The sequence below is a fragment of the Coffea eugenioides genome, chromosome 10, assembly GCF_003713205.1.
Source record: "Coffea eugenioides isolate CCC68of chromosome 10, Ceug_1.0, whole genome shotgun sequence".
Taxonomy (NCBI): domain Eukaryota; kingdom Viridiplantae; phylum Streptophyta; class Magnoliopsida; order Gentianales; family Rubiaceae; genus Coffea; species Coffea eugenioides.
The window spans coordinates 33193654-33333383 of record NC_040044.1 but is presented as its reverse complement, the minus strand read 5'-3'; the positions used below and the strand labels follow the sequence as shown (position 1 = coordinate 33333383).

At 36.8% G+C, this 139730-nt stretch overlaps 16 protein-coding genes, 1 long non-coding RNA gene and 1 other non-coding gene across 27 annotated transcripts; 8 read left to right on the top strand and 10 right to left on the bottom strand.

Annotated features, from left to right (window-relative positions):
* Positions 1-1829: 1829 nt before the first annotated feature.
* On the bottom strand, positions 1830-10757 carry LOC113748758 (ubiquitin carboxyl-terminal hydrolase 16). Its single transcript, XM_027292305.1, has 11 exons — positions 9735-10757; positions 6682-8047; positions 6506-6594; positions 6216-6301; positions 5932-6094; positions 5711-5828; positions 5453-5610; positions 4597-4681; positions 3828-4040; positions 2936-2997; positions 1830-2853 (listed from the first exon to the last, which is right to left on the bottom strand). Exons 1-11 carry the CDS (start codon positions 10169-10171, stop codon positions 2097-2099), a joined length of 3534 nt encoding a protein of 1177 aa, XP_027148106.1. The 5' UTR covers positions 10172-10757; the 3' UTR covers positions 1830-2096.
* Positions 10758-16715: 5958 nt separating this feature from the next.
* On the top strand, positions 16716-20156 carry LOC113749830 (universal stress protein PHOS34). Its single transcript, XM_027293697.1, has 4 exons — positions 16716-17050; positions 17169-17272; positions 17606-17724; positions 19660-20156. The coding sequence occupies exons 1-4, from the start codon at positions 16861-16863 to the stop codon at positions 19736-19738; spliced, it is 492 nt and encodes a 163-aa protein (XP_027149498.1). The 5' UTR covers positions 16716-16860; the 3' UTR covers positions 19739-20156.
* Positions 20157-26381: 6225 nt separating this feature from the next.
* Positions 26382-28010, top strand: LOC113749991 (aspartyl protease AED3). Its single transcript, XM_027293888.1, has one exon. It carries the CDS (start codon positions 26472-26474, stop codon positions 27819-27821), a length of 1350 nt encoding a protein of 449 aa, XP_027149689.1. The 5' UTR covers positions 26382-26471; the 3' UTR covers positions 27822-28010.
* A 620-nt stretch (positions 28011-28630) lies between these two features.
* LOC113749242 (ATPase family AAA domain-containing protein At1g05910) lies at positions 28631-39953 on the bottom strand. 4 transcript variants are annotated; one of them, XM_027292929.1, is made up of 11 exons: positions 39706-39953; positions 37367-37679; positions 35752-35853; positions 33586-35412; positions 33312-33500; positions 33069-33211; positions 32358-32603; positions 31972-32158; positions 30767-30832; positions 30431-30680; positions 28631-29041 (listed from the first exon to the last, which is right to left on the bottom strand). In XM_027292929.1, the coding sequence occupies exons 2-11, from the start codon at positions 37586-37588 to the stop codon at positions 28674-28676; spliced, it is 3600 nt and encodes a 1199-aa protein (XP_027148730.1). In that variant the 5' UTR covers positions 37589-37679; positions 39706-39953; the 3' UTR covers positions 28631-28673. The 4 variants fall into 4 exon arrangements, with proteins under 4 accessions (XP_027148730.1, XP_027148729.1, XP_027148731.1 ...); XM_027292928.1 differs by having other exon boundaries at positions 37367-37629; XM_027292930.1 differs by having other exon boundaries at positions 37367-37624.
* A 3012-nt stretch (positions 39954-42965) lies between these two features.
* Positions 42966-44270, bottom strand: LOC113750713. Its single transcript, XM_027294660.1, has one exon. The coding sequence runs from the start codon at positions 44268-44270 to the stop codon at positions 42966-42968; it is 1305 nt and encodes a 434-aa protein (XP_027150461.1).
* Positions 44271-46056: 1786 nt separating this feature from the next.
* Positions 46057-46138, top strand: TRNAS-GCU. The gene has a single exon. It is a non-coding gene; the product is annotated as a tRNA-Ser (tRNA).
* Positions 46139-48809: 2671 nt separating this feature from the next.
* LOC113749819 (mitochondrial uncoupling protein 4) lies at positions 48810-50087 on the top strand. The gene has a single exon (XM_027293683.1). It carries the CDS (start codon positions 49021-49023, stop codon positions 49993-49995), a length of 975 nt encoding a protein of 324 aa, XP_027149484.1. The 5' UTR covers positions 48810-49020; the 3' UTR covers positions 49996-50087.
* A 291-nt stretch (positions 50088-50378) lies between these two features.
* LOC113748669 (rho GTPase-activating protein REN1) lies at positions 50379-65894 on the bottom strand. Of its 4 annotated transcripts, XM_027292188.1 has the most exons (25): positions 65819-65894; positions 65628-65711; positions 65385-65483; positions 64587-64623; positions 63238-63314; positions 62274-62344; positions 62066-62153; positions 60515-60659; positions 59600-59719; positions 59345-59422; positions 58734-58789; positions 58562-58631; positions 57913-57997; positions 56428-56671; positions 54692-54892; positions 53941-54237; positions 53671-53720; positions 53291-53351; positions 53115-53198; positions 52882-52995; positions 52641-52807; positions 52154-52223; positions 51286-51495; positions 51028-51172; positions 50379-50895 (listed from the first exon to the last, which is right to left on the bottom strand). In XM_027292188.1, exons 2-25 carry the CDS (start codon positions 65655-65657, stop codon positions 50783-50785), a joined length of 2712 nt encoding a protein of 903 aa, XP_027147989.1. In that variant the 5' UTR covers positions 65658-65711; positions 65819-65894; the 3' UTR covers positions 50379-50782. The 4 variants fall into 4 exon arrangements, with proteins under 4 accessions (XP_027147989.1, XP_027147987.1, XP_027147988.1 ...); XM_027292186.1 differs by having other exon boundaries at positions 50379-51172; XM_027292187.1 differs by having other exon boundaries at positions 50379-51172; positions 52641-52789.
* A 4358-nt stretch (positions 65895-70252) lies between these two features.
* LOC113748807 (pentatricopeptide repeat-containing protein At3g14730-like) lies at positions 70253-74271 on the bottom strand. Of its 2 annotated transcripts, none has more exons than XM_027292367.1 (3): positions 71988-74271; positions 70710-71296; positions 70253-70591 (listed from the first exon to the last, which is right to left on the bottom strand). In XM_027292367.1, exon 1 carries the CDS (start codon positions 74191-74193, stop codon positions 72253-72255), a length of 1941 nt encoding a protein of 646 aa, XP_027148168.1. In that variant the 5' UTR covers positions 74194-74271; the 3' UTR covers positions 70253-70591; positions 70710-71296; positions 71988-72252. The 2 variants fall into 2 exon arrangements, with proteins under 2 accessions (XP_027148168.1, XP_027148169.1); XM_027292368.1 differs by having other exon boundaries at positions 70710-71293.
* Positions 74272-75607: 1336 nt separating this feature from the next.
* Positions 75608-79037, top strand: LOC113749103. Of its 2 annotated transcripts, XM_027292762.1 has the most exons (7): positions 75608-75724; positions 75858-76153; positions 77013-77103; positions 77511-77671; positions 78361-78388; positions 78564-78672; positions 78769-79037. In XM_027292762.1, exons 2-7 carry the CDS (start codon positions 75863-75865, stop codon positions 78848-78850), a joined length of 762 nt encoding a protein of 253 aa, XP_027148563.1. In that variant the 5' UTR covers positions 75608-75724; positions 75858-75862; the 3' UTR covers positions 78851-79037. The 2 variants fall into 2 exon arrangements, with proteins under 2 accessions (XP_027148563.1, XP_027148562.1); XM_027292761.1 differs by lacking the exon at positions 75608-75724 and having other exon boundaries at positions 75736-76153.
* A 99-nt stretch (positions 79038-79136) lies between these two features.
* Positions 79137-79541, bottom strand: LOC113749105. The gene is made up of 3 exons (XR_003464497.1): positions 79473-79541; positions 79325-79396; positions 79137-79225 (listed from the first exon to the last, which is right to left on the bottom strand). It is a non-coding gene; the product is annotated as an uncharacterized LOC113749105 (long non-coding RNA).
* A 297-nt stretch (positions 79542-79838) lies between these two features.
* LOC113749492 lies at positions 79839-90940 on the bottom strand. Of its 2 annotated transcripts, none has more exons than XM_027293248.1 (23): positions 90910-90940; positions 90516-90588; positions 89045-89671; positions 87620-87849; positions 87411-87482; positions 87191-87325; positions 86441-86559; positions 86062-86361; positions 85501-85588; positions 85327-85432; positions 85115-85228; positions 84612-84775; positions 84322-84442; positions 83949-84173; positions 83672-83862; positions 82784-82951; positions 82594-82699; positions 82037-82174; positions 81748-81909; positions 81467-81667; positions 80801-80995; positions 80632-80703; positions 79839-80416 (listed from the first exon to the last, which is right to left on the bottom strand). In XM_027293248.1, the coding sequence occupies exons 2-23, from the start codon at positions 90561-90563 to the stop codon at positions 80261-80263; spliced, it is 3738 nt and encodes a 1245-aa protein (XP_027149049.1). In that variant the 5' UTR covers positions 90564-90588; positions 90910-90940; the 3' UTR covers positions 79839-80260. The 2 variants fall into 2 exon arrangements, with proteins under 2 accessions (XP_027149049.1, XP_027149048.1); XM_027293247.1 differs by having other exon boundaries at positions 90695-90916.
* Positions 90941-97786: 6846 nt separating this feature from the next.
* On the bottom strand, positions 97787-105362 carry LOC113749371 (glucose-6-phosphate isomerase 1, chloroplastic). The gene is made up of 14 exons (XM_027293076.1): positions 104475-105362; positions 103584-103703; positions 103013-103111; positions 102829-102912; positions 102397-102540; positions 102232-102297; positions 102000-102068; positions 101783-101890; positions 99671-99723; positions 99437-99575; positions 99123-99279; positions 98863-98941; positions 98331-98397; positions 97787-98217 (listed from the first exon to the last, which is right to left on the bottom strand). Exons 1-14 carry the CDS (start codon positions 105030-105032, stop codon positions 98083-98085), a joined length of 1878 nt encoding a protein of 625 aa, XP_027148877.1. The 5' UTR covers positions 105033-105362; the 3' UTR covers positions 97787-98082.
* Positions 105363-107770: 2408 nt separating this feature from the next.
* Positions 107771-112462, top strand: LOC113750874 (chaperone protein DnaJ). The gene is made up of 5 exons (XM_027294812.1): positions 107771-108267; positions 108352-108429; positions 108632-108707; positions 111862-111935; positions 112028-112462. Exons 1-5 carry the CDS (start codon positions 108082-108084, stop codon positions 112097-112099), a joined length of 486 nt encoding a protein of 161 aa, XP_027150613.1. The 5' UTR covers positions 107771-108081; the 3' UTR covers positions 112100-112462.
* A 1120-nt stretch (positions 112463-113582) lies between these two features.
* LOC113748663 (pentatricopeptide repeat-containing protein At5g18475) lies at positions 113583-116736 on the bottom strand. Its single transcript, XM_027292174.1, has 2 exons — positions 116647-116736; positions 113583-116028 (listed from the first exon to the last, which is right to left on the bottom strand). The coding sequence occupies exon 2, from the start codon at positions 115953-115955 to the stop codon at positions 114414-114416; it is 1542 nt and encodes a 513-aa protein (XP_027147975.1). The 5' UTR covers positions 115956-116028; positions 116647-116736; the 3' UTR covers positions 113583-114413.
* A 736-nt stretch (positions 116737-117472) lies between these two features.
* LOC113748763 (14-3-3 protein 10) lies at positions 117473-121001 on the top strand. The gene is made up of 4 exons (XM_027292310.1): positions 117473-118059; positions 119331-119453; positions 120204-120320; positions 120437-121001. The coding sequence occupies exons 1-4, from the start codon at positions 117550-117552 to the stop codon at positions 120455-120457; spliced, it is 771 nt and encodes a 256-aa protein (XP_027148111.1). The 5' UTR covers positions 117473-117549; the 3' UTR covers positions 120458-121001.
* A 428-nt stretch (positions 121002-121429) lies between these two features.
* LOC113749063 (protein CutA, chloroplastic) lies at positions 121430-124316 on the bottom strand. Its single transcript, XM_027292709.1, has 6 exons — positions 124047-124316; positions 123834-123943; positions 123093-123155; positions 122249-122280; positions 122030-122124; positions 121430-121770 (listed from the first exon to the last, which is right to left on the bottom strand). The coding sequence occupies exons 1-6, from the start codon at positions 124214-124216 to the stop codon at positions 121689-121691; spliced, it is 552 nt and encodes a 183-aa protein (XP_027148510.1). The 5' UTR covers positions 124217-124316; the 3' UTR covers positions 121430-121688.
* A 10113-nt stretch (positions 124317-134429) lies between these two features.
* Positions 134430-136676, top strand: LOC113750712 (cyclin-D4-1-like). The gene is made up of 6 exons (XM_027294659.1): positions 134430-134771; positions 135457-135543; positions 135670-135765; positions 135870-136071; positions 136172-136299; positions 136464-136676. The coding sequence occupies exons 1-6, from the start codon at positions 134430-134432 to the stop codon at positions 136674-136676; spliced, it is 1068 nt and encodes a 355-aa protein (XP_027150460.1).
* The last annotated feature ends 3054 nt before the right edge of the window (positions 136677-139730 follow it).

Genomic DNA, 139730 nt, shown 5'->3' with positions numbered 1-139730 from the left:
ATGTGATGGGGTTGATTAAGACAACAAAATGAGCAATGACCCCCCAAATAATTCCAACCTTGTGTATGGATTCCACGTATCTTTCTGCACCTTTCTCCTCTTAATTATCACTTTATACAGTATCACCAATTAATTAATGGTACTAATCACTTTGAATTTAACTTAACTACGCGCGGCTGGACTCCCAAGTTTACCGCGCCAATGTCTTTAAATTGTTATTAGCATCCAATTTGAACACACAAAAAAAATGTCTTAAAAAAATAATTCTATAGTAACTCACAACTATTCTCATCTAGTCCACCAGCTAGTGGTGCAAATGAATCGAGCAGCTCGCGAGTCGAGTTCGAGCTGGTTGAATCAAAGTCGAGCTCGAACTCGAGTTCAAAATATTAAACTCGTTAGCTCGCGAGCTCGAATATATATTTTTTTATTTTTTATTTTAATAGTAGAGTTACATAAATATCCTTAATATTTGATTATTTATTAAGAAAAAAGTATTATTTTATTTATTTTTTTAAAAAAATAAAATAATTATTTTTATTTTTTCAAGTTCGAACTCGAGCTAGAGCTTGAGCTTGAGCTTCAAAATGGTCAGTTCGTCGAGCTCGAGTTCGATAAAATTAAGTCAAGTTCGGCTAGATTAGGCCAAAACTCATACTCGACTCGACTCGTTTGCAACCCTACCACCAGCTTAGCCCTCCCTGACGTGGATATGCATTATTTACAAAAAAAAATGTAAATTATTAACTTGAATCGCAAATACATTTTTTAACACACAATTTTATCTTTTCAATCGTCTCAGTCTTTTTTTTTTTCTCGTATGCATCAAGTTACCAAGAGTACTATAGTAACTATTCGCACTGACATTTCAAATAATCTCGTATCCTTAAATTTTATTATTATTATTATTATTTGTACTCTGCAACCAACCGCATTAGCCTCTCAGTGAATTAGAAAACTCTTGTTCTTTTTACTCGTACACGCGTCCAAATTGTGTTTGTGCCATCCTCACAAATTTTATCTCTCTTTTGGAGTTTTTTTTGTGTGTGTGTGGGGGGGGGGGGGGGTGGTGGTGGTGGTGACTAGACGAGGGTCGGAGGAGGGGAGAAAGAAGAAAAAAAGCTATATAGGGCCAAAGTAAGCGAGTAAATTAAAAGGACGCGTGGCATGCAGGGCATCCCTTGAGCTTCGATGTCAATCTGTTTTTTCTGGAAGAAAGAAAAATGGCGATTATTGAAGTTACATAAATGATGCATATACGTTGAGATGAAATGAAGGAAGGAGGAGGAGGAGGAGGAGGATGATAACGAAAGAGAAGGATGGGGAAGGGGCATGTGAAGGGATGGATTAGTTGTCTCTGTCGGCCCATTCCATCGGTGGCAGCTTAGTTGTTGTTAGGGAGAGTTGATGGGTCTTCTTGCGTTGTTGTTGTTGTTGGATGGGAATTGGATTTGTCTTCATCTGGACCATATCCTCACGTGATTTGTCCTTTTCCCCATCTATCTCTCCTCAATTACCTTTGCCTTTGACCAACCCAATTAAACAATTAAATACAATACTCTGCCCCCTGCTTTCCACCTTTGAGGCTTTTGACTTCATTTGATCGTTTTGCTTGTTGCTTGTTTATATTTATTTTACCTGCGCGACGCCAGGGTTGCCTGAGCTCCCACCACCAGCCAAATTGTAAAGTCAAGGAGGAGGTCAAAATCACTAGTTGCCCAAAGACCCTTCTTAGCTGCACTGCACGGTGACTTATCATTATTCATTTCACTGCAATAGCATGACGACTTTCCCAGTTAGCAACAAGCAGAAAGCAACGATGAAACATCTAATGGACAATACTTTTCCCTTTTATTGCAGAAACCATTCTGCCAAAACTAGGGATCCCCGGACAGGAGAATGCTCTTTGCCATTACACTCTACACACTAATGACGGACTTTTGACCGCAAAAATACATATATTATATAAAGGGGAAGAGAGCGACAAAATGATGGCTCTTTCTTGAACGCAGCCAACCAGAGAGTATGATACTACTACATACAGCCACTCCCTAACCCCAGCCTCCGACCCTCTTTATTTCCGCTCGACCAGATATTCAATCTGATCTTTCCCTCGTAGGTCGTCTAAAAGTCACACTAGATTTCCAGTTCTCAAAGTTAATCCATCCTAATTTACTGGAGCCGGTTTCCCTACAACTACTGCTACCTAACTTTCTACACCGTTTAGTCGAGTCAGGACACAAAAAGGGAGTGCTTCCCTTGCCTGAGTCGGGACACAGCGTGCTTCCCCTGCTTCCTGTGACCTCAACTTCAGTGCGGCCAGGAAGCCTTGGCCTATCGTCAACAGTTGGTACTGCAGTATCAATGCATTCATCAGTCTCCTCGGGATATTTAGAAGCATAAGCTTCCAAGTCGCGCAGTGGATGCCTTGAGTACAAGGAGGATGGAGATGACGAGGAAGATGAAGACTCAGAATCAGAGGCATTCCTCCAAGAACTGCCACCATAATACACCCCCATATCTCCTATTCCTATCATCTGGTCAAAAAGGTCGTCTGAACACATTGAATCCCTGGTACTGCTGTCCGTACTGCAAGAATTTACTTCTGAGAAGAAAGAGGATGATTTATCACTTGAAGAGTCCTCTTCCCAAATTGTACGGAATGGCTGGAAACTCGAATAATTTGGACAAGCGCGTTCATCATTGGTCTCATTACTTGACGAATCATCCGCATGAATGTCCCATGGACCCCTGGCACGATGATATCTTGGCTTAGAATCTGGATGCCTTGATTTCCTTGGATCACGAGGAACCAATGTGCTCCTTATTAATCTTGGAGCTCGTGGTGAGCACCTAAAAGAGGTTTATACAGTAAGAAAATATCTCGAAACAATTCTGGAATCGTAGTTGAAAATGGAGATCCAGAATGTTCTACCTAGCATAAAGAAGCATGTATGCCCCCTTTGTCAAGACCCTCTCGAGTTCCACAGCGTTTACCTACCAACATGACAATCTTGACATCAACTTTGAAAACTAGGAGCTTACACATGCTAAAAATATCAGATGCCAAAACATACTTCAATTGCAGTAACATGAGATCATAGAAATATGTGGGTTTAATTCTTTATCACTCATTTTAATTTTTGAAAAAAAAAAGAGAGTAGACGCTTCAAACAAATTTTGCAGAGATGCACATAATGTGACTCAGCATGCAGATAGCAAGAGATTTGCTCAAACTTTGGTAAAGCACACACTCCTACATACACCTATCTGACCGAACATAAGCTTCTAAGATTTAAATCTAATTGCCTGACTACTTCCTACATCCTACTATCAATGATGTTTTACATCGGCACAAACTCTTGAGAAAACACATCGAAGATTGCCATCACAGATGAATAGAACAAGCTTCATATTATTCAACTAGGTTACCTAACATGTAACTAACCAAGCAAAGCCACAAGAAAAAACAAAATTAAACAAAGAATCAAAGCAGTTCCTACAGTTTGACTTCAAAACCCAAATATGAAACCACGCATATGAGATTCATTAGTTAGACAATAACAAGACACGAGGCCATAGAGACCCACGATGATGATTGTTGGAACCCCAAGTCTGAATAAACAATAAAACAGGTTCTCTACAAGGATAAAATGTTATACTGTAACACTCAATAAATTACCACCCACTATATATATATATATATATTTTTTTTTTTTATTTATTTATTTATTTTTTTTTTGGGGGGGTGCGGGGTGGTTTGAAGAGATTCAAGAGAACGACCACAATGAATACAAACTTAACAGATTTCAAGGTTGAAAACATACCATGCTGTCGTCGATTTTGAACCACTTGTTCTGAGTGTTTTTTACATAACAAACATAGTGACCGGAAAATGCAGCATTCATGATATCCAAGTGAACAATGACCCCATAAAGGCGATATATGGGGGACTTGTCACTCGTCCCACTCATGTAAGGAGCCAGATCGAGAATCTCAGGGAACCTTATTGTCTTATTGAGCTTCCCAAATTTACCTGACTGCATAACATGTCATCACATACCATTATGAAAAGGAAAACACCAGAGATAATCCTGGCCCTTTTTTTTATGGGTAAAAAACAAAAAAGCCCCCTGTGGTAAACCTAATACACAGAAAAGCCCCCCATGGTTTCAAAATATACAACACGACCCCTCATGCTTTGAACCAAATTGTAAAGGTGACGGAATCCGTTAAAGTTAACGGAAATGGACAAAATGACCAAAATACCCTGATATAATTAAGCAAAAGACAGCTCAAAAAAATCATTTGTTTTATTCTCTAAATAGAGAGAATTGAGGGTTAAGGGGTAGAATAGGTATATTTGATAAAAATTAAGTATAAAAAATTTTTTTTAGGTTCCAATAAGTCATTTCCGTTAAATTTAACGGATTCCGTCACCTTTACAATTTAGTTCAAAGTATGAGGTATCGTGTTGTATATTTTGAAACCATAGGGGGCTTTTCTGTGTATTAGACTTACCACAGGGGGCTTTTTTGTTTTTTACCCTTTTTTTATTTTTATTGTAAATAATAATCAAAGTTCCTAACAAAATACCTGAAATCTTTTCAATGCAATAGTCAAAATGTTAGGAGCCTCAAGCACTCTGAGCTTCTTTTTGGCTTTCTCATAGGATTTGCATCTGATTAAAATAAGAGACCTTCAGTCCGGCGTGTAATTTAGTATCCAACATTTAATATTACAAGAACTAAAACTTAGCAATTCGCATATCAATATGATTGAACATAGGAATAGACAATAGACATGTTTATGACATGTTCAACATTCCCGAATGACAAGTTTAAGACATGTTCAACTTCTCTAAATTGAGGCAACAGCACTTAGTGTTAATAGAAGTTTTTGAAATTCGTGAGTACAATTTGCATGCAACTTTGATACAGAAGGATCATGATTTCAGGCTGGAAACAGGATGCAGTTAAAGCAGTATTCCCAAATGACAAGTTTAAGACGTTCAACTTTTCTAAATTGAAGCAACAGCTCTTAGTGTTATAAATTATAATAGGCGGAATGAACAGGATTATAGAAGTTTTTGAAATTCACGATGACAATTTGCATGCAATCTTTGACACAGAAGGATCATGACTACAGACAGGAAACAGGATGCAGTTAAAACTATGGAATATAGATAAGGAGGGGTTAGATGATCCACCAAGGATCTTGGACTACAGCAGCTCAGTAGTATGTAAATCCAACAAGATGTAAAGAATTTCGAAAAAGCCAGGTGGATTAGAATATCACTGTGCATAAAAGGACATAAATCTTATTCTCAGATTTTTCAAGACAATCTCACTCAAATAATTATTAATCTAGTTGACAAAAGATGATGTAAAAGAAACATCTGTTATCATTCTCTGCTAAAAAGTTGAGTTAAAACCGAAATCTGCCGACTAACCTGCTGCAGTGGTACTTGTTTTCTCCATCTAATGTCTCTGTATGAGTGAACTGTCGCAAAGCTTCTTCCAAGGTTCCTATGTCTCCTCCTATCTCAACAGTAAGATCCATCATTTTTTCCTGCCGTTCAGATTTGCCTCCACATCTCATGCACTCGATCTGGAATTATAGAATCAATTTCCCAGCTCAAAATTGGTTTTTGATCTTTAACAAAGAAGAAATTTCTCAATCCTATCATTCCCAAAAGACCACGGATTACCTTGGATCTGAGGTAGCCCCCAAAAGTAAGCCCCAAGAGGGTTGTTTCTTCCAAAGTACCTGAAGCACTTATTCCAGCTTCGTTCAAACAACCAGATTGCATCGTATCGATGGCACACCTATGACGTACAATAATTAGCCCACAGCAGAGTGTTTTCTATTCAAAGTCAGAAAGGTGAAGCTGACTCCAAACACATTCCAGGAATCGAAAAGCCAGCTTACCTGAGAAATTCGTGTGCATCTTCTTCTCTTCCATTCCCAAGATTGCTCCCTATGTTTTGCAATTGGGATATGATACGGCTAGGAGAGATGGGAGAATTTCCATCCTTTGCCTTAAGAACAAGACTCTCAAACTCACAAGTGAAGCACCAGCCTCTTTTTTTGCCTGGAGACATGACCAAGAATTCAGTTATGTACATAAACAAAATCAAGAAAAAGAATGAATTCTAACATTCCAAACTGTAAGGTAATTGTAAATTAATAAAAACTTAAACAAGAGGGCATACATGCTCTGGAATGTAGTCCTTGCAGAAAATAAGCTGTTAGAGGAGGGGTGAAAGCCAGGCATTGCAGGACAACATTAGCATAGCAGCTGCAGGAAAAGTCCAAAAGAAATTAGATAGTTATCAGAATTGTTGAGTTTAACAATATCTATTTCTTTGTGAAAAGAAACTGCTTCCAAATAAAAAGCATGCATTTTAAGCATTTTACTAATGCGAAAGACGTGAATTAAAATAATACGTCTACCATACACACTCTGGCAGATCTAGTATACGGTGAGTCCATTGCATCCTACCTGTTCCCACAATTCAAGAGTCCACAAGGAAGTAGTTCAACCTTGTTCCAGTTGTAAAGCTTCACAAACAGATCGTATGGAAAAAGACCCTGTATATAAACTTGTAGTCAGTTCTATCTTTTAGAGCCATAGTCTAGACAATGTATGACAGGAATATCTGCTGCAAGAGATGATACCTTGTTATAATATTTTCCAACATTCTCGCCCATGCCACCTAAAGGAGCGAGCCGCGTTAGTTTAGAAGCTCGGATTTGGTCAACAACTTTCCACACTGAAGGTTTCGAGCTATTCCGAGCATTCTCTGAATGATCAAAACAACTTGAAGCACATGCAGGCAGCTCATGAGCACTATCAGCTTTTACAGATTTCACATTTTGAACTGTATATGTTCCGTAGTTTGGAGACAAGTGCTCAGTAGAAGCTTTAGATGAAAAAGATTTTACTTCCACAGATTTTGATTCCTGGGGGATACTGCTTTGGCCAGCAACCTTACAATTTACCTTCTCAGAATTCAAGGAAGGTAAACTACCAGCCTTGACATCTTTACTCATGGCATGGTCTCCTGGTTCTCTCGACTTCAATACTTTTCTTGTACTAAAATCACGAAAATCAACATGCTCAGGTCTCTCCAAACATAGTGCTGATGACGCCAAATCATCTTTATTCAGTTTTACTGGTGATGAAGATCCATTTGTTGGCTTCTTCTCTTCACTCAGAGAAGTATGAGGATCATCTGATAATGCTTTCTCATCACAAAACCCAGTCATATCTTTCTGAGGAAGAACACTTCTCGGCGATTCAAAGGAACAAGGTGAAGAAAATTGCGAACTTGAGAGGTCAACATGTGCTGCAGCATCACAAGAATGAGATGTATCATCAACAGCATCAATTCTAGACCTAGTAAGGTTGATTGGTCCATCCCAGAAGCCAGATGATGATGTAGATGGCTCAGAGAAAGAAGATTCACTGCAGCCATCAACACTTGAAGCTGATGATGTTGACGATCCACAAAGAGTATCCACATCAACAGAAATGGGCTCAGAATTAACCCCAGAAGCGACTAAATTGGAGTGCTCTGGGGAAGGCTTAGTTCGACCCACATTAGCATGATCACCGTCAGTCTTAACAGGGAAATGAACAGGCTGATGACCATGAGATGTACGTTGATTATGCAAAGCACTAGCAGATGCATCAATTGAGGATCCACTTGAAGTCAATCTAGAGACTTCACTTATCATTGGAGCAATCAACTTCGATTTTGAAATTCTTTCTTTCTCATCAGTAGAAATGTCCACTTCGTTCTCTGCCCAATCTGATGAATTTGAAAGACTGGAATCAGAAGCTTCTCCAGAAGATGTTTCATCTGCCTTAGCAGGATATCTCACTCCTGTCTCAAAACTATTCTTGTGAATTTCGTTCCGTTTTGCCTTCAGCTTCACAGGAGAAGTGCTACCCATTTTATGGCTTTGGTCATCAAATGTAAATGGCTGACATTCATCCTTGTGACCTTGTCTCCAGTGAATAATTTGACATTTACCAGAGCTGCAATATGCAAAAATAGATCTGAATCAATGCTAAATATGCAAAACTGTCATATAATAAAGAACCATCGACACACTAGGCATCTCCAGAATGTTTTTTAAATCCCCAAGCATATATTTAATTTCTAGTATGCTTGTTAATTTATTTTAGCGGCTTCAGTTAACAATCAAGGATCCTGATGCCATGCCACCAATCAACCTGCATGTGTTGTGAGGTGAATCGACGTCCAGAAGAAAGTTGCCAAGTCAATGATTTAGTCCTACCCACTAAACCAAGGTCCGTCTCAATTTCAGACAGATTTTCCTTCAAGATGATGAAAGCATTCAAATTCAAAAGTGGACGTAGGTACCAGATGAGGCCATCCTTGAGAATCTTCCATTTTTGAGTGGCAATTATATGACTCTACATGGCAACAGTGTGATTCAATTCTTTTCATGAAGCAATAAGTCCAAAGCCCAAATACGCAATATGCAACCTCACTGGTTTCAGGAAGAAAAATTACTATCAAAGCAGCAAATATAGCAGCCACAAATTGTCAGTTGATCCAAGAAGAATGCGATGTGTCACACAATGGTTTACTAATGTATAATATTGCTTCCAGAAAAGTAAATGTTCCGAAACAAAGCATGCTTCAATGGTAATGTGTAAAAAATTGGAAGCAGCTGCTTCATGTATGGAAGGAATTTTTGCCCAAAAATGCACCTTCTGATTGTCATGAATAACTGACCTACTGAACCGGTTAAAATGTCCCACAACCTGCATTTCATACTTCAATCATGGATAACTTCCCTAATGTAAAATAATTTAATGGAGTCTGCAATTAGACCCACAAGGGTGTGGAAAAGGTAGCTCTCATTATCAGATGCAGAATAGTTTGATGCAGATGCTAGTGAATCTCCATGAGATATGGAACAATATTTTGCTTGATGCAGTCTTTGTGAGCATCAAAGGCAAAAAAAAAAAGATGATGAGGACTGCCATGATGTGTTACATGCAGCTAAGATATCAGGCCAGCAGGGCCCTATTTGGTGCGGTAGTGCAATTTTTCAGTTCAAAAAGATCTGCATGTGACACCAACATCTAACAACTAAACTCAAAATAATATTCGTTCTACCCAAGCAAATATGTCAATTCCTTTAAAACCCAAGAATTATTACTCAACAAACAGAATTGTGAAACTGTCAATCATGAATACATCACTCAATTGCTACAAAGCGCAAAGAACACCATCCCCAACAACCATTGAAATTAATGCTTCTAAACGACAAACTAAGTTGATCAGAAACACAATCTACAGCGCACAAATTGCAATTCAGACAATATGCAGACTTTCTAAGGGTGCTAAACCAATTTCTACAGTCATACCACTTACTGAACAAATAATGACATCTAATCCTCCATTTCCCAAAAACTACATTCTGCTTTGTCGACTAAAACATGAAAAAAGATATCATTTCCTGCCAATCATTCCCCCTAACTCACAATTAACACCTCCACAGGAAAGATCAAATAATGCTAGATCGATTTGGCAAAATTCTCCCACAAATTTAGACCAATTACTAAAACAAAAAGGAAAACACAAAATGCTTCAGTCCATTTAGTCAAAATCAGCTCACAATTGAAGGGGGAAAATAAAAAAGAACAAAACTTTCGCGTAGAGCATTTGGGGTTTTTGTAATCATCATACCAGTAACGAACTGCTTTACACCGCGCGCACCGTGTGGTGGTCGGAGAACTGCACACCTCACACTGGTACGGCAATCGCCGCGGCGCCTGAACAGCTGCCGCAGGAGGTTGTGCCCCAACATTAACCTCCACCGGTCCCTCCACTTCTGCCACAGATTCCGGCACGGGCTCTTCTGCAGCTACTTCCGCCAACGAGCTGCTGTAGCCATAACCATTATGCCCATCATCATAGCCATAGCCAAAGTCCCCGTCAGCCTCAAGCTCAGCCCTTGAAGTCTCCTCTGAAACCAGAACCAAAAGGCGCTTGATCTCCTCCCTCCTGGCCACCGACCTCCGCCATTTCAGGCGGACAACAAAACCCACAACCGGAACAAAAATCACCACCAAAGACGCCACTACTACTCTAGCTAAAAACCCTAGATCCCCTCCCAGGAGCATTTAAACCCAAAAAAAAAACTTAAAATTGAAAAAAGCAGCAACAAAACCAAAAACTTTACATCCAGAAGACCCTAAATCTTTCACACTCATCCAGTCCCAGTTGCAATTGAGCAGAAATTATTATTAAATCAGGATTATTTCACTTGTACAACAACAAATCAAAATCGCGTCATCACCCGGTGAGCTGAATATGGACAGCGATATCTTCGAGAACCGCCGCGTAAAAAAAAAATTTACCAAAATTGGGTACGGATACCAAAGAAGGTGCAAGCATAGATTGGGTGAGGAGAGTAGAAGAGAAAGAGAAATGCAAAGGGAAAAGGGCGAGACCGAGAAAGAGTGACGAAGATTCTGACCCACCCGGAAATTTTTGAGATCGAGATTTATGGGTTTTGAGATTTTATTTTCTTTAAGACAGAAGAAGAAGAAGGAAATTACAGTAAATAGAATTTCTATAATTGGAGGAAGAGAAGAGGTTAGATAGAAGAATTTCTAAAACGGAATAATAGAAATAGTGGAGAGGTTGAAAATTAAAACTGTTAGTAAGAGGAGGGTTGGAGTTGGAGTTGGAGCGGAGGAAAGGAATTTTTGTTTTTGTTTTTGTTTTTGTTTTTTCCCCTTCTTTTTTGCAGAGTATCGACTCGAGAGGCGTGAAAACTTGGTTCAACGAAATATTCTCACCGGAGCTGCTGGACCGACCGTGTCCGTGTGAACCAGTTTCCTGGTTACGCTTACGGCCATATTTTTTTTCTTTTTCTTTTTTTTTTTTGCAATTTTGTTGCTACATTTTTTCGGTTAAGCAACTCATTCAAAAAATAGTAGTAGTGTGTACTTCAAAATCAATTAGTTTTTGCTTTTTAATTTGATTTTATGAGTTAACTTTTTATACAATAATAGTATAGTGCTTTTTTTTACGCTATTAATTTTGGATATATGTCACGTGGAGTATAATATAATTGAACCTATTTGTGTAAAAAAATAAAATTGGATGTATGTCACTCACGTACAGCATAATTAAACCTATTAGTGTAAAAAAAAAAATTATACACCGACAGCATATGAAAAAACTTATTCCTAATTTTACAAGTAGAAAGTATATTTGTTATTACTTTTGACATGTTCTTATTTGATTGTTTCGCCTAATCATATATTTCGATTTTGTATAATTTGTTTGTTTGATGTTGTTATTTTTTCTCTTGCATTTAAATTTTAACTTTTTGATAATAATATAACTAACTCCAAAATCTATCAAATAGTAACTTGAGATGATTTTGATCATTCTCACCTGTTATAATTGCAAAAATATAAGAGAACGAGAATTTTATTGACACCATCCATATATGAAAAGCCAATAAACGACTAAAGATAATTCAAGTGGATTTTTCCTTTGCTCTTACGTCCAAAACTCTAATAAAGCCATAACTAATGTTCAAAGTTAAAGTTACATCCCCGAGAATTGAAATGGTATGGCTATTTCGATAGAACCTTCTTTGGGCATATGAGGATTTATTTCATTTTGAGCTAGGGAACCAATTTTTTTACTGTCTTTGGCAATGTTTTAATAGAATGCTCTATTGTTCCGTTTAAAAATGAATTTTTTAAATACAGTATAATAATACACAATAATTCAAAAAACATCTCATCCATATAATATATCAAATATTTTAAAAAATTTTTATAGTAAAAATTTTCATATACATTGTTATAATAAAATTTTTTTTAAATATTTTCAAAAACAGCTAATTCAAATGGAGAGTATATTTTCACCTCACATCATCTCAAAGGAAAAAAAAAAAGTTACAATCAAGTTCGGATGCCACCACCAAGCCCTTAAGGCTTTGGTGGGGTGGGAGGCAAGAACCCTTGCCTCCTACCAAAATGCCACTCTTGTGGCTCTGCTTCAAATCCAGACGGGTGCACTATGTACCCGTCTGGCTCGGTGATGGTTCTGTCCTCATTGGTCCCCATAGACTCAGTTGAGCATCCCCTGTAAATAGAGTAGGAATAGGAGTAGGGACGACAATTGACAAAAAAAAAAAAAAAAGGTTACAATCAAGTCGGGATAGATTGGTTCCGATCATCGTTACTACAATCACGACACATTCAGATCATAGATCGCGCTTACAGGAATTTTTACAGATTTTTCACATGTACACGTGGCAATCAATAGAATATAGTACCTAGTACGTATAGCGCTTAAGATGAGCACGTATTTCAAGAAAAGGGACAACTTTGAATTCTTGAAGGAACTTTCTAGGTTGCATTGCCATGTAGGCATTAATGGAATGTAAAAATGGAATTCGGATTGAGACCCCGCGAGAAAGCATGAATGGTCCCCATTCAAGTCCTATGGTACGATTTGAAGCGTATGAAAAGTATTATGGACTAATTGCGTAGATGACAAATGAAGGTGATAAGATTCTTGGTATATGGTTTCCATAATTATGCCAAGGAAACGGAGGGAATCAGAAGTTTGCTTGGGAATGCATGTGAAGGAGACTGATGGATGGCAGGTGCAAATTTGGCAGGATCCCAAGCATCGGACGGTGGAAATTGGCTGCGTTTGTACGAATGATAAATCTAATCAAAAGGGCCACCGGATTTGAAAATAATGTATCACTAACCCCATATCTTCTTCCTCTTTTATTTATGGGATAATTTCAGAAACTTCTCGATTTTTGATAATTTCGTTGGTCTCCCTTCAAATTTTAAAGATTACACTAACCTTTCTTAAAAATTATTATCTTATAACATTTAAGTATAATTAACAATTAAAAAGTGATATTATGAGAGAGAAGATAATATGATTCCATCATTGCTCCTTATCTACTAAATTGTTTAATTAATCTAATACATATCCAAACATTAAAGAAAATACTAGAATTTGCTGTTTATCATCAGAGAATAAATCACATATGGCATCAAAAACAGTAGTATGTTGTTCTATACGTTTCACTCAATGTAAGGTTCAAATTGCTTTTTTCAATTACAAACTCATTTGTCAAACATGATCAATAACAAATAATTTTAAAAACCTATAACCAAAATATTACAAAAATCAAACTTTAATACCACCAAAATCTCAGCAATTAACCATAATATGTCGATAAGAATTTTTTTTTTATGTTAAAGATTGTTCTCCGTAATATTTTGGTTGCAAATTTTTTGATTATTTTTTTGGCGGTCATGTTTGATAATGGGTATGTAACTGAAAAACGTAATTTGGATCTTGTATTTAGTGAAAAATATAAAATAATATACTTTTTTTTGATGTTATATGTGATTTGATTCCTATGCTTTTAATAATTTTGTTTAATATGTTGGTTGGTATTAAATTAATTAAATAATATAGTAGATAAAGGGTAATAATAAAATCATATTATTTTCTCTCTTCTAATATCACTTTTTAATTATTGATTGAACCTAAATATTACAAGATAAACAACCTCAAAGGAGATTAGTGTACTTTTTAAAACCTGAAGGGAGGTAAGTGAAATAGTCGAAATTCTGAAATTATCCCTTTATTTATAGTGGTACCGTTGCATATTAACATGGAAGATTCTGTAGTTGGAGACTTGGAGTATTAACCAATCAACGAGGCAAATGGTATTCTTCTTTTCCTGCGTGAGATCATGAAAGCCCTGACTTTTGTTTTCTTTTTTTCTGTTCATAAATTTTGACGTCGAGGTGGGTGGGGGGCAGCTAATTCAAATTTTCTCTGCTTTGGTCGTTCATTCATAAATAAATGTGTGACTGGTAAAAGGACGGAAACGGAACATGCACGCCCGTGGAAATTGACGAATTTTTTGCTCTAAATTCCAAATTTGTCTATATGGGTCAAGCACTAAGGCCCATGTGATTCGTCAACAAAGCGGTACGTCCCCATTTCCTAGTTTGTAGTACGACTTCTTCATGAGTCATGGCTGACTCTGGAAGCATGATCTTCCAAGTCTTGATCAACTTCTGATGACAGCAACACCCTTTCTTTTTTATCTTTTTTTTAAAAAAATTAATGAGGGAGGGGGGAGGTGGGGGAATTTTCCTTTTTTTTTATAAAATAATTTGAATGAATTCGATTTCGATCGTCATCATAGGTTAGAGTACGGGGATATTATACCACAAATGATCCTGCAGTGATTTCAGGTGATTAATGAAAAGATCAAGTAATAGGTTGGCTAATTTGGTCAATCCGACCGTTACCTGATCATGAAGAATAATCAAGATTTCAATAAAAATGCTGTAAGTAGCATTAAACTATCAGTAACAATCCAAATCAAGTATAGCGTTTGGGAAACCTAATAAAGCATGTGTTCTTTTCACCGACACCAAGAACTCCGCAAGAGTTCAATACAAAAGATTTTCTGGCTTGATTAGGCACAGAGCCATCATCTGATTAAGCCTAATCAAGCCAGAAAATATTTTTCACGTTCTGATTAATTAAAACTTGATTATTAATACGTGGTCGTTCAACTCATAAGCCACGTAAAATATACATTGAATCAGTAGTATTAGTCGGCCAAATATATTTGCTTACATCATCATTACAATTTCTAATATATCTTTTTATTTTTCCAATTATCTTTTTATCTCACGTACATCACATCACAAAAAGTGCTACAGTAAAAATATTTCAAATAATTTACAATCCAAACAAACCAATTGAATCAGTGATTGTAAGTTATTTGGGATTATTTGGGATATTTTTACTGTAGCACTTTTTGTGATGTGATGTATGTGAGATAAAAAGGTAATTGAGAGGATAAAAAGGTGTATTGAAAATTATAATGATGATGTAAACAAATAAAACTGGGTAAATAATGCTCAATCCAAACAAACTTATTAGTCGGCCAAAGCATGCAAATCCAAGAATTGGAGGCAAAAAATAAGTTAAAAAAAAAATAGAGTGAGGTGGAGCAGTACTTTTCATATCTCAGCCAAAAGAAGTAAAGGATGATAAATTAATGACAGAGCATGCATGCGATCGCGATCACAGAATCATAAAAAAATAATTAAAGGCTGATGCAGGATTCCACCATTAAATTATAGGGAAGTAAATCTTTCTTTTTTAAAGTCAAAGACAGAAGGCCATATACAAGCAGCTGATTGCCGTGATGCCTTGCCTAAGTGAAACAAGAAAGCAGTTGAGCAAACGTGTCCGCTGAAGCCAAATTGCACGGGGAGTTTTCCAAAGGAAAGCCATTCTAGATGCAGAATTGAAGGGAAAAGAAAGGAAAACTGTGCTCCTCTCTCTCTATATATATATATAATTAATGATGGATTAAGAAGTAAAGATTTAGTAAAAAAAATTGGTTGGAAAATGCGTTGAGAACTATTTTTAGAGAACCTCAAAAAAATTGTTCTCCAAAAATACAATCCAAACAAGGTGTATGGCATCCCAACTGATGATACCTTCTGGTATAAATATCCACAGAATTATAAAAAAAAAAAGGGATAAAGAGAGCAAGTTTATATATTGCATTGCCAACATGCATCTTTGATGGTGAATTAAAAACATATCTTATCAAAAGCAACTCAAATATTTGAAATGACAAGTTAACTAGAAACAGTGAGGAAGATCGCAATATGTATGTATGATGGTCCGGTATTTCCAGTCAAAACCAAGGCTAGAATGGTCACAAATAGGCAGGAAGAATTTCCTGTAGTTTCTGCACGGACCGACAGGCCTGATATGTAACATGAGGTAGAAGCACGCCTCATATTTGTAATCACCTATGACCTAACAAAGGCGTGAAAGTTAGTGCAGGCCCTGCATTCACTTTAAATTTAGCGCTTTCACTTTAAATCGAGGTATTATTTTTTATGGGAGGGACCAAAAAAAGGTTTCCCCAAAATGTGAATGACCATTTTGGTAATTTTCCCTTTCAAGTAATATCATCAAATGTGTTGCAAATTTCTTTAGCGAAGAATTGAGAGTGATTGGCGGTAGTGGAGATGGGGGGAGGAAGAGAAGGAGGGGAGGAGTGAAGCAAGTTGGTGGTAGGTTAGGAGAGAAAGAAGAGTTGGTGGCGGAGGACCTTTTTAAAGCGAAATGTTATTCTCATTCTCATTCTGAACAGCATGAACACTTGATTTGGGCGTGCGTTTTTTGCTCGAAAATTCAATCATAAATAGACTATAGGTTAAATTAGTACACTTGCTACATGTGAGGGACTATTTGCACCATTTCCTACATGAAAGATTATCATTATTATTATTTTTGGGTCACTGTGAGTGACTACATTGGTCATTTACCCTACTCAACAGTCAACACTAATGAAAGAATTTGCGCTTTGGGCCGGGCCTACATGCATGGACATTTATTATGCAATGCAAGTCTGTCTGATGTACATGGCGCGAGTTTCAGGCCCAACCTCATCCAGAGCGTTACTGGCTCGCTCGTCTACCGTTTTCACCAATTGGCGCGTAATCTTCAGCGGTAAAAATTAAGTGGGGTAAAAAAAAAAAAAAAGGAGGGAGAGCCGTCAAAACCATCCTTTTTTAATTTTAAACTTTTTACAGCAAGGGAAGCAATCATCAATCAAGATTCAAGACAAATGAAAATTCGAGAGAAGGCAGCAGCCAGCAAAGAGAGGTAGGTAAGGTAGCTCCCAAAAAAGGCACAACCCCTGAATAATCAAAGCCAATATCCAGTTTCCAATCAATCGAAAAGTCCAAAAACAATCAAAGAGATGAGCGGGAAGTTGGGTTGCGTAATCGTGGCCGTTGATGGCAGCGAAGAGAGCATGAGCGGTTTAAAATGGGCGCTGGATAACGTCAAGCTTAAATCCGAAGATGGATCCTTCGTCGTCCTGCACGTTCAATCGCCGCCGTCCATCGCCACTGGTCTTAATCCCGGTCCCATCCCCTTCGGCGGTCCTAGTTAAGCCTACTCAAAGCTTCTTTCATTTAGCGATCCTGGTTTTTTTTGTTTTAGTAGTAACTGTTTGGATTTTATTTGTTTGATGATTTTGTTTATTGATTAATTTATTATTAGCAGGTGATTTCCAGGTGCCGGCTTTTACCGCCGCCATTGAAGCTCACCAAAAGCGGATTACTCACGCCATTTTTCAGCATGCTCTTCAGATTTGCTCTGAAAAAAATGTTAGTGTTTCCTTAATTTTTCTCACTCATCAGTGTGCTTGTGTGTTGATCATCTGATAATTTCATTGTATTATGAAGTTAAATTTTGGATCTTTTATTCTTTCTTAACCTGGTTTACTTCACTGTTGCTACTTTTGGTCAGTGAGGTGATTTTAGTCATGCCTTGATTTTGGATTGTGAGAAAGTTCTTGACTTTATTGGAATTTCATGGTAGAGTTAACAGAAATTTTCGTGTTACTTTGGATGTGAACCTGGAGAGTTCAAAGAATAGAATAAAACGAACGTGGCGGCAATGGCACTTGTTGATTGTTTCCTTTTTTGAAATGAAAATAGGTGAAAGTTGAAACCAAGGTAGTTATTGGGGATCCAAAGGAGAAAATTTGTGAAGTTGTTGAGGAGTTGCATGCTGATTTACTCGTGATGGGGTCACGCGCTTTTGGTCCCATTAAGAGGTAAATTCTCCCAATCTTATAATTCAACATTGAGAAATCAATTTGTGAAGTTGTTGAGGAACGGAAGCCACTCGAATGAAAAGAGAGGAGAGGCATCCAGCTTCACAGAATGCTTCCATAGACCCGACTGCCCTTCATTTCGGCAATAGTATAGTTATCTGGAATTGCTGCAGTAGTCATGAGTCCACCCCTGGATTCCTAATTGTTACTTGATAACCTTGCAAAGGTCTGGGGTCCTTTGATTTATTACTGGATTTGTCTCTTGGAGATGCTAATTTGCTAAAACAAAGTAACTTCTTGGTATTTATGTGAGCTTTTGTGGACGAAGCTCTTGTTGGCACGACTAACAACAGAGATTACCTAAAAGTTCAAACTTGGTTGGTTCATTAAAAAATGAGCCCGTTTCAATCTTGAACATGCTTGAGCATGCTTTGTTCATGAACTTGCTTAGACTGCTAGGCTTGACACAACAAGGTGAAGGATTCATTCCCCTTAAATGAAAGCAATTCAGTATTGCAAGCTGTTTTTGTATCTGACGAAAGATGCATAGTTATATCTGAACAATATGTCTGCTAATTTTGCTTCTGCTAATGATTTACTTTGGATAATGATACTCAAAAGCCTATGGCCAACAAGTCAAACAACCTAATGTGAAGAAACTTCTTCTTTTATATTTTAATTTTTTTGCTTTGTTCCTTTTTTTTGGGGTTCTACTGAACGAGATTAAAATTTTATTGATTTTGGTTATAGAAAGTCACAAACAACAATATTCCTGGTAGTCGCATAGAATAAGTTACTAGACCACTTTTCTTGTTGCATCACTGATTATATTATCCTTTGGTTTGATCATATGCATTACTAGACCTTGACTCGTGGTGTTTATAGTATCCCTATCTCATGAACCAGAAAATTCTATTTTCTGTGCTGCATGGGTAATCTATAAGATGCTTTAGTTGCTTGAGGAAGGATAGCTCTTTATTCTCGGTTTGAAGAATCTGTTCCTTCACCTTTTTTATGATGCCTGCAGAAGTTAGAGTCATTTGGGGACAATTTGAGGCAGCTAGCTCTTTGGCTAGCCTCTTTTAGCTATTAACCAAGACATAAGTTGTATTTTTGGTGGATTTTCTTAGGATATAAAGTTTCGTTATTTAGGGCCTTCACTTTTTGTTTGTTGGTCTGGCCTTACGACAACGAGACTTGATGTTTCTAGCTTCATCCATTTATAAATTGCTTCTCTGTACAGTTCTTAAGCTGCCAATGACACTAGAAAAGGAGCATATAGAGGTTAATGGTGCATTGAGCCAATTGGAAGGCCACTCATCAGACAAAAAGTAGTTGTATAAGTGCTTCCAGCTGGAAGTTATCACTAGAGCAATTGTCTGCCATGATTAGTGGATGTGGTAAATGGGAGCTCAAGTCATTACTGCGCATTCTCTTCTGTTATATCTTTTTGTTCTCCTCTGTCACTGTGGCAGCACGGTCCATTTCTGTGCATGTGAAAGTGTGTGCAAAGTCAAGCTATTAGATGAAACATTAAAATTGGGAGTTTTATTAATCATTTGTAGGCTTTCCTTTCTTGTTTCTATTTAACTGTTGTCAGCTTGTTTACATATTTCTCTTAAAGTTCATCAACTTTATGAAAATGACCATTTATTAACAGCCCAAATTGTGTCGGGATGGCTTGAACTGTAATTCCTTTGAGTGAATGTTGGTTAGGCCATCCCTGGACAAAGCTTTTAAGATGGAAGAGCAATTATAGCCCTGTTTTTAGCATCTTCCGGGCAACTCATAACAGCAACTACGTATTCCAAATTTGCAGTTTTATACCTGGAATTCTTTCAGTTTTGAGCTATGATCCTCATTATATATTATTTGGCCATTGCTTATATAAATCTATCTTAATGAATAATTTGACCGTTCTGTCTATTTAAGCAGGATGTTTTTGGGAAGTGTCAGCAATTACTGCAGTAACCGTGCTCAATGCCCAGTCATGATTGTTAAGGGCTCTTCTTAATGGCAATTCACATACTCGGCAATCTTTGCTGAAAAGTCTCCACAGCATGTGTATATGGAAGTTTATCCATCTTGAGATTTATTTATCATAAAAGGATTTGTTCACGTTTCAACTGCATGATGGATATCAAACTTTAGGATGGAATGCTCTCGTTGTACATCTGCATCAACGCTATTTCTGCCTCTGTTTTGTTGTTGTTGTTCCCATATGTATGGCAATTATACTGAAGCAAACTCTGGGTTTGGACAATTGGGCTTGTAATATTGCACTTTGTACGTTGAACGGTTGATCCATTGATATAGTTAGATGAGGATGATGCTCATTTCATTCATGCCTCTCTGACTATGGATTTCCGTAATTTGTAAATATGGATGTTATTTCGCTCAATTTGAATATGCAGAACAGTTTGTTGAGCTCATTTGTCATTCGAAAAAGACACCCTCTTTTTGATGTCCTAGGCTTTCTTCTACACTGAAACTTATCAATGGAGGCCACTTGCTCTGCTTTTATTATGTGTGCCCCTTTTGATAAATGGAAATCCAAGCTGTAGAATCCATCATCCTTTTCCCAAGCTCATTAAAGAATGTCATACCCCAGTTGTTTCTTTAGCACTTCTACATACATTTGAAAGTATGTAAAGAATGTTTCAGCGAAGCAGGAAACTGCCATAATCCATGTAACATGCATACTGTTTCAGCCTGCTCTATTAATTGTTCCAGTAAATTAACTTCAATAGGCTTGTTATACTTTCATAATCTTCTCTTCTCTTGTTTCAACTTTTAGACCCCCCCAAAAAAAAAAAAAAAAATTCTAGCTTCAGAATTCGGCATCAGATTTGTATACATCCTGGTGCATTACATACATGAAATTTTAAGTTACCACAAGGGATGCCAGAGTGAAGGATATAGATAAATTTACCAAATAGAAAAGCATTATCATAAATATTCACTTAAACAACAAAACAAAAAGAATATTACTGCAAATCTTGTAAATTAGATTTGTCTGCGGGGTTGGTGGCGTGGAGGCATCACTATGACAAAAATGATTGTAATATTTTACAGTATAAAATAAATTGAATTGAAAGTTAAACATTTTCAAACTATCCATTGGGGTTTATTTCTCTTGCTTCTCATGTATCCGAATGACTATTTTCACAATTGCAACAGATAAAATGGTCCACAATCCTTCCCTGAAGAAAATTTTTTCCTTCGTAGAACACCTTATAGAACCAAGTGTAGTAAAAAAGAATAAGAATCCTTGTTCTGCAATACACGTTGTGCTTGAAGTGTTACGTCAATTAATTAGGCGTTGTTTCTTCCAGTAGGAATTCTGACACAATTTTGACGTCTGAATAAGGAGACATGCCACAAAACAATCTTTTGGAGACTATTAGCTGCATGCTGGAATTTCATCTCGTGAATGCTATGGGACCCCTCCATATATCACTGATAAGTTGAGGGCGAAAGGTTTTGTCTTTCTTTCTCAATTGTTTTACATTTTTCTGGGTGCTAGTCCCACTTATTGCTTGTATTATTGGTTACTAATTTGGTCGTGCTTGAATACCTTTTTCCTGTGAGTAATGTGTGCTAGCAAAGAGTAAGAACTTCAAGAAATAGCTGCAACGTGTTGGGGACGTTGCTGCTGTGACATGCTTCAAAAGGGTTTGGTATACAAGTCCGGTGCAGTCACTTGTAATCGACTTCCCAGTATTTGTCTCAACTATTTAGCTTTAGGTATATAGTCAGATTCTGAAACAAGTGCCAACCAGGTTTAATTGAGGATGATGATTGGCAAGCCTCAATCTTGCAGAATTTTTTTTGTTTAAAGTAGTTTGTATGAAAGAGTTTTGAGTTACTCTAATTCTTCTAGCTGAACTCTAAAACTTGATAAAAGTTTGTTATCAGCTTCCACCCCACACTCCACTCCCACAAAAAATAAGAGATAAAAGAAATGATTGAGCTAGCTGGAAGAGCAATTAATGTCAAAAAATTCTTAACAGCTAACATTTTTACTAAGGAAGTTCATCATTTGCAGTTGAAAATTTCCTTTCGCACCTATTTCTAATACTGAATTTCGTTTCTAAGGGTACTAGTATAGGATTTGCGTGATTACCAAACTAGATGTAAGTCATTCAAGACCTGTGATTACTGTTTGAGGTAGAAGGTAGCCAAAGACAAAAAAATTAGCAGAACAGAGATGGTTGCAACTGCAATTATTGAATGTTAAACAATTGCTTGTTCACCTTAATCCAGGCGAGAGCACTCCACCAATTATGGATAAGTTAAATGCTATTCGTTCTAGCTAAGGCAGCAAAACAATCCCTTTTTCTTTGGACTGATGCACAAGGTGATAATGTTCAAGAAAAGCTTATATCCAAGTCAAGTTTGTTCTTGGTGTTTTTTTATTTTCTTCAATTGTCGGGTTTTGGGGAGTATTTCCTATACCTTAGGGGTGTTGTATTAGAGAATGTAGATCAGTATCATCCCAAGCGAACTTCGAAGCCCCTCACAGCTGGTATATTTTGGCTGTAATAGGCCATACATCCATCCTCGTTCATCAGGGAACTATACAAATGGAGACAAGAAAGTCAATAGGCACTAGCAGTTAGATTATGGGGATAATTTCAGAAACCTCCCCTGAGGTTTCTGACATTTACACTAACCTCCCCTGTGGTTTGAACAATTACACTGACATCCCCTGAGGTTACTAATCCTTTACAAATTTAGTCCAAATGATTAAAATATTGTTTTAGAAAGTGAAATTAGAATTTTGTACCTGATTTGTCCTTTGTGCTACATGTCCAATGAATGACAAAGTATTATAAATTAATTAATAATTAATAAACTTTAAGGAGCGTAGTTTATAGGCAAATACGCATTACTTATTTAAAGTACCAACTCTTTACGAGTATTTTACTTTCAAACATTTACTTTATTACAAATATTTATTCTCAAATACAGATTTGTATTTACTCTCAAATATTTAATTTTCGTTAAATAAAAAACCTACCAGTTTTTCTTCCATAGAAATATTAATATAACACTTTTTCAATTTTAGTTATAAATATTTATGTATTTAACATAAATTAAATGATTCAGGATAAAATACTCATAAAGAGCTAATACTTTACTCATGTAATAGATGAAAATCATAAAAAATTAATACTTTATCGGCCATTTCTTTTTTTATAAAATATTTCATTTATATTAAATAGATAACCTACTGATTTTCTTTTTGCGAGAATATTACTGTAACACTTTTTAATTTATAATTACAAACGTTAATATATTTATCATAAATTAAATATTTAAAAATAAAATATCTTTAAAGAGTCGGTACTTTAAATAGATTATGTGTATTTGCCTATAAACTATACTCTTTAAAGTAAGGAGTATAGTTTATTGATTTAAGTTAAGGAGTGTAGTTTATTGATTTAAGTAAGGAGTGTAGTTTATTGATTTAAGTAAGGAGTGTAGTTTATAAGCAAATACACATAACCTACTTAAAGTACCTGCTCTTTACAGATATTTTATTTTCAAATATTTAATTTATGATAAATATATTAACGTTTGTAATTAAAAATTAAAAAGTGTTACAGTAATATTCTCGCAAAAAGAAAATCAGTAGGTTATCTATTTGATATATATTAAATATTCTTTAAAAAAAGAAATGACCCATAAAGTATTAATTTTTTATGGTTTTCACCCATTACATGAGTAAAGTATTAGCTCTTTATGAGTATTTTATCCTGAATCATTTAATTTATGCTAAATACATAAATATTTATAACTAAAATTGAAAAAGTGTTATATTAATATTTCTACGGAAGAAAAACTGGTAGATTTTTTATTTAACGAAAATTAAATATTTGAGCGTAAATTCAAATCTATATTTGAGAATAAATATTTGTAATAAAGTAAATGTTTGAAAGTAAAATATCTGTAAAGAGCTGGTACTTTAAATAAGTAATACGTATTTGCCTATAAACTACGCTCCTTAAAGTTTATTAATTATTAATTAATTTGTAATACTTTGTCATTCATTGGACATGTAACACAAATGGCAAATCAGGTACAAAATTCTAATTTCACTCTCTAAAACAATATTTTAATCATTTGGACTGAATTTGTAAAGGATTAATAACCTCAGGGGAGGTCAGTGTAATTGTTCAAACCACAGGGGAGGTGAGTGTAAATGTCAGAAACCTCAGGGGAGGTTTCTGAAATTATCCCTAGATTATGAGTATTGAAGTGGTACAGTAATAATTGCACGTGACCCACAAAGTGATAGGGATTTTCTTTGTTCTTGAGATGATTTTTTTTTTTTTGGAATTCTTGACTTTCTTTGCATGAACGCCCGTGACCGACCGTGGCTCGTGCCTAAGTTGATATGGACATAGGCTTTCTCAATTATCTCTCCGAAAGATCGTATACTTCATTCTACTCCATACAATAGAAAGGGTTCACGGGCTATTACTGGTTTCTTCTGTTATCTCCAGACCCTAGTGCTATTTACACATTCTGATCATCTTTTCCTAGGAAAGTTTTGATATTTCCAAAGTTAAATTTTTAGCTTTTGATGTGTGGCTATGCATTGCCTTGCATGCATGCCATTTGGTCTGAAGTAACTGCAGTTTGTTACTCCTACTTTTGTTATGGCAACAGACGCTTGATAGAACAATCTTGCTGCCTGTTCCAGCAAGCTGTTCACACTATTCTGTCTGAGCCATGGTTCGCAATATCGGCCAATATCGATACGCATTGGCTGAGCCGTAATCGGAACGGAGGAGATTGGTACAATACCAATTTTCAAATCGCGGATATGGTACGACTCGCTTTGAATCGGCTGATATTGATCGATTCGAATCCGTGATGCATGATATCGGTCGATATATCCGAGTCAACTCTGAGTTGACTCGGATATTTTTTTAAATTGTGTCTTTTTTGATATTTTCTAATTTTAGTAATTTTTTTGAAACTTTCATGTGTTATAATGTGTGTATCACCCGATATTCAACCAATATACCGCGACGGATGTAGAAAAATCGTGACCGCGATGCGACCGCGACCCATGATGGAGAACCATGGTCTGAGTGGGACAGAAGTGTGGCGGTGACACCAATTAATGAACCATGATCATTGATATTTCCTTGTGATTAGTTTTAAAACAAAAACTTATAACCTGAAAATACTCGTAGATCGTGGTTTTTTGCTTGCGGACATTCAAATTTGTTATGTCGGCATACAGAAGAAGCATAATGTTTTAAATCAAATTGCTACACCAAATGACATATTGTAGCAGTACGTACAAGTGGTTTTCAGCATATTCCTTAAGAAGAGGACCCCTTCCAAAAAAAAAGAAAAAACAAAGGGACTGGCCCAATTATTCTTCCCAACATTAATATGCTTGTCATTGTCCAAAGAAGAAAAGCTAAATGAGAATGTCCCTCCATTTTGAGCCATAGGAACTTGAAAGTTGGAAGTGAAATAAATTCAAAGTTCTCTCTCTCTCTTTTTTTTTTAACCTTCCCCTCTCCCCTAATCCCTCCCTTCCCCCCAACCTGGCAGCTAGCTTAGCTTCGAGCCCTGGTTTACCAGGCATGGTACAAAGCCCCTGGCCAACAACAGCCACAACGGTTGTTGGTTTCAGAGGTTACCGGATAAGGAACCATGTACATGATGCTCAGTTTATTGCCATTCATGTAGTTATGCGCAGTAAGAGTGGAAGCTTCTCATGATCACCTCTGTTCAGTTAGACTATCCCGCAGCTTTGTCATTATTAGGCCTACTATTGCATGGTATAACTATAACTTTTTCTTTTCTTTTCCCCCCGTTTCAAAAACGGCAACTTTGCAGTTTGCATTCAAGACATGAAGCCTAAGTAAAATGAGTCAATGGCTTTACTGTTTACCGTGCATGCATCATGTTTCCACTGTACACATCCTTCCAAGGTTCTCTCAACTACTACTTGCTTACAGTACAATTCAATGACTATGTTGTCCCATCCTTCTTCTGCAGCTTTGATGAAAAAGATTTTGATTGCTTCTGCAGCGTTTCTATTTTCTATACCCGTATTTCCATTCCTGCGGTCCGAGAATATAGAATCACTGAAACGATGTTCTTGAGTAGCAAGTACTTGATGAATTTTGGGCCATCAGTAAGTCGCCATTAGTTTCTTTGTACAAAACAAAAGAAGACGCGAGAAACTGAAAAACAAAAATGTGAATCTACATTTCCATACACTCCTGTTCTCAAAATGATAAACTACACATCCATAACACTCAATCATAAAGGGCAAATTAATGACACATTGTAGCTATGCCAGTGCCAAGACTTCAAAAAGAAAAGAAAAGAATTGTTTCATAACTAACTTGAGAAATCTATTGAGATAAGCAAGAAAATAACGTAATTAATCAAGTTTGTGCATTTTATGGTTGAGTGCAGCAGCCCGAATCGCGTCACCTACCTACTCGGTTTAGTGCTTGATATCAATGAGAAAAATTGCCCCCATTCCCAGGGAAAAAAAAGAAAAAGAAAAATAAAAAAATGGGTATTTCAGTAATTCAACGAATTCCACCGTTTCTGTATTATTCTGCTCAACCATTTATGCTTGCCCGCCCCTGCCTATAAATTGATTCCCCTTTTCGTCCGTCTTGCACGCTCTCTCTCGTGCACTGTCATCAACATTCCCCTTATCCTTCATTCAGCTGTGGCTGAGGCTAAGTGCCGAAAACATGAAGTACTTAGCTACCGCTGCATTGTTCCTCACTTTTCTCTTTTTCTCAACTACTGCTGGAGCATCTCATGATCCTTGTGCTTCCTCAAAATCAGACCTCTCAGTCATTCACATCTATGGCAAATGCTCCCCCTTCACCCCTCAAACTAACCCGGCGCCTGCACCTGCCGCCGCATCATCATGGCTCAACACAATTCTGAACATGGCCTCCAAAGACCCCCAAAGGGTTGCTTATTTGTCAAGTTTAGTGACAGCTAAGAAGGCTACTAAAGCCACCTCCATCCCCATTGCCTCCGGCCAAAATGTCTTGAACGTCGGCAACTTTATCGTCCGGGCCAAGATTGGGACTCCTGCCCAGCTCCTGTTCATGGTGCTGGACACCAGCAATGACGTTGCATGGGTCCCATGCAGCGGCTGCACAGGCTGCTCCTCTACCGTATTTTCTCCAAACACTTCCACTAGTTATGCGGCTTCCGACTGTTCCTTGCCGGAATGTACTCAAGTCCGCGGACTCTCTTGCCCGACCACCGGTGCCGGTGCTTGCTTATTCAACCAGTCCTACGGCGGAGATTCGTCGTTTTCCGCTACGCTGTCGCATGATTCTCTGACGTTTGGGCCTGATGTGGTTCCGAATTATGCTTTCGGATGCATAAATGCAGTCTCCGGTGGGTCAATACCGCCCCAAGGTCTGTTGGGTTTGGGCCGAGGCTCCTTGTCCTTGCTCTCTCAATCCGGCTCACTATACTCCGGGGTGTTCTCGTACTGCTTGCCCAGCTTCCGGTCATACTACTTTTCTGGATCACTCAAACTTGGGCCGGTGGGCCAGCCCAAGAGCATCAGAACCACCCCACTACTCAAGAACCCACGGCGGTCCTCCTTGTACTATGTCAACCTGACGGGTATTACTGTGGGTAAGGTCCGGATACCCATTGCTCCGGAGCTCCTGGCATTCGACCCAACCACAGGAGCGGGTACCATAATTGACTCGGGCACGGTTATAACCCGATTCATCCTACCCATTTATACCGCATTGAGGGATGAGTTTAGGAACCAGGTGAAAGGCCCATTTAGTTCCTTGGGTGCATTTGATACGTGTTTTGCGGCTACAAATGAAGACGTAGCGCCCCCCGTTACGTTCCATTTTCAGGGATTGGATTTGGTTTTGCCGCTGGAGAATACTTTGATACACAGCAGTTCAGGTTCCTTGGCTTGTTTGGCAATGGCAGCCGCTCCAAATAATGTGAATTCCGTGTTGAATGTCATTGCCAATTTGCAGCAGCAGAATCTTCGGATTTTGTTTGACACAGCCAACTCTCGCCTGGGAATTGCTCGTGAACTCTGTAATTAATTAAGTAGACCCTAGTCTTCTCAGCATTGGCAGCCCGGTGGTGATTTTAGACTCTTGCATTTTTTTATTTGGACCTTTTGTGCTTTGTAACTTGATTATGTTCTGTATGCTTGGTTTGATTAAATAGCAATTGTATTGGTACATGCATTACCATTCACAGTGGTAGTACATTTTGATTTGAGGCTCTAATAGTTGACTCGTGATTCTTTTTTTTTTTTTTTTTATCACAACGATAACATTTGTATAATCTACTCTAATTTAATCTAAAAAGAGGAAAAGTCGACAGGATTTTTCCATCGGAGAAAGCCACAATTAAGTGACAAGGTGAGAGGTCAATCATTCTTCTAAGAATTGAACCCTTGACCTCCTATCCGCACCAGGACAAGACATAAATGTCTTGACGGTACCAACAGCCTCTTTGAGCCACAATTAAGTGGCAAGGTGAGAGGTTAAAGATTTTCCCAAGAATTGAACCCTTGACCTCCTAACCCCATCAAGACGACATAAATGTCTTGGCGGTACCAACAACCTCTTTCAGCCCAAGAGGCTGTTGGCAGTTGACTTGTGATTCACGTCAGTGATGGAGCCGCAAAGGGCTGCAAGAAAGGCCGCCTCCTATTCACCTATTTGACGAACGCCTAAGTTTCGAACTCACACAAAGCTTCGTAGGAACAATGTCCACCAGACACCCTATGCCTGAGCTTTTGCAGCCGTTTGCTGTCTGTTAGAGAGGCAGCAAGAATTGTATCACTAGGGAAAATTTCCTAAACATTATACATTTACTAGGCCTAATTTTCAAGCCAAGCTCATGAAAGGAAAAAAGAATTGATTCCTACTGAAAAATGAGTTACATTAAAAATTTGACTCATCCTCTGCAAACTTCATCAAAAACCTCAAAATTGAAGACTGAAGATCTTCACCGTCTACACCATTTTTTGTTTCAAAAACACCCTTCATGACCCGAGTATATAATCTTTCGAGCTGTGGAATGCCACAGGCTTTTGTACGATCTATAAAAAGCTGCTTAATGGTCTCAACTTTATCGGATAATTCTCCATCTAACATTGGAACATCTTGCTGGGAAGTGCACCCACTGGTAAGATCCGAACTTTCATGCTGAGTGCCATCCGTCACCAGGTTGTCTGGCCTTTGCTGATCCAAGCTATCAGCTTCATATTCTTCAGATGACTTTGGTACTACTGGATCTAGAGGACCCTCCTCTGCCACCAAAGCCAACATCATAGAAGGTCCAAAGTTAAGAAAAGGTAGAAGGATTTGCAACATTCACCAAATACTAGTACAGTAAAAATGAAATATATGACACGCAGAGAGGCTCAGTAAAAAGATTTTGAAAACTAATTGGTGACAAGATAGTACTAATCTGCCCCTACCACACCACCAATCACATCAGGCAGCAGCACATCCAAAGTGACTTCTTTTGTGATGTTTGTCACAATTGTGACGTTTTTAGGATGTCAAGGTAACTTGTATGCTCAAATTACGGATTTGGTACAAGTTTTCAAGTAGCCCTTGTTTCTAATTGGACCACATCAGTAGTCGACACTTGACAGTTGTAGAATACTCTGCTAGACAAACATATCTTTGGAAAATAGATTCCCACATATCCAACATCCATGTTGTCTATTAACCACAGATTCCTCAAGCCCAAAAGGAGAATAAGTTAAATTGTAATATTAACAGCATACAACCTACCCAGAAAAAATACTAACAGCATACAAATAAAGAAAGGAACCAAAAATATCTTATACATAGCAAAACTCGAATTTTCTCCTTCAACTTGCTAGACATGGCTTGGTAACTGATTAACAGTAACTTCTTCGCAGATACATAATAACAGGCAAAGAATGCCCGTATCCTTGCACTGTTGACCAAACAAATAGCCAAATAAATATGAATACGAGAGGGGGAGGGAGGAGGGGAAGAGGAGGATGAGAGGATAGACAGGCAGACAGAAAAAAAACTGATGCGAACATTTCAATATCAAAACATAACATGGTTCTTCTATACTCAAATGATGTTTGACAACATTGTGTAATTAATATATCAAGCCCCCTCCCCCTGAAAGATTAATAAATTCCACATGAATGACAAAATCCAGGAATTACAAATACTTTGGATTATAAAGTATCAAACCCTCCCGTCAAAGAAGTTAAAGGTATATATATTCATTTTCCAATGGCATTCAAGGGAAAGGCTGAAAGCCCTTTTGCCAGGTTGATTGCAATTTGCAATTTATCTTTTCTTCTAACTACAATCTATCAGAGTTCCAGAAGGTATCATGCTAAAATATTCACACAATATACTTACACACAAGCACATGCTGAACATAAGTACAAGCACATTATCTTGTTCCTTGATGAAGAAATCAAGATTTGGCAGATCCCTAGCAACTAACCATGCAGTAAACTGAGCGCCTTATTTTGAATCCAAGCCCATAATCACTGCTATATAATACTATGCAAACATATAACTTGAACACAAGAAAAAACAAGCAAAAAGAACCCTAAAACAATGAGAAATACTAGCTCATTTAACCTCAAAGTGATGATCCTAGTGATTTTGATCATTTGAAGAGATGTGATCCATACCTATTTGTACAGATTCAACATGTTTCTTTGGTTTTTTCAGTGCTTCATAGCTCTGATCTAGATTAACGTCAGGCTGCACATTTCTAAGGCGAGCACTTGCTCTAGTCATAGTACTCATCTGTACAACAGGAGTTTGAGGCAAAGCAGAGTCCACAAAATCATCAGGTATGGGCAATGGACCCCCCTCGTCAGCAATTTTCTCACAGAATGAAACCAGTGCAGGATCCATTTGAGATAGCATCCCATGCACCTAAAAACCAAATACATTTTAGAACAAATTTGAGGAACTAAAGCTCCCAAAGAGGTAAAAAAAAAAAAAAAAGACATCCAACATACTGCATCTCGAAGTTCATAAGCTCGGCTGACGATCCTGGCCCCATTGTAATCATCTCCATTGTACTTCTGCATCAAGTAAGGAAACACATCTTATTGCTGCCTCACCCAAAAAACTCTTACTATTGCACTTAATGCGATAGACTCTGCTTTCTGAAATCCAAAATCTAGGGTTTCTTAATTCCAGGTAAACCCAATAATTAAGCAGGCAGCTACTCCCTCGCTGGTTAGTTAACTAGAACAAGGTCTGGACAGAATGAAATAATAAACTAGAAATCAACATGCAGTAGGTCATCCACCATGCAAAAAGTTGTTTTGGAAAGTTTCTCCTGCGATTGCTTCCCCATAGTGAGCTCTTTTCTCAGCATAAAGCCAAAAGTATAAAAGCCAACAATGGGCCTTATGACAAGCTTGATCGGCCATTTTCCCAGACGGTAACTTTAGCAGAACTTATAGGTCAAAACAATAGTTTCTGTACCTTACAATAGCATTCTAAGATACTGCAAAACTAGAAAGAGCAAAAAGAGTCAATTCAGCAAAAAGAACATACAGATTTAAAGGGTTCTGCCATTTGCACCCAAGTAGTGCCTCACAATTATGTAAGTCTTGATCTTTATCTCTGAACTTTATGAAGAGAATCTCATTTTGTCCTCCAAATTTACTATTAGGCATCTAAGTACTACAAGTTGGTTCAATTATCCATGTCGGTCCACCTCTATAACATCAACAGGATTTGATCAAAAAGGTTAACTTGCCAACAGCTATGAAGCCAAATCATGGCATATCCCTAAAACCAGTTTTTTTAAATATACAACTAAGAATCAATAACTCCAGAAGGATTATCTAAGTATTTCAAGCATTTGAACAAGTTAAAAGGCTACTATGGTCAATATATTGATAAGAGTTTAGTTCTTATAGATAAATCCAATGTATAGCAATATCAGGGGGAGATAAAATTGATAGCAATTTGTATGAGAAATCGAAAAGTTCCAAAATGTTTAGATGAAATGTAATATTTACCCTCCTTAACAAAGGTAAGTTTTTCAAAACGCCACAATAAAGAATGGACATGTTTGGTTTTTATGCAGAAACCAGTTATGCATCTAAATACCTGCTTAAAGAAATTGAATTTAGTAATCCACATAAAAAATCCAAACCAACAGTATGTACACAAACGACAAAGAAAAATTTGTTTAACAAGTTTCTACCTTGGCATTGGTCAAAATGAGGTCGAAATCCTCCAAAAATGCTTTACAAGTTATGTACTTTCCACTGTCCACACGCTGCAGCAACGTTGCCATGTCCATAGGGTTCTGGATGATTGAACGATAGTTTGGTGCATCCTCATCCATAACCGGATAATGGAAGGCACTAAAACGCTTATCATACAGAATTCTGCACCAAAATTAGTGCAGGTGACTTCATTGTGATACATGCAGTGCCAAAAGTAGATTGTCATTCTAATCACATCAGAAGCAACTTCAACCAAAAATGACAGCAACTAAAGGTCACATAAAAGTAGAAAAACATGATTCAAAAACACTAAGAAAAAAGTAACTCATGCATTCAACAGAAAAGAACCATTCCCACACACCTGTTACAGATATCACGTAGACACATCCGTAGTCGGCGAAGAGCATGTCCCTGCGTTTCTGCTTTGGCCTTTAACTCAGAGGCCTTTGGTCCAGTAGCCACTTTTGGTGCCTTTGGAAGTTCAGGAAGGGACTCAGATCTACGGGATTTATTCGCCACATCCTCCAATTGGATTGACAAGGCAGCTTTAATCAGGCGGTCGAAAAACAGAGATCTATCTTCAGTGGATGGTCCACTTAAATGCAGGCTGTGTCCAAGAAAACAGAATGAATTCACAATTTATTTGGTAAGGAAATCAGGTCCTGAGGTAAGAATAGCAAAATCAACAGGAACATTGTATAAGATTTTGGCAACAGAGAAATTGCTATACAAATACAATGATTCCATATCGAAGCTGTAAACAGTATTAAATGCATAATGCACAGCTTTTCAAATAAAAACTTTTTATTACATAGAAGCATCTAATTAAAAATTCATAATGCATAAAGAAGATCGTGACATGGCCACTATTACAAAATTGAAAGCTGGAAGCAGATTAGCGAAAAAAGCAAACCTCATGTAAGAAAAGAACAGAGGTGAAACTTACAGGCTGGTAACAGTATATTGGATATTCAAGTTTATATCAAGCAAATCCCAACAATGAGGAAAGCCAAATATGTAATTGTCGAGAGAGAGAGAGAGAGAGCTAAAAAAAAGAGTTTCAAAAGCTTACACATTGTGATGAGGAAAAACTTTAATAGAATCTCCACCAAGCTCATCGAGTGACATCAAGGTAGTTCCAAACAACAAAATGGGTAAGTCTGAGGGCAGTTCTTCCAACAGTGTTATCAGAACAGCTCTAAGTTGTTCATGTGCCTGAATAGAATATTTCAGGTTACATAAATATTTGCACCTATGAAAGATTGGCTAGCCAGAATCATATACCAGTAGAAGTTTTGAATAAAAAAGCACTGACATTTTCCCACCACAGATGGAACTGCGGTAGATAGAGAATTGATGGTGTTGTTCTCCTTGCTTCACCAAAGATGTGAACAAGTGCCTCCTCTGGTGTTTTTGCACCAGGATCAGAAAGAAGTGAGGGAAGTCCAAGCGAATGAACAGGAAACTTTTCCAGTTCATGTAATACTGCTGGTCCTAGGTGGTCCTGCAAAACTAAACCAGTAAGTACACTTAGTTTGCAGTTTCTCTAAATAAACAAGAGGCACTAATGTGAAACTCAGAGTAATTACCATCCCAACACCTTCATGACCATGTAATAGAAGTCGGGGCCTGTAGACAAGAGGAATTACAGAACCGTACGAAAGCATGGAAACCTTGGTCACTTCTGATGAAACTGCAAGAGCAGGGAAGATATCTGAGATAATAGTCATGACTTTTTGGAGCCCTCCTAAAAGACACGGTGCAACAACTGAAGATAATGGCCGAGAATGCACAATGGAGCCTCTGTGAGCTGCTGGAGTGATAGTTGACATGGCTTCTACAAAATGATATTTCTCAACCTTTACTGAGTCAACATCTATTAAGAACTTGTCATCACTAGTGTAAACTTGAGGATATTTTTCACGGAAAGCACGAATAGCGGCTTCAGTGCACAAGGCCTTTAAGTCAGCCCCACAATATCCAACACAACTAGCTGCAAGCTCCAACTTTAGCTCCTTTGAAGGAGGATGTTTCCACTTTCGGGTGTGGATGTCCAAAATTTCAGCACGTGCCTCACAACCAGGCAATGGAAAATTAAATTCACGGTCAAATCTTCCAGGCCGACGCAAAGCTCCATCAATAGCATCGACCCTGTTTGTTGCTCCAATCAAAACTACCTGACCCCTGGAATCAAGGCCATCCATCAAAGCAAGCAATGTTGACACTATGGAATTATGAATTTGCTCCTGTTTGCTAGACCTAACAGGAGCAAGACCGTCTATCTCATCAAAGAAAATGATAGAAGGTTGATTCTTTTGAGCTTCTTCAAATAAAAGTTTCAATTGTCTTTCAGCTTCCCCAACCCATTTGCTGAGCACATCAGCACCTTTTCGCATGTAAAAGCTGACTTTCTGCCCAGCCTTTGACGCAGCACAAGCTAATGCTCTGGCAATCAGTGTTTTCCCGGTTCCAGGAGGACCACATAACAAGACTCCTCTTGGAGGAGTGATGTTGTAACTTGCAAAGAAATCAGGATAGAGCAGAGGGAAAAACACCATTTCTTTTAAAGCATCAATATATTCAGAAAGTCCACCTATGTCCTCAAAACTTACACTCTCATCAACTTGTAAAGGTTGAATATCCGCACCACCCTTTGAACTTGGCCCAGCAGTTTGAACACCAGAAGTTAAACTAGCAAGAGATTCATTTTGATGTCCCCACCCAGAAGCAGCAACATTCAAACCCCATGCTGCTGCCCCATGCATGTCTAGGCCCCCAAAAAGCCAAGGTGGTCCAGATCTGTTCCCACCTCTTCCCCAAGGAATAGGAGGACCTTGATCCAACTCATCTACAAGAAGGGAATCATCAGAGTCTTCAGCTCTGGTTATGCGATGCCGCTTATGAACTCGAGACCCGCCCCTTCTTACATCCCTGCTAACCTTGGTCCCCATTCCTTGCTGAAGCACCCTCCGGGGGGATCTTGGCCTTTGTTTTCCCTCCTCAATGGAGAGCCTACGAACTTCTGCACGATTACGAAGATCGTATCGTCTTCTACCTTCCTGTTCTTCACCCTCTTCATCATCGCCATCATCCTCCCCTTCATCTTCACCCTCATCTTCCCCATCACCTTCACCACCACCATCATCCTCACCCTCACCATCATCAGCTTCATTACCCTCTATATCATTTCCATTCTCTTGTTCATCGGCTGCAACGTTTTCATCAGACATATCTTCATCATCGTCAGACTCCAAATCTAATCGTGCCCTCGCAACTCTTCTTGCATGACGAGGTCGTAGTCCTTCCCGACGAGGTCTCAATCCTTCACGGCGAGGCACTAATTCATCTTGACTTCCATTCTCACGATCAATATGGTTTCTAGAACTCCGGAACTTGGGACTTCGATACTTGGGACTCTGGAAAAGTATACACACAAAATCATCTAGTCTCGTATTGTCGGAAAATTAGAGGCTTTAAAACCATCAAGCCAGAGCTGGCTTTGTCTGAATAAAGGGAAGGTTATGTGCAAAAGTGAGGTGCAACATTGCTGATCAAAGATGAATTTACTTCTACTCTCTGTGTACCTAATTCTTTTCCAGCAAAATGCTACATATTTTGTAGGAAAAAATGCACGAAAGTGAAGGAAGATTCCTAAGATTTTCCAGCAAACCAGAAAAACTAAATGCAAAAAGAAGCTAACTATCCCACAAATACCATCTAAAAGAACCGCATAACAGGATAGGACAGAAACTAACCATCAGGTCATTATCCTCCGTGCCAGAGCTGTTGGTGTAATCTTCTAGATTTACGGAAACCCTCCTCTTTCTAGTAGAGCGCCGAAGGTTGCTCACAACTGACTGTAATAGCATGATGAAGAGCATTCTATCAACTTCAGACAAATGAAATAACTGAAAACAGATTTGAATGTCTTCATCAACTATAATTATTTAGCCGTACTCCCATTAATAATCATTCAGGTGTATAGATAGGTCAAGTAATTGAAAGGAAGAGGTTGGTTTCCTAATCTAACTTGTAAAACTATTACAAAATAACATATCTGCTGTCAAAAAGAATCTGAAAACTCGAGTCATTATGTTAAACACCTGTTTTGCTTTCTTTTTTATTTTCTTAAATATATAGCTCTGTTTAGTGTTTTTGCCAAGAACTTTGTGTTCCAAATACAAGTCTACAGTAACATCTTCAAACACACCCCCACAAACATCTCAAAAAAATAAAAAAAATCAACAACCCTTCCTCTTCCTCCACTGCATTCTTCTTCCTCCACCTGTTGCCACCTCCCTCCCTCCCCTCCTCTTCCCCTCCCTCCTCCTCCCTCTCCTCCTCCTCTCCACCCTCTTCCAGTCCTCCTCTCCCCCTCCCCCTCCCTTTTGTCCCACCCCCTCCCCTGCTCCCTGGCAACCAGATCTGGTCACCATGGAGCAGGGAAGGAAGTGGAGTGAAAGGGGGAAAGGAGGCGGGAGGGCAGGAAGAGGCGGAGAGGAGGAGAGGAGGAGGGAGGAGGGAGGAAGGGGGAGAGGAGGAAGGAGTGGGGAGGTGATGCTGGGGGAGGAAGGAGAGAAGGTGGAAGAGAAGGAAAAGGGTGGCAGGTGGTGGTGGAGGGAAGGAGGGGAAAATTTTTAAATATTTCAAAAATACCCTAAAAAAATTTTAAAAACGCCCCAATATACAATGCTACAGTAAATTTTTTGACATATGATGCTGTAGTAGAGTTTTTGAAAAAACACCCCGAAAAAATGCCTAATTCATATGGACCCTGTAATATTAACTTGTAGCCAACATCAGGCAAGATTTCATTCAGAATTCCGATATTTTTCCTTTTACATAACTAAATATAATTGATAAGCTTGCATCAAAAAATGTAGGCACAATACTATTTGGAAAATTCTATCGCAATAAAAACCTACAGAAGTTGGCCCAGGAACTTAAGAAAATCATAACAAACTAAATAAGATAGAGAACTTTATCAACCAACATGAGAGAACTGACACAGACACAACCAAAGAAAAGAAAAGATGCATGAAAATAAAAAAAAAATGAAAGAAAAAAGAAATATTAAATGGAGAAATGCACTTTCTATTCTTTGCCAGAGGTCGACATCTTCCCCTTTCTTTCAAAATAGTTCAAGAATTAAGAAAGACATGTAAATAATACAAATTAAGCTCTCTGAGCCAAAGATAGCACATTACGAGCTAAGGCATTCAATAGCAAATGAGGATACAAGTTCAATTTGCTTTTTCCTTCTAAGTTGACATTGGCTGATAGACTGCTGATCCATAGAAAGGGAAAATTTTAACACATATAACTGATGTGGATCATGATACTACACCAGAAACACAGAAAAACACATACATCTGCATTTGATGTGTGTACTGGGCGATTTCCAGGGCGTAGCATCTTTGCAATCTGAGAAGCTGTCTTTGTTTTTGTCTTCCTTCTCTTAGGACGAATAATGGTTGGAGTATAGTACAAATATGGCCGACCGTACAATTTTGGCCTTCTGCGAAGCCTATCACTTGTGCGAACTGGCTTAGAATCAGGACCATCATCTTGAGAAGAACGCTTTGAATACATACTAACCACTAGGTTTCCCCCATAAAGATCAAGCAGCTGACCTAAATGCCAATAAGTAGAAGACTAAGCAGCAAGCCAGCAAGAATATAAACTGCAACAAGTTACAAACATAACCCTCAGCATTCCTAAAAGATTGTATCAAGAACAGAAAATGTTGAAAATTTGGTCCGCCAGCGAGACCTTTTACATGTCCACCAACTATTCACTAAAAATCTGGTAGGCAAACAAATGTAAGATAACTGCATAAATTTCACTAGGGGGAGAAGAAATATTTATCAAGAGGGTCTGAAATCTTTAAGAATTTACCAATTGTTACATAAAACCCACATGAAGTACCTCAAGAAAATTATCATTGAGATGTTTGGGAAAAAAAATAGATTCCAAAGACAAAGAAGAGAAATTAATCTACTTCAAAGTAGTCAAAGGTGGCTAAACAATATATAAAAGAACAACAATTTCTGATCCTTCCAAACAATCAAAAAATACTAATTAGCCCATTGAATTGATTTTCCATGCTAGCTATTGCAAAGCAAACAAATTGTAAATCGTGCAAAGTCTGTTATAGAAATGGGGGATCCCACCTCTCACTTATAATCTAAAAGAAATGCCTAGCTGCACGCAGCAGGACAGACGGTTTTGTAAAACCGTTTACCTGCTACAAGTTATTAGACAGTAATTCTATTAAAATTCATTGGCCAAATAAAACCTTTGATTAAATACTCCCCAATTATTAGTCAAAGGAAATGAAGGATTATTTGCACGTCATACATGAGTAAACAAAGGTATGGAAGCTAAGAAAGCACTGAAGTCCAGATTTCCATGGCCATTTCATTTCAAAATTCAGACAAAAAAAAAAGTATCACCATGCAATAAAAAGTTATGCACATAAACTAAAGAAACTACAGAAAGAGTCACAGTTAACCACGAACCCTAACAAACGCATGTGCTGCACTTCTTCTTACAGCCAAGAACTAAAGAAAGCGCATGCTTGCAGAATAAAGGACCAATTAGCAAAAGCAAATGAGATGTGTCTAATGTTCTTTCTTACTTTTTAGTTTCTATGATCTGTTAGTGCCAAAATTTCTGCCTCCTCCTTGTTCATCATTGTTTTAGGTTGGGTATCCTTTTTATTTTTTCCTTAAGAGAAACAAACAAAGATTTCCTGCACCCACTGCATTATCTTATTTTATCTTTTCTATTCCACCATCATCTTATACTTCGTTCTCCTTATCATGCTATTACTGCTAACATAAAAACATTCGTCATCTCCTTTTCAGTATATTCGTTTTAAGAATTACTCCTCAAACCCCACTCCAAACAGAGTAGCCTGACAGAACAAAAAAAAAATGCATCTTTTTCATTACATCATTACTTTTTTTTAACCTTCTCTCTCTCTCTCTACCTTTCTTCTTCCTGCTGAATTAGCTATTTATTCATCTAGCTCTTTTATGCACCTTTTCCTTACATATCATACAGAAAGCAAATTCAATTTGACCTTCTAAATGCTATTCAAAGTCAAATCTCCACCTCAAGCCCTAGAAGACTCCAAGTAAGTAATGCACGTTTGGACCACCAACCATCCAACCAACCATAAGAAATCAAAAAACAAATTTTACATCCAGACAACCTTACAATGTTTCAGTACAGCAGCTATCCTTTTAGTTTCCAGAACTTAACCAACAAAAATTTCAGCTCAGGAAGTCTCTTAAAACTCTTACGGAAGCTGCCAATAATCATCTTAAGCATGCACCTAGAATGGTGATCAGTTTTGATTTTAGGAGCAAAGAGTATAATATTAAACTATATTGCCAAAAAAAATAAAAATAAAATAAAAGGCAAAAGAGATTAGGGGAAAGTATTTTCAATTAATCATCCATGATTATACCAACAAATCAAAAAATTCAAGACGAATCATTGTCTTCAAGAAAATCTAGTCAACTACAACCAACAATTTCCATTTAATTCCCAAATTTCCTTCTAAAATTGCCAGAAAAGGAAAAACACTAAAACCTAGGGAAAAAAGATGTATAAATGCATTCACATAGCTAATCTATCACAAAAAGATATCTTAAGAAATTGTAGAAGTGCTATTAACCACTGCCACAAGCAAAACTTACTAGGCAAGAGGAATAATTAGTCAGTTTTAGAGGAAGGTAGATTCCAATTGCGCGGAAGAGACCTCAAGCTGCCGTGGATTCCTCTCGAGGAGCGGCAGAGTGATGATGCCGGAGGAAGAGGCGAAGACAGAGTGTGTGGAAAAAGGGGGCGGAGTCCGAACGGAGGAGGAGGTGGTGGAGACACTGTTGGTGGTGGTGGCGTGGCGTGGCGTGGCGTGGCGTGGCGTTAGAGTCAAGGAGTTAGGGCTTTTGGGCCTCAGCTGGGCAGCATGCGAGTTCGTGCTCATAAATATAGGCCCGCCTTAGCTCTAAATTTAATGCAACCACCCGAGAGTCTTGTGCGGTTTCAAGTTTCAACCCGGTTAATATTTTGTTCTTTTGAAGTTTTATTAGAAAGGTTAAATATGTAAATACAACGTGCCTTTTTTTTTTGTTAGAAAATAAGGTAGCTACTTACTTAATTTAAGAAAATAACATCATAATAACTGAGCATTTACTGATATATATAGATTTGTTTCCTTTTTTAAGCTATTTACTTAATTTAAGAATATAACAATCATTATTATGGAGTATTTACTAAGATCTATAGGGGAAGCTTTTTTTAAAAAAAATTTGAAAGTTTTCTTTTTATATATTTTTTTAATAGAGGAGAAATGGAATTTAAGAGATGGAGAAGGGAAAGATGAAATATTTACTAAGATATATAGAAGACGTTAGAATGTATCATAACATAATTACAAGTAAATTAACTATCTTATTTTATTCATAAACATCTGAATATTTTGTGAATCTGTTGTTGAATAATATGAGTGATTAGTTTACTCAATGAGATTTAGGAATAAAAAGCATTACTCAATGAGATTGAGATAATTCTGTCCCCATCGACCCCCAATAGGTCCAGTTGGGTCTCCCCTTTGATAGAGTAGGACTAGAAGTAGGGTTGAAGATTGATCCAAAAAAAAAATGAGATTGAGATAATTACTGTAGCATTTTTTGTGATGTGATGTATGTGAGATAAAAAAATAATTGGGATTTGTGAAATAAATTATTTTGTTTCAAATTATCTCAATCCAAACACACTAATGTGATATGGTTTTCTAAAAAAAGTAGAGAATAATCAAATTATCTTTCTCATTTTATTTGCATCTGGAGAATAATGTATATCACTTGTAGGATACTTATTCAGTTCATATTCTCAGTCTTAAACATTTCATAACAGCATATTGCTCAATGTTTTTATGAGGAAGAATTGAAATCTTAAAAAAAAAAGAAAAAGAATTGAACTTTAGTTACGCTCATTTACTGTAGATTGAAATCAATAAATTGCTTATTTCTGGTTATCAAGCAACTAACTATGTGTATTCATACATCTCAATTTTAAAAAAAAATTTCTAAATAATTCAGTTTGGGCTAGCTACCTAAAGAGTTTGTATTATGAATTATTCATGTATTTTTCTTATATGCAGTAGAATCCTGCAAGTCAAAATATCGAATCCCAAGTAACTTCTATCGTTTTGACATTTGTATCCTTTGTTTTAATTTTTTTTCCACAAACGGTAGATAATTATATCCTTTGTTTTAATTTTTTTTTTAAAATTGTATCCTTTGTTTTAATAAGATGTGTTGATTTCTAATTCGCATATGAATTTTGTTTAAGAGGAATATTGGTATGTTGGGTTATCAAAAGAGCTAGTTCAAACCAATGTCATTATAATCCTATAGCTTTTTTTTTAAAAAAAAAAGAAGTATTTTCTTTGGGAAGAGGGTGTATTTGGATTGCTAGGAAAAGAAAAGAGAAATTCTCCATAGGAACAACAAAGATTGGTTGTTAAATTAATTGTTCGGATGAACAAAGAACATTTAAAAAGTGACCAGAAAAAGAATTGTTGGCTACATGTACTTGTATTTGTATGAGCCAAATTCTCTCTTTTTTTTTTTTGTTGGCTATATTATTCATGTTGAGTTATTATTATTTTTAGGTAGAAATCTTGTAAAAAAGCATGTTTGGTGTGAAATCTGTGTCCTCTTCTTAAAACCAATGAATATACCTATCAACTTTTACAGTTTTACCAAAACAAAGCAAATCAAAGAGTCTAGTTGCATATTCTGATAGTATAAAGGATTTAATCTCATGCTTTAAGGAGCTGACTATATATTTTGTATATTGCCAACGTAATCAAGTTGCTGACTTTATGGCTAGTGATCTTAATAGGGTCGATAAAGTTATTTTTGAGTCAAATTTCCCTCCCGATCTTCTTAGAATTGTAGAAGAAGATAAGAGAAAAAAAGTTGATGATTTGAACGTAAATTCTTATTTTATTATATAAAACTCGCCAATTCTCAAAAAAAAAAAAAAAGCAAATCAAAGAGTCATCTCAAAGAATTTGCTGAACAACTCCAAAGTTCATGGATTTAACCTCAAGTTTTTTAAATTAGTTTGAAAATTTTAATCTTACAAAATAAAAATCTTCAGCAAGTACTAGAAAAAAAAAAACTTGAATGCTATCAGCTTGCTGGTGTTGAAATTCTTGTGTTTTCATGAAATTAACTCATTTTCAATCAAAAAATAATGAGGTAAATTCATATGGGGTCTTTCTTTTCCATGTGAATGTATGTATACCCAAACTTAAGTAGATCAAGAAGTTTAATTAAGTTCATCATGTCGCAAATGCATTTCGAATATTACTATACATATACCATATGAGGCTTTCTAATTAGTTGTCGATCTGTTAAACTCAAAAAGTATACTGATTCACTACCACCATTAATTTTATCATCAACTTTTTAAATTTGTCAAGAACCAAATATATTATAACAAAAGCTGTACTTGAAAGTCTCCATAATTACATAAGAAGAAAGAAAGGTATTATAGATTCATTAAAGAGAGACACAAGGAAACATATATATGATTAAACCATATATATATATATATATATATTGTGTCTAGCTCCACAATAACCAAAGAATATATAGCGTACGTACTCTCCCCACCCCATCTGTCTAGCTTGTCTTCTCCTTCCACCCCACCCCATAATACCACAATATGCCAAAACTGCTATAAATATTGAATTCAATCCAAAACTAGTAGTACAATGAACGCAGACAGATACTAATTCAAGAAATCAATGAGAATACCGAATCATTTTGCCATGCTCATCCATGATATGATCTTCTCTGCCTGAAATTGCATGCATGATAGCTCCTCTCTCTCTCTCTCTTTCTATTTTCTTTTCTTATAATTGCCTGTTGTAATTAATTAATCAACCCCACCACTGGTGCACTGCAATACCCTCATCTCTCAACGATCCATACAAAGCCAAGCATTCCCAATAGGCTCTCCTACTTCTTTTGACACTTTTCTTTATACCTCTATGCTTACACTCCAAGAACAATTCATCCACTAACTTTATAGCTTTGCTCCTTACCAATTCCTCCACCACTTCAGCCTCCGCCTTCATCACAACATATTCATTCCCTTTCAGATTCTTCCTTAGCCAATCAGACATCCCGATTTGAGCTACCTCTTCTCTTGATGGTCCTTCATTCACGGTCTCAATCTTGTACACCTCAAACTCCGTGTTCTTAGTAGGATAGTTCTTTTTAAACCAGCTAACATCACCTGATGAGGCGTCGTTTTTGTCAGGCAAACCGACGTCGATGAAGACTCTGCGCGAGTAGCTCTCGAGGGAGTCACCAATCAAGTCTGGTAAGAATCTAGTTCGCTTTCGATAGCTGTTTGATTTCCCTGACGCGGCTCTTGGCGGTTCGAGTAACACGTCTTCGAGATTGTCAAGGGCTTTCTTCTTTACTTCCGTGTTAAGCCCGAGCAATCGTCTCCTTGCTGCCGCTGAATGTTTGCCCGCAGGCACCACCTGAATCTTGATCAATTTTCGCATCGCAATGATGGTGGAATTAAATCTCCTCAGGTAAACAATCTTGTAATTTGATGGCTTTGAGAACGAAACCGCAGGATTGTCACTGAGCTGGACAGTTACCGTCCCATCTTTCTTGATAATCCGTTCAATCAATTCTGAAGCTGCATGGAAATCACGGACGAACACTAAATCATACGTCTGATTGGGGATCAAACTCTGTCGCTCCACGTCCGAGCAGGAAACCACGTCCATGTTGTAGTCGCTGATGGCTTGAGTGTTGAATATAGCTGCTTCATGATCGTCACCATTGCTGATAATGAGGGCTCGGTCGCCCATTTTGAGAAGGCCTTCGTTCGCCAAATCATGAAACAACACGGATAGCGTCCCTACGGCGTCATTGGGATCATCTACAGCTATGTGATCAGCAACAGATGAAACCTTGGCTCCATTGTTCAACTTCGACGTAAGATCTCCAATTGCGGTGTTAAGCCAAGGGAGTGAAACGATGACAAAAGCCAAAAACAAAGCCCTGGTGATGACTTTCAAAACCCAAGAACTCGGTAGCCTGACAACTACAAAGTGTAAATCGCCATGGAATTTAAGGGCATCCGTGTAGAGGTTTTTCACTTTGTGATTGTGCCGTTTGGGTTGAGTGCCATGAAGCACATTATCCATGGTCATGTGCCTCATGGTATTAGCTAGCTAGGGATCGAATGGTCTCGGCCGAAGGGATTCTTTCTTTCTATGCAAGGAGCAAAGAAAAACTCGCAATACAATCAAAAAATTTTGAGAGGTCTTGTGAAGAAAAAAGTCAAGGTATAAGAAACAATATACTAATCGAACAAAAAGAGAATGCTTGTAGTTAATCTAAAAACAGGAAAAGAGATGAGGGTTAACGGGCAGAACCAGTGCAACTTAGCGGGTGCAAAATCTGGCAGCGGTGTGGTTTCCACCCACAAGGGAAACACGATTACTTTGCAATCTTGTGCACAGCAATAACAATTCTTGTATTCTCTGCACCTCCATTTCCTACTTCTACAGATCTATTTCCTTGTAAGGTTTCCAGATCGATTTTTTTTTTCTTTAGAAATGAGTTTGCACGTTGATTTCAGCTAGCTAGCTAGCGATACATTTCCATCAACGGCGTAATCATCGATCGAAAAGAAGTAAGGAAAGCTGGAGGTGACAGAGAAAGAGAGAGTTTTCAACTTTTTCTATACTACAAAAAAAATTTTGATCTACTTATCTAGTAGTATATGCTTCCCCCCCTTTTTTTTTTTTTTCCCTTTTCGAACTCTTGGGGTTGCAGGCACTAATAATATTATAAGAGGGGAGGAGGAATTTGTGAATGAAAGAGAATTTCGTGGAGGAAAAGTAGTGAAATGTAACAAATAAAGGAGGGAAACCCCTGGTTTTAAGAAAATGGTTGGTCATGCAGAAATGTCTCTGGTGTAGAAGCAATAGCAAACAAACGTTATTATTAAGAGATGGCAATTTCTCAAAGAAGGAATAGGTAAATTGCGTGTCAATTAGATATAATTTTCAAGTTCTTTAATTTGACAGGTATCTAAACTAAAACTCCGTCATGGAATTTATGGATTTTTTTTTCCCTAACAAGTGTCCAGGGTAATTATTAGTACGACTTAAAGCATTTAATTTACTACTGTATAAATACATAAATTCACATTTATTACGCCGTGCATTTCTATACTTTCCCAAATTAATTACTCATGTTTTATTACTTATTGGGTTTGAAGTCATATTAGATTTTTCTTGCAAGCCAAGCCAGAAAAGTTGAAAAGAAATATTGATATCCACTAGTACAATAATCCATCTTAATAATAAATTCATTTCCTATACACCGAATAAAGCCGAATATACTTGCTGCATTAATTTCTATATGGCAAACAAATAAATTCTGGTATTTCGATAACAAAATATTTCTCGGTACAAGTAAGCATTTTTTTTTTTGGGTTACCATTTAGATATTTAATTCATTTCTGTAAATATGCTTTTATGCATTTATGATATGCTATATAATGGAACTTTAGTCTGAAGTGTGCATTAGGAGGTAACTGAGTGCTATTAGAAGGGAATGGAAATTACCGTTATATTTTGGCAACAAATTGACATTAATTAACAAATAGGGTTGTACAATATTTATTGGAAATAATGGCAATTGGCATTTAACTATGATGCAAGTAATTGCCAGGTCTTTCTTTACATCCATTTGGAAGGTTTGGACACTCCTTTAATTAAACTGTAAACTGTATTTGACATTAACAAAAATAATGTTGTATAATATTTATCTCTTTTAATTAATCTCTTTTAGACTGTAAACATACCTATGTGACTCATAATATTTTTGAAATTTATAGATAAACTGAATTTTCAAGGCTGGTATTGGCCCTAGGAACAATTATGATTCTATATTATATTAGAAAAAAGCGTAGAGCAATTACGGTCAAGCAACATAGTCGCTTTGGCCGAGTGGTTAAGGCGTGTGCCTGCTAAGTACATGGGGTTTCCCCGCGAGAGTTCGAATCTCTCAGGCGACGTTACAAATGTATTTTTTGGGCTGCTGATTGGTCAAGCTTTGGTCTCTACTTTTTGGGTCCTACTCCACTCGATTGGCAAATGGCGCCTGGCACTTTATGGGTGAAACCTGCAAAATAAAATTCTTTCTATATATAGCAGCTTCAACTTACAATTTACAAATGATTCGTATATGTTTTATAAGTTACCGCAGGAGTTAAAATTTTATAGCCGTTGTTGGATTTTAGATATCATTTACCACAGTTTACAAATGATATGATGTTTTAAAAGTTACTGCAGAAGTTAAAATTTTAAAGGGAGGTAGACCAGCTGGTGGAGACTGATTAAGACTTAAAAAGAGTCCCTAAAGATGAAAAACAACCTCTCCAATCCTTACTTGCTCTTTCTTCCTTGCATGTAGATGTATGTCAACAAATCAACCCCAATCTTTCTTTCGCATCAACCCGTTTGTGCCAAGTCCGATTCTACTACGTTAAAACGTGGATTCTAGGCCCATTACAGTTACTACAATTTTGGAAATTACAAATAAATATAAAACTTTTTAAATTTTACTTTTTATTGTTTACAACTTCTAAAATTTAGGGATAATTTCACAACTCTTTCCTGAGGCTTCTGAATATTTTAAATAGCTCCTCTCATGCTTTGAAAACTACACATATTTCGCTTAGAACATATAATAGTTTTGGGTTTCACTTTGATGATGTAAGACCAGAAAAGTATAAGAATGCCCAAAATTGCCCTCTTCTGATTTTCAAAATATGAATAATAATTAAAAATTTAAAAGAAAAATTTTAAAAGTCTAAAATACACTTGTATACTACCAAAATTTTGAGTCTAATCATTTTGGCTAATATTATGATGTTCTCCATCCCTATGGTTAATTTCCTACACTTATCAAAGCTCTCAAATTCTTATCACTTCTTCTTTCGAAAAAAACACCTTGCCCTAAATTAGACCTCTCTAGGTTTCTTCTATGGGTTGCCTACCAAATTGTCAGCCATAAGACTCACAACCCTTACCTCCCCCACTCAAACGCCCAAACCCTCGATTACCAAAATTCTTCTAACTTTTGCTCTCATTGTTTGGGTTGGTCATGCTAAGTCACCCTGCATTTTTTTCCTTTAAACTGACAAAATTCAGTTGAGAACATTTTCGATGCCTATTAAGAGGAACTAGACAAAACATTAACAAAGGGCAAGCTTATGGTAGTAGTTTAGTATCGTTTATCGAGTTATACTTTTTCCGTAATCTGGTAGTTTTTTTGTGCATAATGATATGAATAATGGGGTTATTTTGCTGGTGATGATTGTTGCATCGTCATCAACAACAATAGCACAACAATAAGATTAGTGAGGTAAAGACTTTGATAGATTTTCTGTACGAAAATTTTAGGTTTCTATTCTATTTCAATTTATGGATAGTGATATCAAAATGGTAATTAGTAGGACAGCAAAATAATAATAAAAAAAGAGTTGCAGGTTTCGGAGTAGTTTTTAAGAGGTCAAGAATTGGGGAGTCACTTTATGAAATGTGGTAAGAATAGAGATGGCAGGTTGACCATGAGGAAGGAGGAAGGAGACATCTTCCTTGATAGGTGTATGTAGTTTTACGATGTAGTAGCCATAGTTGAAACGATTTGGCCACAATATGTGGCCTGGTGATCTGGTCAAGAAGAATTTTCCTTTTTTTTTTTGTTGGTTTTCCTTTTTTTTTGTTTATCTTTTCTTTTTTGGCCTTTTCAATGGTTTGTCATTTGGAAAATTATGAAGACTGTTATAGTAATTGTCTATCATTGAGAGAGGTACGTGTTATATTAAAATCCTCAAGGGAGTTCAATGAAATTATCAAAAACTTAGGGGTACGTTTCTGAAATTATCCTTAAATTTTATGAAAGTGTCTACGAATTAAGAATGAAAATACTTAAAATACAAAAAAAAAAAATTAGAGATAAAGTAATGATAAATTAAAAAATACACGGGTTTGTTTGGATAGTGAAATTATCCCAAATAATATTTCGTTTGCATCATAAACACATTTTCTAATTCACTTTTTTATATTTCCAACCATTTTTTTATCTCATATACATTACATCATAAAAAGTATTATAGTAATTATTTCAAATAATATTTTAAATGATACTCTGTCCAAACAAACACGGATTGGAAGGCAGTCATTTTAGAAATTTAACTCACTTTATTTTATTTCTAACCATTTTTTTATATTATATACATTATATCATAAAAAGTATTATAGTAATTATTTCAAATAATATTTTAAATAATACTCTTCCAAACAAACACGGATTGGAAGGCAGTCATTTTAGAAATTTAACTCACTTTATTTTATTTCTAACCATTTTTTTATATTATATACATTATATCATAAAAAGTATTATAGTAATTATTTCAAATAATATTTTAAATAACACTCTTCCAAACAAACACGGATTGGAAGGCAGTCATTCTAGAAATTCAGCGGACTAAACAAACTGCAGTCTGTCCGCATCAGCTCCAGTTTTAGCCTAGGCAGGCAGCCAGCTGCCTTCACTCTTCGCTTTTCGGGGGCCTCCGTTTCCTCCCCTCCTACACGGACGCGGCCCCTGAATCCCCGCGCCTTGACTCCATCCTTTTTATCTTTCTTTCTTCCTTCCACTTTCCTGTTTCCTCCTCCCATTTCTCCCACCCCACCCCGTATAAATTCCCAACCCCTCCTCTCTCCTTCAAACCAACTCCAAACCATTTCTTCTCTCAAAGTACATACATGTCCATAGGATCCTGTATCGACATCTTTCACTAATCACTGCTACTTTTTTAGCTGGAAAACCCATCTGAAAATTTTCAAAAATCCTACCTTTCGGTTACAATAGCACTATATACTGTAAATCATGGGTTTGAAAAGTTTCGTCGAGGGTGGCATTGCTAGCATCGTTGCCGGCTGTTCTACGCACCCATTGGACCTTATCAAGGTCCGAATGCAACTTCAGGGCGAACAGCCTGCCCAACAGGTTTTGACTCTTCGTCCAGCTTTGGCCTTCCATCCTTCTCATGCAATCTCTGTTCATAACAATCTCGACGTTCATCCTACGGCGCTCCCGCAAGTCGCTAAATCAGGGCCCATTTCTGTGGGGATCAAGATTATGCAGGCCGAAGGCGTAGCCGCCTTGTTTTCCGGCGTCTCCGCCACTGTCCTCCGCCAGACCTTGTATTCCACCACCAGGATGGGCTTGTACGAGGTTTTCAAGCAAAAATGGTCCGACCCCAGCTCCGGGAAATTCCCGCTCAGCCGGAAAATCGCAGCCGGATTGCTCGCCGGGGGCATTGGAGCCGCCGTGGGAAACCCGGCTGACGTGGCAATGGTCCGTATGCAAGCCGACGGAAGGCTCCCTGTGTCTCAGCGGCGTAATTACAAGGGGGTCGTGGATGCAATTACTAAAATGTCCCGGGAGGAGGGGATCGCCAGCCTGTGGCGCGGCTCATCTCTCACAGTGAACCGAGCCATGATTGTCACTGCATCACAGCTTGCATCCTATGATCAAATCAAGGAAGCCATACTGGATCATGGAGTAATGAATGATGGGCTTGGGACCCATGTCACGGCGAGCTTTGCCGCCGGGTTCGTGGCTTCGGTGGCGTCGAACCCGGTGGATGTGATCAAGACCAGGGTGATGAATATGAAAGTTCAGCCAGGGATGGCACCGCCATATTCGGGTGCAGTAGATTGTGCCCTCAAGACAATTAGGTCCGAGGGGCCAATGGCTCTTTACAAGGGCTTTATTCCCACAATTTCCAGGCAGGGCCCTTTTACTGTGGTTTTGTTTGTCACGCTAGAGCAAGTTAGGAAAATTCTCAAGGATTTCTAAATCTTTGAGGCCAATTTGTATGATTGACCATTAAGTAACGGTAACAAAATGAGACATTCTTTTGATTGTTTAATGAGAACTGCATTCTTAAATGAACAGAAAAATTTTCTACATTTATTAGATAATCGAAAACAAAAAAGAAGGTTGAAAACAAAAATGGGGTTAATGCTAGTCTTTCTGTTTGAGCTCGAAATTGCTACAGGCCTTCTTGTCGGAAAACAAAAAAGGGTTGAAAACAAAAAGAAGGTAGGTTGACATAGGTGCATTTGCGAAAGGAACCGGTTTTTGCGGGTTATTCCAATATATACTGTGTTAATTAACACGTCCGCATGTCTTTACAACAGAAATATGACCAAAGAGAAAAGAGTTAATGACAGGAGACAGAATCAAAACTTTTCCTTTCTGTTTTGTTATTGCCAGCCAAAGTTCAAGCTCCAATTGACAGCTTGAAAATAGGACAGTATCAGGAGGTTCATTACGCTTCAGCTAGCGAGGAAAATCACGGATTGCATTTGCAGAAATGGAAATTCATTGGGCACCTAAACAAGCAAAAACCAGCTATTATTCAACTTCTCAAACAGTTGGATTCCCATCTTATAGATGGCCAACCTGTACATTAAGGGGTATGGGGAGTGTCTGCTTCCATCAGCAGTTTTCAGAGCATGGGGGCTGAGTATAAGTGTCTCTGATCACAACTTGGTAGTTCAAAGCCCCCAACGTATCCACAATGTAGTCCCTGTAGCGGAATACATGAACCTGAGTGGCAAATTCAAGAAAGAACTTCGTATCATCTAGAATTTATCCTTGGAGTGACCTTTGATCGGCCTTTGTCAACTGGTGGGAAGCTTTCAGATTTTCCTCTGTCCAGGTTTGGATGGGCATCTGGTCTTTTTCCCTGATCTGATTGACCATCAAAATTAGGAAGTGCTTGGTTGTAGCTATCCAATATTTCATTTTTTTCTGATGATTGACCTTCAGAAACTTGCAATTTCTCTGTATTCTGAAGTGACTGACGTGCTTCAGATCCTTTACCTCTCTCAGGATTTTGGACAGGCAGACCAGAACTCCGGCTTTTGTCCATATTCTGGATCTCATTTGCAATTTGAGTGCGTCGTTCCTTTAAGAAGTTGAGTCGGGTTGTTAGTTTTGATAGTGCAGAAGAGGTAGAGTTAGTTCCCTGTCACGAGAAAATGGAGGAGAGTGAGAGATTGTAAACAGTCTCATTAACCAATTCATGTATACAGAGAATGTATGCAAGGAAAAGTCTTTATGAAAAGATAATGTGCTTACCTCACTTCTAGAACTGGACTTTCTAGTATTGGTTGAAGCAGGCCTGGCCACCCCTTGTTCAGAAGGGGGTGTATTTGCCAAAATTCCACCAGCGCCCTGATAAAGGACTTGATCTGTTTGCTGGTTCTGAAGTGAACTTTCATTGGTGTAAAAAGGAGATTCTTCGTTCTTATCTTTGTCACTATCTGCCTTATCGGGGCGATTATCGTGCTATACAAGGAGAAATTAAGACCTGTGTTAGCCTCTTGATGTAATCCTTTTCTCAATTATGTTGACAAAATAGGAAACTCAATCCAGGAAAGTTCCAACAATATGTGGTTTGGAAGAGACTACATAAAGAATAGGTAAAAAATTTACTGTCCTAGAGACATAGGGTGATACATTTCAAAACCGGGATGGAACATCAGTCACTAAATCACAGCCAATCCAGAAATCTGAAACGCCTGAGGGAAGTTTATCATAAGCATCGCATAATTTGCTTCATCTCTCTGACTTAAAGTTGTTTTGAACATATGTCAACAAAATTTGTTTTAATTAGCTAGGTGTGAAGGATATTAATCCAGTAATCTGTACAAGAAGTCAGAATGGTAATAAGGAGATAAATACTAACACTTTTGAAAGTAAAAATTTACCTTTGAAAGATTCAAATCAGAAAATAAAGTCTATGCTTGAAAGCACAAATATGGGAATATATGGACGTAAGAGTGATTGCTAATTATTTGGAAGACATCCTGAGCACCTCAGAGTGCTATGGTAGATTAGTTATAAAAAAAAAAAGTTCTCGATTTGATAGTTTTCCACATACTATGCCATCAGACAAAATAATAATAATTGTCATCAAAATCCAAGCCATCATTACAGTGCACACCTTACTTCTTGTTAACTTTTCATTATTACGTGGAGTAGATGCAGTTTCCACCTTTTTCTGCCTATCCTTCCTGTATGCAAGACAGAGGAGCATGTAAGAGACATAATACAAACAATTACCAGAGCACGCCATTTAATCTTTCTAACAACAAAAGATAGCAGTAGATATTTTCCAATGAGTGGACAGATGTACAAGTACAGGCAGGAATGTTTTGAAATGCTGAGTGGACTGGAATTACACTTCAGCAGAAGGGAGGCAATAGCTTACAGTCATTCCTTTCTCTACAACTCTTTTACACACACACACACTCTCTCTCTCTCTCTCTCTCTCTGTGCAGATTTTAAGGGTTGAAGGTAGGAATTTGTTCCAAGTGGAAAACAAAGAAATCAGAATGCTAATATAAAACTTGACCAACAAGAAGCCTCGTCCTAAACTCATGTAGAACAGAGTTGAAACAAAAAGAGAGGAAAGCAACAAAAATACTTACCATTTTGCTTTATTATTTGAACTTGGTTGTTGATTGCCTATATCGAGCTGCAACCTTGAATTTTGTTCACGTTGCTGATTTAATTGCAGTCCAAGATCATCAGCCTTCTGTTTCAAACTGATAACATCTGCCTCTGCTTGAGCAATTTCCTGGATCTCAGCCGTCATCTAAGTTACGCCAATAAGTTAATTATTTACTGCATAAGTAAGATCTAATCAATCTCTTTTTGAAGTATAATGACCTTTTCATCAATGGTGGATGAGACAGCTAACTGTCTTTGAGATATTCTAAGTCCAGCTTCGAGTGCTGTCCGCAACTCCCTCTCCTTCAGCAACTGCTCCTGTAATCTTGCCACCTGGGAAAAGTGAACTTCATCAAAATCTCCTTTTTCATTTTGGATGTAGCACGTACTAAAAATGTAAATGAAGTGTGGAAGGGGATGTAGAAAAATTAGATTCTTCATTTAGCACATACATCTCTCTCAAGAGCAAGACGACGATCATGCAAAGCATTCTTCCGTTTTTCTAAACTTGCTTGCAAATGTGCATTCTCTTTAGCCTATTGTGACAAAAAAAATGATCAGTTATAAACAATTGGCAATATATTTCAAATGATACTTGATAGAGCATATGAATAAAGAAAAATAGAACCTCTTCTGCAATTCTACTTTGCAATTCAGCTTTGGCAGCCTCTAGTCTCTGGATTTCAGGCCTAATCAGAATCCAAGTTTTAGTGATTCGAAGAGGTTTTGATTGTCAAACACATTCTAGAGAGAATGCAAACAATCAATAAACCTAATAGATGATATCAATGTATTGCAGTGACTTCCATTGAACAAGCATATAGAGCATCAAAGAAGAAAGTATCATGCTATCGAAACAATCTAGAGATTTCAATGTTCACATTAAAAGATATCTGCCAATTCTGTTCCAAAATAACATGAACGTGTAGATGTATTTGTGACCTAATTTTGAGATAACACAAATCTGTTTGTGACCTAATATTGAGATAACACAAATATGTCACTTACTCATCTTCAAGCGTAAGATCAATAGATTCCATAGAAAGGTTCTTCCTTCCCTGGACCCAAAGACATGAGACAGGATCCAGTTATAGTGACGTGAAGAAAAATAATAAACTGGCATAAGAGAAAAAATGTTGACAAGAGACGTTGAGAATGAAAAGGTTGTTGTAATAAGAATGCAAACAGCATAACTTCACACAACTTTAACCAATTGGGAAAAAAGAAGAAGGCACCATGTCAAATCTGTTTCATGAATTAACTTTATACTATACTCACAGGAGTACGGCCCCAATTAGCAGGCCGACGGACACTCTGAGCTTGCCCTATTGAAGATCTCAAGGACGACTTGTTAACATTGGATGTTTCATCAGGATCAGCTACCAATAGACCACCATCAGGGTCATCATCTTTAACTTTAGAATCATCATTACTCCCCCCCGGAATTTCCTGGCTAACATTGATGCTTTCCTGTTGAAACCCTGAAGCTTTAGGCAATCTTGGTGATGTTTTATTCAACTCATGAACATCTTCCACTTCAGGAATATTGAAACCTGAGTTTGAACACTCTGACTCCTGCAGGATCATTTCAATTAGCATTAGTACGACTTAGATATTTTTCCTTTAAAAATGGAGAGGATAGAGTAACAGAGAATCGTGTATCCAAAGATGTACATGTCAGCATTCTTGAGTAGCTCCATAAAAAATAAACTAAAGCAGAGCATAAATGAATGGTCAAATAACAAAGTGTGTCCTAGCATCCGAGAAAATTAAACAAAATTGATAAGCATTAACCCTGATTTTCACTTTTGTGGTGGGTCATGAATAGAGTAACAGTGGATTGACAATTAACTCACACTTCAATTATGTGTCAATGTGATATTATATTCACGAGCAACCTCAAAAATTTACAAATAAATTGATGAGAAATATAGAATAAATTAATATACAGGACTCCAGGACCAAGACAAAGACATCATTATATAGTTCAGTCAAATGGATGCTCAGTTTCAATAACAGCAGAACTCACTTTATTATTTTCTTCTGTTCCATCGATCTCAGTACTTGTTGTATCGGATGCATGATCACTACCATCATCTGCATCTGCATCAGAGCCCTCTGTCGTATAATCATCTTCATCTTCATAGGTTTCATCATCATCAGTGAGTTCATCAGTCTCAGTTCCACTCTCTTCTGAATCTGTGTATGGTTCAGGTGATACAGGACCTTCCTGTAAAATTTCTCATAGTTAGTTAGATTGAGCAGAACCAAAAGGACAGTTAACTTTAAACAATCAATGAATTAGACAAAAAGAACAATGATCTTCAGTTTCCAATGACCAACATCACATCCAATATCTAACTTACTGTTCCAGTGAACTTATTAATCTAAATTTTTGTAGACTAAGCTAAGGATGGTTTATGAGCTTGGCAAGAAATAAAGTTCAACTTATCTTGCAGTATGAATAAAAAAGCTCATAAAGACTTCTTAAACCACTGCAATCTTTTCATAAGCTCATAAAGACACCTTAAAATACTGCAGCAATACGTCATACTATTATCAAATCCAAACTTATATGTGAACTCTCACAATTGCGGTATCAATGTCCCACATGTCAGTCTCAAACACAAGGAGAAAGAGTAAAAACATCAAGTAGATAGAAGAGAGTATATATGACAACAAATACGGGTTATAGATATTTAATGAGCTGATGAATGTGGAAATCTCGAACAAGCTCGCTGCTGAGAAATCATCTGGCAGCAAACCAACTATAAAATCTGTTTCCAAGATCCCCAGAATTGAGAAAATCTATAAACAGTATTCCCAATTCTTGCCTGGCGAGGGGGAGGGGACACCGAACGCCTCTGCCCTTCCATCCCTTGGATAGAGAGGGCGGGCGAAGCTTCTGGTTTTTTCATGTTGTCGAAGGGTTGAACAATGTTTTATCGTGTTATCAAAGATTTGAACAACACAAATAGATGGCGATTGCCTGATCAAATTTGAAGAACAAGAGATTCAATGATGCTAGAAGGGACATAGTGAGCAGCAGACATGGACCAGAAGATAGGGTAAATCACCTAATAGAGAAGAAAGGACATACTCCGCCAAAGACAGTAAATTGAAATGTGGCTGCAGTTGATAACCTACCTATTGCAATATTCTTCTTTTGTTTATAGCAATGGATGTCAAAAATGCATCGATGCATCAGATACTATATAAATAAATAGAAGTAAATACCTGTGACATGAAGTTACTACTTCAGTTTCTACAACTTCATCTAGAAACCTTAAGAATATATATCCTGCTACTCTCAGTGGCTTCAAGATGGAAAAATCCTTACTTTTCCAGGTGATTTGTGTCCAAATCATGAAAAATTTCAAAAGGCAGGGCCCAGTATCATGGCCTTTGCAACTCAACAAAAAATATCAGGCAAGCTAGGGCAAAAAAATAAAATGATGTGAAATTCACACAAAAAAAATCACATTCTCCAGTACAGAATTGACAAAAGGGATTTAAATGAGCGGTCTAATTTTCTGAAGAATCAATTAAGTGACCATTGAAAAAAAAAAAGAAAAAAGAGGTAGACTATACCAAAGATCATTAAGAAGAAAATGACAGTCCAAAACAATTTAAACTTTGTGATGTTGTTCCACAAGAATTCTAATAAGCTCGAATGACTATGAGATACTTCACACCACTTTATTCATGGTCGGCAGTAATGACATTAGAAAATAGAAATAAATGATAACAACCAAAGAAGCGTACCCCAAATAAGTTATTGTACTCCTCAAGCAAAATAATAACGATGGCTTGAGCATGGTTTGCTGCAGCGGCAGCCTGCAGAAGTAGAACAGAACCATCACCACCCATGTCAAAGTTATGTTCAAGTTCACAATCACCAGCCAAAAGGGGACGCAGCAGCAAAGGTGCCATGCATGCTGCCACAGCTGAAATGCTCATTCGGTTCTCAGCCTTGTGAGAAGCCACAGTCTGCATCATCATAAGAATTCTGAGACAGAAAAGAAAAAGATTAGATGCACAATATTTTGTTAGAATCTCAGTAGACATTTAGAAATGCATATCCATGATAAATGGTGAATTGAGGTTTAATAAGAAATGGATAAATAGTTCCCATTCCCAATGGCTATAATAACTTAAAATCCTTATCCTATATTTATGAGTCCAGATCACATGACCTGACAGACATCGGAGGTAGACAGCTCCTTGCGATTTTTACTCAGTTTTGGATCAACCAGCTCTTCTTTACACACTTCATTTATCTTTCTTTCCCCCATAAAATCATTTCTCTCTTTCATGTATAAAAAATAAGCTAATTTTGCGTAACATGATCCCCAAAAATGAGAGAGAGAGAGAGAGAGAGATTGCCACAAATAATGCCTGCAGAATATTTCCCATAATTTTTAACAGTGTGGGGCTTGGGGGGACAGAGGGAAAAATAACTATAAAGCAGACTATGGAACAGGGCTTAAATAAAAAGTTAAGAAGCAACCTAAACAATAACTAGGTTCAAATGACTTACTCAGACAACCACATGGAAATAAGTCAACCAGTCATGGATTTTGGAAGTCTTTTGATAGTCACCATGACTGATGGCATTAACATACTGTCAGGCTGATGAATATAACATACTGTCAATTATAAACAGATATGAATTTATAGTGTTCAAATTTTGCTTTCCAATTCACAACGCGCCAACTGTGGGAATACTAGCACAAGATATATCATGGCAAACATGTAGCAGATCCACCTTCTTGTTTTTGTCATTGCAGACTTAAAAGAGAAAATACTAATGTTAAAGTACAAAACTACATGCCTGAAATATACTAAGATTCCCCTTTCTATTATGAGAACTGCACCCAAAATATCCTAAACCATAAACTTGGATTTCCTTTTCTAATATTAAACGCAGCAGAAAGAGCATAAGATTTTACCAGAGAAATAAAGCAATTGTTAAGGCAAATAAAGTCCAAACAAAGTATTTCCAGGCCAAACCACTTCCGGTGAACCTTATTTATGAAGTTATAATCCCAGTTAACCAATTGCCAACTTTAAGGAAGTTGATGCATTGCTAATCCAAGTGCTACAGAAAAAATGAAGTTTCTCAAGGCTGAAATATAAATCACAAATTATCAAGTACTTGACTGACTAAAAAAGTGAGGCAAACAGTCACATATATCCTGGAATAGCTTCTGTTCCAGCACGTTATAACATCATCAAAATAGCAGCTACCTTTGCAATAAGCGCCGATTTGGCTCCGGGAATGTCTCACATATGGCTGTGCGCATTGCAGTGACTCTCATGCTGCGCTCAGTTCCTGAAGGAATAAACAATGTTGACATTCATAAGTGATCCAGCAACTAATTGACAGACTAGAAACCCTTGAAAGCCATTAAACTAAAAGCATTACGAAGGATGAATTAGATATAATATATCCATTGTAATTTTATAGGTTAATGTAATAACATAATCCAGAAATTTACAGTGTTTGTCTGTCCATCTTTCATTTTCTTAATGTTTGATGTGCAAAAGTGTCCAACTGTTCAAATTTTCTATTTGCTAGAAATTTGGTCAAGAAAAAGGTATTATCCATCATTCATATACTTGAGATAACGAAATAAAGGGAAGACATAATTCAATCAATAGATTAAAGACCATTCACTGTAAGTTGATGTAATATGTAAGGAAAAGCATGGGTCATTTGAGATGAGAACTAAACCAGCTAGAATGGATCATGAGCACATGATGCAATTATCAGAGTTTGCAAAATTTAATAATACACTATCCTAATTATGAATATGTTGCCCTTTCCCCTTCACAGTAGATGTTCATAAGTATATGTTAGCAAGAAGAGAAACAGATAAAAGGCGAAACTACTTACGATACGCTTCTAACAGGGCATTACAGCAAGATGCAGGAACTGGAGAAGATGGTAGCTCCCGGAGAATGTACTGGAGAAGTCCATAAAGAAACAGTCAGTAGCTGAGTATGCCTACGAACATGTAATCCACAATTTTTTCTTTTTTTGTTTATTTTGTAACTGAAGGAGATACCTTGACACAGTCTGCTATAACATGTGCATCTTCCTCTGAAGAAAACTCACTTTTCCCTGGAATAAAAAGTACAAACTAGGTGTATTCACTTAGTTATCTTGAATATATTGCATCAACTACAATGCTTATCTAATGTAAGAAAAGTAATCGAATCAATGGCTTAATGATAATCTCATTATGGCTACGTAACTCATCTGTATAGCTTCTTTGTAAATCATTTGAAAGCAGAAAATGAAAGGGATACAGGTCTTGGCGTGGAATTATGACAAGAAAAGCCATTCACTAATTACCGCCTCGATTTGCCCTAATATCTTGGCGCTGCCTAACTCCATGGTAAGTTATGAGTACGTACGGCAGGTCCAAAGTTCAGATACAAGTTAAAAAGTAGAAAGTATCAGTTATTTACGTTTATATGGAAAACAGTCTTCTAATTTGAACCAAGGCATCAGATAATCTTATGAATACCCCAATCCACATATTGTTTCACTAGCTTTCTTACAAAAAGACTAAAGACAATATAGTTCTACATATGCAAATATCGAGTTAATCTAAAAAAAGCTGTGACTAATGCAGATACAAATCATCAAAAGCACTGCACAAAGCTTACAAACCATGTTCATATTCGCGAATTCGGCGTTCAACATCATCAACATCTGCAGCTTGTCGTAAAATGCCTTCAACTCTAACTCCTGGAAGAGAATTGTCAAATAAACAGTGCTCGATGATCCATCAAACATGCACTTCTTCCAAAAACGAAGCATATGAGACAAGTAGGCTATCAAGACAAAGTCCTCAACTAGTAGGGGGTTCCAAATAGTTTGTGGACATGAAATGGAATATTACCATGTTCCATAAAGAGACCTTACCATGATCCTCCAGAAACCTCAAGGCTTTCTCCAAGAAAGATGGAGTTCCATCTATATCTTCCAAAGCAAGTAAAATTGGTCGCCCAATGACCAAAGATTTGACTGGTTGTCTATCCTTCGCTGTAGATGGGACAGGAAATACAGTCCTCATGTATATCCATGACAGAGATATCTAAACTAGGAAAACTACTATCATCCAAGAATCCAACAGAAATATTGTAACAACATCCTAAAATATCATAAAAAATTAATCTTCTATACACTAATAGTATATACACCTTTGCCAATGGATGCGTGACAATTCAACTGAATTTAAATTTGAAATCCAAATTTTGCATGTGTGTCATTTATCCAACCGTGATAGTGTATCCACTGTCAGTACATAAGAATTATCATAAATACTTTCACTGTGTACCACAATAATTTTAGTGGAGCGCTAGCCACCGGGTAGATTAATCTCTTCAATACATTAAAAGTTTTTACATAAAATTGTTGAAAGAAAATTACAACAAAATTATGCAAAATGCATGCAAGAAATGCCAAATCAGAAAGACTAATTTGTTTCCAGGGATTAATTAAAGAATGACAAATACTTACTTCTAATTATATGTTCTTGAGAAATGTAAAAGAAAACAGATATAAATGTTGTTAGTTAATGATTCTCATGCTACAATGCGCGTTTATTTCATTCACTTTTAACAACCACAAAAAAGTCAGTGGCCAATGGTGAAAATCTGCATTCTTCGTGACCTTACGGAAATGGAAACAATTTTTTTTGAAAAAGAAGCTTCAACTACTAAAGAAAAATTGCAAAGAATAGCCATGGGAATTCACATAGTTTTGAAGAAATGTGCAGAAACATAAAGACAAGACAGTTAAGTCGGGGACAACTTATCTAAATGACAGGAAACTTACCTTGTTCTGAAGAAGCATCAGCAATATTGCCCTGATCATTCCTGAATATACCATTTTGTCCCATAACAAGAGCAGCATTTGGAGCATTTGCCAAAGCTTCTTCAAGCGCAGCCTTCCACTCAAAGAGATCCTCTAATGTCTCTGCCTGTGGTACAAAGAGATCTCAGAAGGTGACCACTAAAATAGACCCAGATGACTACTTTATTGCACACCTAAAATGCCAATTCTTGTGTCACATTTAAGGAAACAAAAAAGAACTTGGGCCATAAAAGGTAGGTTCACATTTGTCTAAATCATGATACTCATACAGCGGATATATTTTCTCCGCCACAGTCAGGTCCTTTCCAACACCCTACTGTATTCTTCATTAAAATCTGTTGATGTTCTCCCAAGTTTCTATTCCATACATACATAATACGTGAACATGCACACACATGCATTATCATGTGTTTGTGGGTCAGTGAGATTGGGAGTTTTTTCCTTATAAAAGGTTTTGGTCAGCTCAGCAATAAATTCAGTTGAAATGAGCACCATGTAAAAGCTGCTTCAGTTCAAGGGAGTACCATGAAAATTCAAGGGACCACAGTTCTGATACCACAAGTAATACAAGAAGAATGAACCTCCAAGCACTCTCAAGTTGGTGGGAATTGAAGCCTTAATCTTAGAAAACCATACAGGATTAAAGATATCAACTCCACCATCCATTTTAGACATTGTAACGTGATCTTGGAGAATTTGACGGATAAACCTTTCTATACATGAATGTCACAGGACAGAGGACAAAAACACTTTACAGCTCAACTACAACAGTTTCTATTTGCTCACTGGATGACCCCTGATCCCATCATGAACTGTTGCATGTTTGATGACAATATAAAGATCTTCTCCACATTAAATGCTGTAGACCATTAAAGTTAAATGTGGAACTGATGATTATAGAATTTAGAATTTAGTATCAGATCTCTACCAGGAATTGTACCTACAGTTTGTTGACTGCAGGATCAAAGTGCCTGCGATTTGTGGCAAAATTGTTGCAAAAGGAACAAGAAATGAAGAATTTACAACTTAAAGAAAAATGGGAAGCTTGAGGCACTAAACATAGAATTGGGTCATGTTACATCCTTGAAACACATATCGCATATAGAGTAAACTACATTCTTAAATGTGTTCAAATATAAAAGGTACATAAAAAAGTTAAAAGAGATAAAGACCAGTTTTCAGAACATTTTCTGTAGATGATTTTATTCCTAGATATAAGCCTACTACTTCCCACTTCAGTGAAATGATTATCCAACATTGAAGGCATAAAATTTTTTAACTAGCACAAGGATCTTTGCAGGCAATAAATACTACTTCATACTACTTTATTGCATCAGAAGCAGTTTTAATTCAGATTTTAGACCAAATGAGATAAAATGGGTAAAGAAGAATTTGAAGAGGACGATTTAATGCAAAGAAGTACTACAAATTTTACATACCAACAAGACAAAAGATGAACCTTGGAATGGGACGCATTTGTCTCTGTGTCAGAGAGAGAAGAGAGGATGGTACCTTTAGAGTAAAAGCTCGTCCATCTCGTCCATCTCGACCATCAGGAAATAGAACCGTCAAGAGTTTTTTATCCTCTTTGACAACCACACTAGACATTACATCAACATAATGAGCAGCATCAGTAAACAATCTTAAGCTATAATAGCAACCGTGGGAAGAACTGCAAGAAATACATAGAAATGAAGAACAATGCTTAAAACAAGCCAACCTGCCTGAACTGTTGAGATCTATACCACCAAGGGTCAGATTCACTTCAGCCCCCTTTTGAGGAACTGCATTCTGAAATATAAAAACAATCTTAAATTTAGCGTGTCTCTATTTTGATGAAAATTAAAGCAACTTTAGCAAGCCTTTGATATCTCTACAAGATTATTAATTTTATTCAATAAAGACAAGCTTAATCTAAAGTTTATCCTACATTCAAGCACTTAAGAAGATGATTGTCTCGTATATGCAATTCTAACATGAACAATTCCACCTGGGTGTAGGTTTGACCGTTTGAGTTAGCAAAATTACACTTACATCAAATGAATACATTCAGCATGTTGGAAGCACCATTCAGACAATGGTAGTGTGCAAGACTTGGAAGGAGCCTAGTCCCAACATGTAGAATAGATGTTTCCCTTTGCATCAAATATTTTACAGATTTTATTAAAAAAAAAAAAGAAAACTGTTTATTGTTACGTCAAGGAGAATGAATCAAGTTCCAGATTTCATGCTATATGTGGGAAAATGTGTTAATTACTTTACACATTACACATTTGTACTCAGAAGACAAAGACATGAGTATCGTAAGTAAAATGACAAGAAAAGAGGAGCCCCTATAGATTGTCATTCTGTAAACGAGGTGATTTCAAATCATAATACCAGAATTTCATCATAATATTCTACAATGAACAGCATGCACTAGGTCATCTAGCAACATTTCCGTGTAATATATGTACAATGTAAGGCAGACATCAGCCCTTACTGAGTATTCCAAATAGAGCTAAGAAAATGACCTTCTGATGAGAACTAAAGCAGAAATACTTAGTCATTCAAAAACATAAAAAGAGTTATAATTTGTATTACATTCAAGAAGAAGGAATGCTGAAGTGATAGTAATATACTAATGTAGAATTATAGCAGAAGCTCTCAGATCTCTGGATGCAGGGCAAGATATCCAAACTCACAGGATCACTTCTGTAGAAGACCAACGATGTACGCGTTAAGATAAACCATCTCTTCTTCCATGATGTCCATCCAATTCCTGCATGTAATCCAACAACTTCAAAATGAAAATTCATGCAAATTCATGTCATTAAGGCATGAAAAAGTGCTTCTGAAAACAAGCTACAATATGGCATCTCCAAGACTCTTTGAAGATGAAAGATTACAATTGCAATACACAATCGTGATGAATCTATGCTTCAGAGATGAATGTAGAATTAACCATCTTTATGTAAGCCTAGGCCACCAATCAGAGTAATTCATTCATTGATGTCCCTGAAATACCCTTCAAGTACAAGTGTGATTCGTAAAGGAGGTGAAAACAATAAATGGGAGCATGGACAGCTAGACACACCCAAATTCACCTAGAGATACTTCAATCCAGCAAAACTTGATGTGGTTGGCATGGACATGCTATACTTGGTCAAACAAACCAAAGAAAGAGTTACTTAATTGGGTCTCACGGAAGGACAAAATAAAAAATTTAAGCACCAACAAGGTCATTGCACCATGACTCATGAGATTGACATGCTGATACGCTAACTAAAACCAAATATCTAGAACTTTGCTGGAGGATCCTACCACTAGTTGAAATTTTGTTCATTCACACTGCTATACCCTTGTCTGTTATCATCTCTTACAATCATCAGGTTTCATGTACGATTCACTATAGACTCAATTTCACCCCTTCAATGATGCTTCTCATCCAACCAAAATCTTTGTGTCTGTGTTGCTGGTCATAGCAAATTCCTCATTCCTCCGCTGCTTCTTTGAAAAAAATGAAAAAGGACATTCTTGTTCTTCATACACAATTATCATGGGTATGCAGTGCTGGAGAAACAATCTTAGATACAGGCTTAAACAGATAAACTAAACAATACTAGCTTCTTAGGCTTGGCAAAGATAAACTGCACAGATAGTTTCTGGATCTACTGTCTCAGAAAATTTACATGATTGATGACCTCATATGGAACAGAGGTTTCCACCATGCTGAGATCCATAACAACTGCTTAAATTGTGGATTGATGTTCTTTCAATTAGAACTTGATAAATAAAAAATTTTAAAAAGGTGATATTTTAAGATCCGACTGCTCAGTTTTCGCTAGCTCCAATTTTGAACAGTATAAATTCTTAAGAAATAAAATAAAAAAGTCCCATAAGTAGTCTTTTCCTCTAACAAGATAGAAAGAGGCTGAGCAGTAAATTTATTAAAGAGGACGACACATTGATGAAATTGCAACGGAAAAAAGGAGAGAACTTTGTTAAGATCGTACTTTCAAACCCACTAATAAATGAAGGAGAACCATAGTACCTTTTGATGATAGAAAAAGAGGACCACTTTTGTAAACCTGCAATCAACATTGAGTAGTTTATATCAAATATCCTCTCAAATCAGCTCTATAAATACCAAAGCAAGCCACCAATACAGGCATATAAGGAAATCCCATTCAGCTGACAAACCTTAATTTTCATTACATTCTCAAATAGCCTAAGAGTAAAATAATCACAAAACATAGGTGTGTGTGTGTATAATAATGAAAAAGTATCGGTGTGTATATAGCAGTAATATTATCAAATTTCTGAGCTCCAAGACGTAGAAAAACACTTAGCAAGTCCAAATGCTTTGTACGATCCAAATAGCCAGAACTTCTCTGGGCCATCAATTTGTATGCATAGTTTTGCTCATAGCCAGAAATCTATTCTACCTAAACCATGCTTGTAAACAAGCATGCAACCCCAAAACTAATCACGATCAAAAATCACAATACTAGTGATATACTCATTACATTTTCTTTCTATACTTTATTCAAACTTTTCTAAGCTAATTGTTGGCGATGTCATCCCTAATAATAAGTGCAACTGAACATTGATTAACCTCGCAAGCCCAAAAGAACATTTATTAGTATTTGTTGGGTAGAGAAAAAAAGAAAGAAAAAGATAAACTTTGACAGAATATAAAGGAAATCATCCAAACGATTTGCAGCAGTAACATCAAAAGAAAGAAAGAGATCTGAATACACCTTAAAAGCATGGGAGCATGACCTCGGATCATAAAAAAAACAAAATGTGCGAATTTACAAATGTAAGGAAACACATAAAAATGATTTACCTTGCTATTACCGCGAGAAATCAGACTATCATTGGACCCCTGCGGTGAAGGTGAAGGCGGAGGTGGTGCAGCAGCTACAGCATTATTACCACCTTCCCCCTGAAACAACACCATCCAACCAATATTTCATTCACAAAATATTTCCTCAATAACAAAAATAAATTTTTAAAAAAGAATCCATAATGCGGTACAAAATCACAACGATCAAGCTGACATTTGATGATCCCCATGACGGATTCCTACCTGAGGAGCTTCCGTATTCCGATTAGTCATTGTCTGATCTTCAAATTCTTCTTACATTATCTCAAATATGCAAACAACCTGCATCTGAAGCATTCGCAGATGACATTCATCATCAGCAGATTGAGAAATTAGGGTAAGATTTGAAGATATGGATCAGAGTAAATGTAGCTTGCCACACACAAATGACATACCTTTTGTTTGTATTTTTTTTTTCCCCTTCTCTTTATCTATCTTTTTTCACAAAGTTTATAATAACACTGACATAATTATCAGTACAAAATCAATCCCAAAATTAGTTCTACAATTAACAATGAGAGGAAAAAAAACTGAAAATGTGGGGGAAAAAAAGACTTCTTTTTCTTTTCTTTTGGGTTTTATTATGGAAAGAAAAGAAATGGAGGAAATATTGGGATAACGGAAACCCGAAGGAGAAGCAAAGGCAAACGTATAAGCGTTGTTTCTTTTGTATGCTGAGATTTTCCAAATTGAGCGGAAAAATAGAGAGAGGGAGGGAGAAGGAAAGGAATTTGGGCTATGGGGCCATTTGCCCATTGGTCCCCTGTCTCTTTGTTTCTTTACTTTCTTCAACCGTAGCGTACATGTTGGAGGGAAAATATATACATATATATATATGTGTATATATATATATCTGTTTCTCCGTAATTTCATCGATCGTGACACTGATTGAGAAACCGTTGTGATTTGGGGTTTTTGTCTCAACCATGCTGCTATTTGCCACTCTTTTTAGTCTTTATCAAGCCAAAAACTAGTTGTATCCAACTGACCATCAACGTCAACAATTACATCTGCTAATTGAGGTTGAAAAGACGAACTAAATTATTCGATACTCATTGCTCATTAAATTTGATTCATTTGAGTGTTGGTTTCAAACTTGATTCTTCAACTGATTAAGCCAATCTTGAATACTAATCGGTTTATACTCAGATTAACTTCTAGAGCTGATTGGAATTTGAATCGATTGGCATACAATTTAAATTTACATGTAAAAAGTTCAAAATATTGAAATTTAACTCGATAAAAAATCAGTTTGAATATACTTAAACACTCTCATTTATGTTCCGATTTGTTGTTGCTCAATACTTAATTGAGTGAATTCAGCTTAAATAGAGTTTGTTATTGGATTGGTTTTAATGTATTGATATTGAAGTTTAACTTTTAGCGTTAGATAGATCCTTGCAAAATCTATCAACCACCAACAAAAAAAAGAAAAGAGAAATGAATACAAAGCCACAATATAATTTGGAGTAGTCAATAATCTCATTGAAATGTTTATGAACAAGTAAAAATGCAAAAAAAAAAAAAAAAAAAAAAAAAAGCAAACTTGGTTGTCACATTAATACTAACTCTATGCAAATAGAACAAAATATCAGTAGTATAATGTGTCGAAAATTCAAAGACTCCAGATGCTTTTCATTATTCAATATCAACCGGAAAAAGTTTCTACGATGTCATTCCAACATTTCAATGGTTTGGTATTCTAGTCCTGTTGAAGCATGGAAATGTTTCTCCTGCGCTGTTCCAACACCTCCATCAAGTCGTCCCTGTCCTGCATTGACTGATTCCATTGCTCTTGATTTCTCTTTTATCAACTCAACTCAAATCGTCAACTCAATCCATCGATGATACAGGAAAATGCAATTTAACCACAACACACACATGTTCTTGGAATGTTACTATGTATTAAGCCCAGAAAAAGTCTGAAACTTAAAATATTTGACTTGCAATAATAGTGCACATTGCAACAGGCAATTCTTCCATTGGCTAATCTACCATTGATTCAACCACCAAAAAGTTTTCAACTTGTGCAACAATAAAAAAATAGGTCAACCCTTTTTGGAAGAAATGCATCTCAATTCCATGGATGGGATGCTAGTCTCGGCGCCATTCACTGATAGCATTATTGTCCATGTCAAGAAAGACTTATCCGGGTTTCTCTGTCATAATGTCCAGAGAAGCATGCTCCCCACCCCCCCCCCCCCCCCTCTCTCTCTCTCAAAATTCAAATGTTCATAATAGTATTCATAAAGCATTTAAAACTTTCAAAGGGTTCATCATTCATGTTTTGGTCCGATTACTGGATTACTCATGAAACATCCATCACAAACACCCTCGTTGACCTGACGCTCCCAGCAGCCCAGCATGCATGGTTGTTAAAATTTCGACTTTGAATGGAGCATTATTCATATGTAAAAAGTTACATTACAGTGCTGTGGACAGTGGAGAATAATACTACCATATGATCAGCATCCGGCTAAAAAAGAGATGCAGGTGCTGCACAGCATCAATAATGTACTGGTCTTCCCACCTTTTTGGCCTACAAAGAATTTTTCCTAGGGATAAAAAATAATTAGGGTTTGTTTGGATTGTAAGTTATTTGGAATTATTTGGAATATTTTTACTGTAGTACTTTTTGTGATGTGATGTATGTGAGATTTTTAATAATTGATGATGCTGTGATATGTTTATGGTTTAAAATTGGATAAATCACCTTTTACTCCCTGTGATTTATCACATAACCTCATACAGTTTAAAAACATATATGTAACCTCCTTGTGATTTAAGTCAAAGTATCACAGTTAATTTTTTCATTAAATTTAACGGTCAACGTTAAACTAATAAATTGACAAATTTACCCTTTAATTGCTTCTTTTTTTCCTCCAAACATAAAAAGAAGAAATTGAAATTAAAGATTTGGTTTAAAAACCTATAATGATATTTGTAGTAAAAAAAAAGATTTGGTATTTTTGTTTCTTATTTATTTGTTTTATATTTCCCTACTATTTTTTGTTTTTTATTTATTTATTTTATATTTCTCTTCCATCTCTTTCGTATTTGGAAAAAAAGTTAAGATTTTGTAAATTAGAGTATAGGTTTTCAAAATCATCTCTTTTCTTCCCAAAGAAAGAGATTGAGAAAGAGAGAGAAGAAGAAAAAAAAGGCAGTGAAAGGGTGAATTTGTCAATTTATTAGTTTAATTTTGACTTTTTATTATTGATCGTTAATTTTAACGAGAAAACTAATAGTAACATCTTAATCCAAATCACGAAAAGGTTATATATAGATTTTTAAATAATAGGAAGCTATGTGATAAAACACCAAATTACAGGAGGATAAAAAAGGTAATTTACACTTTAAAATTCTAACCTTTTAAATGCAGCTACCATGATGAACTTCCGAGTGTTCAAGTATGTCTCTATTGGCCCCGCGTGAATGGTCCAGCGGTAGCCTTTTTCCACAGGGACCGAGAGGTCCCGAGTTCGAGTATCAACTCTGTTGGATTCCTCCGCGCACTTAACGTGCTAGGGTCGGGTTGGGGCGCCGGGCCCGGGCCGCAGGGAATTAGTCGGGCCCCGTAAGAATTGACCCGGACACCCCTATGTCGACAAAAAAAAAAAAAAGTATGTCTCTGTTAAAAATAGTGTAGTTGAAGTTTGTATTCCTTTGTATGGTAATTTTCACTCTCTCTTCCCCCCCCCCCCCCCCCCAAAAAAAAAAAAAAAAAAAAAACCTACTACTACAAGTTTTTTTGTGTTTTTAGTGAAGGGAAAAAAAAATAAAGTGTTGAATGATTTCAGTTACCACCAACAGCAAGGGTTAAAACATGCCATTCACTAACAAGGTAGTAACGAGAATCAAACGCTCCCCACTTTATGAAAAAGTGGTCTGTCTTTACTAACCTAAAACTGTGTTGGCAAGGTGGTTTCGAGTAAGTTGCTGGTAGCACAAGACTCAGAAAAGTTATAGTACGAGTTTCAGAAAGACAATGGTCCGTGCAAGGTGACCTACTTATGGTGAGGACAAGCTGGCTTTATCTAAAGAAAACGATGGTGGAACAGCAGCAGCTTGGCCAGTTGCCATGTGAGCTATCACTTATCACTTCTCCGTGACTTTTTGTTGCAGAAAAGATTTCAGACTGCCTCAAAGTTTGGACTCAGCGGTCAAGGACTATGGCAGCACGTGCAAGTGCTGAAAAAGTGTGGAAAGTGAAGAAGAATTGTGTCAAAAGAATGAAAAATACCTGACATACAAATTTTGTATCATGAAAAAGGGTTTATTTTGGGTTTGTAAGATCTAATGCTGCTGCAAGAATGTCTCTGAAAATCTAAAGGGAGAGGGGACTGATTCTAAAAATGGTGTTTGGATATTTCAAGAAATTCTTGAAATTTTTTAAAAATGGTGTTTCAATCAAAAAATTTTTACCTTTTTTTTAAGAATATTTTTTAATCACCCTTTTTATTTGACAAAAATTCTAAAAAATAGCAATCCAAGCTCGCTCGGTGCAATTTCTGTCAAATGAAATTCTTGAAAATCAACCGACAGTGAATCACGTTACGTACAGATTAATATCCAATAGCAGACAAAACATTTAGCTGTACACGGATATTGGCTTTAGAACTTTGATCACGGTTCCCAAATAGATTGTCAAACAACTAACAAAAAATTCAAGATCTTGATTTGGCTTATGTTCGAGTTCTCACAATAATTGTGTTTGGATAGGAGGTTATTATTTAAAATAATTACTGCAACACTTTTTGTGATTTGACGTATATGAGATAAAAAGGTGATTGAAAAAATAAAAAAGTGTATTGAACATTGTGTTTGTAATGCAAACAAACAATTTTTGACCAAATAATAGCTATCCAACCTGCGGAGTCCGAAATTTATGCACGAAACTACACAATTTAAATCACCAAACATATCAAGTTCTATCATTGTTTGATGTTTCATTGGTCATGTCCTTTTATGAAGTAGACATCGAGGGCCACTTCAATGTTCTTTTCCATCTTGCACTGTTCCTCTTTTTGTTGTGTCATGTTTGTTTCTTTCTGGTACGGGTTTTGATTCTCCTATTGTTCCTTAAACAAGCATAGCAGCACTCATTTGAATTCTGAGTTGAGTATGGTTGCTGTAGTGTTAAGACCTACTAAGAAGGTCAGGCTTTCCTGAATGAAAATGAAACAAATTGGTGACTTGATGAACATGACAGCAAAATTACATGCATTTTGAAGAAAACTGGGTATACCAGCAAAGGCGTGTGTTCTGAGAAACGACACGACTTACCTATCCTGTCAAGGTTTCTATCTTCAAATTGAAGAAACACTGAACTCACACCCTTCAGGCACACGGGTACCAGTAGGTTGCACCTTCCCATAAATGTCCCCCTAGCTGTAGAAATTCGGAGCTTGCAGCAGAATGGGAAATAACACCCTCTGTATAAGCACCACACAGCATCAGCACCTCTCATAAATAATCTGCCCCATCTCCTTGCCCTCTCCCTGTGCTTCCCTTGATGAAGTAACATCAGAGAATACACAGCATCATTGGCATGTCATGCCTTGACACAGAATTGTGGCACTTTGAAGCAATGGTGCAGCTGGGAACTCGGCCATCCTGTGATGATGAGTTCCTCCTCTGAGTCCGAATTCATGTCATTATCCAAAAAAACCTACGATCATCTTTTTCTCCAGGGATGCCTCGAGGCACAGGAATAAATTCCTCATAAATGACCACTCTGGAACTTGTACATTGAAGGCAATTCTATGTCTTATATACTAAAGAGATGATCAATTGTAGGCCTTCAGTTGGTGACTGAGAAAGGGACCTCTGTCTTATAATTGGAAGAAGCCTCATATTCCAACAAGTACCTACTTCAAAACCAATATGATTCAAAAATTAGTCAGGGAAATTATTCAACCAGGAATAATACATAACATTAGTTGGGATGGGGATCACTTATTGTCAGAAGAAATTTTATCTATTCACATGCTCCCCACCTTAACCTTATGTTTATTTACGGGGAAAGAAGGTTGCCTCCTGAAAAATTGTCCTACATCAGCAATGCCATCCAGCAAAAATCATACTATTAAGATAGACCTCTTCACTTAAAGGCCATAAGCAGCAAAGAGTAAGCTTTCAGTTGAATCATCCACAGATTCTAATGACTGTTTTATTGTTCCTTTTTCAGCCAAATCACTTATCTCTTTTTGACAGGCTGATATTCTGATCATACTGTTTAAATATAAACTTAGGTCAGGGGCAATCCCCAGGTGGACGGACTAGATTAATAGATATGTATGCATGATTTACAGTTTCTGAGCAGCCCAAGGATCCAGATATAAAAAACATCAAGAAGAAGATACAATTCATCAATCAAAATAATCATATGTTGAGCCACTTTGCCAACAAAGAGAAAAGGTGACGTGCATTTTACCAACAACAAACAACAATCCACAAAAAAGAAAATAAACTCTCCAAAACAAAATTTCTTAGCAATTGAGATAGCAAAATCTACGAAACACACCAATTAATCAGATTGAGAATGTGTGCTTGAGCTCTCACCATGGAAATGTAAATCTGCATGTGGTGTGCAGTCAACACAAATCCATATGCAATCCTGTTGCAGCAAACCCATACACTTTCTTTTCCAAACCAACTATCAAAACTGTTAAAACCAGCACCTTTTTGGTTGCAGAGGACCAAATTCATCATCCTTCGTATGATTTCCAATCTTATGCAAAACAACTCATTCAGGATGTTTGGGACTCAAAGTCCATCAACTAACAATATTGTTGGGCCAGCCCGGAGGAAAAAAAAACTCAAACTTTTACATAGTGGCTTCTAAGAGACTAGGTTGATAGCCATTCTCACATAAGCAAGCAGTCAGTGAACCTAATCCAGCATAGATTTCAATTCCTTCTGGATGATTCTGATCACGTGTAACAAATACATGGACCCCATTACTGAGTTCAATCCAACTGCAACCTGGGATTTTCTTCACATCTTGTTGCCTCATAGTATGCCTCAAACCAAAAACCTCATCATATCTACCTGATGCTCCATAAATGTTCGACAACATAACATAACTTCCACAATGCTCTGGTTCAAGTTCAAATATTTGATGTGCAGCAACCTCGGCCAGATCAGAATTACCATGCAGCTGAGATGCAGCCAAAAATGCCCTCCATACAACAGGGTTGGCCTCATAAGGCATTGTCGATAGCAGTTCATAAGCTTCCTCAAGCTGCCCAGCTCGACCAAGCATATCAATCACACAAGCGTAATGTTCAATTGTCGGAAAGACGCCATACTTTGGCTGCATGCTTGCAAGATATTCACGCCCCCAAGTCACAAAACCTGCATGGCTACAAGCTGACAAAACCCCGACAAAGGTGACTTCATCGGGCTTTAATTCTGTCTTAGACATAATGTGAAACATATCTAAGGCCTCATTGCCAAATCCATGCATGCCATAACCCATAATCATAATGTTCCATGAGGCAACATCTGTATGGCTCATCTTATCAAAAACCAAGCGAGCCTCCCTTAGACTACCACATTTTGCATACATGTCCATAACAGCATTGTTGATGTAGATATTATTATGCCCTCCATAAACACCGCTCTTCCCTAGTCCATACACAATCACGTACCTATGAATCTCTCTACCACGCATTAATGCTGTAAGATGAGCGCAAGCAGGAAGGACACTAGCAACAGTCACCAAATCAGGCTGAACACCAGCGTGCAACATGTTCTCAAGCTGCCTCAAAGTTTCTTCATGCTCACCACATTGTCCATGAACACATATGATCGAGTTCCAGGAAAATATATCCTTCTCCAGTGTGGAATCAAAAACCTTGGAAGCATCCATGACAAACTTGCACTTACCGTACATATCAATCAATGCATTTGCCACAGCAACCCCTGAATCATACCCCATTTTTATCACGAATCCATGTATCACTCGTCCGTTATAAATCTCCCCAGCCACAGCAAGAACTGATAAAATCCCCGTAACACTAAATCTATTCGGAACAACCCTGTTCTCAACCATCCTCCTAAAAATTCCCAATGGCTTGTCAATCTCCCCACGCTGAGCAAACCCATTAATCATGGCATTCCAAATTACAACGTCATCTCTCTCAGGCAATTCATCAAACACCTTTAATGCCTCACTCGACAACAACCCAACTCTCAAATAGCCATGCACCAATGCGCTACCTACATACAAATCAAACTCCAACCCAAGTTTAAAAACCAAAGCATGAATCTTTTCAACATCCATGGCATGACAACAAGCCTTAATTAGACAAGGGAAAGTAAACTTATCAGGAATTAAACCAACCATCCGCATGCTAAAGTAAAATTCAAGAACTTTATTAGGCAAGTCATGGGAAATGAATCCAGCAATAATAGCATTATAAGCATACACATTTTGGCAATGGGGCGAGGCCAGAAAAATAGACAATGCATCTGATATGGAAATAGAGCACTTCGAATACATGTTGATTAGGCTGGTGGCGGAGAGTGGGGAGGAGTGAAAAAAACCAGTTATGAGCATATGGGCATGGAGTTGTTTGCCTCCTCCGAGGTCGCTTTGATCTGCACAGGATTGAAGAAGTGTAATGCATGCTGTGAGAGTGAGGTTTTGAGGGTGGACTGCTTGAATTTGAATTGGTGTGGATGAGAATAATTTGCGGGAAGATTTGATGAAATGAGACCTTTCTAGAATCTTGGATGTGAAAAAGATGAGGGCTTTGTTCATTTAAGTGGAAACGACTTCCGGGAAGTGGAGCTATGTGTGAAGGAAAGTTTGGATTTTGGGTTATCAGATGAGCCGGAAATTCTGCTGAACGACGCTGAAAGAATCAGCATTTTGCTTCCGGCCGAAGGAGAAAGCTGGTAATTTACACAGAATCTGAAACAGGAGGCGTAAAAGAATATGCAGCTAAAATTCCACGCTCTTCAAAGACGTGAACTGACCTTTTAACTCGTTGAAAGAGCCCGTCTTCGTGAGTCTAAGTATGATGTAACTAATAGAACAGGAGTGAGTTGAGGTTTTTTTTTTTTTTTTTTTTCTCTTCCAGAACAGGAGTGAGTTGAGTTGGATATGATGAAATTGCAAGTAAAATATTTTGAATTCAAATTCTTTTATTTTTTTTAAAAATTAATAGAATGATGTGCTTTAATGCGATACTAAGCTTAAGTGTTAAAGGTAGCATGACTTACAAATATGTACATATACAAACAATAACATAACGATGGAAACTATAACAAAATAAAAAATCTTGTGGAAGTTTAACAGAAACAAGAAGAAAAAGAAAAAGATAACTATACCATAACTTCGCTCATGGAAATCCACAATCACATGTACAATAATCTTATTGAACAATTGAAAATTATGAGAATATTCATGAAATTGAAATTATATGGTGAGAAACCGAGAAGTAGTAGCGAGAAAACATTGTAAGAAAAGTTAAATTTATGCATCGGATCCCTTCAGAGTGAGTACTAGTATTTCAATTGAGTTGAAAAGCATGAGCTGATAATAGATTTAATACTTAATAACTCAATATATATTCAGCTTTCAATTTTCAATTTTCACGATCAGTTTTATCAAACGCACTCACGGTAAAGCTCTCAATGTGGTATTTAGCTACAATTAATTATTTTAGGGAGTGTCACAAATTGATGGTGATTTAATGTGTGTGTGTGTGTGTGTTTTTTTTGCAATTAAATCTTTTTTTTAGGTATATTAGGTCGACAATAAGATTATAGTTTTCTTTCTTTTTTTTGCAATTTAATGTCAGTAATTAATTTTAATAGATTCAGATACTAACATATTCAAATACGTTTGATAACAAATATACATCATCTGAATTAATTAATTAATTAATATTAAATTTTTTAGATAAAATTTATTTTAAAAAATAAGTGATAAGTAATTCATTCATCATTGCAAATAGCAAAACATGCAATTAAATCTTTTTTTAAGGTATATCAGGTCGTCAATAAGATCCCTTTTGTTTTTCTTTTTTTTTTTTGTTTCTTAAAAAATTATTTCCAGCTGACAGGACGGGACCAATTAATCCACATTTATCACACAAAAGCAAAAGAAAGCTTCCCAATACCTTTACGAAACCCAAACGAAACGCAGCCGTCTCACGCCACCCATCCAAAAACTAATCATTCATGAGGCCTTCCCCCTCCAATCTCTCTTATGTCATCATGATGGACCAATATCAACAACCAATTTCCTGAGACAAAATTACAAAACACAACTCAACTTGACGGAGGTTTTTTTTCCTTTCTTCCACTTAATTTTCACTTAAAAAACACCCGCAAAAAAAAAAAGCACTTCTACGATTTACTATTACAATTACTCCATCTCCTTTCCTTTCTATTTTTGGGTATTCTTTTCTAAATTAGGGGCAATGGAAGTGGAGCAAGTGGTGACGGCGGCGGGTAAAAAGGCGATCTTCCAATTAGAGAGGATGAATTCAGATCGGGATCGGGTTCGGGTCAAGAGGAAAACCCTAGAAGCTGTGCTCGGAGAGTGCCATAGAGCTCTCCAATTGCTCAGCACTGCCGGTTGTATCGACGAAGAAGACGGCGATGATGTCGACCACGATGAACCAGCTAGTCACCATTATGAAGTCGATGACGACGGGCCCTCCGGCGGAAGCTCTTCGCCCTCTCCTAGCCGGGATAAAGAGACCTCCGAGGTAGGTTTGAGGACAAAGTTGTAATTTTGTTGTTTTTTTGTCAGCTGGGTTTTTTTAGGAATATCTCGTCGAATTGAAGTCGTATGATAGATTGCGTAGCTGAAATCTCTCCAGTTGTCTGATCGTTGAGCTGGAAAGAGCCGTAGTTTTGAAGCAAAAAAAAAAGTTGTGAATTTTGTTGATTTTCAGGTGAAATCTCCTGTCAAATGGAATTAGGTTAATGAGTTAAGTCACAAGGTTTTGAAGTTTAAATTTTGTTGAGCTGGGAAGAGATGTAAATTTTGCTGGAGAATTTTGAACTTCAGAAATTCTTCATGTATGTATGTATGTATGTGTAGTCCGAGCTAAGTGAGTGCAATTATGCTAGGATGGAGTATGCGGAGAGGAATAACACAGTCAGAAAACCGATGTTTAATTGTACTGAATTTTAGAAGTTTGATGGAGATCTCGAAGAGTACGGGAAGTAGCTGAAGTTGGGAGACATGGTGATTGACGATGTTTAGAATGAGATAACTTACTTAGCTCAAGGAAATAATAGAGTGCAAGTAGGGAACTCAAAAGACATTCTTTTGGAGAAGAGGGTCAATTGAAATGTGGGTAACCAGAAAAGGACACAAGTGGTTGGAGTATGTTGAACTCCTGGTGATTCTAATAGGTCTATGTAGGGGTAGCTGGAATGGTTATACTAATTATTGCTTGTTTTGGTTATCTGAGAAGGCCAAATATGACTATGCTTGTGAACATCTTACAGTTTTGAGATCCTATAATGCAAACATGTTGAAGGCATATCTGATTGTGCTTATTGTAATGATTTTTATATGGCGATGTTTTGATGCCGTCATTTCTTGCTCACTTGCAGTGGTGCGATCTTATCAAATCAAGAGTTGAATGTACTGATTTCCTTGAAAAGCTTGAGAATGCCCAGGCATCAGTTCCACAAAACATAGCTGGTATGTTTTCAAAGACTTTTTGTGTGTGATTTTTTTGGGTCGCATAACATTGTAAATAGATGCATACTATTTGGTGAGCAGTGGCAAGATATAGGTATCTTGTCCTTTGTTTTTTTTTTTGGGGTGGGGAAGGGGGGGGGGGGACCTTAATTCTGCTATGCTACATTTAAAAGCTTCTAGTAGCCAATATTCTCGTTTCTCTGAGACTCTTGAGAAGTTGTCAAGGATGGCAATTTTTTTGTTTAAGGACTTCTGTGCATATTTGAAAATTCAAGTCAATTACATAGACCTTAAGCAGCACTATCACTCTGTAGATATTTTTGTTGTACTCTCTCTCTCCCCCCTCCCTCCCCCCAGTTTTAGCCAATGAAATGGGAATGATGTGAAGTCTAATTTGTTTGATGCAGAAGAAGGCACTTCATGGGACATGGTCGATGAGAATGATCTGTGGGAAGGTGGAAATTCCGAGTTAGATCAAGAAGACTATGTTTTGGTTAGGCAAGAGGATATTGTGGATGGTATAGCATGTTTCATGGCTGCATATTTGCTGTCTCTTAAACAGACAAAGGTAGATAAAGTCTCAATGTTGCCTTCAAATCTTGATCCGTTTTGTTTTCCTTGTATATTTTTTTGTCTGTTCATTTGCTTCTTTTTTCTTATAGATTTATTTCTTTTTTCATATTTCGTGATTATTGATGGCATTCACTAAATTCAACCATTGATTAGTATATATTTGTTGCTCCTATTTTAGGGTCTTCTGTTTGGCGTTGCTAATCTACAAGGATTGACGTTATAGGAGCATTGTCTTAAGTTTATGTTATGCACTTTTTAGTGGTTATAATTTTAGTATAAAGCAACAGTCCATTCAAGAGGCTAAGCTGTATCATTACTTTTTGTAACCACAGAAACAGAATGTAGCATTTTATTTTCCATTAAGGAAATTTTGTTTCTGCATTTAGCCCTTTTCCTGCTGTGTGAACTGTGAATGGACAATGGTGTAGACATTTGAAGCAAAGAAAGTTGCTTGAATAGTGCATTGTGTGCTATCTTAATTCATTTATCCATTTCTCTGCCCCAACATACAACCCCCCTCCCCCCCTGTGGGGTTCTCTTCCCAAAGCAAAAGAAAAAGTACAAGGTGGTGAAGGAGTAGAAGAAAGAAAGAAACCCAAGCTGCATGCGGTTCCCCAAAAAGGAAAAAGAATATTTTTTTCCACATCTCATCCCCATAGTAATATCTTGTGTTTGTACTTGCAGGAGTTGACTCCAAACCAACTTCAGGATGGTAAGTTAAATTGCTCTGCTCCGTGTGTCATCTTTTTCCTTTAATCTTGGATGAAAGCAAGACTACTCTCTTGAGAACTGCAGAATATGAGGGTTCACTTATGTCTTTGAGTTCCAGTAGTTGCTTAGATACTGTGCTAGTATAGGTAATAAAATCTTCGAGCATTTTGTTTCAGCCCTTTGCAAGACATTTTCTGTAAAAAAGAAAAAAGGAAAACTTCGGAAGGCTTGGGATGGGAGCAAAGTTATCTACAATGTGGCATCCTGGGGAGCTACAGCCATTGGGTAAGCAATTGGTATTTTTTTGCTTAATACTGTTTGGTTTGTCTCAGTCATTGCCTCAATTCTGATGTTATTGTCGTTGTGTTTGTTATTCACCAGCATATACCAAAACCCTGCGATTCTGCAGGCTGCCTCAGCAGCATTCTGGACTTCCTGCCGTGTAATATCAAAGCTCTTCTGAGCAGTATGGCACACTTTGGGGGAATCAATCGTGTGCTTCTGCTGCCAAAAGTGCTTCCCTATTCTTTAGGAATGTGTAACATAAATGCCATTCATTGTGTGTTTGTTGCAATTGATAGCTCCAATGTTGTTTAACCCTGTAAATATTCTTTCAATGAATACTTGTCTTCTTCCACGGGTCGAACCAATCATCTAGTCTAGTGATTGCTTGGCTGCCGACTGCTATGTGAAAAACAAGCAACCTGTTTAATGCTACAGTGGTAAAATGAACCGAAAGCATTTTCAAGTACCCTCTTTCAAAGTTGCAAACACAAGTAGCATTTGAGATGCAAGCACCTTTTTGCTTTCCTGTCCAGTTTAACTAGCTTGGGGACACCTGAAAAAAAAAGAAAAAGATCAACTAACTAATTCTATGGTAAAGAAAATGAAATGAAAAGCATTTTCCTCTTGCTGGCAGTAGGACGTGGAATTTTACCTGAACTTGTGCTTTTATTATGAAAATTTGTGTTCTGACATGGTTCTTCAGATCTGAAAAGCCATCCATCTCCTGCAAACAAAGAAAAAACTAATAAATCGAGGACGGCTTCCGTGTGGCTAGGGCAAACGGGGCCTGAAGATCGTACCAGGCAAAGTGTATCTTGCCCGCAAGAATTGCTACCAACATGGAAAGCCAAGGCTCTTATGCTCTAGCAAAATTACGTGCCAGGCGGTTTTTCTGTTGCCAAATTACATAGCTAAAGAGTATGAGAGAGATGAGTTGTGTAGGTTGCAAAAAGGGAAAAGCGAAAATATGCCAATCAAGAGCAACTCTATCTTATCTTCTGAGCCATGAGGAACAAGTTTGGTAATGTCTAGTTGACGTTTATTAACTGGGTTGGCCATTGTTAGAACGAATGAATTGGAGCTCTCAAGCGTGCACAATCAATTTGTTGAGAAGGTAAAACATCAGCTGCTACAAGTATTCGAGTTTGGACAGTAAGTACCTGCAATTAGCAGCAATCAAGAGGCCAATTTGAATATACTTGTAAGTACACTATTTGTCAATGTATCTGCCTGTGTCCTGAATTGCATTAAATATGACATGTTATATACGTATGTAGTAAGAAGGTTCGATATGTATACAAAAACAAAATGGCCAGTAAGCACATCTCAAAAGCTTTAAGATTGGGAGATCCTTTTAAACAACTCTACATTTGCAACTGAACCGCAAATACCTAAACTGTAATCCTTCAGGAATATCGCTGAATCTGGATGAGCAGGATTGCCTGCTTGAGTAGGCAACTTGCTTAGCTTGTCCAATGAAAGGCTCAAAGCGATAAAAAGTTCATCCCCGAGAACATTCTGCCAGGGCTCTCTTCTGTGCCATTTGAAGCATTTTCCAGCCCTAGCAACTCATCTTTCCTTGCTACCTCTAGAAGTAGAATGAGTTGCCCCCCTTATTACTTGCAGCATCTCTACAAAGCATTGAGCGCACTTCAACTATAGATCGAGGAGGCTCCAAGTCCTTGTCTTGTAGGGAATTCCCAAGAAGCTGCTGCATTTGTGATGCAAAAATATCATCCAAAACCTGCATATACCCACCCCATGTGATAAACTTCCATCAGAAAAAAATGGAATGAGATTGCAATTAGTTGCCCTCTACATACTGTAAGACGAAGATGAACCCTATCCACCGAAAGACAAATTTCTAATCATGGTTAGGGTTCAGGAAATGGGGCTCGTTTAACCTCTAAAGCAACTTGTATAACCAACAAATATTGTACAAAGGATGTGTGTACTTACCGACACAGCAATCCGAGATCCCCTGTACCATGCCCTATTCTCTTTCCTGCTCTCCAAGAAGCTTAAAATATCCTATAGCAAAGAAAAAAAAATTCCTGAGAAACAAGAAAACAAGAAATTTGCCACTACCAGTGCAAACTTCACACAGCAGTAAAATATTCTAGCTTACCTGTCCCATTTTATCCCAGTAGCCTCGACAACATGCGATGAAAACATGAGACTCAAAGATGGAATGCATATGATTAATTGAGCTGGCCAGAAGGTCCTTAAGAGGTTGCATCCTGCTCCTGACATCTGATTCTATCACAGTGTCCTTGGAATCCAGCAAAATCTTTTTGAGCTTTGTACTCCCCTGTAACTTTGTCTGAGGAAAAGCCAAAAAAAAGATAAATAAAAATAAAAAATTTAATGTTAAGTTACATGTATTTTGAGGAATCCAAGGCATGTATTCTGCTAGTGCTCAAACTCTAGCCTGTATACATGTTAATATGATAACGTTCAAGGCTCTCAAAAATGGTTTATTTTAGTTTTTATTTTTATTTTTTTAAGGTATCTACAACAGAATATTATAACGTTCAAGACTCTCAAAAATGGTTTATTTTAGTTTTTATTTTTATTTTTTTAAGGTATCTACAACAGAAGAACAATTTCTTCCCCTCTATCAAAATAAGTCTACAATACAATAGCAATTGTCAGTCAACATCACCAACAATATGACATAATTTAGTGATGGTATTCACAGATTTTTCAGAAGCTATTCTTAAAAGATTGGGTTATTGGAGGTGCAATATGTCCTACCGAGAATTTTTCAACTGAAGAGCTCAAGGTTACTCACATTTTCCACTAGTTTCTCAACAACTGCTTGCACATAGTTTCTGAACTTCGACCTAAGCATTACAGTCACCTCACTTAAACGCTCTCCAGGGGCTGTGTTTCCACCATCAGGGATGCATGAGCCCCAAGACTTCAGTTGCTGCTCTATCTTGGGACGCAGAACATCAAGCATTCTCTTCATTGAGTTTAAAAGAATGCCAAGCTGGAAGAAGAGAAAACAAAATTTCAGATCAAAACAGTGACAGGGATTAAACAACTTGATATTACGATAAGTCGACTCACCTCATCAGGTACCACGTATGCAGAAACATTTCTTCTGGCAAGCTTCTGCACATACTTGAGACCAAATCTTTTAGGTGCCAGGTTTTCCTTTAATGGAGCCAAAACATCGGCATATTGCTTCTCAAGAGCGTCAACAATTGCCTTCTCAACATCGGCAACAGCCTTTTCCCAAAAAAATAAAAAGGTTTCAGCTCTTTCTTCAGAAAATAATTCTGTGCAATATATTTTAGCTATAGTACAAGCAACCAAAACCGAAAGGCAAAAGGTCAATGAATTCATGAACACATACATTCTCCAACACAAATGTGTACTCTGGCCAGCGACAAATGATGATCTCATAATCATTTAATGTCTCTTTGAGGCGATCATACATGTCATCAATAAATGGGGTTGTTGAATGCTGGGTCCTAACCCCAGACCATTTCACCTGTACATCATTTAAGTTATTTCAACCACTAAGGTAGAGCAGGCAAAATATGGAAAACGATGAAAACTGTAAGAGACTCCTATATGATGCCATTTACTTATTTTAACTGGTTTAACCAGTTCATTTACAAGAAAACATCAGCACATTTGCATTAAATTGCTTTCATCAGCACTCAATGAGTAATTAATAAAAGAAACCTATGACTTGGTAAAGTCATAAATGCCGAGTATAAAAGCAACAAGCTCTACCAGCAATGGCAACATACACTTAATGCAAAACCCAAATTCCACACCCACAAAGAATGAAGGATGATATCATTGCAGTTGACATTGTGGACATTGTTTTAACTGCACATAACATTGGCCTATGAGAAACTTTGCCACAGATTATATGCAACAAAGTTGCATAAAAATATTTACCTTGTCTAATTTGCATGATTCAAGTAGAGAGAGGCGTTTATCTTGTATCCACAGAACAATGTACAAATGAAACAACTCCTTTGCATCAACTCCTCCTTTAACAGGTCTAAGAAAGAGACAATGCCATTAGTGATCCAGTCTGAACACTATAATTTGAAAGAAGAGATATATGTAGGAAAAACAACAGTACTTGATATTCCAGCTCGAAAGATCCCTCTGAAAATCTGCAGTTGCTATCACAAGTTCTGTTACAGGAGGTGAAGGACCTGTTGGAGGGCATGCAATAAGGAAAGCACGCAACCTACTGCACAGTTCTGCACTATATATAGCTGAAGAAAGGTTCGGCAGGTCTATAAAACTGCAAAAGAGGGAAGAATGTTAGCTAAGTGGCTATGTGGTCAATCATTTGCAGCATGACATGACTGACTCAAATAATTGATAGCAGTTGGAGAAAAAATCCTTAGGTCCAGGCTGAAGAGAAACATTTCCATTGAAGCATAACACATAATCAAGCTATATCAAAATTCTCCAGAATCTTAAATGGGCTTGATCGGTCCTTGGAGATCCTTTTGTCATGGTGTTGCAATGGACTTTAAGAACAGATGTTTCGTAGAAAGAATCGGAATTTCACAAGCAGGACCAAAATTTTAAGGCACAAAGGGAACACATCTAGTCCACTCACTTCATTTTGCACGCTACACATTCTAAAGAAAATTTATTGTTCTAACCATGCCACAACAATTGCAAATTCTTCAGTTCCACGGATTTTACTAGCATCCAAAGTCTAAGATCAACAGTTGGGCTATGTCATATGAATTTTTACCTAGTTTCAATACCACGTCAACATCACAAACAGGGGATGGGAGAGAAGAATTTCCAGTATTTAGTCCCATTTTTCCCAACTAGAAGACATCACACAGAAATCCAGCATATGAAGGCAATTCAACATACTGTCTATAACAATCATAGCAGCTTGAATAAGGAACTGTGAGCAGAGAGACAAGTACATGATTGTCTCATTGTCTTTCAAATGCTTTACTTCAAATCAAGCACCTAGAAAAGTCTAAACCAATTATACCTGGGAAGTATATCTTGATTGTGGATCTCTATATCGGTAAAAATTTCATTCTTGACATTCAAGCATAGAGTTTTCATCTTTTGATATGCAGTAGAAATAGTTAGAGAATCCATCAATATGCCTTCATTGTTGCCACTAACATATTCATCAGTCTCAGTCAAGTGCCTCCTTGATCGCTTTTTTGAAGCGGCCTGTACAGGTGGTTTTAATCCACGAAATATGAGAAAATAATCATGTAACAAGAAAAGGGGACATCAAGGATTTTTTCCTCACCAACCTGGAAGTAACTGTAGAGCTTATTCTGTGCCTCTGGAGATAGTATATCGTGACAAAGTTTGTAGAGTTCAACAGCTGGCTTCAACACAGGTGCTGCATGCCCAGTAGCAGGTCGAAAAGTGTCCATAATTCCCGAAGGTAACGATTCATCCAAGGATTTGTAATTTTGGAAAACAAGGGCAAAAATCTGTTCAAGCTGATCCTCAATTTCCCCTAAAATACGATTCTGGAGCAAGCAGCCAAAAATGAGAAACAACATTAAGAAGAGAGATCAGCAATGGTAGATGATTTTTGTTTTCTCACACAATGTAAGCGACAAAGAAATAGGCTGATGAAATAAATTAGCATGCCATCATCAGAAGACGATATTATACCTCCTGGCGACTCAATGAGGTTTTGCTATGGCCCTTCATCAGGACAGGGTAAAGCAGATCATGCACCAGTTTAAGACAGTCAGCAGTAGGTGTGGCCACATCCATCACATAAGAAAGATATCTGCAATTTCAGCAGGACACAGAGATAAGTGATCCAAACAAAGTTTACGTTCTAAAAAAGACATGGTCATACTAAGCATATGAACCACAAAAAAGTACAAACAGCAGCAGAAAATTCACGCTTAATCAGCTTGAACATCAAAGTGACTAATGGAACAGTAATTCTGTACCTAAGTTTTGTGTATGCATCAGAAACCCCAAAATATGAAGCAAATTCGGTCAGTAACCACTTCCATGGACCATGCAGCACCAAATTTCTTTGCTGAAAATGCTCAATCTTCATAGCAACTTCCAACACCAGGTCATAAGCCACAGTTTCTGCCACAGAGCCACACTATGCAAATAAAATACCATGTATCAAACAGCAGTCCAGTTCCAAGGTACTTTTGACTATCTTATGACATTCTATAAGAATGACAGACCAAAGAAGGGATTTCAAAATGCATACAGCCTTTGACTCATTTTTTTTCTTTTTATTTTCCCTCTTTTATTGTATCTGGATACCTGTCTATATTTACTGGTGCATATGATAATGTTCATCATAAAGGTGGCTGGGGACAGTATTGTGAATGATTCTTGAAGACTGATTACACCACTAATCTTTTGGTTCTACTGTTGATGGTAGGGTTAGAAAGAGATAGTTTAAATAGATGTTAATAATTTAACAACCAACCTTAAGGTGACTATTTTCATCAATACCCGTTGAATAATTAATATAGAGTTGCACTCTCCCAACCAGCTCATGCTCTGGCTCATGATAAATAGACCACCATCTTAGCTTTTCACCCTGCAAGTAGCCTCCATATTGAGATCCAATCTGAAACCAAACCTAACAAGGGGGGAAAAAAAGGTAAAGACAGCCTTTAAAGATATTTTTTAACTTACAGGATCCTCTGCAATAGTAGCTACTTGAGCAAGGACTCGACCACATTGCTTCCCCTTGGAATCCTGGACTTCAACAATTAGATCGTCTCCTAGGCCATCAGGAAAACTGTAAAGCTGTCAACGCCATACTAAAGCAACACGTCAAACAAATGCATAGAGTTAAGAAAAACATACAACATATGGGTTTCACTAGATCCCGGCTGCATTCTAATAGCATCTTCTTCACTGGAACTCTTGAGTCGCAGTAAACAGGAGTATGCTTCTATTAACATGTACAAAACACCAGTAAGTATCTTTACAGTTATCCACTGACTCAACAAAGTATCAGTACATTTAAAGCATAATACTATGCTTTTTCTTTAATTTTCTTAAATTTCACCAACGGAGCATAAGCTGGTCTACGTCACCATTAATAGTAACAGAAGCTCCAGATCATGACAATTTAGATTACAGCCAGAAAAAAGGAGTTGCTTGAATGAACAGCACAGTAGCAATGCCAGACATGATAGAAGTGTTACCACTGCTTATAATGGTAGACATTTCTTTTAATGATAATTAAGTTTACTACATTATACCATCTCATGTGTGGATTAACCATTTCTTATGCACACTTGTCAAAAGCAACATGAACTTTACTGTTAGTTGGAAAACTATTAGCCACTCAAACGCCAATGCTTCTGACTTGTCAGATACAAAAACCTCCCACAGAATTGAAAATTAGTAGTGTATGCACACCTTGTACTTCATAGGGTGATGAACTACTGCGCAATGTTGCCACACCAACTTTCAGTAGTCCAGAAACTTGTTTTATGTATTGAGTGCCAGCCTGAACATATGCCAAGCTCTGGCGTGAAAAAGAACCATTTGATACACGAGGTGCAAAACGGACTTTCCGCACTGCTCGCCAACCAGAGGAAACAGCCGACTGCAGTTTGGAACTGTGAAAGCGGACAGATTCAATCCTTAATTTTGGTACTTTCACCAATGCAAAACTGCAGCCCCTAGGTGGGTCGAGACCTAATTTCACCTTCCTTACTGCAAAAATGAGCAGAATGTCAAAAGTAGTTTCTCACACAATCTCAGTGAGTATAAAAGATCTGATACAAAGAACTACCTTGCACTTTCATCTTCCCAACCATTTTTTTAGGTTTAGCAGCAGAACCTTCTGTAGGAAGCTCAGAAGACCGCCTTGACATTAATTCCTCCTCTGATTGTAATAGCACTTGCTGCAAACTGTAGCATACAAACAGTAACAGATTTGGAGTGAAAACTATGTCTAAGATCACAAATACTACTGTATTGCCACTGAAGCAAAGATAAGGCCCATTAAAGGGCAAACAGTTTTCAAAATAAGAAAACGGCTGTCAAAATTGAATGAGAACATATGCAAGTTTTAAGCTTAGACATGCATGTGCATTAGGATAATGGAATCACTTCTAATTTTATGGATGTGCCACCAGATTCAAACTTCAAGCAACATAATAGTTGTTAGACTGCACAAAAGAATAAATTATTGTCTTCTCTAACAGTTTAACCTCCTACAAGTTAATTATGCACCACGATATAACGAAAACTCAAAAGGTCCTGGGTTCAATTCTGACTACGATCCATTAATGTAAGCACATGCTGGCCTGTTCAAAAGAAAAGTCTAGCTAGTATGTGAGAGTGGCATAAAGTGTATTACCATATAAATGACTCTCTATTACATGATGCAGCAAGGTTGGCACTAAGAACTCAGGTGATTAGTCGGTAGAAATAGTTTCATTCATGATCATCTAAATCATCATGCAAAAAATGTCCATCCAGTGGAAATGAAATTTATACGTCTCACTGGAGTTCACAAAATCCCTTTTCAAGAACTTACTTGAAGGCATTTCGTAGCAAAGCACATTCATTCTCCAAAAACATGGGAGCTTCCATGCACCCCCTAGCCCAGGCATGCAGGCAAAGTCGAACACATGCGTCATAAGCAATCACAGCGTGCCATGGTCCTAGTGCACTGAAATTGTTTAATGGTATAAGTCGAGATAATAACAGTAAGCAGATTGTTTAATTGCAATGGGTAATGTTGTAGTTAAACATACATAGCATGAAAATTGGGAACGCGAGTTGGATAAGTGCTTGAGGGGATGGCACTTTCCACAGCAGCAGCAGTCCTACATAAAAAGATAACATTTTCTCCCTTTATGCAAGAAAAAATGGATCATACAATGTTTCTATGGAACCAAGTATCTGATGACTAAAGATACAAAACTTAAAGTCTGTGCCAACAGTACCACAAACAAATACAAACCTCACAGTCGAGTCACGAGTGTATTTCGGAACATTATCCTGTTGACTAATTCCTGGAGACCTTCCCAAGTTATCTTTCTCAGCTTTCATGGAGGACAGGAACTCCATTTTTGACACAGGACTTGTTTCCCTGTCTATCTTAATTTCCCCACCAGATCCACAAAACGGAGGTGCACTTGGAACATCTTCATTGGAGAACCTTTGCTTCTCCAAATTCCTAGAAGTTACATTCTGCAGAAAAATAATTCACCATAGTCAGAAGAATGTTCAACTCTGCAGCAAGGTATAAAAGATAAATGTTGTACCAATAATAGGTAACAACACATTCTATTTAATATCAACCAACACTAGATCCCATGCAGAAATTATATGTTGGATATAATTATCAAAATTGATACGTTTGACTATACTTGAGAATGATTCATGCCCTACAAACAAATAACATACATAAAGCTCCCCATTCAAACAAGTTTACAAGAATTAAGGCACTTGATTGCCAAGTACTTCCTGATCCTTGCATATATAACTGTGAAAAAACAAACTTCTTTACAAATTAAACTAAGTCAACTCATCAAACTGGGTAAAATTTCACGTGAGAAAATGAAATTTGTTTAACTAATAGCATCAAAGGGTACAAAGTAATGTGGCAAACATAAAGCTAAATCCTATCAGAAAAAAATCAATGATGTTGTTCCCAGAAAAGTTGTGTTTATCAAATAAAATTTGGTGTCTGATAAAGAAATGATCCTCAAGTCAACAAGGGTTCATAGTCTAGCAGCAGCAGCAGCAGGAAAATGTCAGCCAACTTTCAGAGTTAAAAAGAATTTCACCCATCAGTGCAACAAAATAGAAAAGAAGCAGCAATCAACGGAAGATATCCAGGGAAACTAAAAATTAGAATCCTACTGCATCTCATTCTACGAAGAAACTCAAGTTTGTGCCACGGTCATTGACAGCAGACTGATTCTCAGGTTCCAAAACTACGCATTTTAGCTTGAAGCTCAATAATCCACATCTTGCTGATTGAAAAACTATAATCAAGAATACCATGGACGATATGAGATCTTTTATAGTTTCTTAGGACATGATAGGTCAGTAGAGACAACAGAAAGAATTTAGATCTATTTTGTTGCCATGACATGTTTTCTTATATCCAAAGATTGATTAAGAAATTTTCCTCTTAATGCTTTCGGAAATTTTTTCCAAAATAAAATGTAAAAGACATGGAGATCACAGCTCTAGAATGTTTCCTCCCCATCAACTGAGGAAGATAACCAGTACAAACAAGGAAAGGTAAAGATGAAGCAAAATGATCTGCATACACTTTTCACCTCTTATTCTTTATTGGCCAAGCTAATAACCTAAAGTTCCAAAATGTGGCAGGAATATGAAAATATTGCAAAGAGATAAAATTCATGTTAAGTACCTTCTGTCTCGTACCATCCATCTTCACTTTTGAAGAAGCACTGGACCCGTAGCCTTGTGACACATAAGTCCTAGTGGGTGGGACAGTCCCATTATTGCTCCCTAATTGAGTGGTGGAGAATTCGGAGCTTGCAGCAGAATCAGAAGATTCATCCTCTGTATAAAGACCATTTCCAACAGAATATCTATTAGCACCCCTCATCAATCTATCAGCCACATATCCCTGCCCTCTCCCTAGGGAATCTCTTGATGAAGTAAGATCATCCGAATAGAGGGCATCACTGGCATACTGAGGGGCACGCCTTGACACAGGATTGTAATACTTTGGAGCCGTGGTACTTCTGGGAACTCTATCATCCTGTGGTGATGAGTCAAGGGAATATCTTCCACCATAGATCTCCTCTTCCGAATCCGTACTCATGTCATTATCAGAAGCTGACCCACTGTCATCTATATCCCCAGGGATAACTCTGGAAGTTGGAATGACTCCAGATAGTTGAGCACTCCGGAAAGCCGGTGGGGGCAACCCAACACCCCTGCCTCCATTTCTTATACTCGAGAGAGGATCTATTTTGGGCCTTTGGTTTGTGACTGATAAAGGGACTTCAGCCCTATGATTACCAGAACCCTGAAATTTAAAGAAACAGATACTTCAAAACCATCATTACTTATTCAACAATTAGCTCAACAATCATTTCCATCCACATTTACTTTCTTTGTGCAGAACAGCTAATGAAAATCAACATTCTTGCAAGTTTTTATCCAATACGCTATTCTCTCACATCGTTTCTTCCTTAAATTTCCAGTTAGACTCTGTTGCTTTTGTTTTCTCGACAATTAGAATGCATAAATTGTCATAATCAGGCACTTTTTTCATGTGACTGTGAATTAGAACTACATAGGAGAAAGAATTACAAAGAGACTAACTTTGGATTTGAATTTCAGAAAATTCAAAAATACAACAAAACTTTGAGAATCACTTCGCGTTCCCTAAAAATTACTCCCAAAAAAAAAGGAAAAAGAAAGAAAGAAATAGAAGAATTTTACTAATGATCAAAAAAATGCAGGTACTTGCTTCTTCTCCAATTTTCAGTTTTACAAATAATTCATTGCTTTTGTTTTACAAATAAATCATCAAGCAGTGTAATGAGGAACTCGGTTTCCAGCTAAAAAACCAATAACAAGTACACTTTAGTCAAAAAGATATTCCGACAGACCCTGATATTTTGAATTTGAATTCGAATTCTGAAAAATCCAGAAGCGTAAAAGTTCCAACAAATAATAATTGTTCCACTTCACATTACCCATAAGAAACAATCAAAACCATTGTGTTGATGCTCAAAAGCCCAGATAACCATTAGAGTACAAAGGGAAAAGCCAACAAACTCATTACCAGAAAAAAAAAAAGTAAATTTTTGATGATCATTAAATTTGTCGAAACAAAATGCCAGATTGTTTTGAAGGAAGCTAACCTCTCTAACCCACTTCACGGCATGGTCGTCAAGTCCTTCTGTAAACATCTTCACTTCCTCCTCCTCACCTGGACTGAACCAAAAAAGGGGAAAAAATAAAAGAAAAAAAAATCAAATCAACCATGTATCCTTATAAAACATGAAGAAACATCAGTGCTTACGAACAAAGCTTTACTTACATAAACAACACAAGTCTCTCTCACAAATCACACACACACACACACAGAGACAGTACTAGATTTATATGTATGAACTCAAGAAATTTGAATCCAAAGACTGAAAAATCTACTTAAAAAAAGGGAAATGTGGATCGAAGAGAAGATTTGGAAGCTGAGTGAACTTCCCAAAAATGGCCCTATTCCGGATATCACTCACTCTTCACTTCTTCACTTACTTGTAAAGAAGAAAAGTCCAAAAGCTCTGAGTCCGGGAAGACTCTGGTTTTCTGCAGCTGCTAATTAGTAATAGTAGTAAATTCTGCTTCTTCCCTCTGTTTAAATAGAATACTTAAGAGAGAACAAAAAAAAAAAGGAAATTTTTTTTCTTTTTTTATTTGTTTATTAGGGAGTTTCGTCGTGCACGATGTCGTTTAATTGGATTGTAATAACGGGGACAGGCGAGAATAACTGATGTTTGATTATTTTATGAGAAAAATTAAAGAGGTCAGGTAACTGAGAATTCTTCCGCGAATTAAGAGCACGTAATTAACGAAAAAGTAACAGTACGAGGACCGACGTGGCGGGGGGGGGGAAAGTGGGGTCCGAGTTTTAAGCCTAAATTCAAAACAATATATTGTGTTTTTTATTATTTTTATAGTATTAAGTGAAAACAGAAAGGAGTCGAACGTTGTAGTGGGAAGGGACATCTTTGCTTGCTTAGTACAAGAGTCTCGGTCACATGGGTTGGTGGGCCCTTGCTATTTGGCACTTTTGTTGCATTTGGCTATTATATTCTTTTCTTTTTTGCCCCTTTTTAATTCTTGAATTTTTACCCCATTCTATAAGTTAAAAAGATTTTGGAGAGAGATTTATGAGTAGAAAAATCTGAATTTAAAACCTTCTACTTACCTTCAAATAATAAAAAGGTACACTACCTCTGCTCCAGGCCACTTATAGTAATTGTCAGTACATATAATATAGAAAATTGCTTACCCAATTCTAAAGTTAAGGTATGTTATATGTGCACTAAGCCACTTTTAGTGATTGTTATGTAATACAAACTGGATTAATTTTGTATATACTGACAGTTTAGTAATTTTTTATACTAGTAGCTATGTATGTATACCATATGTGCATATTTAAATTTGAACTTATGTTACGTGACATTGATATAAACTTATTAGTGTAAAGAAAATATGACTAGACTCCTCTCCATTACATTGGAGAGAACTTTTCTCCATTACACCCCAATAAATTTAATTTAAAAATTGTTTTTGAAAATCAACGCCATTTATAATACATTTCATTACTTGTATTAGTTATACATAAAATATGGTATGAAATCGACCAAGTTTTGTCACCTGATTAATCATTGCAAATTTATCATAATTTTAACCCGGGGAAAAATGCACTTTTCATCCTCAAAGTTTGGGGGGTTGACCAATTTCATCCTCAAAGTTTAACCCCAAACATATTTCATCCTCAAAGTTCCGTAATTTTGATCAATTAAGGACAATTGACAGGAATTGGAGGACAAATCAAATATTGGGAAGTGAGTTTGGCAAGTGAGTTTTTTAGATATTTGTCTAAAACTTTACTGTAACTTACTGTAGAAGTTTTTAAAAAAAATTTTGAAATGTGTTTTTTTTGAATATTTTGAAGTGTATAGTTTAAAATTTTTGAAAAGTTTTTTGAGATTATTGTAGCTAAAGTTTTTAAAAAACTTGTAGCAGACAAACTTGATAAAAAACTTGTCTGCCAAACAAGGCCATAAAAGTGCTTTTCACAAAGATGACAACCAATTAACTATTAAACCGCAATAAAAATGGAAGAAAGCCACTAATTGGTCTACATCTCCAATTTGTTTGAAGTGCACCATATATCCAAGATTGACAAAGTGCTCTTTTCTTCTTCTTTTTTTTTTTAAAAAAAAAAAATTTCTGAGTTAGGAATCAAATAAGAAGAGTCCTTTTTTTTTCCCTCAGCAACGATAGCAGACTGCATTGATTCACAAAAGTATTGAGTTTTACAAAAGTGGGATAACCATTCCAAGTATCAGTCCCTCCTAGTTAGGGAAACAGGGAAATGGATTTTCCTTGCTAAGTCAGCCCTCAGATCTGTTGCAAAATTTGCTAATCTTTTAGTTATTGCCTACCCAAAAACACACACACACACCCACCCCATTTACTTTTTTTTAGATACAAAAAAGTGAAAGAACACGAAACAAAGAAAGAACTGAGAACGAAGATATCCTTGAGCACGTTCTCCAGCCTCCAGGACTGCACGCTTTTTAATCTTTGTTTGCAACTGCTCTATCAAGGTCTTGCGATCTGATTCCACTCTGCTGTCCCACCTCTGTTCCCTTGCTAGAGTCCAAGATGGATAAGTTTTAGTCAGTCATGCAAGGCCACTGCCACTGTATATCCTTTTCTTCCGCTGCCATTGAAAAACAAGCTAGCTAGACTCCAAGAGAGAGTTGTAAGTTTACTTAGCTTATGATGCCTGTGCTTTCCACGAAATCACTCGCTGTATCTTAGGTAGATGCCACGTCCAAGTGAAGATAAGATCAAAACTCAGCTCAAATTTGCAATGACAGGGTTTATCACATTCAAGCAGCCCTAAAAAGATTCGTCTACAAGCATGCCATGGTCCTATCTTTCCTCGTGTACGAATGTTCGAGAGGGATTTGTCTTCCTCATACAATATAGACAGCACCCTGATGGACTGTAATAGTTAGGATTACTACTCTCTGTTCTTTATGGAGTGAAACAGGCAAAGTCCTTAAACGTCATCAGACGGGCGAGGTCATTCCCTATTAGGATTACTCTGCGTTATTAATAGATATGTACCCGTGTTTTGCTGCTCAGCTTCATTTTTTTCTCGTTCGACACAAACAAGAAGCCCATTTAGTTAAATTATCGGGAATGAAAGTAGGATTTTTTAGGCTGATTTCACTATATACAGAATTAGTAATCAGCAAGAAGAAAATAACACGAGACAAGATTGTGTTAATCACCCTTATCAATTAATGATGAAACCCTATGATTGACAGAAAGCCATTTTCCATCAAAAAAATTTTACGTTTTCCGTGAATACATTTTTCAACCATCATTTACGTTACATATATCAAATACTCTACGTTTTTTACTAATATATATATATATATATATAGAAAATTGCAATCGAAACCGGAAAGTACCGGAAAGTACTTCAGTATTTCCTGTCAACATATAGAGACTGTGTGTAGAATGTGCTTTTGGTGTCTAACCAAAGTTGTTAATGCGTTTTTGAGAAGTCAAAAATGTTGTACAAGCCCAGCCTAAGGCGTTGCTATGGCATATTTTCTTGTACTATAATTGACTACAAATACGCATAACATCAGATGTTTTCAATCTGAATCAGGTGCTTCGTGATGTTTCATAGATCATGCAAACTTTATAAGTACCAAATTCAATTGCTGAGACCAGAAAAGAAATATGTGTGATCCTTCCAAACGATCCTGTTCACCATGTCACTCACATTCATATACTTTTTTCTTTTTCTTCACGACTAAGCCAATGCAGGGTTTTGTACGCATGGAAACATCCAAAAAGATAGGATATGGCCACGACTCAGAACTAAGGTGTAGTACATATAAGATAGAATTGAGCATTACTTTATTCATATAAAATAAATGGTAGAAATAGAAATTACTAGGAAACAAGTTTTCAGAATCTGGCATTCAATTCGGTTTATCTCTGATCCCTAATAGTATAACGCTAAAACTATATACCGTCTCTAAAACTATTATAGACAACTTTTTCTCTACTTTCTTTTTTTCTTTGAAACAGTTAATCTCTAGTTAAAAATGGTTTGTGTCGCTTAGATTAGGATAGATTAGACTCCCTCTCCGTTAGATTAGAATAGATTAGGTTATAGAAATATTATCGTTGCTGTAAAAAAAAATGATCTATGTCGCTTCTTTTCTTTCTTTCTTATTTTGGGATTGGACATTAAAGTATTAGAATTGTCTCTGTAGACCATTTACTACCATAGTTACTAAAACTCAAGACTCCATATAGAGCTATCTAAATATATAAGAGAAATAATGGAAGAATATAAGTAGTGCATGCATCTAAGTCCCGACGTCCCTTGGATTACCATTTTTCCTCAAAAAATTTTTACAATTTTTCATGAATATATTTTTCAGTCATTTTTAAAAAATAGCAATTGAAACGAGTATATTGTAACTAGGGATTATGTAGTGTGTCATTATCAAGCAATTGTAATTAAGGGTTATGTAGCATGTCATCAAATTTCTATACAGCTCTACGTGTGAGAATCCATTAATTGTTTCAAGTGTTTATACTTCAGCTCGATAGATTGATGCCTGGGCCTAAAATAGTATTGTATGCTGTCCTTGTCGACGTGACGTTGTGAACAAAAGAACAAGAACGAATGTTTGTTCAAGTAATCCAATAGTTGAATAGGGAGGGAGGGTATGGTTGTTCTATTCTCTCTTCATCATCGGATGATCCACTCCTTTTACAAAACTACTACTGATTTTACTGAAAACTTCAAAACTAAGTTCTTTTTTTTTTTTTTTTTTGGCAGAAGGCAAACCCAATAAAATAAAACTTCGAGTATCCAAAAAGATGAAATAAATAAATAAGGTTGAAATGTGTATTTCGAGCAACCAAAGATAGAATTGCATCAACTAACAAATATATATGGTCTCATCTATGGTGCTTATAATTATTTATGCCCAGATGGGACAGATTAGCTTTGAGATTAAACTGGACGATGAACGTACGAGTGTATTCAAATTAAAGTTGCTTTTGTTAACTTTGGTCAAAATTTGTCAAATGCTCAATTAAAGGTTCACTAATTATACAACCTGAGAAAGATTTGCCCAAAAAATTGAGGAATATTTTTTTTTTTGTTTGAATCATATAGAGAACTTTATTTAGTTATTTAGTAAGTAAGAGACTGTTAACAAGAGTTAGAAAATTGCAATTTGATACTGTTGCACGTGTACAAATTTTTTTTTAAATATAACTAGAAATAAATAAAATTTATGACAATTAAAGTGACTTATATCTCGGTCTAGTAATGGAATAAAATAAAAAAATAAAAACTCGAAGTTTGGCATTTTCATACCTAACAATTTTAAACTAATTAAATCATAGGTTCTATTTCTTTTTTGGATGAAAATATATAAGGGCAAAATTGTCAAATTTAACTTATTAATCATTCAGTTATAAATGTTTATCAAAAAGTATAAATAGGTTTAACATTAAAATTCGGACATTTATATATTTCTTTTCAGTGTTTAAAATTCAGCAAATTAATTATTTCAGTATTCAGATTTCAGAATTCAGAATTTAGATTCAGTTTTATCAAACGGAACCTTAGTAAGTAAGAGACTGTTAACGAGAGTTAGAAACTCGAAGTAAATCCATTGCAATTTGATACTGTTGCACGTGTACCAAAAAAAACAAATTTAAATCTAACTAGAAATAAATGAAATTATGACAATTAAAGTGACTTATATATCGGTCTACTAATGGAATAAAATACAAAAAAAAAAAAAAAAAAACTCGCTTGAAATAAGATAAATGCAGAAAATATAATGCCCAAACATGAATGCAGCTTTTACAATCTTGCTTGCAGTAGAGATAAGATGGATTTAAAGGTATCAATCGCTTGAAAAAGAAGGGAAGTTTTTGCAGTTGGAGTTACTTGGTTATAAAAAAAAAAAAAGAAACATATGTGTGTAATTGCGAGAGAGAATAATAGACACACAAAATATATAGTGCAGTTGGTGATTGAGTAATACTCTGTACTAGTAAAACTTAGTTAGGGAATCATCAAAACTTAATATCATCTGTTGGGTAAGCATGACTTGCAAAAAAAAAAAAAAAATTTAAAATATCATTCCGCTTGCATGATCGATCGACTTTTATATGCTACCCAATCGACTTAGAAGCCCCACAATCTGCAACTCTCACTGTTGTAGTTATATTCAATCATAAACTATAAAGATGAATACCTGCAGGGTTGAATGAATGTTTAAGGTGGCCATCACTTTAGCTAAGAAAAGACTGGAGAATGATGTGGTTTTGTTTGATGGTTTTCAAATTAAAGCTTTCTCAATCATCATTACAAAATTTGAGCTTCAAACCAGGAACACGGTCATCATCATCGCAGCAGCAGACAAGTCCAACCGTTTGGCATAACTGGTTTTCCATTTTGGAAAATTTGCTACCGGCAATTGCTTCGATCACCATCACGAGTCAAGGTATGTTCACAAAATCATAAATGATGTATAAAAATTCTTACAAATCGTCCACGAACATAGCCCATCAATGGGGTTGGCTATGGTTCAGTTTGATTACTAAAAATCTGTCACCAACAAGGTTGGTGGTACATGTTGCCAACGAAATACGACCAAAAAATTGAACTTAGCATGGATAGCTTGGCAGCAGCTGTCTGTCAGATTTGATGTTTAGTCGCTCAAAGGCCCATGTGACTACTATCAGACAGACTACAGAAAAATTTCAAGATTGTGACCACAAAGTGCTCCAGAGCTGGGGTTGCTTTCTTTTAGTCTGTCATTTTCATCAAATATGGCGACCCAAATTTGAAAAGATTAACTGAGGATTGATTTTGTCATTCTGTTTTATTCTCTCTATTGAGCTAGAAAATGGAAAGGGTGGCAAAGTTTGATTCTGCCTTCACAAGAGTAAGCTTGGCCATTGCACTCGCTTTCTTGCCTTACTTCCTTCAGTTCCCTGCCTTTTCTTCTGGTTTTAGTCAACTAGCTGACATCTTGTCCTCACAAATTACCAAATCCAAGAAATTTAAGGGCAATTTTTTTGCCAAGCCTAAGAAATTTAAGGGCCATTTTAGCTAGTTGAGACATCGCCAAACACCAGCGCTATAACAACATTTTCGTCATTATCTCGAATCCTTTTCTTTTTTCCTTTTTCACTATCAAGAATTGGCTCTTGATTTTGCTCTGTTGCCCTCTGGAATGTAAATTTGGAACTATCCAGGGTAAGCGTTAATGCAGCTTCCGTACACAAAACAACCAACAACCTTACTTGGACAACCCTGATCACTAGTACATTTACCAACTTCAGTCACTTCTTGTTCCAATTTCAATATTCCATGCCTTGGCAGTGCTATAAACGGCCACCAGAATCTTTTCCCCAGTTATGAATACAAAAAAAAAAAAAACAACTACAAACGCGAGGGTCTCTGAGCAGATTTTTCAATCCTAGTTTCCATTGACAGAGATATTTTTATTCGTTGACAAAGCCAGTAGCGCATCTTCAGTAATCAACAACCATCAAAAAATCTGTGGTCAGAACCTATTTTATGTGAGACTCAACAGACAAGAAAACATGAGGCTTTTATTTGTGTGTTTATGCGTACAACTCATCGACATTACACTCGCCCAAGAATACTTTGATGCTCCGAGGTGAACCACAACTGCCTTCAGCAATGATGGCTCTGTCGTTGGCAGCCATATGAGCAATTATCTTGAAGATCATTTCAATCTGCAGACAACAGCGACGGAGAAAACAGTCAAAGAAAATGTAAATGCAAAGATAAACCAATAACATATTAGCTTCCATGGGAAGAAACTGATGAGAGAGATAAAGGGGAGTACATCTTCTGAAGCATGACAACGGTCCGCAACTTCTTCAAGTGTTAAAGGTTCAACGGGCTCTTTACAGCTGAAAAATATTAGCATAGTCAGTGACCAAAGTATTTCAGAGAACATAAATACAAAGGTCAAATGGAAGATGTTCAGTAGCCTTCACAAAACTCTGGCAATTTTACGAGTCAATGTATTATTCAGACACCATATGCCACGCCCACAAAAGCATGGTGGGATAGGGTCCTTTTTTTTCTCGCAATTGTCACTTATTTTTCGACCACAATAATTCACTCAACCCTGGAACATTAGGATTTCTGCAGATCTTTGAACTCAGCTGTATTTTGTAATGTTATATTGCACATTGTTATATCAAAAAAGCCAGACCTTACGTTCCAGACACAAGATGGAAAGGATGTTTGTAGCTAACCAATTCTGCATTCTTTCCCAAAAATGTGTCCACAACAAAATTGAAGAACCTTAATCTCTGAAACTGCAAGTATAATGCTTTGGGGCTTCATCATATGAGAATGTTTAAGCGTACCTTGCTTCATTAAGTACAGCAAGGACACGCTTTTGAAGAGCTAGAACTTCTCCTGCTGCTTTTTTGCCTGCTTCGACACCTAATATTCATATAAGAACTGTCAGTAACCACAAAAAATAAAAAAATAAAAAATGACAGGATAAGGAGCAAACAGTGAAAGTTTGATCCCATATACAAGACTAAAGTTGGAAGAAAATCTACAGTTCAGTCAAAAGAGAATCTGAAGTTGCTTCAATTCTTTTCAAAGAAAAATATGTTACCGGGTTGATGGTAAGCATTGATGTTGACAAGTGAGGCGTATATCCCAACAGCTCTTTCATAAAGCGCTACTAAAGCCCCAACAGATCTAGGCGTCACTTCTTGAACAGTAACACTAATAGACTCCCTATCATTTGCATACAGAGCTGACCTTGTTCCCTGTAAGAGTGAGATCAAGTTTCGATTTGCATTATAACAAGAACATAAAGCATCTCAACAATTTTAAGAAGTCTCCATCAATTACTTTCCAATACAGAAAACTTATCGGCACTAATCTCATACAGCACAAAGCATGGAGAAGGGAAAGAGAACCAACATGCAACATCCCAAACAGGTAGTCACCACAGGTAACCCCTGGTTCGAGTTCCCAATCATGACCAGGGGGTCTGTCACGTAACACTTCAATGAAAGTCACAAAGAAGTTATTTACACCCTCCCTCAGCTGTTGAATGTAGCTGCAAATGAAAATATGATGGATTTATCATGACCAAGTTGAAGAAATCTTAAAAAGTCTTAAACTATAAATCACCAATGCTAGGATGAAACCTACGCGTGCTGATCTGTGCTCCCTTTGTTTCCATAGACACTGATCCCTTGATTCACCTGAGCAATCACGAAGCAAAAAGCAACTTTCAAGGAAGAGCATGTCAAGACTTAGAACTTCCAATTTGTAGGAAACTTGACATGATGAATGAATGGGCCCAAACAAAGGAAATACTTTGCGGGAAACATAATATAAAGCTCTAGCCCGCCTACTTTTGACTTCATTTGCAGATTGATTTGTCTAAGGAACATAAAATTTGAGATGACAATTCCCCATATTGAGATGATTACCTATGTATCTCTCTCTTCAGAATGGTTCATAAGGTGAGTGATCAGGTGTCAAGTTTACAAGGCCTCTGGACCATGCTATACACTCATTTTCTAGCTTTTTCATGGCAATTAATCAAAGCACCATGATCACAAGGAAATCAAAAGTTTTATATCAAACAGAAAAAGGTTAAAACTTTGTTCAGACAATATGTCCTAAGAGAAAAAACTAGCTTGGTTTTTCTTTTTTCCATTTTTTTTCCTTCTTCTTCTTTTGTTGTTGTCGGTGGTGGTGGTGGTGGTGGGGGGTAAGGATTGCTCCCACTATGAAGTATGAGATTTATCTCAAATCTTATATACAGAAAGAGGCAAGGGAAAAGAACTCAACAGTTTTGCTAATTAAAGAGATCTCTACATTGTCTTTGAGCGAAGCAAAAAAGAGCAAGGAGATAACCAAAAAATGATGAGCCAAAGGGTAATCAAGGTAATATTTATATCCCACTAGCTAGTCTATGTATTCTAACAATATTTTACTTTTCAGCATAAATTCTTGAGTTGATGGGTGGCACAAATAAATTTTTCCTCCCTTTAGCCTTTTTTTTTGTTTGGTTAATGTTAAATAGTCAAAGATCTACTTAGGGATGGCAACGGGGCGGGGTTGGGGAGGGGGACCCCTCCCCCACCCCCCGCCCCGTTGCCTATTAATTCCCCCCGACCCCCGCCCCGTCCCCCGCCTCCCACTCCCCCCGTCCCGCCCCGCCCCGCTTCCCCCGCGGGGTTAATAAAATTGTCCTCGCGGAGTTCATAAAATTTTATTATAGTTAAATTTTAATAAATAATCAAGTACTAAATATCAACACATCATCAAGTTATTATTCATTGTAATTTTACAATTGAAACTCATAAAAACAATCAAATAAAAGTTATTTGAATACAATCCAACATGATGAAATAAATACAACTAAAATAGTCAAGTTTTCACTTTTGGTACAAATACAATCGCTAATTCATTATTGTGTTTGTGCTTTTTTTTGAAAAAAAAAGTGTTATTCTATTAAGTGTAATTAGAAATTTAGTATAAATGTATTAGTAAATTTAGTATAACTAATTAATAAATTCTATTAGTAGACATGTCTAATTATTCATATAATTGATAATATCAATTATATTACATACATTAATATACATTATATAATACATCTAACTAATAATATCATTATCATAAGTTTATAACTAATTAAATTACATATTATATATATTTATTTTATATATATACTTTTTTTTTGCGGGTGGCGGGGCGGGGGATGGGGGGGGAGTATACCCCCGCCCCCGCCCCGTTTCTAAACGGGGGGAAAAAATTCCCCCCCGCCCCAACCCCCGCCCCGAGAGCCCCCCGCAGGGCGGGTGCCCGCGCATTGCCATCCCTAGATCTACTCCCTTTCAAGTGACATTCATAACTTTCAAGGTCAGCCAACAGATCCCACTAGCTAGTCTATGTATTCTAACAATATTTTGATTTTCAACATAAATACTTGAGTTGATGGGTAGCACAAATTTTTTTCCCTTTTGTTGGGGGTGGGGAGCGAGCAGTTGGTGTTGGTTATTGTTAAAATAGTCAAAGATCTACTCCTTTTCAAGTGACCTTCATAACTTTCAAGGTCAGCCAACCGATCCTAAAACACAAATTTCCTCTAAACCTTAACACAGAGAAAACCACTAAAAAATAATAGGATCCAGTATATTCAAATATTTCTTTAGGCAATCAGTAAATGAACTTGAATAAGCAGCTGCATCACCAATAAAACAAGAGTCCTCTACATACAGGATACCAAACTAGTAGCTTCACACCTACCCGATTTCCATCAAGATCAAACTCTTTTCCAAGAGATTCCATGACCAGCTGCTGCAGATATCTACTAAACAATAATAGACTGTCCTTGTAAGGAAGGACAACCATGTCCTGTAGGCATTATAACACGTGGAGAACATCAGCCAAGTTTATGAAAAACACAACCAACTTGAGGTCTAATGCGTCTAATGCTAACTAATGAAGCCAAAGCCAGTCAAACCTTTGACCCAATGCCATCAGTAGCCCAATACCAACACAAAGCTAGCAATGCAGCTGGGTTATTTTTTACCTATAAAACATACAGTTGTGAGCATCAAGCGTATATTAAAGAACATATACCTAGAACTCAGAATTCTAAACTTCAATAATTTTTTGAATATGACTGTCACAGTATTAGTTTGGCAAAGAAACATGAGAAGACAACCTCATTCAGGCTTAGCAGTAGAACTTACCACAGTGGTCCTATTTGCTTCATCCATCAATGCAGCACCAGCAAGCATTTCCTTAATGTCAATTCCCTGGAGTCATAACAACAGTAATTAATTCTTTCTGAAATATAAAAGCACTACTTTGTAAAGCTGCAATGTTTAAAATTAAAATGGAGAAAAAGTATAAACCTGTAGTGCAGCTGGAAGCAATCCAACAGCAGACATTTCAGAAGTTCGACCACCAACCCAGTCAAACATGGGGAATCTAGCCAACCAACCCTCAATTCTTGCAGTATTGTCAAGTAATGAATTCTCTTGAGTAATTGCAACACCCTGTAACCAAAAGTTAGAAAGCAAAGTATCATTATGTTGTGGAACAATTTTAAAGCTATAAACTGCTCCATGGAATCGTTGTGCAGAAGTTATCAGATAAAAATTTCACCACGCACAAGGAAACCATTCGATCATAGCAGCAACATGCTTAGAGAATCAGCCAAGAAACTCGTAGCTGGTGCTTCATGCACATAATTGTTCTTAATTTTGGCTTTTTGCCAATGAGGTAGAGAAGTGCTCCAGGACATAAAACGAATAGAAGTAGAAACAAGAACCTGAGATCAAGACCTGTTTCGCAAACTCCAGGCCAGCTTCACGGAAAGCCTTCTGTACTTCCAGCAATCCATTTCTTGTTTCTGGAGTGCCACCACTCTTGAGTAAAATAAAGGAAATAAAATAAATCATCTAAGATTCTAAGTCATACCGAATATAAAACTAAACCAGAAAGCTAAAGGATGACTTCAGTGAGCACCTTTGAGATCACAATAACAAGTGTGGTTGCTAGCTCAGGACCAAGCTGCGCAATCTGGTGATCAATGCCAGCTGGATCTGTATTGTCTATGAACCTTATCTGCCAGAAGGATGAAAAAATTTGATCAGGTCCACAAAAGAGTAGAGTAGAAGATAAAGTATCATCTAGCTAGGACTTAACAAGTACGTTCTTAACGGGTACCACCAGGCACTTAAAGGAAGGTTTCTACAATAAAGGATCATAAGGTCCTCTACCAAAACAAGATAATTTCGTGACCAATCACCAAATACCTAGAAATTTGACTGGAATCTCCTATGACAATAACAAAACTCAAACTAAATGAAGATGCTTTCCTTGTGAGAAAGCATCATTTGGAGAAGCAACAAATGTACATGTTTATAATTAGTTGATATTGATTGAATAAAATGAATGCTCAATTTACAAAAATCACAATTAATTAGATCCACCTCCCCCCTTTCTGTCTCACACACACAGATAACAAAAAAAACACCCAACAAAGATGGGCCAGGGGGAATCATTCTCAAATGTTTAAAACACATTTATCAAATACCTTGAGTGGAGGATTATCCGGTGCCAGAGCCTCAGCAACAAATTGAGGTCCAAGAGCCGAACCACCAATTCCCACAGAAAGTATTTGTGTAAATCTTTCAGCTGGAGCAGGAGGCTTTATCTGCAGTTTAAACTTTAAAATATTAGATGAAAAAAAAATTAAGTGTAGTAACATTCAACTTTGTTTGGGGATTATCATATGATCAGTATAAAAGTTACTACATACATATCTCATACCTAAAAACCAGAATAGGATCAAAATAATCTTAACTAAAATATTTTTAGCATGAGTTACCCACGTGCAGAAACACATCAAGAATTAGAAAATAAAAAGCACCATCTGTTTGAGGGATAATTTACATGTTACAATAAACTCCCAACCGTTAACTTCTGCCGTTTTCCTGAAATGCACAAGCAGTAAGGTACGTCAAATTCTCCCAACATTTAAAAGAGGGAGAAATAAAAGATCATTTTTATAAGCGTCCAGTACAAAGTCAGAAATCCGAAAACTCCGGTATTGCCTCTACAGCATTAAGTTTATTTGTTACCACCGGAGTTTCTAAAGAAAGGTGTTGATGGGGTTTTAGATGCCTAACCTCTAGATATCCAGAGTTTAAACAGAATATCATACTTCTTTTATTTACTTATTTAGCACAAAATATAATAAGAATACGCACATTACAAACGAAATCAGCACATAATGTTTGCAGCTTTTGCATTCATGCCCCATCATCAGACAGGCCTTAAATGAAGGTTATGCTATTTTCTGCAATCATTTAAAAATCATAACTTTCCAAAATGAAAATCTGCAAAAAATTCACCTCAAACCCAAATCAAGATCACTGGAAAAAGAAGAAAAGATTGAGAAAAGCACGAAACTTTATAAACTGACCTTACCGCTGATGACATCATTTGCAAACTGGAAAACAGCTTCCAGAGTATTCTCAATCTGCAGCCTCAAAAAACTATTAGGTGCAAGCTTAGGGCTCCTCAACCAATAATGACCCACCATCCTCCCTTCATCAGGGTTAGCAATCGCCCCTTTTTCCAGCTCCTGCATATCCTTAAACGCCTTCTGCATTCTGGGCTCCATTTCTTCCACAAATTCATCAGTAAAAGCGACCCGACTGATGTCCAAGTACAGCCCGAGCTCCTTGTGCTGGTACAGCCAGTCTACGTACCTCTTCCACAAGGCCCTCTGATCTTTCTCCAGAGAAACTGCTGATTTTGAAGATAAAGATGAGGAAGAGGACTTCGGAACGGCGTCATTAGTGGAGTTCGCGATTGGCGGTTGGACTTCACGCGCCACCGCCTGGACTGAGAATCTGGTAGTTGCGGGCTTGTTTTGGAAGGAAAGATTGAATTTTTGGAATGGGGGAGGGGTTTGGGAAGGTGGGTTTTGAGTGGGTTTTGGTGGGTTGAAACAGATGCCCGAGAGTGAGGAAGCCATGATTGATTGATCAAAGGTCTTGGAAGAAATAGCGATGAGAACCAAAGTATGGCTCGGCGAGCTTTTAGGACATTGGAAAGAGTTGAATTTGAGAGGAGAAAAGCAGTACAGTGCAATGGCAGTAGAAAGTAGTAGATCTTTAAGTGTTATGTTGCCTGCTTTTTTTACAGTATTTGACCATCAAAGAGCATCAGCAATTGAAGTTTGGGGTTTTGATTGGTTGGTGCTTCTCGTGGGGCTCGTGGGCTGATTTTTTAACCTGGAGGAGGGTGACACAAACACAGCAGGCAGGCAGGAATTGAATATTTCTTGATACTCGGTCATCACAGTTCCTTCTCACATCTCACAAAACTTCGAATTTTTTTTCAGATTTTTGCCATATTTTAGGCTGGCTATGGCAGAGATATTTAAGTTATGGCTTGACAGCATGTGTGGTGCGACCTTTTCAAGGATACACAAACGGTGGAAATTTATCGACTTTTTTCAGTTTTCTTTTTTGTGAAATTAAAATAAGGTAGGAGGATATGTTTTTTTTTTCTTTTTTTTGTTTCTGAAGGATTTGGAGTTATTCTTAATTTTGGGTTTTGTCTTTTATGAGGAATGTCTGTGTTCTACAAGGAGTTGTGGTGGGAGTTACCTTGGCATATTGATTCAAGCAGTCACTGCGACGGTTCGCGAGCGATTCGATTCATTTGCATCTTTACATAAAATTATTCGAAAGGACGGAGAACAGTACTCGAAATTCTGGATGTTAAAAAATGCTTACAAGCAATAGGCTTGGCAACAGTTAAGAACATGAGGAATCTCATGCTCTTTTTTCCTTTTGTACAGCTCAAATGATGTAAAGCTTCTAAGAAGGATACTCTTTCAAGTTTGGCCCTTTGCTTTGCATTCTGGTCATACTCACCCAAAAATTTTGTGAAAAGCAGCAATTGAACAGAAAGTTGTTTAAAATTGGGCACATTGTGCAATCGTTTCATGCTAAGATGAGTGCTTTGAGACTTGTGAGTTGATTTTGTAGGGGAAAAGTGAACAAGAAGAAAGTGAAGCACCCACTCGGTGGTTGGGCAGATTGATGTCAGCATTGATATTTGCTACTATTTCTATTTGCGCATGGCAAAGCGATTACAAACTTCCTCCATAGAACTTGTGTGGTTAAAAAGGCATAATTGAAACAATAATGCTATACACATCTCATTCCAATCTCATTGGAAACAGATGTGAAATGAATCCTTTTTGATAGAAAGAAACTATTACTACTTTCAGTAGTTCATGTCATGAGAGACTTGCATACTATCAAATCAAGTCACATGGTTCTTTCTGACAAAAAAAAGGGCATGAAGAAGAAGAAGACCTTGAATTTGCAAGAATTATTGGAGAGGCTCTAATAGCTTTCACTAATTATCAATTATGTCGTAAAAGGATTTCAAGGTGTATCATGCTTCTGCAGAACGCAGAGATTTTGAGTTTTTTTATCTCCTGTCCCTCGTCGCTTCTTAAATTTCACCCGTCCATTGCTAGAAAAAAATTTTTGAAATGTATCATGCTTAAAAAAACAAAAAAAAAAAAAGAAAGAAAGATGTCTGATGCTTACATTGATATCCTTAAGCCACAAAAATGCAGATGGAATGACGGAGACTAGCCTATGGAATGATGGAGACTAGCCTACCCTTGTCTTGTGGATATCTTCCCCTTAAAATAAAGGTGTACCCAACCCAAAGAATAAACAAAGGTTTCATCGGACGATCCCAAACTAGCCCTCTGTTCAATGTCATGGATTTATGCGAAAAGGCCCATTAGCAACAATGTCGACTGAGCCCATTCATCATAGGCCTTTCCAAAGGATTTAAAGCAGGGAAGTTGGAAATCCAGCCCAACCAACGTTGCTTTGTTTAGTCATTTTTCTCACTTTTTTGGGATCTTTTCCTTGTCCTTTTGCCACGCGAGAGGTTTAAAATTCATACACGCAGCACTTCTGCGCACGTCTCAAATTGCCCTATCAAATTGTAGCGTATGCATATAAAAAATTCCCACAATTATCCAATAAAATGTTCAGCTGAATTATAGAGCTTTTTTTTTTTTCATGAAACAAGGGGAATTATTGAAGATGAAAGTGTTTGAAATTATCCAACAAAAATTCTTGGAAGTCATATTTTTATTAGTAGGTCCATAGTTAATGGATTAATCTTTTCTTATACTAACAGTGTACACTGTCAGTGTTAGATAAATGATAATTATGTAAAATTTAAATTTAAAATTCAATATTTGTATAGATGGGATGAATTTAACGATGATATTATATATACTATCAATGTATATAAGATTACTCATATTTAACAGGAGCAGTTTTTTTATTTTTTGGACAATAAAACTTATCCAATTAACTATCTTTGCTAAATACTGCTACCAAGTATAATACCAAGTAACTATCCAATTAACTATCTTTGCTAAATACCAAGTATGGTGCCACCATATATTAGTCAAGTAGTAGATTTTTTTCTTCCCCTACTTTTGCACCACAAAGAGAAGTAGTACTACTAGATTTTTATTTTTATTTTTATTGTGAAACATTTGCTTAAAAAAGGTTTGTCAAATTTCTTTTCTTTCTATGGTCGGTGGAATGAGACAAATTACAGCATAGATGTTGGCAACTGGGTACAAAGAAGAATGACGATGAATTTCTCATCAGTTTTGTTTCACAGAAAATGAAAGATTAATACTAAACGATAGCGGCTAAAGTTTCGTAAATATAATCAAATCCTAGCCCGCATCAATTCCCTTTTCCTCAAAAAAAAAAAAAACCCCTTTTTCTTCAAAATTGACTTGAAAGTTGAAACCGTATCAGATAAATCCCACCACCATTGCTTTAACCTGCAGCAACGATAGACAACAGCTCATTCCTTCTTCATCCCTCCCTTCTCCTCTGCTATCAACTACTATAATAAAGAAAGTTATATAGTAGTAGTTAGTATAAACCTTTCCTCCCTTTATTATCCAAAAAAGAGAACTTCTTACCATTGGGTTGGAAAAGAAAAAAAAGAAAGAAATTATGTGGGACGAGTGGGATAACCATAACTATTTGCAACGACAACAGCAACAGCAACAACCCCAGCCCCAGCAGCAAACTGCTGAAGAAGCAGAATCGACATCATCGGAATCCGAGGAGCAACAACAACAGGAGGAAAAACAATCCCATCTCAATTTCGATTTTTTGTCAGTTTTAGCTAAGCCTAAGGTTTGTTGCACGACCAACATTATTCAAAATTCCTACTTGATTTGGGTCTATGTTTTTAATCTTACAGAATGGTGTATGTTGCAGGATTATTATAGGATATTGGAAGTTGATTATGATGCCACGGAAGAAGCTATTCGATCCAATTATATCCGTTTAGCTTTGGTTAGCACTTTTTTTTTGCGTTACCTTGTCATTTTCTTTTGGAAAAAAATTTTCCCTTTACCAGGAAAAATTTTCCCTCCAGCTAATTAAAAGAGGTCAAGCTTTTCTGTTGTGATGTTTATTGTTCTTGATTTTGAGGTGGGTTTTGCTTTTTCATTATTGTTATTATTTTATTTATTTATTTTAATTTTTATGCGGACAGAAATGGCATCCGGATAAGCAAAAAGACCAGGATTGTGCTACTTCTATATTTCAGGAGATAAATGAGGCTTATCAAGGTAAAATTTTATTCTTTTTTTCTTTTTCTTACGGTTTGAATTTTCTTTATTTTAGTTTGGTTTAAATTTGATGTCTTGTGGTTCTTTTTTGGTATTTGTTTCTGGTAGTGCAGATAAAATTTTCAGTTTCCAGTTTTGTGTGGTTTGTTGTTTCGTTAATGCATTGTAATTTCATCAATTTAGCCCTTACAACGGCCACAATTTTGGTTGAAATAGTTTACTTTGTCAGTTTTCTTAATTACAATTTACTAACGAGCTCGAGTGATGCTCTGTTAATTTGATTTTTTTGAGATGGAAACGTTATGGCTGTTCATATGGTGCTTTCCACACATGGATATCAGTTCATTTTGGGATGACATTTTGCTAAAAGTGTTGCTTGAGAATGCAATTAATGGTTGATGCAGAAGTTGATGAGGCCAGATTCTGGCTTCCTCAAGGCATAACTTGCATGTGAGATGATCATTTATGTTTACCAGTAGAGAAGTCAGATCGTATCTGAAAATTTCCTTGCTTCATGCCAAGTTTGATTGGCATTAACACTACAAGTATTCATTTTATAATGAGGTATCTTTTGGATGAAGGCTGTACGCAGGCTTGGGTATTTTGGTTTGATATGACAAAATTGGATACAGTGCTCGTGGTTCTGAACATTGAACACATGAACAGAACTAAGAAATACAGTATTAGAAAAATCTATCAGTGAGTCCATGGAAAGTACTACCTAATGTTTCCTCAGTGCAGAAATAATTGTTAGGCTGTTTAGTATCTTTTATGCATTTAACCAAGAAACCATTCCTTTAATGCAGTAGTAACACCAAGATTGTGAAAAAGAGCAAGAGAGAGCTACATTGTTGTGGCATTTGATGTCATAGTGTAGCTATGAGCTGAGTGCTGTAGGAATGTGTTGAGAATTTGTGGAACCTCTCGAAACTTACCTGCTGTGGAGACAATTTTTCTATCTTTTTTTTTTTTTTCCTGATAGTTTCAACATAGATGCAGGAAAGCATATATAGATTTCAACTCATCCATGTGCAATTTTTTTTGGAGATGTCTATGTTGATGCGTTAGTTACATGCAAATCTGAAACAAAAATTTGATATTTAAGGAGCTGTAGAGCAATTATGTATTTGACACAGGGCCAGAGGCTGTAATTAAAAGAAGAACACCAGAGGCCATTAATTTCTGAATTAGACAAGATCTTTCTGCTTATAGTTTGTGACTGTAATAATTTCCTGTTTGACTCCTTGACTTGGAGTTTTTTTTTTAGCTACATGAAATTTCGGATGCTGCCTCTTGGCAACCATTGAAAGTTTTGTGTTGCCTGGGCTTGCTGCAAAATCATGGTCCTTTTCTGTGACTGAGATGGCTAAAATTATGCATATCATGTTGTTCTTCTCCTCCTTTTTATCTCTTGGATTTTTTCTTTCTAATTGCTTTTGAATCATTGAGGAGTGGTGGCAGCATATTTCTCTCTTACACTTTCTTAGTTGCTGAGTTTTGAGTTCTCTTTACAAATTGTAGATACATGGAGATGTTGGGTTCTCTTTTCAAATTTAGTTTGTGCTAAGGATCATTAGTAGATGCCATGACCAGTTAATGTCCTTTTGTGTTAGTTGAGAAGAATTCATCTCGATTTAGGGTTCTCTAGAGATCTATGTATTTTCCAGCAGTTCACTGTTGACAATGATTGTGTTCGCATCGCATCTAGTCAAATCAAGATAGAGATATATTCTGAGCTTCTTCCACCTTTCCCCTCCTGCAACAAGCCAAGGATGTGCACTTTTTTTTTTTTGGTGGATTTTTTGTGGGTTTTCCCCTTTTTTTTTGGGGGGGGGGGGGGGTACTTGTCTTATGTCATGAGGAGTTGATGCAAGTGCTGTACCCTTGTGCATCTTTTTGATGATAAAAGAATGATGCACCTCAAATGATCAAGTTGAGATGACATTACTAAGAGGCCTGTGTCTCATGTATCACATAAGAGCTGCGTACCTGTTGGACTGAATGAGTTTGATTTAGCTTTTGTGGGACTATAACCTAATGTAGTGATGTAGCTGTGCTTCTGTTTCACAAGTTAAGACTTTTCAGTGAAATATCAGAAGACGAGATTAAAAAAATGCATAGAAAACATTTAGAAATTAGGCAATATATGAAGAATATGTCAGGTTTAGAGTGTGTATGACACAAATGGAAAACAGTTAGAGCATGTAAGGAACTTCATTCCTCATTTAGCAGTTACAAGCATATGAGAGGAGGAAAAATTAGGCAAAGTGAGGTGCAACAACTACTGCTAAAAATGTGTAATCCTAATATCAAGCTAACTGGAGGAACTGCATTGAGATGTCATCCTTGAGGAGTTGAGAAAAGGATTTTGGATATGTTATTTAAACAAGTATATCCAGATAAATGAGATTTTATTATTGCTCTTGGCAATGGCGGAGTCATGACCCGAGGGTTAGGGGTCAATCTCCAGCAGCACATGGAATGTAGCAATTATGAGTTAAAGTCAATGAAAGTCCACGTAAAACAAATATTTTTTCCCTATGAAAAATATGTTGTCGAATTTAAATTGTGCTCAACTGAAGGGTAACAATTATGAAATTTTTAATTATTTTGTTTTTAGGGGAAGGGGGCAAATGCATTAGAAAGAGAATTTTATAGATTTTAGGGGGCAATGCACTTAGGAAAGAGAATTCTATAGATTTTAGAAAAAGAGAGAGAGAGAGAGGGGGGGGGGGTGGGGGGAGATGGCAAGCAATTTTAAAAATTTCTAAACTTGCAAGCCTAAAAACAATTTTCACAAAGTTGAGGGGTGCCAATTGCCCACTCTCAACAATGCGTGGCTCTTGGCCTATTTACATCTACAATGAATGTCTTTTACTCCTTCAGAAGAGGGAAAAGAAGTGCAACTAGAATAGTGCTGCTCTCATATTTCTCATGCATCTCTAAGCTGTACCCCATTTTGAATCTTCACTGCATGATATTATATTGTAGCAGTGTTATAGATATATGATTCTATTGTCTAGCGTCAGTTATTCAGTGTATCTGCTTATGAAACTATGGACTTCTATCTCTGAAAAGTAAAGCTTTCTGTAATCTAGGCCAGTCTTACAATAATTTTATCGTGGATGTTGAGTGGTCGCTTTATGTGATACAGTTTTGAGTGATCCTGTCAAACGTCAAGAATATGATCAGAACGGAATGCTACGTGCCTATGACTACAACATAGTAGTAAGTATCTGAATTTTGTTTTTGAGGTTTTTTCTTGTTCTGATATATGTTCAATTTATTCCGTGCTTATTCTTTACTCGAAATGAATGCAGGAGTATCTTAATCGTTACAAGGGTCTGATTTTGACATGCAATGGGCTTGGCATGGAGTGTTCAATGTGGTGAAACTGAATACAGTAATATGCATAGAGATGCATCAGGCGATCCTTTTTAATCCAGCAGGATGCCAGTGGGGTTGCTGAAGGCCTGCTGTTGGATGTTGCTGCTTACACCAACTAGGATGATTGAATATCTTGTTCTCTTATGTACAGATTCCTTCAGAATCTTTCATGCCTTTGGTGGTTCTGGTGCAAAGTTTCAGTGGCCCTGTAACTGCAAAGATATTGCGGTGTATTATAAATATCAATATACTTGGCTGGCTGATTGAAAATGAAAAATGGGGCATATTTGGTCTCTCATTTTGCCAGTCTGATGATTGCCTTGTCTGAAAATATTGTTCAGAAAAATCTTTTGAATTAACTTTGCCAAGAGCTGTTGCTTAATTATAATCCCTCCTCCAACACCACCAACACACCACCGCCCCTCCCCCTCCCAACCCCAGCACAAAAAGAAGAGAAGAAAAGAGAGAAGGAGAAAAAAACGTGAACAAGCTTTGTCAATTATCGGGGACAGCATATATGATGGGGAGTTGAGGTTAGAGAGTTGAAAAATGAATCAAATTATTTGATATTCAAATCGAATTCGGCTTGGTAACAGTCCGTTCGAGTCTAGTTCACCAACTAGTCAAGTCAAACTTGAACAGCGCTTTATGTTTAATAACATTCAAGTTTGATAAAAAAAAAGTCGTTCAAGTTCGGTTCAACAAATAAACAAACTAAAATTAAACAAAATTTTAAACTCGTTAAAATAATCAAACAAACTTGAACACTAAGGTATTCAGCTTAACTAAGTTCGTTTACACCTCTAACTGAGGTATTGAAGACTGATGGAAAGTGATTTGGTGTATGTGACGCTGTGCATTAATGACATTTCTCATTCCTGTTTGTCCTCCTATATTCTAGTTTTATTTTCGTTCTTCTCATTTGCAACACTTTGTTTATGCTGTGGACTGCAGCGAGAAGACCACAAGTAGGAGGCAAATATTCATTTTTCAAGGAGTCTCCCGTCTGGGGTGATTTTATGTCGTGATTAAACCTTATTCAGTGGTTTTACCATCGAGAAGAGTAGGGAATAACTTCAGCACTGAGAACTTAGCATGTCTTTCCAAAGACACAACAAAACTTTTTGTTCTTTGATGGAACCATGTCCATTGTGCGTTTTTAGAATTTTGACAGGCTACCAGAGACCTTTGCCAATACCCCCCTTTCGGGATTCACATTCAAGGAATTATTCCTTCAAACTGCCTCGCAATTTCTTCTGAAAGCTGCACTTGTCCCGTTTGAATCATCAACACTCGGAAACACCTGAAGGCATTGGATTAATTAACAACTAACTTCGTTGATCACAGGATGGAAACAAGACCGAAAAAGAGAAATCGATCTTAGTTTTCATCTATCCATTTTGGGAAAACCTTTTCAGGGTCTTGAGAAAGCAAATAGGTGTATAGGTTAAGAGCAATAGGAAGAGTTAAAAAAACAAGCTCACTCAGTTACGAGCAAGACAAACAAAATCTTATCAACCATAGTCTGTGGCCAAATGTTATGAAGTACTACAAAAACATCTTTCATTTTAATCACCAAGACAGCTGCAACATCTGGTTCAGAGTTGCACTATCTCCATCAAGTGGTTTGATGAATCCTAGTCCTGCATTCTTAGCCAGGGAAACTATTGCAGTTGTAATCTCGTTAGAAATTCTAAGGCCAGGAGCCCCACAAATATGGAATGACCAGCTTGAGGTTAACATATAAAATGTGGCTTGTCTATCAGAGAACCAGATGTTCTATCCTGAGAATCTCAGTCACTTCAAAGAGCAAATATGGACGTCAAAAGGCAAAGAACACTGTCAAACCAAGCAACTCAAACATAGTAGTAGCGTCATTGTTGAGAAGCAAAGGGCATATGCTTTTGACTTGGAAGTTGCAATATTATACTCTTCATCAGTCTCTACTCTTTCCAAAATCTGCCTCTGCCAGACATAAATAAGAATATGTTGATCCTTCAATTCCTGCAGTAAAATGAATACTTGATTCTTTCTCAAATTCTAGCATAATGGAAGTACAAGCATGGAAGTACAAGCATGGAATTAACCCTGATATTCTTGCATTTTTTCCCCAAAGCAGTACAAGCATGGAAGTACCAGCACTTTTACCATGAAATTACCAAGATGTTATTATTATTTGAAGCTGAAGTTGCAACATCTTGGGATTCAAAAATGATACGCTGAATTCACAATGTTATGCTGGTATAGTACCCAATACTCTTCTTTTTCATTTTAACCCCCATCTGCACCATTTTTTTTGCCTTAAGACCCATATGCACTTCAATGGCCAACCTTGCTGACTAATTCATCAAGTAATTGAAATGTAGGCAATAGTTTTCTCTCCCTGCAAAACACATCAACTAACAGAGCCCATGTATGAGGCTCAGGTTTGAAGCCCATCTCAACCAACCCAAATAATACAACAACAGCATTGGCTGCTTTTCCAGCCTCGCACAGAGAAACCAGAAACTCATTTGAGGTGGCAAAATGTGGCAGAAACCCCCTGACAAGCATCAAGCCAACAAGTTCTGTTGCCCTATCCAGTTCACTTTCCTTGCATAAGGAGTTCAACACAATCCTATAACTTGCCTTGTTTAGACTGACACCCTGATAAGGCAACCTCTCAATCAGATCGAGAGCCTCATCAAATCTGTTTCCTCGGCAAAGTCCTCCAAGTATAATATTATATGTAACTGCATCAGCTTTGGACTCAGTTCCTTTCATCTCTTTGAGTAACTCAACAGCTTCATCAACTCTATCAGCCCTACATAAACAATCTATTAAGGTTGTATATCCAACCGTATCAGGCTTCAGCTCAGCAGCCTTCATCTCATTAAATGCCTCCTTGGCATCGTCCAACCTTCCTTCCTTACAAAAACCATTCATGAGAGAGGAGTAATTAAATACATTTGGGTTGCACCCATTTTTCTTCATGAAGTCCATTATCTTCTTAGCTCTATCAGCTTTTCCAGCACGAGAGAAGCCATTTATCAAAACATTGTAAGTTAAAGCATCCGGTAATATCTGATCTTTCGAAACCATTTCCTCAAACAATTGAACAGCTTCTTCCAACCTTCCACAACCACAAAGACCATCCATAAGAGTTGAATAGGTGATCAAGTCAGGATAAGATATTTCAGCCGACCTCATCTGTTTCACCACTTCAAATGCAGATTCAATGTCCCCCTTCTTGCAGTGATATTTAACCAGGATGTTGAAAATGCACGAGTTGGGCTCTAAGTGGAGGTTCTTCTGAGCATCCAAGAGAAATGTCCTTGCCAGATCAATCTGGTTCTCGTCAACCAGTAAATTAAGACATGTACTGATGGCTTTCAAAGAAGGCTTTTCACGAGCAATTGGTTCAATTGCATAGAACATATGTAGTACCTTATCAGGCATAGAGGACTTTGAAAAATGCTTCATGAGATTAATGAATATGCCCTCATTGAACTTGCAAGTTTCATAAGTCATTTGATGAAGCACTCTGTCAACAGCCCTGAATCTCTTGCACTGTGCAAGCTTATGGAGAATAACAGCATAAGTGGAATTGTTATGACTAAAACCCTTCTGCTCTGCTGCCCTATTAAAAATTTCTAGAGCATGTTCTGGATCTTTCTGACGTTTTATCAAGTCAACGGTAGATGCGTGTGTTATGAACTTGCTTTTTCTTGACACTCCTACAACAGTGTCTGAGGCCTCGACAGGAGAATCCAGTTTCTCGGTAGTGTTTTTGACAGATTGGAGAGGAGAGATCCATCGAATTGGAGATGATAATGACTCGGAAGTAGAGGAAAAAGAACGACCCTTTTGAACAAGTTTCATTGAATCCACAAAGTTTTAAATGTCTTGCAGAAGTTCATAGTCGCTGAGAATCAAACATCCATTTGCACACCACCTGTATGAGAAATTGCTAATTAGGCGAACACAGTGCCAAAGTAGCTAATAATCAATTCTCTTTCTTATTTCCATTACTCTTATCGTTCCTCGGATTCAATTTCTTTCTCCTCAGAAATGTCAAGTACCAAAAAATCACCCCAACAAAAAAAATTACAATCTAAATACTGCACAACCAGTATTTGCTTGCCACTGTTTTTCCTATTTAAATTGCAGAATTCTAGCCTATTCCAAACAACCATTATTATCTGAACAATTGCCAGAGAGGTAACATGAATTATTGATTTTAAATTATTCTTCTTTGAATCTCTTTTAAGTCTAGCCAATCAACAATAACTAGTACTATTATCTGAACAATGGCCAGAGGGGTAAAATAAATCATTGATCTTAAATTATTCTTCTTTCAATCTCCAGCCAGCTAATACGATGTAAACAATGAAACATCATAATTCTAAGACATATGAACTATCAATGCCTAATTATTTATTGTTGCCAGCAAATTCATGGCCCATATCAACTGAACCATACGCCAAAACCCTATGCAGATTATTTGACACCAAATCTGATAAATTAACTTAACTTATATTCAAAAAAAAGAAGGCTACGAAGAAAATCGTACCATAAAGCAGAGACATGGCTGGAGGATGGAGGCCCCAAGGCGTCTGATTTTGTTTACAAGCGTAAACGACGGCGCCTGGTGGAAAGCTGGAACTGCTACGTGCTTCCAACGTGGCAACCAGCAAGGCAGCGTTTGTCAAATGCATACTATTTAGGTTTTACTGTTTATTACTGCAGAAGGTCTATAGGATTAATCTTTCCTGCACTGACAGTGTATAAACTCGTCTTCATTGACTAAATGACAACTATGCATAATTTGAATTTGAAATTCAACTTTTACGCACATGTCATGAGTCTAACAGTAATAGTGTATACACTTTCAATGTATATAAGAACTAATTAGGAAAGCCTAATATGTTGGAAGCTTAGAACTTTAAAAGAATGTAGTGCATATCAATTTTAAAAAAGAAATATTTTTACTATTGAAGATATTGATAATGATACATATAAGATATTTAATTTTGTTCCAACGTCTTATTGAGTTTATGGTGAACTATAAATCGTCTAGTTATTTAAACTCATCAAAGCTGAACTAGACAATAAAAAAAATCAAATTTAATCTATTTATTTGTATATTATAGAACACAACACAACATTAAGTCTTGTTTGACTGTTATTGTCAGTGTTAGGATAATTATTTGCTTAACCAAATTTTGTATTATAAAAAACTTACTAGTAATAAATTAGTATTATAAAAAAGAATTGAAAAATCTTATATTACGTGAAAACCAAACACGCCCTAAACAGCCCACCACCCGGCAGCCATCCTATTTCCACGTTGTCAACCACAGGATAAATATCCAAATATTCACCGCAGACTCGGAATAAACTGCACATTAACTTCCGCACTTTCTCTCACTACCCCCACACACTTCCTTGCTCTAAATTCTCTCTCTAACTGGAAATGGCCACCTCACTCGCCGCCGGCGTCCCGGACAACCTCACGCGAGAGCAGTACGTCTACATGGCGAAGCTAGCGGAGCAAGCTGAACGCTACGAGGAGATGGTACAGTTCATGGACAAGCTAGTTCTCAGCGCCACCCCTAGCGCCGAACTCACGGTGGAGGAGCGCAACCTGCTGTCGGTGGCGTACAAGAACGTGATCGGCTCCCTCCGCGCCGCGTGGAGGATCGTTTCGTCGATTGAGCAGAAGGAAGAATCCAGGAAGAACGAAGACCACGTTGTTTTGGTCAAGGAGTACAGATCTAAGGTTGAGAATGAGCTGAGTCAAATTTGTGCCGGGATTTTGAAGCTTCTGGACTCAAATCTGGTGCCTTCCGCTTCCTCTAGTGAGTCTAAGGTTTTTTACTTGAAGATGAAGGGGGATTATCATCGCTACTTGGCCGAGTTTAAGGTTGGAGATGAGCGTAAGGAGGCTGCTGATGATACTATGAATGCTTACAAGGCTGCTCAGGTATACTTGAACGTTTGTACCTTCTTTTTTCGTATACAGTTGTATTTAATTCTCAAGTGGTAAGTAATTTTAGAGTTTGACTGAAATTCGATATATTTCTGGCTATGACTGCTTAGTTTAATCTTTTGCAATCATCTTTAGGATTTTGAGCTCAGATTTGCCAGACAGTTTGATATTAAGGCACCTATGTCGATCTATATGCACGGTACATGTATCACTTCTAATTTTGTCCTCTAGCTATTTGGAGAGTTAGCTGTTGGCTTTGTTGCTAAGGTTCTGTGCTGGAATTACTGGCTGCGATTATGTACTTTTAGTGTCTGATAAATTTAGTAGTGATACAAGGTTGTTCAGTCTCTTTCATTACAGTACGTTGAGGTGGAATATTGTTGGATTTCCCATTTCAAAATGTATATTGCATTTTGGAGAGCTCTATTTGAGTCGTTTAAAATAAGAGTTTGAGCAAGTAGCTTGGTAATTTGTGTTTGTGTTTGCGATCTTAGAATAGAACATGAATGCTTATGACTCCGTTGGCTTTTTGCATGCTTTACCATGTATATCCAGTTACTGTTCTAGAAGAGACTGATTTTGGCTGTTGAGTCTGTTAGTTAGCTCAGGTTAATTTTAAAGAGATAAAAAGCAAATGGAAAAGAATTTATAACTGCTAAGGAAAGTGGTGTAGGACAAGTTGTTGGGTAGTCAAATAGGCTAGGGAATTCACCAGGATATTTCTCAATACAAGTATAGCTACTTTTTCATTTTTTCTTGTATTGCTTTGATTTTTTCCTTTGTGAGCATATGGAAAATACATGCAGAAGTCATTGTCTGTGTTGGTACTGATTAACCATTTCCAAGAGGAGTGCTGGACTCACTTTTAATTGGAGTGCTTTCCATGTCTAGTAGTCTCTTACATCATGCATTCTTCTAAGTGAGGATACTTGTTCTTCTTTTGGAAGTTTTAAATGGAATACAGTTTGTAAATATTGAAGTTGGTAATGAATGCAGATAAATGGTTATTTTCGTGATAGATATATATATGTAAGAGGTATGCATTTGTAATGGTGGCTAACAGACTGGATTTTTGTATTAAAGAACTACTTTATGATGTGTTAAATATTTGGGTTTGAGTTAATGAGTACTGTAGTTTGAATGACAAGATGAAAGCTTGCTTGAATAGGCGTACCTGTCGTTTATTGAATGGCTGCATTTTGAGTTCTGTGATAAGGGTGCTGTTTCAATACTGTAACATGTTATTCTTTCTGTTGCATTTGAAGGAAATTGCACTGGCAGATCTTCCCCCCACTCATCCTATTAGGCTGGGGCTAGCACTCAATTTCTCAGTGTTCTACTATGAAATTCTTAACTCATCAGACAAAGCTTGTAGTATGGCGAAACAGGTAATCTCCTGCATCTTCTTCCTGGAAAAAGTATATTTTTTATTGGTATTCTGTCATCACAACTTTGTTTTTATCTTTACTTTGATTGACACGTGCTTCCTGTGTATCACTTGTGTCCAGTTGTAATCTGCAACTGCATGGTATGTGAAATTTTGATTTAATGTACATGACTGGTTAGAAGCTAGGTTGACAATGTATTCTGGAAAAGATGCTAAATATCGATGAACTTGGTTATTGGAATTGCTCGGGATAGATTTAAATGCTTTTTTGGTTTGCGTTGCAATTGCCATTTGTGCAGCTATTTGATCAGACAGGAGTGTATGTTTTGTTGGTTTTGATTGATTCTTTTGATGTTGTGAGTATTCTTGATTAAATATGGATACACAAAGGGAAAAAGGAAAATAGCTTTTGAAAGAAACAACCTTTCTAGATCTAGATGAGTGGACATGCTTCCACTTAAGCATGTGTAGACTGCAAATTGCATGGTCCAGTATCTAGAAGTCCCTAAAGTTTAGGAAGGAGAGTATAATAAGTAAATGGTTTATTGACCGAACTTCCTCTTAAGAGGAAAACCTCTGGTTGGCTAATTGGGTGAGGCATTGGATTAAAATTTCCTTTGGAATTTTTGCTGCATGTTATACCATGTTGTACATTTTTCCATTTATAAAACGGAGCTGCCTGCATGATTAGTCATCTTTTTTAAGTTTGGTAGAATTTATTAATCTGGTCCTTCTACATGCTCCTGTAAAGGCATTTGAGGAAGCCATAGCTGAGCTGGACACGTTGGGTGAAGAATCTTACAAGGACAGCACCCTGATCATGCAACTACTGAGGGATAACCTAACTCTCTGGACGTCAGATGCTCAGGTATTGTACGAGTATCACTGTAGGTTCCCCATTTGCATGGGCTGAGAGTCAATAATTGATCACCTTTGTATCCTCTTGTAAAAATGGTACTTACATGTGTGCTGGTCTTCATGCAGGATCAGTTGGATGAGCCCTGATCTTTATGCAACAGTTGGTCAACCTCCCCTCAAGGAGGTGGGCTTCAAGTGTCATTTGTTTGTGCTGACTAATGGAGTGTTGTCTAAGAAGCAGGGTGTCAAGCTGTGACATGATATCTTTTAATTCAGACCAATCCTAGTTGATTATAGAATGATTTGTGATGGAACTAATGCCAGTGATAGTTGCCAATACTGCTGCTGTCTTTAAATTTTTTGGGGTCAGTCTTGGCTCTTGCATGTCTTCCTTTGGCTTCTACCGTTTTGCTATACAAATATCATCAGGTGGTTGATGGAACCGAATGCACACGACTAAAGTAGTCTGCAGTTTGATGGAACTGAATGAACCCTGCAATTAGGTTGAGCTTGGCATCCAGATTTAACATATCATCATCCCTAGGATCTTTTGTTTATCAGTTAACACGTAGTGATCAAGAGCCACCCGGCATTTGCTTTCCCATCCCATGGATGCACGCTTGCCATTTGTTTTGGATGACTTTCCCTTGATGCCCATAGTTGGATGACTTTCTCGTGTTCCTTTGGTTCATATTCTTTTCTCCATGTTTAATTATTTTCACGTCTATGTCTAGTAAATGAATTTGTTTCAAAGTAACCTGATTGTTTCTCTACGTGACTTACGGTTTTTTTTCCTTTTCCCATCTGGATTGGGGTTGGGTGCGGCGGTTATGTGTTTTCTTCTTCGTTTTCTTCTTTTTTTTTTTTGGTTTTTTTTGGGGGGGGGGTGGGTTAAACTATATCTGTGAAATTCAAATCAAAGTAATTCCAGCCCTATTGAAAGCAATAGTTGCTAATCTCAGCATTATTGGGGAAGTAGGGCTGGGCTGCTAGTTTCGGGAAAGCGTTGCCAGAATCCAGTAGTTAAATCACTCACCCTCGAAGCAGAAAACCACAGCTACATTGCTAATTTACTTGTAAGTTTTATCAGAATCTACTTTCTAGTGCTAAAACAGCAGAGAGAGAGAATATATTGGCTGCTCCTGTCATGGTTTTTTTTATCCTTCCCTTTTTCCTGGAGTTGAAAAACAGGTCATGGATGCGTCAAACGTACAGTGGTTCAGGCAAACAATATCCAATCCAATCTATTAAAAGGCAACATAAACATCCTCTGCTCATGCGACAGTATGCACACAGTGCTATATATACAACCAAAAGGGAATTTATTTATTCCAACAAAAGATGCATATTCCTGTATATAGTCTTGGCTTTAACCAGTTCAGTCCCTTGTGCTATTCTTTATCCATTCAAGATATTGGAGGTTGCCACCGGTTATGGGCAAGGCGATCACTTCTGGCACCCTACCAGAACACATGCAGACAAAGAACAGAAGTTAAAATAAAATTTATAAAATCCCAGTTCTCATGCAGCCATAAACTTGCATGTTGCCATCTCAATGATCGTAGATACTGTTAAAACTAGAATAGCCTTTACTTTTACCCCATTCGGTAACCAACCCGTCTTACAGCATATCAGTAACTAGAAGTTCTTGATCAATTAAACTATTTAAGTGTCATTGCATGTTAAAATATACAAAAAATCTGCAGAAGCAACTCTTACTCGTATTCGTGATTTGCCTTGACATGCTCTGTCAGAGCATCCAAAAGTGATTCCCTAGTCTTAATTATTAGCAACTCTTCAGGATCTGTCTGCACCTGCAATCAACAGTACAAAAGGGAAAACTTGAAAGAAAATCAAACCAAAAAGATTTTCGATAGCTGAAACTTATGTATCAATGTTTATCATTTTTCTAAAGTATTTGACAATTAGAGATCTTACCTCCCCTTTCCACTCATAAACAGACTCTATTCCTGCAAACCACAGAGAAATGATATTTAGGGACAGGAACTTTTGAAGAGTTAATTCACTATTTATGTTGAGGAGTTAATTGAAGTGCTCAATTTATTTCACTCAGGCATCAGGTGCAATTTACTTTCATATTTTGGTAGCCAAGAAGGACATTCCCTTAATTTCAGACTCCATCTGTGACATGCTTTGCCCCAGATTATCATTGATATGCCAATGCCACTAAATAACGTACGAATGACATATTAGAAATATACTAGTGCAACTATGACATGCAACCGCTATCAAAGAAATTTGTGAAAGAGCAACAGGTTTTGCTCAATCCTTCAACAAAGAACACAAGACCCAGACAAGATTAAGAATTCTCAAAGCAGTGAAAATTTTGACAACCCCTGTGACGTTAACTGAGGAGCACAGGAGCCTGACATTGTAAAATAATGTGTAACGTCATAAAAGAATGCAATGAACAGATTTGACACATCAAATGAGATAGAAATTAATAACCAAAAAACAAAAAAAGATGAGATAGATGTTCAAAACTTATTTTGACACGAGGAATGCTTCAATTAATTTTTCAAATTCTTTCTAGCAATTTTATAGCAAAACCTATTGAGCTTAGAAGGCTGCAATTGAAAAAATCAAAGTACTTGCCGAGAACATCAATCATAGACTTTTACCATCAAATATCACACTGTCTGCATACTTGTAAATGATTAGAAGGGTAGGTAATTCAGCAACCTAGTCGAACACCAAAAAAGGGCGAAGAGAAAAAAGAATAATAAGTTCAACATCTAAAGCAAGTGGGAAAAGTGCATACCTGGAACTCGGTTTACACAGGCTGCAAGCTTTTCTTTAACTATGCTTTCTGCCAGTTTCTTACCTGCATCAATAAGCACAGGCACAGATTTACCATTTAACAAGTTGTTTTGGTACTCTAATGCATTACTCGCAGAAGGCTGCAAACCAGGATACAGCATGATGAGCAGCAAATGGTGAGGAAATGGTCATATGTCCACATTCAAGTATGATAGAGCAATTTTTCTAAATATTATGGTATCAGGAGAGAAGAATGTACAAATTTCAAACAGCTGTTATTCAAGATCTATACTACTTAAAGTTTGTGCCCTTCATTGCTATTTGATTCCCCTAGTCCTAACCTATAATTTTGTTTTTAAAAAAAAAACCCCACATCAAAATCTTCTCCTTTGATCAGCCTTGCCAGTTCCTGAACACAACCAGAAAGGCATAAACATGTTTCGTTTAAGCAATCACAAAGCTTATCAACAGGATGATGCCCTGAAAGTTTGTATCAAAACTTAAAATTGGCAGATAAACATCGATTAGTTTAAATGTTCGAACTCATGAATAAACCGAATCATGCATCCATACGGTACAAAATCAACAAAACCCAAAAGTATGAACTAATAGCAGAATTTATTAAGATAGCCACATTCAGGCTCACTAGTCCAAAACTTTATATACAGTCAACTATTTAACAAATACATAATATCACAAACATATGGATAAAAAACCAATAAACAACAATAACCCCACTTACCAGCTTCTTTATTTGGAACAGTGACATAGACAACAATGCTGGGAACAGTTTTGCTGCTTGCTTCCATCCTTATCCTATTTGTACTATGAACACTACTACCAACTTTTGATCTGCAAATTTAGTTAAAAAAAAGGGCAATTAATTTCACCGAAAAGTGCCAAGAAATCAAAATTGAGCAAGAATACACATAAAAATGTAGAATAGAGAAATTACCCCAAGATTGGGAGAAAGTGGAGGGATTGAGCACAACCCGTTTTAGAGGAGGGATTAAAAGAGGGGCAGAGATTGGAAAGACCGAAGCTTAGGACACAGAAAGCACCTACTAATGGTAATCGGCGACGAACTACTGAAGATGATACTAAAGATGAGAGCTTTAATGCCATTTAAGATTGGAACTTGGTGGGGTTTTATAGTACTACCAACTACTGTTTCCTTAGTGGGTGATTTATTCCCAACCGACGAGGTTGGGGGTGGAAAGGAATTTGTCCATTATTCAGGCTCAAAATGAAAGAAAGGTATGTTGCTTTGCTGAGGAAACTTGGTTTTGGGCCTTCTCGATGTAATGTAACATTCAAGAAGGTGCCTTAGTGTTAGTGGTGTGCTTGTTTTCGTATCATTCAGCATTTGGGCTGAAATATAAAAATGTGAATGTAATTTTTCTTCTAAGGTTAATTGAATGTCAAGGTGATATTTAGATTTTTTTTTTTTTCTGTTAACTAGGAAGGAGTGAAATTTAAGAAGTCGATAATGAGAAAAAAAAATTTGGATTCAAAATCATTCTATCTTGCATCAATACTTTTATTACAGAAACATCAACAAGTTTTTTGCAATAAGAAATTGGACTGAGCTTTTTTTCCTTATCTGTAGCCTGCATTTCGTTTGTCCGTATCCTTTCTCTTCTTTCCTCAAAAAATCAGCCAAACAAAGAAAATTCAACTTTCTAGGCTTAAAGAGGATCCAGACTCCGCTCTGTGTCAATGGGGTCCAGCCTATAGAACCAGACTGGAAGGGGCATGGGCTTTAAGCCCATAAAATCTAGATTCTCGGTGTTCTATTTTTGTTTATTTTCCGTGGCAATGAGGGGCTAAAGTATCTACTATATTAATTTTCGTTTCAAATATTATTTTCTACATTTTTTTTATAAGTGGAAGGTATTGAATTCAAGTTTCGAAGATAAATAATTTGGAATCTATTTGTATAAAGGCGGACGCAATTCTATGGACCCCGTTTCAAAGATAAATAATTTTGTAGCAATTTTTGTAAAGGCGAGAGATGTTGTACAAATATTTACAGCATGTTGAAAATTATTAACAAGTTCTCCAAGCATGTTGAAAATTCATCTCACTTCCATTCCTCTTGTTAAACCAACCATAGCACTCATAACTATAGCTCTATAAATTGCAAACTCCACTCTTACAATTAATTGGATAGTTTGAAGTTGAGATGACTAATGGGCCTTTGAGTACTGCCAGCAGCCCAGCACCCAACTGGCTGATGCTGAATCACTGACTATCCATATGGGCTAAATTTTGTTGCGTTGGGCCCTCTATTTGTTAATATTTTTTTGGGGCTGGGGCTAGTAAATCTTGAGATATAAAATAAATTTTAACTAGCTAAATCAATCAATTTAAGAGAGAAACTCTCAAGCTAAGCAAGCGTTCTCATTAGAGACTAATGTAAATACTTAATTAATTTTGAGCCTTTGTGATCTCATCAAATGGATCGATACGATACAATCTCCCAATAAGTATACAATTCAATCTTGCAGAATTACCTTAAAAATATTACTGTAGTAGTTTATTTCATTTTTTTTTTCAACACAGAGGTATCTGGATTTTCGGACTGGTAATACCTAATGATCCAACTAATCCTCTGCGGGTCGGGAGAGGCTGCCCAGCTTTTTCACCGGCCGCTTTCATTTAGATATTATAATTCTAGATCGGTACTATTTGTAATTGTTATGCATCTAAACATAATTGTAATTTTTATTCAATAAAAAATAAGAGAGACAAAAAAAAAAAGAAGAAGAAGAAAAAAAAAGAGAGAGAGGTAGTTGGACCACCCATCAGAATCTGGAGATTCTGAACTCACGTGTACACACTTCCCTAATTCTTAGTAAGGGGATGAATACTCCCAACCAAAGCAACTCCCCTTTAAAATAATTAATCTGTACTGATTAGTACTTTGATTATCAGAGAGAGAGAGCAGAGCATTTTGATTTCGATGATTTGACCATCGCAAATTTTTGTAGGCTTCAGCATCAACACTTCCAACAGGGACAACAGTTCCTTAATTTTTTGCACATTGCTCATCTCTCTTTCTTTTCCCTCCAGTCTTCCCCAAAGGGCCTGTGGTCCCTTAGTGCCCCCTTGCCCAACCCCCCCCCCCCCCCACACAAAAAAAAAAGGCAAAATACTTTTGTAATTCTAATGCTAGTATTTCCACCTTTTTGCCACTGCTATTTTAAATCATAATCATTAGTCCAAAAAAAAAATTTCAATATAGCTTATGGTTTTAGAATGTAAGAAAAAAATCTAGTAAAGTTAACTCATAGACAAGAAGAAGAATTTAGGGAAGGGATAAAATGGTCTTATCAAAATAAAAATAGGATCGTCAGAGTGCAAATAACATTACCCAAAAAAAAAAATTGCAGTTGTGTCAACAACTCCATCAAACACTTTTTTGTAAATTTCAGAATCATAAATTTGCTTTATGGTGTCACTAAAATGAAAAGTCGTTATAATTTAGACATATATAATAGAAAATTTCTATAATCCCTTAATTTAGGGCATCTTTCAATAAAGATACACTTTATAGTTTAAATCATTTAAAACTGCTACTATCCAAGGATCAAAAATACGTCTTTCATCTTTCAATAGTAACGGTATGATATCCAAAAGGGACAGTAAAATCTCTCTGTATATTGATATAGAAAATACAAAATGCTTATATACATACACTATAGGCATGTAGAGATTGATTTTAGTTGGTGTAAGACAAAAATTTTGCCAACCCCACCCCAATTGACTAATATACAACGCAAAACCTTGAATGTGAGCACCAATGAGGTGGTAAGATTAGATGACATGGCCACTGCAAACTATAGTAATTTTTTTGGGGTTGGGGTTTGGAGGGGAACCTGGTGGTGGAGACACAGGAGATACGGCGGATGTTCGGGACGGTTGTGGTGGCGGACCACAGTGTTGGACTAGTTGCACATGCCTGCAAATACAGGGCCAAAATGGCCTACTAGCCACAACCTGCAGGCAGACGATATATTTTCCTTTCTCCACCACGATTATTATACGTCCAAGTGTTGGCATTAGACTCCAACTAAGTAAATTAATCTCTCTCAAATGCTGACGATCTGCACCCAGCTCTTGCCTTTTTAGTATGTAATTCTTCAGTAGTGGTTCTGACTTCTGGCCATATATATGATACAGAAAAATGAGTGAAAATTGAGAAGAAAATACAGCACTTGCGAGAAAGAATACATCTGCTTGTTTCTGCATACACGACACGACTGAATACACGTACGTTAAGCAATGGTAGCTTTTTCCAGTAATGAAGAATACATCCGTGTTTTCATCTGGTTGGCTTCCTTGTTGCAGCAGCTATATCTGTTAACACAGCAGAATCTTTACATTAATCTTGTTAAATGATGAGTGACTCTACTTTGTTTCTTGTGATTTAAGCAAAATCAAAAGGAGAAATTCTACACTAGGCACGTACTAGTTTTTGTTCATATATGTATATATAGTCTGTCTCCCTCTCTCTTTTATTGGCCTAAAAAACAAGCAGCTTTTTCCTCATTGTTAATAACTCAAAATTGTCTTCGTTCCTACCCTTGATAAATTAGTTGCCAGTAAACAGCAAGAAATTCTTTAACTCTCACCACAGGCGCTCTTCTCTGATCTAAATGATATTGAAAATGCGATGGGGATAAGTATTCATATGATCCCGTAGACTTCTTTTAGGGATTCCAATTTGCAAAAAGAATTAATTGCCTGTAGTTCGGTTGTATCAATTATCATTTTAACGATCCATGAAGGAACAATATCATCATTTTTGTTCAATAAGATACCAAAGTGGATGGTCGACTCGTTACATATTACTAGAAATAATCACAGGAAATCCTTTGATAACACGGATTTCTATTTCTCAATGATATTCCACGATCAAAGTAATTGGTCGAACCATTTCATAGAAGTTCATTGATATCTTCTTTTTATTAAACAAATTGACTTCGATTCTTGAATAATCCTCATCATTTCTACTCACCTAAACGCTTTTAAAGACTTCGAAGCTATGCCTTAATTACCAATGGTGCATTTTTTTTTTCATAACGTAACCTTGCAACATGTATAGGGAGATTACATGCTGCTTATATCAGCCCTTTACATCTATATTGAATTTTCGAAAAAGTAATCTGATGGTTAATTTATTAAAAAACAAGTCCCTGATGTCTACTCACAATTGAATGGAAAACAATTTCTTATTCCCTGCAAGTTGATAGATTGATATTGATAAAACCTTTGGTTTCTTCAAATGTTAGCTAGCTTTGTGATTTTTCCTCTACATTTAAAACCGGAGTTCCAAAAGATGCTGCTAGGATACAATGGTATCTATAAGATAACTGCACTAGAACTAAAACTACGTACAAACGAACCAAGTTAGTTCTAAGGCGCTCATGAGCAAACTCAATAAAAGCTTGTGTAGACGTCAAGCCAATTAAGTCGAACTCGAGCCGATTAAGTCATGCTATTGAGTCGAGTTTGAGATTAGATTGAAAATTGAACTGAATTCAGTTTGATTTGGCTAAAATTTGACACGACTTGACTTGACTCGTTTAGAATAAAATCAAAAGCTAACCATGTGGTCCACAGTGTATTCATGTAATCCATTGTAAAATGAAACATAAGTTAGGAAAAAATCATTTTTGCACATATAAATGCTCAAGCAACGACACAGAGATAAATCATACGGATGGGATCATACTTGAGACAAGAACAAAAACACATGCACCGTCCCCTTATCCCCAGAAACCCCACACTAGTTAGGCACACACCAAGACTGGTGAGAAAGAGAGGAAGATGGCCATAGACATAGAGACTCGTCTGTTCAATGCTATAATATACTATGAGACATTACTTCTTGGGTTTTGGAGCAGTAAAAAAAAAAGAAAGGAAGAAAAAAGATTAGTAGAATAAAGGAAGACAATTTGAAGCATGAGGATAGGTTAAAAAAAAATAAGTCATGGGGGTGTGAATGACACTCTGGAGAGCTCGGATCTCAAACAGTAAGAATAGACCATCTTTTAGACCAAAGTTAAAAAAGTCTTCAACAGATAGAGAGAGACCATCTTTCAGACCCCTCTCTTACTCACTCCTGCTTCTCTCTCTCTCTCTTTATTCCTCTTATAATTTTTTTTTTTTTTTAAAAAAAGAGAAGAACCCCATCAGCCATTGGCAATTTGGCATTGAGATTGAGACTCCCATTGCTGCATGCAAAACCTGACATGATCCCATATGACCTTACTACTCGACTTGGTTCAAAGACAAAAGGGACAGCGAAGAATTTCATCAGGTGAGAAAACTGTGAAAGGAAAAAAGAGAGAGACACGAAAAGGTGAATTCAAAAGTGTAGAAAAAAGAGACAGTTTCAAAGAATTTGAGGAAAAAGGGTTTGAAATTTGTGTCCTAAAGTCTCTTTAGGGAATCCCTTGTAAGCATGTCTGAGAGAGAATGCGTTGTTTGTGAAAAAACATGAAGCATCCTAAGTTAATAACGCATTGCCCAGTGAGATTGTGGTCCAAATCATGCAATTTTACCGTTGAATTAACCAATTATTACCATGAACAATGCTGCTAGAAAAAAAAAATTTTGGTCAATTCAAAGTAAGCAACAACTTATCATCATATCCATATGAACTGGTGTTGATCAAAATTAAATCAGATTAAATTAACGTGTAGTACTGCATTGAGATCATTATGATTGCTGCTGCTGGAAAATTGAGTGACCGATTATCAACAAAATGGTCTTGGACCAAATTTTTGTCTGGAAATACGGAATCAACCGACTTCTTGATCAGGGGCATTGATTTTTGGACTCTGTCGTATTGCATTTCATGAAATGACTTGTGTGATGGCCCTCCTCTAGCCAACAGCCAAACCACATTAATCAGCTCATCAATTAAAACAAGAATTAAATGCTCAAGAATTCTTGCTCTTCTTGTGCGTCTAATTTAAGTCATGCAGCAGTCCAACTTGCCTTCTTTTTAAAAAAAATATTAACTTATTAAGACAAAAAATGTAATAAAAATTAAGGGCCTATACATAAAATTAAAAGGGATTACAATCTGTCAACCGAGGTTTAGGCTTAGTTTGGGAGTTTAGGATAGAAAAGAAAAGAAGGGAAAGCTTAAGTTATGAGAGAAGAGAAGAGATTGTTATATTGTTTGGGAGTTTTGAGAATTAGTGGAATGATTTTGGATATGGAAGTCATTAAATATTTATTCAAAGCATTTTTAAGGACAAAATAGGCATTTTAGAAAAATTAACAAGCTTTCTCCAAACTTTCTCTCCATTTCTTTCCAATTTGGGAGGAAATATTTTTGTCACTATTCATCCTCTCATTTCCTTTCTTTTCTTTCCTACTTAAAACTATCAAACAAAGGAAAATCAGTCTTTCTCTTCTTTTCTATCCAAATCATTCACTCCCTTAAGTTCAAGAAGGTAACCTAAGGAGGGGGAGCCATCTTCTTCTTACCGTCTATCCTACTCCAAAATTGTAGCTTTAATTAATAGGGGTATCAGTTTACTTTAATTTCTCAAAAATTCCCCCAATTACTTGCTATCAGATACAATCGAAGTTAGATTACCTATCTATGTAGTAATATATAGATTCAACATTACGGGAAATTATTACTAGTTTCTAAAACTCTACATATATATATACATATCAAGAAGCAGTAGTATTCCACATTTTAAACTTCAATAATACATCCATCATTATTCCTCTAACTAATTACTGCTATCCCACATAATCCAGAATTTACACCGAGTTTGGAATCAAAACTGTCCTAATCAAACAGTCATCGCTGAATAATAGGAAAAAATTTGTACTTTTTGATATCACATTGGCAGAGGCCCCAACTCAGACGCTCCCAAAAGCAATCAAAAGCAAAAGGCCATTTCTTTTTGTGATGCCTTGGTCAGTAACCCTTTAATTTCATCCAATGCTGCAGATGACACTCTGGAGATTTTCTCATAGTTCATCATTAACTTGAAGCTTTGGGGTCATCGGCAATGATATATCTTTAGATATGACCATATAAACACATTATTATCTAGTTGATATTCCATAATTTTTTCTTACGGTTCTATCTAGTTTTTTTTTTCCTTTTCCCTGTTAACTTATGTGTTATCTCTCACTAACTTTAGATTGAGTCCGCTGACTGACCACCTAGCAAAGTTACAATCAAATGTGAAGAATAGAGGAGGGAAAAGTACAAGAATGCTACTTGATGTTAATCAATATGCTGCTAGTCTACCAATTTCAACAGCTAGAGTTGCGAGTTGATTTGGTTCAGCTAAAAGATGTTACATTCAATCATGATGAGGTCAAGGATGAGACTTTACGTGGCAGTAGAATTAGGTAAGCCAGACACTTTTTAGTCTGATTCCATGCGTATTTTCATCCATGGTAAATAGCTGTTCTTCCTCCATGAAATGATACATTCACAAATATAAAAGATTAGAATTATAAATGCAATGACAATATTTGGAGATGGAGATAGCCAAGTATGAGAGTATATTGGACCGGTAACTTTGGTGTCAAATTAATGGTATCATGATGAACGTTGTCACTTGTGAAACAAGAAAATGCAGTCGATTCTATTCTAGTCAATAATGTTAGGCCATTGAAATTTTTGTTGCTTATGAGGATATTAATTACTACCAATTTATGTGAAAAGGATTTTCATAAATAGGAACATCCGTGCATTTTTAATTCACGTTGTAAAACTTTTCTTCCTTGCTAAATGAGAAAAAGATTACATTGGTCGATCTCATTACTTGAAAAGTCGTCAATGAGCATGTATTCATAAAAAATTGAGAATAAAAGAGTTGTATAAACATAAAAATATATGTACTCATAGGCATTCTTATATTCTTATGCGAAAATCGTTTAAAACGTCTTTCGCACATTTTGTCAAAACAATTTTTTTTATCTTTCACTTTTAAAGTGATAACTTTGCATCTTTTACGAATTTAAGTTTGCAAAATTTGGTTCTTACCTAAATTTTTTACCACTGTTTATCCTAAAAATCACCACATGATCCACATACAATCACTTTTGTATGTTCAGGTCCCTTTTTTTTTTTATTGGCAAAAAATGAATATAGATTTTGGGTCAAATTATCCTTTTTTAAGGACAAAATTGAATATAAATCAAATTATTTGTTTAATTACAAACGAGATCTAACATTTTTACCACTAAAAAAATAATCATATATCGGTCATGTGATGAATGCAGGATAAAATGTAATTGAAAATCTAGATTGAAACTAAAATTTATTGACTTAATTTTATAAAAAATGTAAAGTTAGTATAATTTAAAAAATGAACGATGAAAAAATTTATTTAACGAAATATAAGACACGCTTTGAACAATTTTTCCGACTCTTATGTGACAAATAATTCTTGAAGGCATACTTCTAGATATGAGCATTAGTAGTTTTTGCAATTGACTTTTGTTCTTTTTATTATTTATTACTTTTTGTCAAAAATAGCTGGAAATACCTACTAGCAGTAGCGAGTAATGAAGAGCAGAGGGAAAGGACTAATTGTAGTACATTGTACGCTCATAATTGCATTGTCTAAGTGGAAGCACACAACTAACGAGACTCAGAGAGCCCACGTGTCAGTACCCCAGGAGCAAAAGACAAAATCATTCCCGATTGGTCGCTCTCTTTCTTCCCGAATTCTCAAAATTATCCCTGGACCACAATCAAATGCCAAACAAGTCCTTTATCAATCAGCAGTAAAAACAAAAAAAATATATATATAAATAATAATAATAAACACACGTCATTTTCATCCTTGCCTTCTTGGGCATCCAAAGAATTTTTCCTACATTCTAACGAACTATTAAGTGAATAATATCCTCATTCAAAGAAAGCCAATTTTCTGGTTGTAAATTCGCTCATTTGTCCTTGCTTCTTTTAGTCAAAAATTTAGTGGTCTATCTAGCCATTAGAATTTTTTGTACCCCAAGTATTCACTTTCTTTACCAAATTCAATAATGTATATACACTCAAAAAGCAACCAAGGAAACAACAACATTCTCTGAAATTCATTGCAAATTAACAGGTACAAATCTAATCTAGGATGCATGTACACGATTTTTTTTTTTTTTTTTAATTCTATGTTGCATTTTTATGCCTATGAGTTACGTGACTTATTTGTAGCATGTCTTGTACTTCATTGTTTTGCTAATGAAATGCTAAATAGATAGCATTCCTGAAAGTGTTAGATAAAAGTTGACAAAAAAATAATAAAAAAAGTGTAAAATAAAAGATAATACAGCTTTCTCAATATAGAGTTTTACTTGTATATATATATATAACTCGTAAAGAGAAAGATAATTAATTAAGTGCAATCACGCTGCTCCAATTCATTTCAAAAAAAATAACCGTTAGGTTTAGGGTTTTTGGGGAAGGTGTGTCTCACCGTAATCGATCAATTATTATCGTGCCATAGTTATTAATAAACAAGTTCAAAATTCTCGCGAGTATTTTCCCTTTGGATCCAAGGTGTGTCTCAATGTAACATATTGGATAAGAGGGTGTCCCAACGTAACCATTCAATTATACTCACGTAGCAATTATTAGAAAAGAAATATAAAATCCCATAAGTATTTTCCCTTTATCTCCATCATTTTCCCTTAATTGATAATTGTGTAAAAGCATTCGATTCATTTTAGGCATCACCATATATACACGCGTACACCCTCTACTGTTACACACATTTTATTAGGACAACATCACAGCACTGAGCACTCCTCTCTGGCTGTCACTCTGTTTTCATTTTCTTTGCTTTTTTCTTTTTCTTTTTTTTTTTTTTAAGCTCGACACTTCTCTCCAAATCTTTCTAACTTTCCACCCCAATTTGCCTATATTTTGCTAGCCTCATTTCATTGTGATCCGGCCAAAACCCCGCCTCTGTTTTCTCCCTTCATCCCTCCCTGTCCCTCCTCCTCCTCCAAAACCATCACCACCAGCAGCCCCCTCCTCCTTCCTCTCCAACCCAAAGAAAGAGGCCCTTCTGTTACTGTCCAAGTATTTTGTTATCAAATGTTCATTTCTTGATTACATTCTTCATTCATTTCTTCTTGATACACTGTACATTGTTTGTAAAACAGAAAACTGTTCCATCCCTTTTTCTGGTTGTAGCTATCCAAGCTTGAGAAAATCAAGATTGAGTCTTTTGTGGACAGGTGACTAAAGGGCTTATATAAGAAGTGATAAAAAAATAAAAATAAAAAAACTAATATTATTTTTTTCATCATTAGAAAAAAAACAAGTTTTTTGAGGAAAATGGCACCAAGTTTTGATTGTTCTATGTCGAGCCTTCTCTGTGCAGAGGACGACAGTAGTGTTTTTGGTGATGATGGTGATGAGGTTTTTGATTATGGAGTGGTTACGGAGGAGTTTGATGATATATGGCATCAAGGAAAGCATCAAAAGAATAATCAAAACATGGGTTTTTATGGAGGGAAGGAGATTTTGATTGGTCTGCCATTGCCAAGTGAAGAGTTCTTGGCTTTGATGATCAAAAAGGAATGTGAGCATTTGCCTGCCACAGATTACCTCAAGAGGTTGAAAAATGGGGACTTGGATTTGGGTGCTAGACAGATTGCTATGGACTGGGTTAAAAAGGTTGGTCAAATCCTGGCAAAATCACTTTTTCCCTGATCCACTGTTTTGTTCACATGTTTGCAGTTCTAAGTGTTTATAATAGCTTTATTCAGTAATCCTAATGAAAGAACGTATTAGATGGAATCAGTTTCCTAGAAGGATTGTTGATTGTCATTTCGATATTTGGTTTGCGTTATCATACTTAGAATTGGCTTTGATGATGTCCAGCTGTTCTTTTTCTTGCTTTTGCAGATGATGACGACGATGTCTTATAAAATCACCAAGTTCTTATTAGCTCCCTAGGTGCTTGAAGAAGTAGGATGCTTTTTTTTTTTTTGCTGGGGGGGTTGGTGATGGAATCCTACTTTCTATTACATTGACACGAAACCTGAATTGTGTTAGGTGGAGTTTTTTGTTTTTGCTAATGCTGATCTTTCCATTAGACGTTACTTTCCTTCCTCTTTTTTGTAGACAACCAATTCTTGGCTGTCTAAAGTTGGAGTTATATTTTTTCCTTGTCTTGTTCAGTAACATTTATTGTCCTCATTCAGAAGTTCAATGAATTACCTGTAATTCTTTTCCTTTTATTGAATTCTAGTGAATTTAAACAGATTCCGTGTTCGATTAAGATGATCAATTTATACGTTCTTTATGATGAATCGGTTGCGTAGCATTTCTGACATTTATCGTGATACTACCGTTACAGGTTCATGCCCGTTTCAATTTTGGACCTCTGAGCTTATATTTGGCTTTGAACTACCTGGACAGATTCCTGTCTGTTCATGAGCAACCCGTAAGTACTACTGAATACTCAATCAAATACTAAGATGTGATGGCATTGCATTTTGGTTAGTTAGTTCACATGCTTTTGCCTTGTATTCAATCATGATGCTGATTGCATTCCTTGTTTTTGCATCAGGAGAAGCCATGGGCGATGCACTTGTTGGCCATTGCTTGTTTGACTCTTGCGGCCAAGATGGAAGAGACTGAAGTTCTTCTAATCCAAGATATTTTGGTGAAGATGTGATGAAGTTTCTTTAACTTTACCTCTGTCAGAAGTTTTTCCGCTGTTTCATTTCCCGAAAATTTGTTCAAGATGATGATCGCATTTACTGGCAGGTTGGTGATTCGAAATCATTTAAGGCGAAACATGTTCAAAGAATGGAGTTGCTTGTGCTGGGGGAGCTGAAATGGAGAATGCAAGCAGTCACTCCGTTCTCATTCCTGGACTATTTCCTTGAGAAGATAGGTGGTGGTGATCGAAGTAGCTCAAGTTCTTCAATTACTAGAGCGACGCAGCTCATATTAGGCACATTTAAAGGTCCTATAACTAAGTGCGCTTAAACAAAATTGATCATCGTTGATTAATTTGGTTGAAAAGAAAGATGGCTAATAGTTGGGTGGGTGGAAATTGAATGCAGGGATTGATTTCTTGGAATACAGGCCATCTGAAATTGCTGCAGCAGTGGCAATTTCTGTTGCAGGAGAAGCTCAAGCAGTGGATATTGAGACAGCAATATCTGCTCTTCTAATTCAGCATGTACAAAAGGTAAATACTGTGGTCCAAGGAGGAGGAGTAGGGGAGACATATAAATGATGCATCATCTACTTCTAGTGTTTCATCTTATCATTTTAGCCTAACAACCATTCATATTTCCTCCTAATCTAAACATTATTATCTTTTTGGCTTTTTTATAAATGGCAATATTGCAGGACAGAGTGATCAAGTGTGTGGAATTGTTAAAAGAGGTGTCATCATTAGGAGATTTCCCAAGTGCCTCGGCTCCATCTGTGCCCCAAAGTCCCATTGGTGTGCTGGATGCTGCATGCTTCAGTTGTAAAACTGATGATGCAGCAGTTGGGTCATGTGCAAACTCTTCTCATACGAGTCCAGTAGCCAAGAAGAGGAGGCTTGAGGACCTATAAGCCAAAAAAAAATTGAGGTCTTTGAAAAAATGGGATTATTGGTGTGGTGGTTTTTCTTTGTTTTTTGGGAAGGTACTTCTCCTCAAAACAGAACAGCCACTAATAAAAAAGAAAACAGATGGAAAAGAACAATTGGGAGGAAGGAGGGGGAGGGAGGGAACAGTCAGAAATATTAAAGTAGTGTTGTAGAAGAGATTTAAATTATAAGTTTGCTTCTTTGGTGGTGGGAGATGTAAGTTGATTTGCAAAAGGTTCCTGCAGGATTGGAGAAGTGCAGAGTTGCTCATGAATTGCGAGACTTCTTCACAGCTAGAGAAGGCAAAAAGGTTTTGCAAGATAGGAGAAAAGTGTTTATAGAATATATATGTTTTTTTTTGTTTTAAAAAAGGTTATCCAGTTAAGATTGGATTTTTCTATTTGTTTCTCTGGTTTGTTTTCTATAGGACCAAACAAAAAGGGGAAGAAAAAAAAACGAATATGAGAGAGATTTGGGGGAAAAAAAATTGGGCTTGCCAAATATTTATTGTTATCTTCGAATCATTGTTCATTAAATGCCTTGTAAATTAATACTAGTGTTTATTTGGTGCCTTGAAGTATGGAAGTGGTAGACAGTTTACCTTCTTTTTTTTTTTTAGAGACGATAATTGTTGTATAACCTATAAGTACCATATAATCTATACTACATTGAGGGAGGAAACGGACCTAAAGAGATACATGAATAACTCGAAGGAGATTGAACCACCACCGAACCATCCCACCAAACTTTAATGCTTTGGTGCTGGCCTTTGGACTGGTGGTTGTAGACAGTTTACCTTCTGAGTGAAAGAAATTGTAACATTATTTATGGATGGCCCTTTTTAAGATGGATGGATATATTAAGTGCATATTATATGGTACTTACTAGTTTGCTATGCAGAAAAATCCTAAGTTTTAGTTTTGATCTTTTAATAATAATCTTGGCTTAGAAGGCACATGTAAACACCGGTTGTTTTGACTGTGTCAGTGTGTCTGGTTGGACTGGTGGGCCATGCTGCTGCTGCTCTCTCTCACTAGTTACTAGTTACTTGTAGTTAGTTTGTGGGACTTTTGGTTTTGGAAAATCGATGCCCAAATTTCTTGACTGATATTGACAGCCCATCATAATGATAATGATAATGAGCCAATAAACTTGTTTAGCACTTAATCACATCCCTTTGTCTTTTCAACCAAAAAAAAACTTCTGAACCCGCTGATTTTCCCTTTCGGTTTTGTCATGCTTTTGTTTGTCTTGGTGCTTCTGGGTGGGGAAAGAAGTATAAAAATTCTTACCCAAAAAAAGAGAGTAAATCCTATGTTCACTGACACTGACAGTGTACACATTATCACGGTTGGATGTACGACACACGTATGTAAATTTTGGATTTTAAATTTAAATTCGAATTATGTGTCATGTATCAAATGGTAAAAGTGTATATACTGTCAGTGTATAGAAGATTAATTCAAAAAGAAATCCAAATATTAGGTTAGGCAAAGTGTTTTTAGAATCCATAGGCTTAGCTTCTAGTATTTCCAAGAAATGAATAAATACCAGTGTACAATTTTTTTTTCTTTTTACGCAGAGTAGGTTTAAATCATGTTGTATAATAGTATAAATTTAAATTTAAGATTCAAATCATGCACGTGTGACGTAAATTCATAATTGTTAGCATAAAAAAAATCACTACGTTATTAGTGTATAAAAAGTTAATTCGAAAAGCTATGGACAAATGAAATGTATGGATAATTTATCTCCCTTCATGACACAGCCTTTGTGCAGATTCGAATCCTCAGTTAAACGTGATACTCCACTTGGGATAGGAATTTCCGAAAGAGACCACCGGAGTCGTGTCATCCACATGTATTAAGACTCACCACTCGCAATTGTCTCGATTCATTTTCTAAGCCTATTTTCTGTTTTTTATTTCTTCCTTATCTAAAATTTGTGATTAGTTCGTTTGTATGTCTATTGAGATAGAAGGCCATACAAAAGGTTCAATTTCAGAAAGAAAAAAAAAACTTTATTTGGATTGCCATTTTTCTTTAAACAATTTTTACGTTTGTCGTGAATACATTTTTCAATCTTTTTTTTACCTCACATATATCAAAATCGCTATAATATATTTTTCTACAGAAAAATTACTCCAGAACACAACAATCCCAACGGGTTTGGAAAAATCTTTAGCCTCCTTAGCAATGATGCAAAACGCTTAGATGCTAACATACTAACTAAAACCAAAAATGCTAATGATGTGAAATAAATTTTCACATTTAACAAACACAGTAAACTGTAAATTCAGAAAGCACATCTATGCGTTGGATTGGAATGAATGAGAACAAATTTCACAAGCAGATTTTTTTTTTTTTTTTTTTTAATGTCAACTACTCATTTAGATGAAAATGTGATCTAGTTCTCTTGTTTAACATGATATACAAGTTTTAAATTAATCAGCATCTAAGTATGGTGTGTGTCAATACTCCTACTCCTGCTACTGGAAGAGATGTAACACAAGGACTTTGGGACCTTGGAGATATAAAACAATAATGATGCTCATAAATTCAATAATCAGATTGTGTCAGTTTGTGCAAGTACAGCCTACAGTACCTGTTTAGTTTTCAGTTTATATCTGCCTTTTCTTGGATCTTTCAATTCATTTGAGCGCAAAATGAGCTTTGAGTTCATCAGAAAGAAAACTCAAAGGCCTTGCCAACTAATTACTGGTTCTGAGTTGAATAAAATGAAAATTTTTTTTGTCGACACAGGGTTGTCCGGATCAATCCTTACGAGGCTCGATTAATTCCCTGCGGCCCGGATCCGACGCCCCAACCAAGCCCAGGCACGATATTTGCGCGGAGGAATCCAGCAGAGCAGAGATTCGAACTTGGGACCTAGTGAGAGTTGAATAAGATGAAATAACAGCAATAAAATTGTCATCGTTGTTGATGTGTTTAATCAGTGATCGATTGGACCTCAACCTAAAGCGCGTTGGGTTACATGGAACACAAGAAATTGATTTATCGACCTTTGCTTTTCCATCA

Bases quoted from the DNA above. Each gene is read 5' to 3' on its own strand.
- LOC113749063 (XM_027292709.1), bottom strand. From the start codon at position 124,216: ATGGCATTAAAGCTCTCATCTTTAGTATCATCTTCAGTAGTTCGTCGC. The intron at 123,156-123,833 runs GTAAGTGGGGTT...TTATTGATGCAG, and splicing joins TGTTCCAAATAAAGAAGCTG to GTAAGAAACTGGCAGAAAGC. The intron at 122,125-122,248 runs GTAAGATCTCTA...TGTTGATTGCAG, and splicing joins TTTATGAGTGGAAAGGGGAG to GTGCAGACAGATCCTGAAGA.
- LOC113748669 (XM_027292186.1), bottom strand. From the start codon at position 65,657: ATGACTAATCGGAATACGGAAGCTCCTCAG. The intron at 57,998-58,561 runs GTAAGTAGTTTC...TTATTCCTTCAG, and splicing joins TGCCCTGTTAGAAGCGTATC to GAACTGAGCGCAGCATGAGA. The intron at 53,721-53,940 runs GTGAGTATAGTA...CTTTGGGTCCAG, and splicing joins CTAATTGGGGCCGTACTCCT to GGAAGGAAGAACCTTTCTAT.
- LOC113749103 (XM_027292762.1), top strand. From the start codon at position 75,863: ATGGAAGTGGAGCAAGTGGTGACGGCGGCGGGTAAAAAGGCGATCTTC. The intron at 76,154-77,012 runs GTAGGTTTGAGG...GCTCACTTGCAG, and splicing joins GGGATAAAGAGACCTCCGAG to TGGTGCGATCTTATCAAATC. The intron at 78,673-78,768 runs GTAAGCAATTGG...GTTATTCACCAG, and splicing joins TGGGGAGCTACAGCCATTGG to CATATACCAAAACCCTGCGA.
- LOC113748663 (XM_027292174.1), bottom strand. From the start codon at position 115,955: ATGAAACTTGTTCAAAAGGGTCGTTCTTTTTCCTCTACTTCCGAGTCA.
- LOC113748807 (XM_027292367.1), bottom strand. From the start codon at position 74,193: ATGAACAAAGCCCTCATCTTTTTCACATCCAAGATTCTAGAAAGGTCT.
- LOC113750713 (XM_027294660.1), bottom strand. From the start codon at position 44,270: ATGAGGCACATGACCATGGATAATGTGCTTCATGGCACTCAACCCAAA.
- LOC113750712 (XM_027294659.1), top strand. From the start codon at position 134,430: ATGGCACCAAGTTTTGATTGTTCTATGTCGAGCCTTCTCTGTGCAGAG. The intron at 134,772-135,456 runs GTTGGTCAAATC...CTACCGTTACAG, and splicing joins CTATGGACTGGGTTAAAAAG to GTTCATGCCCGTTTCAATTT. The intron at 135,766-135,869 runs GTGAAGATGTGA...ATTTACTGGCAG, and splicing joins TTCTAATCCAAGATATTTTG to GTTGGTGATTCGAAATCATT.
- LOC113749819 (XM_027293683.1), top strand. From the start codon at position 49,021: ATGGGTTTGAAAAGTTTCGTCGAGGGTGGCATTGCTAGCATCGTTGCC.
- LOC113748758 (XM_027292305.1), bottom strand. From the start codon at position 10,171: ATGCTCCTGGGAGGGGATCTAGGGTTTTTAGCTAGAGTAGTAGTGGCG. The intron at 6,095-6,215 runs GTATGCCCTCTT...TCATGTCTCCAG, and splicing joins AGGACTACATTCCAGAGCAT to GCAAAAAAAGAGGCTGGTGC. The intron at 4,041-4,596 runs GTATTTTGTTAG...CATGTTATGCAG, and splicing joins TTGCATTGAAAAGATTTCAG to TCAGGTAAATTTGGGAAGCT.
- LOC113750874 (XM_027294812.1), top strand. From the start codon at position 108,082: ATGTGGGACGAGTGGGATAACCATAACTATTTGCAACGACAACAGCAA. The intron at 108,268-108,351 runs GTTTGTTGCACG...TGTATGTTGCAG, and splicing joins CAGTTTTAGCTAAGCCTAAG to GATTATTATAGGATATTGGA. The intron at 108,708-111,861 runs GTAAAATTTTAT...TATGTGATACAG, and splicing joins GATAAATGAGGCTTATCAAG to TTTTGAGTGATCCTGTCAAA.
- LOC113748763 (XM_027292310.1), top strand. From the start codon at position 117,550: ATGGCCACCTCACTCGCCGCCGGCGTCCCGGACAACCTCACGCGAGAG. The intron at 119,454-120,203 runs GTAATCTCCTGC...GCTCCTGTAAAG, and splicing joins CTTGTAGTATGGCGAAACAG to GCATTTGAGGAAGCCATAGC. The intron at 120,321-120,436 runs GTATTGTACGAG...GTCTTCATGCAG, and splicing joins TCTGGACGTCAGATGCTCAG to GATCAGTTGGATGAGCCCTG.
- LOC113749371 (XM_027293076.1), bottom strand. From the start codon at position 105,032: ATGGCTTCCTCACTCTCGGGCATCTGTTTCAACCCACCAAAACCCACT. The intron at 103,704-104,474 runs GTCAGTTTATAA...TTTAAACTGCAG, and splicing joins ATGATGTCATCAGCGGTAAG to ATAAAGCCTCCTGCTCCAGC. The intron at 102,069-102,231 runs GTAAGTTCTACT...TATGTTTTATAG, and splicing joins AAGCAAATAGGACCACTGTG to GTAAAAAATAACCCAGCTGC.
- LOC113749242 (XM_027292929.1), bottom strand. From the start codon at position 37,588: ATGTATTCAAAGCGTTCTTCTCAAGATGATGGTCCTGATTCTAAGCCA. The intron at 32,159-32,357 runs GTGTGTGGGAAT...ATTTTGGTGCAG, and splicing joins CTACGTGATATCTGTAACAG to AATTCTGTATGATAAGCGTT. The intron at 29,042-30,430 runs GTATGGATCACA...CTTTGGTGGCAG, and splicing joins TGTTGAATCTGTACAAATAG to AGGAGGGTCCTCTAGATCCA.
- LOC113749492 (XM_027293248.1), bottom strand. From the start codon at position 90,563: ATGTTTACAGAAGGACTTGACGACCATGCCGTGAAGTGGGTTAGAGAG. The intron at 84,776-85,114 runs GTTGGTTGTTAA...TTATTTGCATAG, and splicing joins ATGAAAATAGTCACCTTAAG to TGTGGCTCTGTGGCAGAAAC. The intron at 82,952-83,671 runs GTATAATTGGTT...CCTCTTTTGCAG, and splicing joins AATCAAGATATACTTCCCAG to TTTTATAGACCTGCCGAACC.
- LOC113749991 (XM_027293888.1), top strand. From the start codon at position 26,472: ATGAAGTACTTAGCTACCGCTGCATTGTTCCTCACTTTTCTCTTTTTC.
- LOC113749830 (XM_027293697.1), top strand. From the start codon at position 16,861: ATGAGCGGGAAGTTGGGTTGCGTAATCGTGGCCGTTGATGGCAGCGAA. The intron at 17,051-17,168 runs GTTAAGCCTACT...TATTATTAGCAG, and splicing joins CATCCCCTTCGGCGGTCCTA to GTGATTTCCAGGTGCCGGCT. The intron at 17,273-17,605 runs GTTAGTGTTTCC...AAATGAAAATAG, and splicing joins AGATTTGCTCTGAAAAAAAT to GTGAAAGTTGAAACCAAGGT.